General features: G+C 37.2%; 5 protein-coding genes across 6 annotated transcripts; 3 read left to right on the top strand and 2 right to left on the bottom strand.

The window, feature by feature from the left end:
- Nucleotides 1-12,790: 12,790 nt before the first annotated feature.
- On the top strand, nucleotides 12,791-17,666 carry METTL2A_1 (Methyltransferase-like protein 2-A). 2 transcript variants are annotated; one of them, XM_012945926.3, is made up of 9 exons: nucleotides 12,791-12,909; nucleotides 16,511-16,600; nucleotides 16,638-16,729; nucleotides 16,765-16,884; nucleotides 16,916-16,988; nucleotides 17,023-17,083; nucleotides 17,119-17,258; nucleotides 17,295-17,467; nucleotides 17,514-17,666. In XM_012945926.3, exons 2-9 carry the CDS (start codon nucleotides 16,521-16,523, stop codon nucleotides 17,648-17,650), a joined length of 876 nt encoding a protein of 291 aa, XP_012801380.2. In that variant the 5' UTR covers nucleotides 12,791-12,909; nucleotides 16,511-16,520; the 3' UTR covers nucleotides 17,651-17,666. The 2 variants fall into 2 exon arrangements, with proteins under 2 accessions (XP_012801380.2, XP_051072105.1); XM_051211973.1 differs by lacking the exon at nucleotides 17,514-17,666 and having other exon boundaries at nucleotides 12,991-16,600; nucleotides 16,765-17,083.
- A 21,217-nt stretch (nucleotides 17,667-38,883) lies between these two features.
- ACSL6_12 (Long-chain-fatty-acid--CoA ligase 6) lies at nucleotides 38,884-81,353 on the top strand. The gene is made up of 17 exons (XM_035731822.2): nucleotides 38,884-38,977; nucleotides 40,150-40,331; nucleotides 42,256-42,352; nucleotides 49,780-49,847; nucleotides 49,900-50,001; nucleotides 52,168-52,267; nucleotides 54,835-55,004; nucleotides 57,223-57,255; nucleotides 58,546-58,597; nucleotides 60,600-60,679; nucleotides 63,817-63,888; nucleotides 69,077-69,294; nucleotides 69,516-69,666; nucleotides 70,648-70,812; nucleotides 73,954-74,070; nucleotides 75,541-75,930; nucleotides 80,985-81,353. Exons 2-17 carry the CDS (start codon nucleotides 40,173-40,175, stop codon nucleotides 81,126-81,128), a joined length of 2,118 nt encoding a protein of 705 aa, XP_035589788.2. The 5' UTR covers nucleotides 38,884-38,977; nucleotides 40,150-40,172; the 3' UTR covers nucleotides 81,129-81,353.
- On the bottom strand, nucleotides 71,817-106,791 carry DNTTIP2 (Deoxynucleotidyltransferase terminal-interacting protein 2). Its single transcript, XM_051211972.1, has 9 exons — nucleotides 106,738-106,791; nucleotides 101,883-101,998; nucleotides 101,401-101,599; nucleotides 100,595-100,660; nucleotides 97,236-97,391; nucleotides 85,664-85,770; nucleotides 82,817-83,210; nucleotides 75,634-75,778; nucleotides 71,817-73,747 (listed from the first exon to the last, which is right to left on the bottom strand). Exons 2-7 carry the CDS (start codon nucleotides 101,927-101,929, stop codon nucleotides 83,069-83,071), a joined length of 717 nt encoding a protein of 238 aa, XP_051072104.1. The 5' UTR covers nucleotides 101,930-101,998; nucleotides 106,738-106,791; the 3' UTR covers nucleotides 71,817-73,747; nucleotides 75,634-75,778; nucleotides 82,817-83,068.
- A 908-nt stretch (nucleotides 106,792-107,699) lies between these two features.
- MS3_00004082 (uncharacterized protein) lies at nucleotides 107,700-110,901 on the bottom strand. Its single transcript, XM_051211971.1, has one exon. The coding sequence runs from the start codon at nucleotides 110,403-110,405 to the stop codon at nucleotides 109,407-109,409; it is 999 nt and encodes a 332-aa protein (XP_051072103.1). The 5' UTR covers nucleotides 110,406-110,901; the 3' UTR covers nucleotides 107,700-109,406.
- A 22,540-nt stretch (nucleotides 110,902-133,441) lies between these two features.
- MS3_00004081 (uncharacterized protein) lies at nucleotides 133,442-139,814 on the top strand. Its single transcript, XM_051211970.1, has one exon. It carries the CDS (start codon nucleotides 133,938-133,940, stop codon nucleotides 134,904-134,906), a length of 969 nt encoding a protein of 322 aa, XP_051072102.1. The 5' UTR covers nucleotides 133,442-133,937; the 3' UTR covers nucleotides 134,907-139,814.
- The last annotated feature ends 4,365 nt before the right edge of the window (nucleotides 139,815-144,179 follow it).

Here is a 144,179-nt window from a genome sequence, read left to right as displayed (position 1 = left end):
GTAATCACGGGCAAACACCGGACATCCCACTTCGTACGTGGATCGCTTTTCAAACTTTGTCCGTACTGGTGTCGGTGCATTACTTGGATGCATCAGACTGTGGATCGTTTTCAGTCTTCTTCCCATTAGGATCTCTGCTGGGGACTTTCGCTCAGGCAACGTCTCATTTGGTGTTGTTCGATACACGTATAAGAAATTTTGCAACGCGTCTGCTGGCGTCCCCTCCCCTTTTGTTTTAGCCAAGGCTCTTTTGAACGTATCCACAAACCTTTCTGCTTGCCCATTCGACTGCGGGTGGTATGGTGGCGAGCGTAAGTGCTTTATGGCTAGTCGTTGACAGAATGACTGGAATTGGCTTGAGGTAAACTGTGAACCATTATCAGATACAATGGCATCTGGTATACCATTTCGGGAGAAAATTTCTGTGAGGATCTGTATTGTTTTAGTTGTCGTTGGCGGTATGATAGGGTTGATTTCAGGCCATTTCGAAAGGGCGTCGACTACAACTAGATACATGGTTCCGTTAATCGGGCCTGCAAAGTCGACGTGTATCCTGGACCAAGGATGATCAGGTTGTGGCCATGAAACTGGTGGAACTTTGGCGTTCATTTTTGCCGCTTGCTGACACCGCATACATTTCCCAAACAATTCTGTTATATGTTGATCCATTAGCGGCCAATACGCATGACTCCTGGCTATGGATTTCATTCGTCTAACCCCCGGATGACCAAGGTGGAACTGTTTCAGCACTTTTGCACGAAGGGATTCTGGCACAACCACTCTCTCTCCGAACATCAAGCAGTCGTTCACAATGCATAGAGAATCCCGCCGCTGATACAGCTGTTTTATATCACCATCAAACTTCTTAGTCGGCCAACCGTTGGTGACATAGCTCATAGTTCTCTTGATGATGGGGTCGCTCTTAGAAGCATTTTGTATGTCCACTGCAGATACCGGCAAAGTTCGTATTGCGGTCGTCAGATAACATTCGGCGTGGTCTTCCGCTAGCAGAGATGCGATTACCGTGTTTTCCTCAGCCGCCAACTGGTCACTAATGAGCCGTGATAAGGCATCCGCCTGACCGAATTGTTGAGTGCGTCGGTACTGGATTTCGAAATCATACCCCAAGAGTGCTAAAGCCCATCTCTGAAGGCGATTTGCTGAATGAGCTGGAATGCCAGATTTCGACCCGAATATTGCGAGTAAAGGCTTGTGATCTGTGAGAAGCGTGAATCTCCGACCGTACAGGAACTTGTGGAAACGGCGCACAGCAAACACAAGTGCAAGCGCTTCTTTTTCTATCTGGCTGTATTTTTTTTCTGCTGGGGTTAGTGTGCGGGCAGCATGCATAACGGCTTTTTCCGATGCATCCGGGAACTGATGGGAGATAACAGCGCCTAGGCCATAGGCGGAAGCGTCTGCAGCTACGATGATCGGCATGGCTGGATCGTAGTGTGTCAACAGCAATTCCGAACTAATAATGGACTTCAGTTTACAAAAGGCAGCGTCACACTGTTTAGTCCAGTTCCAAGAGCTGTTCTTCTGCAGTAAGCTATTCAGTGGGGCGCGAATATCATGCATCGATGGAACGAACGCTGAGTAATAGCTGACAAGTCCCAGGAAGGAACGTAGTGACGAGACATTAGTAGGAGTTGGCATCAGTTTGATAGCTCGGATATTCTCAGGATCCGGCCTGCGGCCGTCGGCATCGAAAATGAACCTCAAGTATTTTACCGACTGCAAATAAAACTGGCATTTCTCTAGGCGTAACCGGAAACCGTTGTCACTGATGCGTTGCAGTACCAATGTCGTGCGTTCTCGTAGCTGTTCTAATGTCGTTGCTACAATTAAAATGTCATCCAAATAAGCCGCGACTCCCGAGATACCTGATAGGATGGTATCCATTAGTTGCTGGAAAATAGATGGTGCAGTTTTGACTCCGAAAGGTAGACGGTTATACTGGAACAAACCACGATGAGTATTGATAGTTAACAGCTCTCTTGATGCTTCATCTACTTCCACTTGCAAATAAGCATCAGCTAGATCCAGCTTAGCGAAAAATCTTCCCCCATTCAGCATGGTAAATAGGTCTGCGGGAACAGGCAGGGGATAATGATGTTGTTCTAGAGCTGCATTGAGACCTGTTGAAAAGTCAGCACATATACGTATCGTGCCGTTGGCCTTCTTAATAACCACAATAGGTGCTGCCCATGCAGAGTAGGAAACGGGAGTGATAACTCCTTGTTGTTGAAGGCGGTTCAACTCTTCATCTACTGTTTGTAATGTTGCATAAGGGACAGGTCTCTTTGGGCGAAAAACAGGCTTAGCCCCAGTTTTCAATCGAAGTGTTGCTTTCATGGCAGAGCAGCGACCCAATCCAGGTTGGAAAATAGTCGAAAACTGCGTCATTAGGTTCCTCGTATAAGCTTCCAAGTCGTGTGGTTGTTGTCGTAGTTGGGGTTGTGATACCAGGTTGCATATGGTATTCAACGGGACATCAGCTAAATTTAAGTGGTCGAACCAATCTAACCCGAGCAAATTTAGGTCAGCTGGCGTTATGTAGCATACCCCAACAAATGCCAAATCACGGAAAGTGACTGTACATTCCATTTGTCCTAGCAGGTGAAGGTAGTTACCACACGCAGTACGAGGCTTTTGCGTTGTATGCTGCAAGTTTGGGCTGCCCATTTTGATCCAAGTCTTACGAGAAAGGATAGTGACATCTGATGCTGTATCTATTTGTAATTTAGATGAATGTCCATTAATGTTAACAGTAATAAATTTTCTCTGACTTGGTGATGAGCTTTGACACGAAGATACTAAGCTCAATGAATTGGTGCGGGATGTAGGAAGGGTCTTTTTGGTATTTCTGGATTGACTTGGAGTCTTCTTCGTCAGACAAAAACCATCCCTATGACCAATAACCTTACACTTCTTGCATCGATGTTGATTAAATGGGCAGTTTCGAACGTAGTGCCATGCACCACATTGCCAGCAAGGAGCAGGAGGAGTTGCTTTAGTCTGTCGTCTAGAGCTGGAGTGAGATGGACTGGATGAAGCGGGGACGTGTTTGTTTTTGCGAGGTGTCTGTTGCACCGCTCGTACTTCAAATCGGCTAGATCCACCACTCTGGACCATAGAAGTGTCTCGTTGCAGATTGATGAGACGTTGATATTCATTAGCTATATCGTTCAGGGTGAGTTTTGGCTCTTGATCTAAACGACTTAATAGCCTTGTTCGTAAGTCACTGAACTTTTGGTGCTGTAGGCTGCAAATAAGGATCAGGGCTTTAAACTGATCTTCAGTCAAGGACTTTAGCCGGAAGCGTTCGCATTCGCGGTTGACGACGCCCACATGCGTAAGAAAATCATCATCTTCGTTCATAGTTAGCTTCAAGCAACGATAACGAGTATTAAACAGTGGCGAGTTATCGCCAAAATGTTGGCTTAATGTTTGAATTGTGTCTGCAAATGATCGGTCTCGTGGGTTCAACGGCAGGATCAGATTGCAATACTTGTCCAGCTCATTTGCACCCAGTTTACGAAGTAGCAGCCGCACTTTCCAAGCATCATCTTGATTGGCGAAATCAAATTTAAATAGATCTTCATATCGCCTGAACCACATCTCAAAAGTAACATTAGAATCAGGATCGTAATGAAATTCAGCTATGCTATTTGCGATGCCATCTACTGATGGTGCCGTGGTTGAACTAGACGTGCTTGGCTGTAAGGGAGGCGTAACCTTGGTCTCCATTAACATTTGCATCAATTTTAGCTGCTGTTCAAGTAACAGTTCAAGTTTGGCAGGGTCCATAATTCAAAACCACCGTCGCCAATTTGTTATGCTTCGTTATTGCTTGAATGCGATTACTGATGCGTCTTACTCGAACGAACGAAGGATCAATGATTCAGCGACTCGATAGCCTATTCTGGTCCGTTGTCCCCAACTCTGCTAACTCGATCAAGAAGTCTGGGTAAGGTGTAGAAAGTGTATTCTACAGACAACAGCAGATAACAAGTCAGGCAGGCAGATCAGATCAAGCATACAAGTCAAGCGTATTTATACAAATATTTACAATCGATATTGTCATGGAAGATTTTTGAACATTAATCAACAATTGACTGCTATTTGAACATTTAATCGATAGTTCATCAATTGACCTATTTGTACATTTAATCGATAGTTCATCAATTGACCTATTTGCGCCTTTAATCGATAGTTCATGAATTGACCCCAATAAAAATATCTAACATTTAATCGATTCGATGATCGATAAGATAAAATTTAAAAATATGAGTTTGGGGATCTATCGTCCACCCCTTCATACCTTATGATATCATCCCACAATCTACGCAATAAGGAGAATATTCTAGCGATTCCAAGAACCCACACAAACTTACGTCAGAATTTTTTCCTTATTCGCTACTCAACCATGTGGAACAGACTGCCAGTGAACCTCCGTTGCAGTGAAACTACAACCCGGTTCAAAAGTCTCCTTGACGATTTTCTTTCCGAAAGTGGATTATGTCACCTATTGAATATCAATGTATTCAATAAGGATTTATACAAACAAGGTCCGTCATCCATTTAATTGCTTGAAAAGCAAAATAAAACCTTTAAATCTTTCCACATCTATTTTATTTTATTTCTCTTTATCTTAATATATGAAATCTGATTACGTTCGTGTTTATCATTATTTCCGTTATTAATATCATTATTAGTTCCCTGACACATTAGATATTCTTTTTGTATCTTCTTATCCTTCTAAACATATTTAACTCCAGATTGTCCTTTAAAATCAATTTTGACTTTCATAGCATCAATCTTAATTATTATTGCACAAATATTTATACTAATATCCGGTTTCACTCTGTATACTATTACATAAATCTAAATGTATTCATCCGAGTGCTTTAACGGATTTTTATTTTATTTTTGCAATTGCTGGTTTCCTTCTGAGGTTGATATTTATTACACAATTATTATTCTTATCATGGATCAAAACTTTTCACTAGATGTTCACTTCTTTTCACTCCATTCCTTCCCTCTAAATAAATATTCTTAAGATTACGAAGTTTGTAATTAAAACAATAACTTGTGTTACACTTAAATTAAATTCTCAGACCCGTTTTATCTTCACTATGCATATATGACTCATACATATTGATATTTTATTATCCTTTTCATTTAATTGTAACTTTCATATCATCACTCTAAACTATAACTGCACAAACATTTATTCTAGCGTCATATCTTACTGCAATTATAAGTTATTTTTTCTTAATTATTTTTTGTTACTAATTTAACGATACACACAGTCGTTTATTCTTGTTCTGTGTTCGTAAACACGCCTATTAGACTGTTTGCGCATTTCACGTCTCCTTTATTTCTATTCCCTTATTTTCTGCATTTCCTTCTTTAGACTCAATTCAATATTCCTCTCAATTGCACAGACCCGATTTATTATTATTAATATTCTACTATTATTGCTCAAAATTTTTTTTAAATGGCAAGTAGAATGCTGACATTATTGAAAATTGTGTATTATTGCATTTTTTTTGAAGAAACCCGAAATGGTTTCTTCACAACACTTATGTACCCATAAGTTGTTTGTGAATAATAATAATAATAATAATAATAATAATAATAATAATAATAATAATAATAAGTGTATCGCAACAACGGTCAACTGATTCATCAAAACCTAACCGTATAAAACCGTCTAAACCTGCAGCAGAGCAAGCACCATTCAAACTACCTGCAACAAGCAACACTTGAAATCAAAGTTCAGCAGCACCACAAACTACAACAAGATCAGGAAGAAGAGTACATTGGCCAGATAGGTATGTAGCAACCACCATATTTATCTAGACCAAATCCTGAGACTATTCTTATAACACATAAAAATCCTACTTTATTTTGATTACTATTTTTTTATTGGCCCCACGGATCATCATTATGCTTACATTTCGACTTTATACAATTCATTAATGTTAAATATACACTTGTATACACATGATATGAAACGTTTCAACACACAAGCTGTTATTATAATTTAACGCTTACTCATCATATTGGGTTGTACTTTTATTTTAAAAACAGTTCCGTTCTTTATCTCTTTGTCGAACATAGCTGTTAATCCAATTTTTTTGGTACATAAAAACATCAATGTTCTGGATGGGAGCTTATGTGGCAAACCCATTTGGCCACTGTATCATTTGTCTATTCATTGTAACTCAGGCACTTAATTCATCATGTTAATTTCTGTATGCATTTCAGACTCTTAATTCACTATGTTAATTTCGGTGTGTATGGTCGAATGCATGTCTGTACATTAACCCTTACGCTATCCTCCTATCGGTTGCAATGTGCAGATAATCGATAATTTATCCACACCCGATTAACTCTCAAATATATATATAGATTTTTAACACTCTCACTCACTCACTTTGTTTCATCGTGTGCTTGCTCGCTGTACGCTTGCGGATTTTTATTAATCATTAACAATAAATTATCTCTACAACTGGTGTTCAGGCTTCTCAATAATCTCGAGTAAATCAGTAATTCTACTAGGAGATTAAGCCTACCTTAAATACTCAGTTTACGGGATATTATTTGTTGGAGTCAGATATAGAGGACATCAGCCTCAACACACGTGTTACAATTGGTGATGGAGTTATCCACGTAAAAATGCCACTAGAATTTAGACGAACCGTCGGTGATTTCAATCAAGACTGAACCTGGTTCGACAGCTTGTCAACCACCACTGCTCGAAACTTCGTCAGATTACGCTGTCCGGAAATTTAAAGTTACAGCGTATCTACAGAAAGTTCCAATGGCCGAACATTTCAACTACTTCGTGTCCTAATTCAGTGATGAAGCAGTATGAAGGGCCAGAGCCAATGGTTTCGCGGCAAGTAACACGCCTCCACAAAACCGGGGAATCTTAAATGGCTGTTTTTCCGTGCTCGTGGACACCCAACATGTGACGATCCAGTTCTTATCACGTCACCAAAAAGCAAGTGAGAACCCAATCGACTATCTTAATTCCTTGCAGCAAATCGCGGTACAGGTATTCTCTCGTTTAGATGTCATGAGACGAGAGGAGTTAGTATTTTCATGTTTTGTCGAAGGGCTGATACCGGGTCCACTAGGAGGACATTTTCTCCGAAGCCCACCAATTGATACACCTGACTTAAAAAGAACAACACTACGTTTTCTGGCTACAGACAAACTAGAGAATTTATCAGATGCACATCCAACATCAGTGATGACTGTGGAACGAGCCACAGGGTCTAGTGACCTGGACAGGTTTCAAAGGACAGTGGCTCTTACCGACTTTTCCAGCCGGGGTGTCAGCCGCGGGCAGCCAAGTTCGAGATGGAATAGACGACCAGCATGGAGCAACTACCATGGGCGTCAAGCCGAATGTATATATTGCAAGAGGTTTGACAGGAATGCCAGAAGACGTGGCTACAATTGTTCCCGTAAGCCAGTAAGCGGCGTCTTTGCTATTTATCCTTTTATGTTATTCATGTCAACCCGATTACGTTTGGGGGTAGAATGCAAAACATTGAGGTAGAAATACCACTAGACACGGGAGCTTCAGTATCTCTTATCAAGGAAGAGCACTTGAGGAAACTTAACCATAAAACTCAACAAATTCGATGTCATTCTACGTTACTCACAGCAAGTGGTGATCCGCTGAATGTGTGTTCTAAGGCATGATTAGACCTCACGATTGAAAAACATCAGTTTCGGTATGAATAATTAGTTTGTCCAACATTAAATTGGGATGTGATTCTCGGCGTTGGTTTCCTGTTAAAACACGAAGTCTCTATATTCATGGATCGATCGAAAGCGAAAATTGGTGAGGCTATAGTACACCTGCACCACTATGATATGCCAACTAAATCTATAGCCCACGTGGGGATCTTAGAACTTGTACGTCACATACATAGTAATCAAGTAATCACAAAGAATGATCGTTGCGCAACGATTGCTGTGCTCCAGCAGTTTAGTTCTGTGTTTGAAGAAGGTATTTCCGGAAGTTGGACAACTATGGTGCAACACTCCATCTTCACAGGTGACCGTATGCCACTTCGACAGCCATCTCGCAAGGTACCAGTGCACTACCAACCGCAACTGGATGCAATGACGAAAGATGTGCTAAACAAAACGATCATAGTTCCTTCATTATCTCCCTGGGCATCACCTATTGTCCTAGTGAAAAAGAAAGACTCCTCTCTATGACCCTGAGTAGATTATTGACGCCTTAATGCCATAACAAAACGTGATTCTTTCCAGCTTTCGCGGATCGATGCTACACTAGACGCCTTGAAAGGCGCATTTTGGTTTTAGACTTTGGACCTAGCATCTGGGTATTGAGAAGTAAAAGTCCGACCGCAAGATAGGAAGAAAACTGCATTTATAGTACCAAATGGTTTATATGAATTTTAGGTGATGCCTTTTGGTTTAGCAAATGCTTCGGCTACATTCCGAAGACTAATGCAAACAGTTTAACGAGACAAATGCTTGATATATCTTTACGATATTATTGTGTATGGTAGCACACTCGAACAACACAATACTAATCTGAAAGCAATTCTTCAGTGTCTTAGACAACACAATTTAAAAGTAAAACCATCCAAATGTCGCCTGCTGCAGAAATAAGTAATCTTCCTGGGACATCGTATCACTTCAGATAGGGTAGGCACAGATAAAGAAAAGACATATGCGATTGTTAATTGACCGCAACCAAAAACCCTCGAAGACGTTCGTAGCTTCCTTGTGCTAGCTTCTTATTGCAGACGCTTAGTTCGCGACTTCGCATCACTAGCAACACCTTTGCATCGGTTAACACACAGAGGACGAAAATTTTTGTGAACCAGCGAGTATCAACAGGCGTTCGATGCTTTGAAAGCACGTTAACTTCCCCACCTAAATTAGCCTTCCCGGATACTTCGGCAATCGAAGGTGAATTTATAATTGTTACGGATGCTAGTTCCTCGGTTATTAGAGCAGTTCTATCACAAGTCGCTCGAGATGGACACAAAAGGGTCATTGCGTGTGCTAGTCGACGACTAAATAAGAGTGAAGCACAGTATTTCACCACACGTCGAGATGTTAGCACTAGTAAAATTCTAACAACACATCTGTCATTATCTACTGGGCAGACCCTTTCGTGTGCGCACGGATCACCGTGCATTACAGTAGCTCCGCTCTTTCCGCCAACCAGAAAGGCAAGTGGCACGCTGGCAGGAAGGCCTAAAAGAGTTTGATTTCACATGCGAGTATCGGCCGAGAAACCGACATACAAACGAGGATGCCCGTTTTTGAATACCTCAGACCACAGATACTTTTAATGCAATTCTTAGTACGGCTCTGGAGACTGATTGGCTCTCCCTGCAAGCAACATATCCGGGCCTGCAGACTATTTATAAAAGACAGTTACACGGAACCAATAAGCCATCCATGAAGGAGTTAAAAGATCAACCCTTAACAACTCATAGTATTTGCGTTAAATGGAGCAACCTAAAACTATATGGTGACACGTTATTCCCAATTACTGAATCGAAACAACCCCTACTCGTAGAACCGCGAGTGAAAGTCGAGCGCATTGTGGAGCAGGTACACCGCGAACTTGGCCATGAGGGAGAACGTAGGACTGAACACACCGTCCATCAACACTTATGGTGGCCATCCATACATGAAGATGTAGCGCAATTTCGCAAGAAGTGTAGCACGTTCTGTCGTTTCAAACCGCGTCAACAGACACCCTGTGCACCAATGACGCCGATGGTGACAACAGGACCGCACCAGCTAGTTGGCATAGATATCATGGGACCATTGACAACGACAAAAAAGGGAAATCGCTACATACTGGTTATGGCGGATTATTTCACTAAATGTTGCGAAGCAGTACCCACTCCACAGCAAGACGCCCTTACTGTTGCACGAGCTTTGATCGATAATGGGGTCTTCCTTTATGGTGCCCCAGTTTCACTCCATTCCGACCAAGGTCCGGCCTTTGAAAGTCATCTCATCGCTGAGATATGCCAGCTATTAGGAATCAGGAAGACATACACCCAGGAGGTAACAGCCCCATGGAAAGAACAAACAGAACTATTAAAGCCATCTTACAGTCGTTCGTCGGCAGATCGTCACTTGAGTTATGGGATGATGTGCTCCCTCAATGCCTTGTAGCATATCACACGTCGGTACAGTCAGTCAGCTACAACATAGGACTAGGCACATATGTGCATCGGTCCAGGTTGCCATACCGCATCAGCACAACAAGATGAACACCGGATTCATAGCAGTGGTTAGGTCAAAGGTGGTAATATATAAGAGAAAGATTGCATATAGAGATATAGTACAAGAAGAAAAAATTGGTTTGTAGAAAGATATGAAGCGATTTTAATCTCTTAATTTAAGGGAAGACAGGGAGTGTATTCACCGACGCCATTGTGATCGATTCTGAGCCATGTCACCAAGAGTCTCCAACCATTGGTTACGATAGTCACGCGGACCCCAACCAAGTAGTCTGCATCTACCAACATGGCTCAGACTAGAAGTTAGTTACTTCAAGCACTGATGCCACGTTTTGGTTTGGCCGCCCCTAACTTTCTCCTAACCATCCCCAAAACCAGTTAGCATTGCGCGTCGTGGCAATTGGTGTTCAGGCATACGTAACACGTGGCCCAACCATCTCAGTCGATGAAGATTCACAACCTCATCAATTGATTTACCATCATTTCCTAATGCCCTGCGTCTAACATCACTATTACTTACCCGGTGATCCCTGCAGATGCGAGCAATATTTCTGAGACATCTGTCATCAAATACTAGTAACTTACGAATATCTTCTACTCTTAATGGCCAGGTTTCTCAGTCATAAAGTAGGACAGAACAAACTGCCACGCAGTATATTCATTCTTTTGTTGATCGATGGATATCTCGCCTTCGCCATAGGTGACGTAAGTTGGCAAAAGCCAAACGAGCTTTTCGAATCCGTGCTGGGATTTCGTCAGACACCAACCCATTAGGGCTGATCAGACTTCCAAGATAAGTGAAGTTGTCAACGCGTTCGACTACTTCACTCCCTATCCTTAGTTCAGGTGTTAACGCAGACCAGTCCTGAAGCAATAACTTTCATTTAGAGGGAGAGAAGCGCATTCCAAACACTCTGGCATTGTTGCTCAGTGCTACCAGAAGACTCTGCATTTTGTCAGCGTCTTCACCAAACAGGACTATGTCATCTGCGTATTCCCGACCGTTGTTGCTACCTTAACGTGGTGGTCGGGCTTGCTTATCGTGACGAAGCAACCGAGCTATACTGGCTGGAACAACCGTTCTTCAAGGTCCTACCATGTCAGACAGGTCGGTTGAAGAGCGGTAAGACTAAAAGCAACAAACCCAAGGTCCGAAGGCGAAGTCGTACTGCTGACTGTACAGAGGTGTGACAGCAGTAAGGTGTTTCCTTCAGACAACCAGCATGACAGCGATGCTGCCTCCCCACAAGGAGGGGTGGGGTTAGAAAAGGTCGACCCTAAAAATGCACACCTCACCTTACCTCACGGATTTCCGTCTCCGGCGGTAAGGCCCTTTGAAGAACGGAGCTAACACGTCACAAACCTCTCACGAAAAGGCCGTGCGCGACCGGCCTCAAGCAGTTGTCCCTTGGGCACTGCAGTCACGCTCTCAGGTCACTGAGACCGCCTCAAATCCAATTTCCCTTTCAGGTACCTCCAGAAGAACCCTTCCTCGATGTGGGCAACCGGGAAGTGATAACCGCCCTCATACCTCTAACACGTCGGTACACGGGAACACGGGATTCTCACCTGCTATTTCATTGTTCGGGCACGACTTACTCTTACTAGCAGCGATACGGTCGCCCCTGCTGCTCTGCGAAGAACAAGAGCATGTACCGTATATACGTACCCTCCGCAACCACCTAGCTGATGGATACCGCCTGTACAACATTACCTTGCGCAAGGCTAGAGGACACCAAAAAGACATGTACGATCGTCAGGCGCAAGGACCGATGTCTACAGTCTGAGATCGCGTCTGGCTATGCAGCCCAATGACATCGTTAGGGAGTTGCAGTAAATTCCACCAGCCCTGGCAAAGTCCTTTCGAAATTGTCCTCATCCGTTCCTTCTCTACGTTTGTATTGCGCAACATACAACGGCCTAAAGACGACGTGATAACGGTGCACTACAACCAAATAAAACCGGATCGGATGATGGTCCCCTTCGATGCTCAGTTCGCAGGTCCACCGCCGGCCACCAGATTTTATGAAGCACCATCAGAAGGGGGAATAGCACACCCTTGCCCAAGACCAGGCACTGAGGACAGTGCCTCGTTAGGAGAGGAGGCGATGTAACGAGGTTAAAATCACACACGGTATTGTTGGTAGATTCTGTTTTTCTTTTTATTGCGGGGCAACCAAGTGTAAATGCTTTAGAAGAAGAAGCAGAGCAAGCTCTGCATGCACTGAACCTACAAGATGACTCATAAGACTGTGAGGATGCCACAGGTATTCGGAGTTTGACAACGCCTTAACCAGTAACACCTAATATGAATCGTACCCACCAAGTGAAACCAAAAGACAGAAGCGAGGAGGTTCGAAGATATGTTTGATAGGCTATCAATATATCGAGGATCGTCTGATCTAATGTGGCTAGCGATTGCAAGGGGTTGTTGAGCACGCCGCTCCCACTCGTGATCTGTTGCGAATGCATGACCGAGCGCCTTCAGCTAGGTGAGTCCATTAAAACTAATGTGAGCAGCATCCAATGTCGAAGATTTACAGAGCTATTTGGTTTGGGGATTTATTTGCCGCTACAACTCTTTTGTAAAATAGCTCTTCCTTCTGTACATAACCCGCGAGTTTTAATCTCCAAAGTAAACGACTGGTAGTTTCCATTCCGTGTTCTCTCTCTACTGTGAAGTTCTCGGTTAACATTGTGTGTGTTGTGGTTTTAGGTCTTTTCGCCTTTCAATGACTGCTGATTATACGTGTTACGTGTTACAGAAAACCAAGAAAGATTGGAACAGATAAGTACGTACATATGTCCGGGGAAATAATGCGGATTTTCCTCTTCATGTCGCTGTTTCAAACGTCGCTGAATTGTCTACTTTTCGTCTAAATACACACCAAATTGTCCAAATTTCGCTTAACTATACGCCTAAACGTTTAGGCGGAAAGGAGACATATGCGAGGAAGTAGACATGTTAGTGCGTTTCCCCTTTGTTCGTCTTTATTTACCCCTTATCGGTTGATTGGGATGTTTCATTGGCAATTAGAGAACCGCATTTTTTTTACTCGTTCCACAATCACATCAAGGACAGTATGCAAGTGTTTTTAACCCAGCTCTTAATATTTGCAACATATCCGTCATGGTAATCCGAATTTTGGAGACATATGGGCCACTACCTAACTAGTTGATTAGTCTGTTAGTATAGTATTGTTTCACTCCTAATTCTTAGATACGGATTGATATTCTATTCCATTGTATAATACGATTAAGTGACGGGATTATCCCACCGTTCGTAAACAAGACCTTGTGAGAAACTTTACAGGAGTCCCATGGGACAAATACATGTCAGTAATAAAGATAAGCCAATCGACTTACTTTAATCCTTGCAATCTTTAATACTGTGGAGATCCAGTATCACTTTGAATGTATTGACAAAAGGTACTGATGTTACGCGTTCTAGTAAAAAAATCCAGTAACTTACTGCTCGGTGCAGGGAACGGAATTGTAGACGTAAGCGATTTGGTATCGGTATTGAACCTCAGAATTTTCTCTCAGATGATCGGTCGTAGATCAAAGTAAGAGATAAGACGTCAATACCAAAATCATCGTTCAGTGTATGGTAAGCCAGTATTAGGTCACTTCGTAATCTGCGGTAAGATAACGGAAAATGTTGAGGCATCTCAGAACGTTTTCATAAGATGGGCTAAAGGGGCTTTTTACTATTTGTTCTATTTACCGTTGAACTCGTCCTAGCATATTCATCTCATACTTGGAATAAAGACTCTGCTTGGATCCCATATTTCAAATGTGGGCTCACAAGATTCGGGTATAATACCCTAGACGTTTTTTCGTCCAAGAGATAAAATGGATTACTAGTAGCTCATAAGACCCTGAAGTCTTTGGCAGCAGAAGTATTGTAGTTACTCGTAGTTTTAAGGTCTTAGTTCATTGAGTCCTAGGTCTTTATAATCCATAACACAACTCCACGTATCATGTAGTAATATGAATCGTTGCAGTTATTTATTTGAATCACCACACTGGTTACATGTGGTATGGCAACTCGAACTGATGTATGTACGTTGTTACTGACTGACTGACACTGGTTACAATTAACTCTTCATGTCCGCCTACTCATTCGTCCAACCAGTGGGTTTCGGTCATCCTGTAATATTATTCTATCTGGCATACTGTGTATGGGTTTCCAAATCTTAATGTCATCTGCAGAGCAAAACAGACAAGTTTGCTGCAGTTGCTAAATCATATACAGTAAAGAAAGAAGAGTATTGAGGATTTTACCATGAGGAAGTCCACTTTTTACAGATTCCCACGTTAATAGTCTTATTTATTGATGCATTTCCTTAGCATTACATCCGATCTACCTTACAAAAATAAATGAGTCAAGTGATTTCTACACAACGGATCCTGAGCATATAGGTAGTGTAATCTCGTTAAATAATGTTGTGTTGATTGACTTTCACTTTCCTACTTTATGGCAGTGAAACATGGCCGGCAAGAGTAGAGGATATCCGTAGGTTACTAGTATTTGATCATAGGTGTCTTAGAAATATTGCTCGTATATCGTGGGAGCATCGAGTAAGTAATGCAGTTGTTAGGAAACGGGTACTAGGTAAGGATGGAAAATCAATTGATGACGTAGTGAAACTTCATCAGTTGAGATGGCTTGGACACGTGTCACGTATGCCCAACGACCGACTGCGTCTACGTGCGATGTTCAGTGGTATAGGAGTAGGTTGGAAGAAAGCTAGGGTTGGCCAAACCAAAACATGGCACAAGTCCATGAAGTCACTGACAAGTGAACTGAGTCATGTTGGTAGGTGTAGACTACCTGGTTGGGGACCGCGAGATGATAGCAACCGATGGTTAGAGACCCTGAATGACATGGCTCAAAATCGTCTGCAATGGCGCAGGTGCATCCACTTTTTGTGTTCTCCCAAATTTTGATCTCTTTATTCCTCCTTGTCTCTTTTTTTTTCTCTTCCCAAATTTATTTCACTGTATTATACTCTTTGAATAACATCTCCAAACACTAATTTTCCCGATTACTGCTTATACTCTTATTACCTCTACCACTACGGGATTTGAATCGACCACTGCATCTCTGTGCTAATGTGGTATGGCAACTCGAACTGATATACGTACGTACGGAGTTCTACGTTGTTACTGACTTGTGGATGTGATTATCATCCCGAAGACCACTTTTCGATCATATGACTGCAGGTTTAATCTTTTGGACAGATTAGAACCTTCATTTATCATTTTTCGCTGCACACTTGGCTCGTCATAATTTTTCTTGTGTCATAAGCTGGTCTAACAGTTCAAACATATGAACACTTTGGTAAATTCTTGATTAAAACCTAAAAATATGGGCTTCCCCTCTTATGTTATTTAGTGTAGTTTGTTTTGGCGAAAAATAAGTGGATTAGATTATAAGTGATAACTAGATGGTTTCGTGGTAGTACGGAGCTATAACGAACGGTTTTTAACCTTATGACAAGCGCGTTGGTGAGTTGCTGATGTATAAAATAGCTTGTTAAAAATAGAGCAGTGGCTTAGTGATCAAAGCGTTTGACTTTAAACTCGTAGATCACAGGTTTGACTTCATCTAATTCTGTATGTGCAACCCAGTGGTATCATTAGCCGTTGCATAGTAAACATGGTCCGAAACATGAATCTGTACATTGCTAGATATAATGGTTACCTACCTTATATTTTAGTCCAGTAACTTCTCCCATTGCTAGAAGGGAGAGAACCTAGTGTGATTTATGAAAGCCTCGTGTGGATAGTTAAAATTCGTCAAAAGTCGCTTATTATGTTGGAGCTGTCAAGTGAGCAATGATGATATTACTTGTGGAGTTGAGGTTTTAAACTGTTTACGGAAGCGGGTGGGGAATATTTTGCCACTTTGCTTGAAATACGATGGTAGCTTTTATAAGAGTAGGTTGGAAAAAACCACAGAGCCAAACCAGTACATAACATCAGCGCACAAAGCTGCTTGCCCTTAGTTTTCGCAGCAAATATAATCCACTTTATAAGTGACCTCTAAAGCACCTGCTCGTTGTCGTAAATGTGAGGTGATGTGGCTAAAGGTTGTTTTCAATGGTGCAAGTGAACTCGTTCTTTGTTTTCACAACTGTTGAGCAACTTGTTACTACACACTCTACCAGCTTTCTTCACGTTTCTGTTTTCGTTTCTTTCTTCCTAATGTTGTCATTATTATATTCCAGATTATTATAAATGGCTTCCGAAGATTGTGACGATATATTTGGACGCCGATATCTTACAGATGCTTCTGATGTTTATGAGTGGAATGCTTGGTAAAAATTAGGATGAATAACCCAACTTTTTCTCTAGGGATGACGTTCAGTGGACAGAAGAGCAGGAAAATTTAGCAAAAGAAATAATACTTTTGAATAGTTCTGTTAGACTCCCAGATGATTCTCAAGGTTTTTTCAAGCTATTGCTCATTTTTAATGTTTAGAAAGAATTGAGATCCTTGCACATGAATACTGGGACAAGTTTTATTCCCATCATGAAGATAGATTTTTCAAGGACAGAAATTGGTTAGAAAAAGAGTTCTGTGAATTATTTTCTTCAACGTGTGAGTTTTGGCCCTTTTTAATTTTTTTTAGCACCTAGTGTGCACATAATGGAGGTCGGTTGTGGTGTGGGGAATACAATATTTCCAATATTACGCGCTGTAAAGTATACGATATTAAAATGTCTATAGTCAGTTTAGGAGTCCTGGACTGTTGATATATGCATCAGATTTCTCTGAAAAGGCTCTATCTATACTCAAAGTAAGTTCATGTTTGATGTAACTATTATCATTAAGGAATCCAAAGGATATGACGCTGATCGTTGTATTACTTTCCAGCATGATATAACCAAAACTAATGATGAAATCCCTTGTCCTAGAAATAGTTTGGATTTTCTAGTCTTAGTGTTCGTATTATCAGCAGTTAATCCTGAATTGTAAATATTTCTACCTTAATCGCAAATAATTTTTAGGTTTCACCGTACACTTAAAAATCTTGTTACGTATTTAAAACCCGGAGGTGTGCTATTGTTTCGAGATTATGGAAGGTTTGATTTAGCTCAGCTAAGATTTAAAAATGGCCAGTGTTTAAAAGACAATTTTTATATGAGATCAGATGGGACAAGAGTTTACTTTTTCACTCAAGGTTAGTTTGGGAAATCCCAACAGATTATGTTTTGATTTTCATGCAGATGAATTACACAAATTATTTACGGACGTTGGTCTAGAAAAGATTCAGAACAAGGTTGATCGCAGATTAATCGTAAATCGCAAAAAGAAGTTAAAGATGTACAGAATTTGGATTCAGTGTAAATATAACAAGGTATAATGTGTCCTCTGTAATATTTTTCTATTTTGTTATTTCCTATTTTGGGTGGTAATAGTTCTGATAAAACTCTTGATGTGATAGGCATTCCGTATATCACTCTGTCTGCATTTTGTTCACTTATTTTAACAATCTAAAACTCGTCCGTTCACTAAATCATCGAGTCTACATCCAGAACAGTGAATACTGGGATTTGATTGTTAGGATTTACAAACTGTTCGTTTACCGAATCCTCTACTATAACAATGAAAATGGGGATAAAAGTCGTTTTTTAAGATGTCCATTACTTTAAATGAGTGCGAGTCGTTATTAATTCACATAATGCAATTAAAAAATAGACTTATCAGAATACTTGTAAATTAATCGAAATCTGGGCATTCACAGTGTTAATTCAAAGTCAAATGCCATTCAGAAAGGATGGATCATGGATGAAAGCGTCACTCCATCCAGTGGTGCAGTGGTTCCAAGTTATGCTACGATAAAGGCTGTAGATAGTTGTGAATTTTCTGGCAGTTCGAAATCAGTTATAGCGTAAAGTACGAATACGCCATTTCCAGAAGGAATTCATACTTACCTATTTAAAAGGTACAGAGGTTGCTTATGAAATATGTACACTTATTCTTCAGTCTTCCATTTGGATCTATTGTGTTCCGCATCCTAAGCTGGTTGTAGACTGTCTTCTATAGTTTCCCTTCTGGCTTCAAGTAATCCGAACTCGCCGTGCTTTTGGCTTCCTTGTACTCCTGTCTTCGGCTGTCGATTTCAGCAACTCCCATTCGACGCTCCGCTGCATACTACTTCAAAGCAATTTTTTGGGTAGTGTCTATCACAACGCCATTGAAGTCATAATTTCTTGAAAATTCTTCAACTTCAAGCTCAAAAACTTCAATAATGTTGTCGCAATATTAACCAAGTCTACAAGATATGCACCGTATTATTACGCATAAGCCGTGCATTAAACAATTACACAAGAGTCATAGATGTCCCCAGTCACAGGATAAACAATTTGAGTGTTCACACTGTTACAGATCGAATGATGTGATCAACGATCTCATCTTAAACAGGAAGGAGGTGAAATTAAAAATTTATCCCGCCTCGATAATCAGGCAATAAAAGAGAGTTGTCTTGAATTTAATATCAATTATAAGGTTCCTATTTGTATACGGAACAGAAACATGATCTTCATTAAAGTTGAATAATTCATAAAATAATGCAAAAGAATCACCGTTTTCCCAGTACCATGACAAAGGGTCACATGACGTTCTGTTCTGGAGGTCATATTGTGGGAATGAATTAAGCTTAACGCAGTTTTTAATTCAGTAGAGAGTGGATGACCCACAAAACTGATTTCCCCCGATCCTTTAGATCATCCAATGACGTTTACTTTTTATCAATAATTTGCACATAAGCATGTTCTAAAAAGCTATTTCCTTGGCTAATAGTCTTGTTTTTGATATCAGCTCATTTATAGTTCTTTTTTAAACTTAATTTTCCATTCTCGTTAGTAGTTATCACTCTGTTACATCGTATCACCACATTGTACCTACTGCTCTGCATTTTATTCATTTAAGAAATCCAAAACCTGCTTCAGTCGAACCAATAATCTTTATTTCAATAAAATTAATACGTGTTATCTCAAAGGTTAAGGTTTAGTAAAGTCCGTCGCGTGATCTAAATTCCGATCAAATCATGCTATTAGTAATGATACTTTTAGTGTTTTTCAACACAACCTTACTGTGAGACTGAAAAATATTGTACATACGATTGTACCACAACCTAGCTAATCTCTGTCAGTATATGCTAACTGCTGTGCTTCTGTTCACTGCACTACGATTGCATTTGTGTGGGGAACTCTATGCGTTCGAATTGTAGGGCGATGGGTTATGATTTTCAACAAGAGTGCTCAATGTCTGGACTGAAGATACTTGCTCCAGTTCGAAGATCGAAATGCTATCATTAGACATTACACTTGTAGTTGGTCAAAATCGAGTACACGATTATTAACTTTAGTGGTATATGGGTCGGATTTAATCTTGTAATTGCTTTTTTCGTTCTGTCAGCTTAAGTATTCCAGCTTTAGCCATCACGTGATTCCACATGACTGCACATGGTTGTATATGAAGTCTTTGAAAAAGCCGAAAGATAGGATAAACAAGACAGTATTCGAGTTAAATAAAAATGAATTGTGTCAGGATCTTCACCCTTCTAGCCATTTAAATAGCTGTTTCCTATCATGATTATATTTTTAAATTGATGTTCGATTCTGTCAATCTACGGTTTGAGTTATATCGATTCTTACTGTAACAGTCATCAATCCGATGGATTCTTTTATAAGATCACCGATCTAATAACGTTTAACAAATTACGGAGACTTTTTCAATCAAGGAGACAAATAGGTTCAATTAATGATAATAAGTGAACTTTACCAACTAGGACACAAGAGTTTGGTGAATAGATTCAGAGGAGCAATCTGTTAGAGGCATGATTATAAGAATTATTCTGATTGTTAATTTTAATTAATAAAAATTACAGATGTTCTGAAACTAAATAAACAAAGTCTTACTTATTGTTTCCTTTGTTAAAAATTCACCTCCCAATTATATTGAGAATGCATGTCATATCATTTGTATCATATTACAGTAGACTGTCAGTATGATATTCTTTACTTCTTTTGGAAATTCGTTTCTTTTTCTGTAAATTTTCAAAACAATTCATTTAAATCGAAGTAATTCGTTTAACGTTTGCTTACTATTTTGTATATGTACCTTATCCACAGAGTGCAACACTCAATTTTTAGTTAACTACGACTAAATTATAAGCTTTTAAATAGACTGACATCTTTTTTACTCAATGCATTTTGTTACAAATACTGAAATTATTTGATTTAAGATGTAAATAAGCGAATTAAAGTTTGAATGAATTATGAAGTTTACTAAGCCCTGTGTCATAACACTAATAAACTTGAGTTAGTGAGATACATGGCAGTGTATTGTTATCTGAATGTGGATAAAAATAAAACTCATGCCAAATGATAAAAATAGCTTTCAACATAATGATAGATTCTTCTGTTTGGAAGTTCAGGTATGCAGCCGATTTGGTGGTCACGGAAAGTTCATGTAAGGGAGTTTTAAAACCCCAATTCAAACTAAAGTATCTGATGAAACAAATAACATACAAGGCTGTTTCGACTATCGACTACCACGTGAATGCATCTGACGTTTCTTCACTGCCTTTCGTACTAGACCTGTTTGCCAAATGTTCCAGAAGTGTTCGTATAAGAAGACTATTTACCATAGTTTGAGCACCCAAGAAGTATCCAGATCTATACACAAATGTGATGGCGATTATTGATGAAGAATGCCCTGTTTGGTTTGCAAAATACAAGATTTATAGTTTTAAAATGGAGTATTTGTTAAACTTCAATAAACTTTGGTTGGAAACATCTTTGGATATAAATTTGTCCAAAAATTCAATTTTAATCTTCTCTATTTGAATACACTGAACTAGCTTTCAATCCTAATGGATGAACCAATGAAAAGGTGATTATATTGTCAGTTGGTAAGCGAAATGAGGTCTCTTACTGAATGATGTTTAAATTGAATTACTCGATGTATCCAAGTACTACATATGATTATGAGATGAAATTATTTCTCTATGATGGGATATACTAAATTTCAGTACAAGATTATTTACATACAAATCAGTCAGTTTTTTTATTATTGACAAATGCACAATTGAACTCAATAGAGTATTCAAAAACGAAGAATATTTGAGCGAACAATTGTTTTCAATAACTTCATCATCAGGCTCTACAGTTATAAGTCCATAATTATAATATTTTACAAAGGCCAAAAATAAGGCATGTATTAATGAATTTGACAATGTTATGTGTTAAAAATGGTGAACGTTTGCATCTGTTACGATATATATATATATACTTCAAAAAATTGTAATATTTGCAAATTAGAAAGGTCATTCAATATAGGTCAGTAAATTGTTCAGTCACAATAAGATAATAGTACTATTGCAAAGTTGAAAATGCAAAGAAAAAGAATTGTTTTTGTCAACTGAGACAATAATAGTATTGTTGTGTGAATATAGAGTAGTTAAAAATTCGAATGACCGAGTACGGTAAAACAATGCGAAATTCTATTTTGTTCAATATGGCTTTGTCCTGTATAATTTCATTTAATGACAGAATTTCCTGTCAAATACGTCGAATTTTCTCAAACTGTGGAGCTTAGGCGTTGTTGTTATTGTCTCTCGGATCTGTTCCCGGCATTCGTAATTTAGGTTATATTTACAAAGATAAGATTTATAGATAATCTTGAAATTCCACTCAATGATACCTTTAGCCATCTGGTAAAGATAACAATTCTTGAATGATAGCTTGCAATGCTTTGCGTTATCTCAGAGAATGTTCTGGTTAACGTCTAGGTTTTTAAAGCAACGAAGTTGATTTGGATGTGGTAGAAGTGGCAAGAAAAGTTCTCCATATATCTTATCAAAACCATTCTTTGATGTAATCTCCTCAAAAATGGAGTGTGTGCGCATTAATTTAGCTGGAATCAATAGTATCCCTTAAGTTTTATCTACACTCTACAACTGAGTAATGGGAGAAAGATTAGGCTGATTGAGGATAATTATGAGTGGGTCAAAAACATAAGTAAAGTCATGTTCCCTCATTGACTTCAAGATGTATTTTTTAATTCTACTACAGTATCTAGTTTCCAAGTCATCTTTTGGTGACTACTATTATTGCATTAGGATATTTAATTTAATTAACGAGGTATACTGTAAACCTGAGTCCAGCAAGTTAGATTGACCAAGTAAAACAATGAAATAAACTTGTCTAGAAATTAATCCCAGTCGGTAACTACTGAGAAAAATGTCATGGTAGTTTATACCATGTAGGTTTTAAATGGCATATTGTAACTATATTTGTAAAGCATAATTATCATTGTGCAATATGATAAATCTAGCCCTAAATGACTTGCATTCCATGCCCATTTTGGGAACGTGGAAAGAAAAGAACTTGGATGACCACTTTGGTTAATTAGTTTGCACATGTTTGAAGAGTACTTAATCCGTAATTAGTCTTTGGTGATTGCATGTCCATAGCTAACCAATCAAGTCGTTGCGCAAACGCCCACCACGTCAATTTGGTCTGTTTTGTCTGTAGACTATCCCTGTTGCATGTGATCTACCAGTTGAAGGACATTATTATCCTATTATATTAGTGTGACTCGTAATTTTTATTTATTTTTACAAGACAATACTGGTCGTTATGTCGGTGCGTTCCACTTGATGATAATAATTCACTTGATTATTGTACCAATCGAATTGTTTTTTACGTTTGGAAACAGATCAAGTTCAGAGCCAAGTTGTCCTTGTTCTGACTAGCTTTCATGTAGACTCTGGGGTCGCCAGTATCGCGTTTACAGTTCTGGTAGAATATCTGCAGGACAAAGTAAATCCTACAGTTGTCATTACTAGAAGTTTTCTGTTGGGTGATTGTAAAATAGGATGAATTAATACTTGTCGGAAACAATTACATTTGTCCGGATTTACACTAAGAATTACTTGTTAGTGAAAGTAAATGGTTTTCAGGGACGCTTTTTTTTGCTTAGATGACATACTTAAGCGGTATTGTTGCGGTGTATGCTACTTATATTTGGATATAAGTAGGATGTAACACCAGTCGGAAGTGGAATATCTGCGAGCAGGTTTAGAAGATTAAAATGAAAAGAAGGGAGAAGGAAAGTGAAAGCAACCGAAATAACAACAGGAATGAATGGATGATGAAGCTTGTAACAGACAATTAAAGGAAGATGTATGTATGGCTTACATATTTGAATTAACCATCTTGTGATCGTGCACTAAATCAATTGGACTTCCCCATCTGCGTTCTAGTTCGCTACATCCCTAATGGGGCGTGACACATCTTTCTCAACGTCGATAAATATCTCTAGTCTTAAGAGCTCCTTGACTGAACCTCCTGATCACTCCTCAAATACACTACCTAGCCATTCAACTTTACCTTTCACTGTTAAACGAACTTTCACCAAACTAACCTACTACTTTTCTCGCATTAGCGCTATTTGTAATAAACTAAACGCTCATCAATATGGAGTCAACACTCCCACTTCTCATGGCAAAACAGACAGTCCACTGGGTTTACATCATACCATTTTACTAGACAAACACTCACTGTATCTGACACTTACGTTAATCAACGCTCGATCTGTACGGGGTGGGATGACTCATCTACGCACTTCATTGATTCTAAACAACCCCTCACTCGTGGTAACGGAAAGTTGGCTGACCTCAGATACCACAGACTCATACCTCCGGGTGGGCCCCTATGAGCACTTCCGCTGTGATCGAGTCACAAGGAAGAATGGTGGCTGTCTTGTTTATGTGTCGAAAAAATTTGAGAGTGGAAATCTATAGCGACCACGTCCTCAGCAAACTTCCTGGTTCGATATGGTTTACTGTGCACATTCATGAATGTAAAATACTAATCGGATGCATATATCGAGCTCCTAACACTACTAGTTCAACTGACACTATTACAAGTGAGCCATTTGCTCAGGCTGCCTCGCTTGATTTGTGGTGGACCAGACAAATATGAACGTGAGAAAATGTTAACCAAGTTATAAAGAGTAAATAATAATGTTAACAGTTACAAATACAACAGAGAAATTGGGACTTTACTTAAGTTCACCAAGTTGCTGCGTGTTCAGATTGGGTCTGGTACTGAAAATCCACAATTATAAATGTTCGGTTATTTCGTTCAGGTTGTTGGACTCTCCAGTAATGTAAACCAATGTTAGGTATGATATATTCCGACTCACAGTCTATAGATGCAGACAATGTTTGATTTAGAATCTAGTTAGCTCAATCACAAGCGAAAGTAGAACAAGGTATGTGTGTATAGCAATGTATTTGTGAGCAAGCAACAGCATATCACGCTATGTCCGTAACACAACGGAAAGTGTGTTCATGGTCACTGACTAAAACAATAGGTAGTCATTCGATGATAAATATACATACAGTGAAAGATTGACGAAATAAATAAGAATAGTGTTAAAAACTATTTACAAAGTAAGCTTGCCAGTCATATCTCCACAGATTTCACTTACAAAATTTTATGTGGTGATTTCAGCCTTCCCACCATTAACTCAACGACACATTCTGGCCCGTTGTGCTTTGAAAGCATACTTAGGTCCTTAGACATTCTTGACTTGGAATTCTGTCATAATATTACACCAACATAAATGGTGGTTGGCGAAAAGTTTCACAACAGCGATCATAAAATAGTCCTTTGTACCCTTCCGATTCTTGCCATGTGCAACAAATTAAAAACATTAATTACGCGTTTCTAATATAGAGACTATGCAAACGCTAACTGGGAAAACTTTCGATTTCTAATAAAGCACTCTGACTGGAGCAGTTTCTTTACCGGTGATAACCTCTTAAAAACATTGGAAATATTCAATGCCACCACTAAATCTGCACTAGAAACTACTATAACTTCTGAAACAACTACCCCCTATATAAACCAAAAGAACAGGTCTAAGCTGTGAAAAGTGATAAGGACGTACTATATATCAGAAGACTTCAGTGCACTGCACCAGATGTACTACGTACTTGACGGAGTACAAGCTCGACACAACAAGCATAAACAGGCAGATGAACGTATTGCGCTCACTGCTACAATAAAGCCCAAGCCTTGTGTCGTCTCCTCGCGAAACGCGTAGGAAAGATCGCAGATCACAAAATTCACTTCTTACTGCTCGATGGAGTGACGTATAATAACCAAACCGTCATATGTGAACTATTAAGTGAATGGTTTTCCCTCAACCGACATGCTTATTACACAATCCCATTTCGCTTCCTTATACAACTCTCAAGGAACTTCTGCCTATGTTAAGTATACAAATTTCGAATGTGGTAAAGGAGGAAGGTTTCGTAAAATGATTTATGAGGATATAAAAAATTCCACTGCATTACGTCATCCCAACCCAGACCATACTCAAGTTTATGCAGATAATTCATCGAGGAGTTGCGATGCAGTCCACGAAGATGGGCACAAGTTTGGTCAATGTTTGTCCTGTGGCAGGTTCCACTCTTTTAATTCATTGAAATGTCGTAATTCTAAGTGCATTAAATGTGGTGATATTGGACATATTCAGTCAGTTTTTAATACAACTATTCATCTTGCTGCAACGAATATTAAGTCTTGTAGTTCTGATTCTATTAAGTCCAGTGTTCCTAGTGATCATTTATCCCTATCAACGATTTCAAAAGACAGTGTGGAGTCATATAGCAGTTCAGAATTGAGTGAAACTCAGAATCTTTGCGAGACAGCAGTTTCTAATCAATCAACTTATCAGATTTCTCATGTTATTGTACCAGATATGGATTTTCCTAACGATTCACATATTTCTGACGAAATTCCTTGCAAATCTGAGAAAAATATGTTGAATGAACCTAGTCATGATCGGAAACCTGATAGATGCTGATTTTTCTAATGATCCTTTACTCTGCAATGACATTCATAATTAATTCGAGGCAGCTATTTCAGAAGAGTCAAAGCTTGATGTCATACCGAATATTATTTGTCCTCATAATGCATTCGTTTTTTGTGGGAAACTTGTTCAATGCGAAGCACAAATAATAAATGGGCTCGATTTTGATTACAATTCGGATGATTTCATATCAACTGATGTTTATCCTTATCACAAAAACACTTTTAATGTTTACTCTAAACAATGTGAGAAATATGTTTTAAATGAAGTTACATCATTCATAAATTGGGTATATAAGATCCAACATTATTTCGTGGGGGAGGAAAGTCTAAAAGTGTGCGGTTCAAATTCTAGGTAGCAGCGGTTTCAGTACACAACCGACATGCTTATTACACAATCCCAGGAAGCAGGTGAGTGTTCCGATTTCGATTGTTAATTCTAATACTCATGAGTGCATTCTAGATAATAGAGTTTTTATCCAACACAATTTTGGACAGACACAGGACTAATTTAAGAAGAAGACGTACAATTTATTACAGACACCTAGACTCCAATTTAAGCTGTGGCGTATGTGGTGTTCGAATGAACTGATGATTCCTTTGTACTTGTTGGATGCTTGATTTCGAATTCGAAATACAGTACATTCGTTTGTGGTTATCTAGTACTTCTTGATCCGACTACGTTATTTCTGGGATTCCTAGTTCGTACTATAATTCAAATACTTCTGATTATCACAGACATTTTTCCGGTAAATGTCAATGCTGTTGTTACGATTCATTCCAAACCTTTATGAAAAAAATACTACATACGCCGATCCCAGTTGTAAAGCAACCATGATAATGAACGACGAAAGTTAGTGGAAGATTCTGGATACTGTGTGAATGACAGCTATAGTAGACATTAATGACTTGCACAGTTTAGGAATTCGTTCCACTTCTATACGCTTCATATTTGATTAATCAACCATCTATAGCCGTTACGGCTACGATTAATCAGATACTAACCCTCTCCATAATTATTGGTTTTATCATTGTTCGCTGATTGCCTATAAGTTAGGTTCGGTATCTTTTGTATCTTTTGTTCATACTATAATTCAAATGCTCCAAAGTATCACAAATACATCTCATGCTCCAGATATAAACATAAAGTGCATCAGCAAAAACTATGATGGTACCATAAACTTCGACATTAAGGGTATAAGTACCGCCATTCAAACCCTTAAATCAAATGTGAGCTTTGGTGCCGATTACATACCTTCAATCCTTTATAAAATGTGACCGGACATACAGACGCTATTACTCAAAATATACACATTATCTTTAGAGACAGGTGCATATCCGGGAACCCGGAAGGTAACGTATGTTCTTCCCAAACACAAATCGGGATCAGGAAACCTGGTGAAAAACTACAGACTCATAAATACCACTCCAGTTATATCAAGCATAATGGAGAAAGTGATACAATATCAACTATCTGATAACCTACTTATTAAGACCTAATAGACCCGTCACAACGCGGCTTCATTAGATCAAGGTTGTGCAGTATATGTCTGACAGACTTCTTTAACGAGGTCACTCGCATACGTGACCAGAAGAAACTAGTGGTCATACTATATTTCGATATTAAGAAAGCCTTTGATAAAGTACCTCATAATCTTCTAATCAACAGACTTAGGTCAGTTGGAATCATAAATCCTTTTTTGCAGTGGATCAAGTCTTTTCTCACGAACAGATACCAAATAACCAAGATTAACTCTACAACATCTACACCTCGACCAATAACCAGTGGTGCTGTGCAGAGTAGTGTATTATGTCCATTGCTCTTCATAATCTACATAAACAATATATGCAAGTGCTTTAGCACAGGTAAGACCTATCTCTATGCCGATGACTTAAGGTCATCCATAAAGCTGACATTTGCGATTTAAGTAGTACTATGCAAACGATCCAACATGAGCTCAACATGGTAGACGACTGGTGCAAACTCTGGAGGTTAGAGCTCAACACAGGGAAATGCAGCTGGTTATGTATAGGAGACACGTCTCTTAAAATAAAATTAAAACTTGACAGATTAAAAACTTGGGAAAACATCTTCCTCATCATGTACGCAATAATATGGAACAGTCTTCCCTCCGTATTTCGCATGGCAGATGGATTACATACGTTTGTAAAACTGTTCGATCCAGCCCTCACTTACACTGATCTAGCACGTACGAACACATCTGCGCCCCACTCAGACATCATAGGCTCTCTCCACGTCTAGACCAAAATGGAATTCAAGTTCAGTTTGCCTTGTTTTTCCTACTTTTCAGTTGTATTAGTTACTTTTCTCATCCTATTTCTTCACTTGAAGTAGACAGATAATTCACTGAACCTATCGATACTGTTCAACTAAACTCGGTCGCCAAGTGACACTCACTGCCACCCTAAAATTTCAAGAGAACCACACAGTCGGCTGTCTACTACCAGTGGTCTTGCATCTACCCATCAGCTGGTTAGGAAAACACAAAATAACATCAGCACCAAGTTAGTGTGAGTTTCCTCCTGTTTATTCTTTATTAGATTTTTACTCTTCTGTACACTATGTCGACTAGCAATTAATATTATCTCTCCACTCGTTACCTTATCTTCAACTCATATACTTTTCCGCCTGCTTTAATCAACAACTATCCTACATTATACCCTTTTTAATGCGCATACTCTGATTGGCAAACTGTACTTTATACTATAGTCAATTAAAGCACTGCATCTTTGCCTTACCCACAGTCCATAACTTGTAACTGCCTGATAAGCTTGTAAAATGGTACTTATAGAAATAGTGTATTCCAACTGGTTGTGAAGCACAGAGGGTTGTGTGAGGGATGATATATATATATATAAATATATATATATATATATATATATAGATAGATAGATAGATAGATAGATAAATAGATAGATAAATAGATAGATAGATATAGAACAACTACAAACTTAATAAGTTGTTTTGCGTAGACACTTACCACGACCAGAATTCTAACACATTTATGTCGAGATTACAAATGGTGTGCAGCGTGAACACGATGCCGCTTTGTGAAGCATTTTGAAGACTGTACTCAGTGTGCTACTGAAGCATAAACCTAATCATTATTGCTGCTATAAATCTCCACGAATGAACTGCTGTTCACTTTTATCGATTTCATTTATTTGACGATCCTACGTGGGAAGCATGCTGTGAACCAACAATGTTGTAGTTTGTAGATCATGCCTGTAAAAACGGCATCTACGTGCTCATGCAGAAATATATTGTTATTATTATTATTATTATTATTCAGTCTGTCTAAGCACGTGGACGAAGCAGAAACCAAATGAAGAATAGCAATCGGAAAGGATTGCCCAGGACAGAGCTCTATGGAGAATTCAGGTGGGAGGCCTACGCTCCTCCATGAGGGGTAACATTGAGTAAATAAATATGTATTCATGTTTTTTGTCTACTAGATAATATTACGCTCACAAGAGAATTTATTCAAGCCGGCTACGTATATCGGTTAGTGATTATTCCAGAAAATTAACTTCAAGAATGCTTCCTGCGGATTTCACTTTTTGATGATCACTTTTGATCAGTAATTATTACTCATAGCTTACAGTCTTAACTGATCAGATCTTATTCTAAAAAATCTCAAGGGAACTATTTTGTGTCAATAAGTTAGCTTCCAGAGTTTTAGCAGATCCAAAGTTAAGATTTTCCCTACCTTTCATGTCGACTAATCGAAGCCATAAACTAACGACGATACATGGTCAGTTCTTTCATCTCCAAAAACCATGGTCGGTGCACTTCTCTTCTGCTTCAGTCATTTGGTGATTTCTTTACAGCTTTTGGTGCTCTAGTTTGCGAATTCTGACTGGCTATGGGAAGTTTGTAGTGTTCGGGTGATTTTAAGCGGCTAGATTATCGGCTCATGCTTTCGACACAAAGGTTAGTTTTTCGTGGTTTTGGAAATCAAACTTTGGCCATCATTCAACAAATGTCTCATATATATGTTCACAGTACCCTGTACCCTGTATCTTGTACGCGCGTTCCGGAGGAAGAGTGCCTCAATCGTACGAGATTCTAGGGTCCTAGTCAAGGAAGCCCGCTGAACGATTTTACCCGGGGTACGTACGTTGAAGGCTCCAATGTGTAGTTTGAAAGGTTTCAGTGGACTCGGGTCAGCGTTTCACTCATTAGAATTGCTGCTCATGATAGCACTTTTGGGGGAAGTTGAAGAAGAATGTTTAGAATTGACAGTCAAGGTAGGGGGAATAATACGAGTTGAAGAGGGAAATTGATTACGAATATAGTTGTCTTGAGTACTGTTGGGGATACTATAGCAGTTAACACTTTACAGTTGCTCACATCATGGAAAGGTTCCTATAGAGGTACACGAAAAGGAAGTGTGGTCAGAGTTGATTTTTGTGGCCTGAGAACGTGACTGCAATTCCCAAGGGACAACTGCCTAAGACAGGCCACACTTGACCTTTGTGTGGGTAGGTTTCGCGTTAGCTCAGCATTTGTTGAGACTTTATCGTCGGAGACAGAAGTCCTTGGGATAAGACGAGGTGTGCATTTTTAGGGTCCACCCTTTCTAACCACACTGTCTGTTGTATCTGTGGACTGCAGATTAGAGAGCAGCGACTTAACGATCGAATCAATGACGCCAAAAACACGTCAGAACAACCTAGAGTCCAGATTGGCATTGCTTCCCTGTCTAGCCCAGCCAGTTGAGTCCAGAACGCAAGTCTCAGCCTCTGAGATATGAATCATTATATTTCAAACATACTTTGTTTATATACCGATCAGACAGACCACATCGTACCATAAAATGGAAAATAACATTGTACAATATTGACCAGTAGGAAAACGACACGTGGAATAAATATTGACTAGTAAGAAAATAATACCATTCCAAGTCCAAGGATAGCGTTGGACGTAACAGAATAATCTTTAAGATATTTTTCTGAATGTCCCAACACTTTTTTTGTGAGAAGGCAGCATCTGTATTGTGCCGGTTGTCTGGGGGAAATACCTCACTGTCGTCACACCTCTGTAAAGTCAGCAGTTCCACTCCACCCTCGGACCTTGAATTCGCTGCTTTTAATCTTATCTCTCTTTAACTGACCTGCCGGGCATGGTAGGACCTTGAAGAATGAATATTTCAGGCGGTATAGTCCAGTCGGTTCACCATGGTAGGTGAGCCCGATCACCACATCAAATTAGGTGAACGGTCAGTTATTATTATGAACAATGTTTCGACACAGGACGACAAAACTTTCAAAGATTTAAGGACTGACAATCTGAGGGAAGACGAAAATCTAACTGCGAATCTTTCTTATTCTTTTCATCCAAATTATCCGACGACTTGTTATAATAAACGCTTGGACCACACCCAGTAATTTTTTACTTATTGACATGTAGCAGTCCCGTCTTTATTGACTTCTGGGGCTTGTAAGACCTCTTGCCTTGATCACGGATATCTTTTCTGCAGCTAAACTGTCCTTTACTAATGCTGTGGGTGTGTTTGCATGCCTAACTATCTTCCCCACAGTTATTTAAGTAAGGTTTCCGCTAGAACTGTTAATAAGCATTGCTTCGGGCCTTTCTCAATGCGAATCACTAACTGTTTGGACATAATAAGAGTTTGAAACTGCACAACCGTATCTGGCACGGATACGTTGCTGTGATTATTATAATATAGCCCACGGATTCTGAGACGATGTGCTGTACGATAACTTGTTTAGACAGTCGCTACGGGTCTTTAATCTTCAACTTACTTCAGTATCAATCGCATGCATTTTACGTTCTACATCAATGACATATGCGGGTGCTTTGACCTATGTAACACCTACATTTATGCTGATGACTTAAAAGTTATCTATAAAACTAAAATTTGGGATGCACTTATCAGTACGCAAACTATCCGGCATGAACTTAACAAGACCGATGACTGATGTGTGCGCTGGAACAAGGAACTCGACACAGATAAATACAGCTAACACATCTTTAAAGCTAACACTCAACACAGCCACTGACCTTTGGGTACATTACTCACACAATCTAGGCTTTTCAATCAAAACATCTGAAATGCGGAAATTGTATGTCTTCATACTTCGTAACTTCTTTGAAAACCAGTCTAGAACCATTGTTTACAAGATATGCATCAGACCTATCGTTGAATACTGTCCGTTCCTATTTTCAAACTTACGCTTATCCCGTATACTATATATGTAAGGTATAGAACAGGATTTCGCTTGCAAAATGATTAAAACTGACTCTCATTGACTATCGTCCTTGATGTCAAGTTCTAGGAATTGAATCCGCCTGGGAAAAAAGGCTGAGATCCACTTTGATTCTTTACTTTAGGCTCCTCAATAATCCTACTTACGCCGCTTGTAATAAAGTCCTTACCCAAGGCACACATACCTGCGTCATTGAGACACGTACCTGCGGTCAAGGTGGAAAAATACGGATCGAAAACTCCGGAGAACTTTTTTCTCATCAAGTATGCATTAAGATAGAACAGTCTTTCGTCTAAAATACTCATAGCAGGTGGATTAGATACGTTCGAAAGATTTATTGATGAAGTCCTCGATTGTATTGACCTGGAATGTGCAAAAATGTCTGCGCCCATTCAGACATCAAAGGCCTGTAGAATTATCGTCTAAATCATTGAGAACATTACTGTAATTATAGAGATACTTTTAATATTGTAGATTTGTTTTGATGCGAAAACCTTATCCTTAAGATCTAACATTTAAGTTCCATAATTACATACGCTTTTGAGGAACACACCTAGACCGGAGATAGAACAATACGTTTAATGTCAATAAAAGATAAATTACACAAGAATGATCATGCCTGCAAGGCTGAGCCATGTCATCTTGAATGACTGTTCTCGCGTTCACCATTTCTGACTTACTCTCCGTGTTAACTGTTGGATATGAATTTTCTTAGTCACCCAAAGCTTCCAGAATTGTGTTGTTAGGATCCAATACCAATACAGACCCTCCACATATCTGATCCATATCAGACTCTGTGTTTACTTTCCTTTCTTTTCTTCTTTGCAACTATATCGTATCTCCCTGGTCATATACCATTGCTTAACTTTCGCTCGTAGTAGACAAATAACTCACCGTTCCTACCGAAGCCGCTCAATTATAGTCAGTCGCAAGGGATGATCACCACTACCAGAAAGAGTTGTCAAGAGAACCTCGCAATCACTTTCATACTACCATTTATCTTGCATCTATAGAGCATATAACCAATCAAACGGTAAGAATAGCACAAAATACCATCAGCACCAAGTCAAATCGACTTTTTTCTTGTCTACTTTTCATCAGCCTTCTATTTCCACGAACACTGAGTTGAATTATCATTAATTTTGTTTCACCACCCATTGCTTTGTCTATAACTCTTGTATTCCTACACTTTTCTTTCCACTTAGACAGACGTTTGTCCTGTATTACAACTTTCTTAATGTTTTTAATTCGTTTGGTGACCCATAATTTATACTATATTCATTTGAAGCATTACATCGGTGCTTCACCCACAGCCCATAATTCGTAACTTTCTGATAAGCTTGCAAAACGGTGCTTACAGAAATATTGTTCTCCAACATAATCTGAAACACAGAGCATTATGTGAGATATAATAATATATAATAATTTGGGCCTTTAAAGATTCTAATATCACTAAAAGAGGGAAACAGAGTTACTGACCAGCAATCACTGGTGGTGAAGGCGATGACTTCAATCTACCCATATTTGTAGCGCCAAGATATTTTGTTTGTTTCAGGTGCCATACGACTGAGGACGAGGCAATCAGTCCTTAATACTTAGGTTGTTCTCTTGTACTCGTTACTCATACTGATGCTTACAGTTTCATTTTGAATCCGCTATTCCACAAGTATAACCTATAACATGATAACATGGATTTTTACATTATGGCCTATGACTGACATGAGGTAAAAAGATATCGAAAAAAGCGATCAATAATATATTTGTCAGTGTGTTTTAACATTTTTTCTCTCTTTTGATGCGCTTTCTATTCTGATAAACAACCTTCCTTAATTTAACCTCGACTTTCCATCATTTGAACCGATTCCACCATTTACATATCACAAGTCGTTAGTTTCTATTACTGTATCCTCTAATCTGTCGGCTGTAATCACGTCTCACGCAAGTGATAACAGTTAGTACGGGTTTTATCTATTATTATACCATACATTTGTATGCTCCACCACAAACTGTTTTACATTGTTTAGGGTCTGAATCCAAGTACCTTGCTGCTTCTTTTTTCTCTATTTTTCAGCATCACACACAGTGCACAGGTATGAAGTTTCGTACTCGTAAAATAAACCATATACATGCATCTTTCAAAGTTACAGTCTATAACAGGCGCCCTGCAAACTTACTTTATTACAACCTTGAACGTTTCGAAAAGTATGGCATAAATACTTAGCACGACTATAATTCCAACACAAAATAGACGAGTTAACGTAGTATGCAACGTAGTTGCAGCAACGTAAATGTGATATCATTTTTGAAAAAAGGCTTCAAAAGCTGCACTCTCAGTGCAATTCCAAAACAAACATTCTCATTAACTCAGTGACACATCTCCACGAATGTACTATCTTTTATTGTTCTCAACTTCGTTCATTTGACGACCAACATACAATCAGTTTCCTTAAGTGAGATTTCAAGATGTGAATGGCATGTCAAGAAATTTGCATGTGGTATGCATTTAACACCTCGGTGATTAACAGCAAAAAATACGAGTAGGTAATTCAAAATTTCATTTCTAGGCCACCACAGAGGATAACTGATGAAGTGACTTTGTTGGATGGTAAATAAAGTTTAACACCTAGCTATTAGTCTTAGTATGGAATTTCGCATCAAATAAGTAATAGTAATTTATTCTCAAATCACAGTTTGTTACATGAGGCATGCCAGCTTACAGGCAAGATCAAATTGTTACAAATGATACAATATCCATTGCAGTAAATTACTCAGCTGGGTTGATAATTTATAAGACATGAATGTAGATAGTTTTAGTCAGTATCACAGTTGGCGCCCTTCGTGAAAGTTGCGTTGCAACGAGCAACTGATGGTCAAGGATAGATCCATTGAAGGTGAGAGCTTCTAGAAATCGCAACCTTATATCCCTTTGGAATACCTGAGGCTTGGAGGATGGTGTAGGATGAAGTTACCCGTTCCATATCTCAAGGGGGCTGAAAAAGGGCGCAAGTAAAAGAAAGGGCGGGAGGCATCACTCTTTTCGTCACTTCTTTAGCCACAAACTCCAAAATACCCTCACCTTCAGTGAGTTGCTCAAGATTTCTATCAGTAACAAGGCTCCATAAATATGTGAGGGGTGGTAGTTGGTTAAATCTGCCGTTAATTTCGGCCAGAGAATTTGTAGCTTCCGCATGTCAGTACTATATCTATCAGTATTTTCGTGTGTATGAGATGAAATATTACACTCCTTGGTTCTTGGAATTCTAAATTTAAGGCTTGGTAGAACATACTGTCTGGTAGACTGTGCTGACTTTTCAATGCACGTCGGTATAGTGTCTTGTATGTCAACCAGTTTTACCATTGGCATGCTGCACGCAGAGATAGAAAATTTGTAACATGGAGAAACAGGTGATGATAGTGACATTTGTGTATAATGCGCATGTCTTTCAATAGTTAAAGGCTCGATATTGTCAGGTACTGAGTCGCCAGTAATAGGGGTTACAGATTTGGACCTTTTGTCTGGCTTAGATGTTGGTGAAGTTTCTCTTTTACTGGAGTTATTTGAAACCAGGTGAGCACAGAGCTGGTTAAATTAAATATAATATCTGAGTATTAGACTTTATTAGGTATTAATTTGGCTAATACTAGGATCAGAAACTATGAGTATATAATAAATTTCAGATATATTTAAGACTTAAGTCCATGATAGGAATAATATTAACTGGAAAGTGTCCGTTGAAAACGTTTTTTCAGGGGTAGAATGTACCCGATATACACGATAGGACGTCAGTCTCCGTATAGTACACCCTACAAATGAACCAGTCCATCACGTCCTAAACCACGTGAAAAACAGTTACCACTTTCAAATTTCGTGCATCTTAGTATTCATGCAGTTCTTTTTACTGCCTGGGCAACAGCTAGAGCCTCTTTATGGGTCTGAGAATATCCTTGTTTATTCGTGCCTAAATGTCTAGAAATAAAAGTAACAAAATTTCCATCTTGCTCAAAAACCTCATTTAACTACAATAAAGATGCATCTGTAGTGATAGTAGATTTCTCAGTTGGTAGAAACGGTCTGAAAAGAGCCTAACTACTAAGGGACTGTAAAATTTGTGTAAATTTGGGGACGAAACTGTAAAAAGATTGAAGAACATCAAAGCCTGATCTGAGTGCTTAGATATTTGTATGTGACGGCGTTTTAATCTGTGGGGCTAGACGACTTATATCAGTTTGAAAACTCTTAGCATTTGCAGCATGTCAGTATAGGGTTGTGGAAATGGTTGAGTTTTTGATTGAGATCATAAATCGATCAATGTTAGACCACCATCGGAAACCTAGAACTAATGGACGTCTGTTTCGTCCCAGTACTGGGTACGCAGCAGTGTGCATTCACGATAGAACAGACAGTTGATAGAATTAGTTTGAAACTGACACTTGGTTGGAATTGCGGTCGCACATCACAAAAGCGTCCGGATTTGGATTTGTTTCTGGATAAACCAAATAGTTTTTTAGCAGTAGTTACTTGTAATTTGTAAGTGCACAACTTTTACGTCTATTGCCAAGAAATATTTTGACCCTCGTAATCTATACAATATATCTTCGGTCTCTTCAGTGGTACAACCCAGTTGCCATAACCGAGCATTTCTCATCAGGTAGTAGTCGCCACAAAGATTAAGTGATTTTCCACCCCAAAATTTGAAAAACCACCAGGTTGTAACTTGGAACAACATATATAGGCGAACAGTATTGTTTTCGATTAGATCCTCCTGAGGCTATGCTCTAATATACAGCAATAGTTATATGCATATTAAGCCAATCAAAGCAGTTTATGAGTCAATAATCACAGCGGAATAGACTACGTAAATAAACATAAGTGAATAGTACAATTTGATAAAGTGGTGACAGGTGAACAAGTTGTGATAACAATAATAAAAGGTCGAATCAACGTTTTCTATCGCGAAGTAAGTCAATGATTAGAAAAATAAAGACGCTGAAACAGCATTCATAAAAATTATAAGATTACGTAATCTAAAGTGTTCAGAAAACTGGGCAGTGAAGCGCATATAAAAATGGGTGAGAGGGTGTGAAGAAAAATAGACGAACAGGATATAAAATGTAATAATAAATAAAATTATTTACTGAGGCTAAGGTAGAGACAAAGGTGTCACGAATTTCTTATGAACACAAAGATTTCGAGTGGACTCGAATTACTATAGCTTCTGCTATGTGTAAGGTACGAGATCGAAACCCACAAGAAATACCAGTAGGGATATGATAAATCGCCTCAGACGATCTATTCTGTTTGCTCCATGTCTGGTATCGATCAAGTGTGATAGATCAGAGATGCGTATTGTCATGACTGTACACTCCCCCAACCACGAAGGGAGGTGTTCACTAGCTCGTTGGGTCAGTTACTTGGTAGTGTGCTCAGTGTAGCTTTCTCAGAGTTGGTATTCACTCTGGGACTCGAACTCATTACCGTTCACTTCAAACGCCATCGCGTTATTCACCAAGCTACTGAGTCCTGATAGCCACTTGATTGTGCAGTGGGGTGAAGTTTAATTCATTTGGTATTGTTTTACTTGAATCTTCCCATTGATGTTTTAGGACTGAAACTGGTCAGTCTCTCTCAGATGCAGGTACATCCAGCTGACGAGTCCCAAACAGGACGAAACGCACGTCCTGGATTCCACTGATAGCCACTATCCATCTTTGCTTAGAGATAGGTCAGCTGCGTCAAAAGTTCTTTTAACTGCTCTAGTCAGTCTATCCTGTAGCCCATGGCGATGCAGCTGGCAATGAGCTAGGATAGCCCTTTTCAAAGTATCGCAAGGTTCAGAAACATACTAGGTGAAACGTACCTTTTCAACTCGCGCAGTAGTGCTTTACTGCCGTGAGAAAATTCTCATGTGGATCTGTCACTCCGTGTTCATGGAAGTTACTTTCTACGTAGCGGAACCAGGCTTTGATGTTATTAGGCTAGAACGGCATGATTTGAAAAGGAAATGTCGTTAGAGTTTAAATATTCAACTGTTTTGGTTTCTGCTCCGTCATAATGAGGATGAAATACAAAAACGAGAAAAAAGTCAAGGATACTAAAATAATATCACTACATGTAAAACTAGAAAAAATAAAAAGTATAAAGTTAGAACACAGAACAGACAAAGTTTACGATTCGAATATCAGATCACACCAAGCTCATGAAACAGATATCCATCTTTTGACGTTTTGTTCCGTGATGCCTTTATAATCAGAGGATACCAAACCAGTCAAATCCAACGTCAGAAGTGAAAGGTTTAGAACGTATGTCTGGAAGGTTGTCGATATACTAAGAAGCATATAACTCAATTTGGCTTGTGGAGAGATTGTAGTTTTGCTTTTTGATGTCTGCTCTGGTGATTGTTTAGTTACACTGAGGATCAACATTTTAAATTTCACATTTGTTATCACTTGGAGTCAGTTGACATTATTTGCGTTCATAGTTTACACACTTCACACTGTGTTTACAGAAAAGACAATAAACGTTTAAGGATCTCAGCCCGAAAGTAAGTGAAACAACTCCATTTTTTCAAATTTATCGACTAATAACCAAGGAAATTAACATTTTAAGTTATTTTACTTGCTTTACAGTACATTTAAAGATGATAATACCACACATTGAGGCAAAACGTTGTATTTTTAATTCGGGGATTTGATTGCACGGTCGACGATTTATTTTTATTTGGATAAATGTTATCTCTGTTCTATGGATGTCACTGAAAATTTAGTGAACTGAGAATATGTTGTTGTTAATCTGTAATTCCTCTGGTCAAGTGTTCATTTTTTACGGTAAACTCAGTTATTTTTTTGCAAACTACGCTTAGAACGTTGAAAATGATGTTAATTATACTGAGGAAAGCCAAGTTCCAGATTTATGATTGAATGTGGTTTTAAGCGCAGAGCTAGTTCGTAGGTTTTCCCTATGCTTGAAAATTTTTCATGAGTCTAATATAAGCCAATCAAGTGCTTGAAATACGAAGGGTGCATAGACTTCAGATACATCAAAGCATTTTAAGGATGAAATACGACATTAAGCAAGCGCTTATGTCTTATTCGCTTAATTTATTACTTCATATCAAGTCGGTAAACTAGCTGTACTGCATGGTTGTCGGTATATTCATAAAAGGACTTTGACTAGCAATGAAAATCATGAAATATTAGCACCCACACATAAATAACACATTGGTGAAAACCGCCTTACGGAGAGCGGGATCGTGGATGCGCACTGCTGAGGAGTCCCACTATAGAACGAAAAAGCCGTCCAGTGCTTCCAGATTTTCCATGATGGTCTAGCTTCAATTGACTGATGGTTTCAATCATTGAAATTTCTAAAAAAAATCTCCACAAAACCCCTTCTAATATCTAAGAAAAATTGATGCGCATCCGGCATTTGTCACCTTTGATGTAGCATTGTAAGTACTAATATATTTACATATATGCTTAGCCAACCATCAAAACGTGATAAGTTACACATACTGGCCGTAAAGTTGAGCCATAAGATAGCGGTTGGAAATAACTACTAGAATTTCACTTTAAATTATTTGCCGAACTCCGTTAAAGTAGTGTAACAATAAAATAAAAGAAATGTAGTGTTATTGCTATCTTTGTTACATATGAGCAGGATGTTAAAATCAGCAAACTAACGAAAGTTGTTGTGGAAACACATGTACTTTTTTAGCATACAAACAAAGCTATAATAAAATGGATTGGATGGATACCTTTTCGTTACCAATGTCTCCCTTACTCCTCTCAATAGTGCTGATAATCGTAATGTACATTATTACTACTCAGTATTGTGGACAAATAAAAGTGAAACAAGTTCAATTCACCGATAATCAGTCTGTGATAATTGACGAAAAGGTAACCATTGATTTTTTCATACTAAAAAGCAAGTAAATCATGAGATTTCTATTCAATTAAACGAACCTTATTCCTTGTTAAAACATCACTTAAAAATGATGCGAATCTGAGAATATTAAAACGCTTCCACTTTATTGATCTAGCTAAACTCCGGTATTACGCTACTGTTGTTTTGTTGATATTTTCAAATTTATCTCGTGTTTGGGAGGAAACCAGTGGAAATTTAGTAATTGCAAGACAAGTACGTTTACAAAGACCAAACGAATATAAAAAAATAATAAAAGAACAAACGCATTCCCGCCTTCCGAATGAGTTGGTACTTATTGAATGTTACTACATTTCTACGATTTAGATAAGATGTGTCGTAATTTTCAGGTTGTAATGTGTTTATCAAATAAAATGTCTAAGATATAATTTAAACTACTCATTATAGTTTGCATGGAATTTTATTTTATAGGGGTTCAATCTGTAACATCTAGATTTTAGATTTTTTCATCAAAAAGACATGGCATGGTTTCGTATATATGTACGGATACATGTACAAAAATGTCCATTTCTTTGTCACTTCAAAAATATTTCTAGTTTTTTTCATATAATCGGTCTCAATATTCAGTCATTTATGAAGCAAAGTGGTTTACATATTTTCATCATGTCAAATCTTAGTATAAAAAGATATTCTTTACTTTGTTATGACTGAAAACATTACACTATTTCAAAATAACTAGCGTCAACACCTACTTTAAACAAAAGCTGTAGATACTTTAGTAGTTTTTGCTGTGACTACACGTCGTTATTTTCAAAAGAGATAGAAGTTGATGGATGTTTTATCAGATAGACTAATAACATCATTTCTAGTTACATGGAGATATTTAAAAAAAGGAATAGCCAAAAATATTGTATAGTTATGTACTCGAAAAAATTCTCAACGTTTTTAAAGCCTAATTTGTCCTGCTAAATTATTCCAAATATACTGACATCACGACCTCAGCATGAATTTTGAGTTCGGTACTTTGTACTTGCTTACAACTTAGACTGTTGTACAAATAAAACATTTGTGCGATTTCTAGAACGGTCTTGTAACTGAGAGGTGGGAAGTTAATTCGAAATATGCCGAGAAAACTGAATAGCTCAAGTTATTAGGATTCTGTCAAACTACTTGGTATAATAAACTTTACACAAAGTCAATAAAGAAGCTAAGAATTACATGCAAAATAAGCTTGTAATAGCTAAATATACTATAACTGTGTTGTACATAGACCACGCCACAAAAATGTAGAATTGTTTTCATTCAAAGGTTTAATAACAAGTCATGATTTGTATTTCATCCTAGAGATGTCGAAATTTTGATTAATTATGAAAACTAGTTGTATAGTGCCTTATTTACTGTTTTATTCCAAATGACATTAAGCTACTGAAGACAAGCCTATGAAGCAAGCTAAGTTTATCAGATCTTTGCTAGTAACAAAAAAATTTGAAACTACTTTGGGAACGGTGCTTAAATTGAAACCAATTGATTGAAAACGTGAAGCTGTTATGATGATCTAAAACTACGATGTTACCATGTTGTTCTTTAAAGGATGTATTTGTCGATTTGTGTTAGAATATTTTTCTTGGTTCGTTTTCCTTAGAATGAAGATGCTGCACAAGATTCATTTCCTATTTATACCAAACTTTGATTTTTCATGCAGGTTTTGATGTAAATATCAACAAAATAATCGTGATAAAAATAAGGCTTTTCGTCGCAACAGTGTGGTAGTATTTTTATATTTTTTGATTAAGATCATGAACTGATTGGTGTTAGACCACCGTTGGAAACCTGGAAGCATAGTAAATTGAGTGTATGAGTGAGAAATTGATCAATATTAAAATTCCAAAAAGTAGTATACCATTAAATTTGTCAATGTTTTTCTTTGCTGCGTTTTAGACAGGATTAAGAGCATCTGTTAGAAAACGCTCTATTATCGATGATGTGCAACTAAATTCCCCTTTTGATATCTTTAAAACAGGATTAAGAAAGTCAAGTGAGTAAACAGTTTATTTACGCAACCACCTTGATTTGTTAATGGTTGAGTGGGTAACCATTAGAAATTCTCCGCAATTTACCAAGTAATTTCTGAAGTCAATTAAGAAAGTAACTTGAACACATAAGATTTCTGACCAATATTGAAGGCTGAACTTTTTTTTATCCTAAAAGACCCTTGGCATTAAAAACATTTTAGTGCAAACTGTACGGTTTAATGAGTTTGTATGTATCATTACCAAGGTTTGATTTGATAATTCCGAATAAATTGAGCATTCGATAGATTGTTATAAATAAATAATATGTTTGTAATATCCCAATGAGTAGAAAAATTCGATTTTCTGACGTTTCGTGACTTAGTGTAAGCCACTCCGGAGAATAAATAACCGAATTAAACTTGGATTGATTTTAATTTGGTTATTTATTCTCCGAAGGAGTGGCTTACACTAAGTCACGAAACGTCAGAAAATCGAATTTTTCTACTCATTGGGATATTACAAATATATTATTTATTTATGTATGGTTTAATAACTTACTCTCACCGTTTCGCTGAGTCAAACTCAAAATGTTAATCGGTCTAGAAACATAAGATCATATATCTTACTTAACACAGCCGCAAGTAATCAAAGGATCATTGATCGCTCTAAAGCCCTACATAAACAATTGTAACTCAAATCAATTATAAAAAATGTAAGGATAAAGCGGTAAGAAAAAGTGGTCGGGCATCAACGACAATGAGTGTGCATACATATTTCATTATCCTCTATCTTGTATCCAAAAATTTTACAGCATTTATTATGTACTCAAGCAGTCGAATATGGCTATTAGTTGTCATCTTTAAAACTTGAAATATTCTTTGATATAATTCACTTATGAATCGGATAAAATGCTTTATTTGTATCAGATTGATACGCAAACATCTGATAAAATTCTGTAGTACAAAAGGTACTTAAAATTCTTCAAAGTTGATTGTTCATGGATTATTTATTAAATCTGACAACTGTGATATTAAATATGGGTGTAGAGCACGTAGTTCATATCTTTTTTAAAACCTGACTAACATTATCTTAATAAGTGTATTCGTTGAGCTTAATAAATAATTTGGTCATCAATTGATTAACCCATAATTAAGTACCAAGTGGCCTCCAAATAAATATGGTAAATTACTTAAAGCTGATTACGGATGAAAATTACGCTTCACATGGTTTTTGTAACAAAAATACAAAGTACAGCAGTATACTGAGAGGTATGCCACACAGTAAATACACATTAAATAAACGGATCTAAACATTATCTGAGGATAGGGTTTAAATAAAAAACGGTGAAGATAAACTTCGTCAGGTTGAAAGATGCGTCTTACTATTTGAGTGGAGCACAAAATATCACATCATAGTTGCTACTACCTTCTATTGCGAGGCATGCCTAATGACTCTTAGAGCCACTGACTTACACCATGTTTAGAAACTAGTCAGCAAAAGCGTGCACTACCAACAAATCTTAGTCATACATAACCCTTCATTGTTATATAGCAACGCATCATAAAATGAATCTAGATACACTTTTTAGTATCAGAAAATAATACTAGGAAATGGGACCCTCTTAGATGTAATTCGTATAACATATACAGGTCACCAAAACTGGTGTTCCAAAATAGAACCCTTCGCTGATTGATAATTGACACTAGCTCAGTATGATGAACGGTAACATTATTCATACAGTGTTTTCAGGCACTCAAATAGCCCTTCGGAAAAATCCAAGAATCGTAGACGGAGTTTCAACACATCATCAGCTCGGAAGGTCACACTTCACAGACTGCTTGAACTACACCATTATAATTCTTTACTTCTGACGGTTGTCAAGTAGAGTTACTTTTCTTGTTGTCATAAAACCTTCTGACTATCAAGTTTTGTAGTCAGTACATACGTTTTTTTTGAAATTTTCCAGATGACCGACATGAAATCGTTCAGGAAAGATTGATAAGGTTCCAAATTTTGTTAGTAGCTAGTGAAAATCCAGTACGTTTGAGTAAGACCTAGTGATTAGCCATAAGTGATTTTAGTTGGAAGTTTTACTGCGCCTCACTCACAAGACCAATCTATATGTATTATTTTAAGTGCATCGATAGCCAATATTCAATTTACTTCGAATTGATTTCTGGGGGGGGGGATGGAAGTTACGGATAATTTAATAACAAGCTTGTTGGCTGATGAAACTCAATATTATTTCCACAAAGCCTATCTGAATGTCCTAAAATGTATGCCAGCTTTGAACAAATCTGTATCACTAATAACGGACTGCAGTATAACCTACCCGAATATGATTTCAAATTTCATATGGAAGATGGAAACAACATACGGATAATAACTGTGCTGGAGGCTGATACTGAGTACAAATTGTTTGTGATTTGAGTGAATCTAACAGACTCTTATTCGTTCCTTTAATATGAAGTAAATTACTACCTGGACGGTAGAACGGCCGCGCCACATCGATAATCAGAATATTAAATAAAACGTATGCTAAATGATTCCGGGGAAATTAGGATTTATTTATTTATTTGAACACACAAATATTGGTACAAGAGGGCACCAAATATATATGCGCCACGCAAAATAATGAGAATTCGAAGAGAAAAAAGAAGGTAAGGAGCGTAAAAGAAAAAAAGAATAACAATAACGGCCACAGATTAGTGTAAGGTAGTGTAATAATAATAATAATAATAATAATAATAATAATAATAATAATAATAATGGAGGACACGGAACAGTACAACCAAAAGAATTGTTTCAGCTAAGGAAGATACAACCGCTTTTTATGAAGAAAGTAAAAGAAGGTTACAGCAGGATCGCCACTGGCTTTTATTCTGAGCAATATCTGATAACGTCTCTAGCCACTGTGTTGCACCATCTCTCGGACCCCAGCCAGGGAGCCGTGAAGGACCGACAGAAGCCAGTCCTTTGCAGCTTTCTTTCATACCACGACACCGTGTCATACACTGACCACCTTTCCGCTTCCTCCAACCAGTCCCAGAGTCGGCAAATAATGCACGACGTGGAATTCTCTGGGACGACATTCGTAGAACATGTCCAAGCCACCGAAGTCGGTGTTTCAAGATGGTGACACCAATTGCATTATCATCTCTGTGCCCGAACACACGATGCCGAACCTCTGCATTACTAACATGGTGTTGCCACTGGATGTCAGCAATCCTTTAGAGAGAGCTATGATCGAACACAGGGAGTCGTCTAACGTCCTCAACTCGGAGAGGCCAGGTTTCACAAGCGTAGAGCAAAACTGCTCTCACCGACGCGTTGTAGATCCGACCTTTTACAGCCAGACTAACATCACGAAGGCGCCAAAGGTGGCACAGATTGGCATAAGCCGCTCTGGCTTTCACTATTCGTGCATTGATCTCATCACTCACGCCACCACCAGCACTTATGCAGCAAACTAGATACACGAACTTCTCGACTACTTCTATCTGCTCACCATCCAGGGTGAGTACAGGATTAGAATCCTGCCAGTCTTGTAGAAGTACTTTGCACTTCAAAGGTGCGAAGCACATACCATACCTACGGACACTGATTGCCAACTGATTAAGTGCGGATTGCATGCCTTGGGCATTATCGCACAGTAAGACAATATCATCCGCATACTCAAGGTCGAGAAGTCTTTCTCCAGGCAACGGTCCACACCGCCATTACTTACATCCATCAGAGCTGTTTCCAGAATGCCATCGATGGCAAAGTTGAAGAGGAATGGTGAGATTGGGCAACCCTGTCTAACCCCACTGCTCGAATAGAACAATGGAAAGAGGTAGTTGTATGCCCTCACTCTGCCTGAGGTGTTTTTATATAGGGCCTTTAGGATGTTAATAAACTTCTCAGGCACACCCTTATTCAATAGACAATCCCAGAGAACAGTCCTATCCAACGAATCGAAGGCAGCCCTGATGTCAAGAAACACTACGATTGTTGGCCTCTGATAAGTATGACGGTGTTCTAACATTTGGCGGAGGGTGAAGATATGATCAATACATCCTCGACCAGAACGAAACCCAGCCTGCTCCTCGCGAGTCAATCTTTCTCGGGTTTTGAACAACCTACGAAGAATGACGGAAGCCAATAGCTTGGACGCAATCGGAAGTAGACTTATCCCCGATAGTTGTTACAGGAATGACGTGAACCATTTTTAAAGATAGGGACAACTATCGACTCATTCCATGACGTTGGTACACTTTCTAGTTCCCAGAGCTTTGTAAACAACACAGTCAGTTCCTTAGCCAGAAAGTCACCACCATCTTTAAAAAGAGCCGGAGGAAAGTCATCTGGGCCAGGTGATTTGTAGCGCTTCAAGAGTTGGAGTTCCTTGCGGACTTCCGCCTCATTTGGTGGATCAGTCATCACCGGCCATGGAGGGCAGGACAGTCTGACTGATGTTGCCGGAGCAGCAGGCCAGTTGAACTGCCCTTCGAAGAATTCTGCCCATCGTCCAAGACGTCGATGGATGTTAGTGATTGGCATGCCGTCATCCTCACAGATTATTTCGCTCACACCAGACTTCTTGCTCCCAGTGGCTCGGATGAGTTGGAAGAGCTTCCGGTAGTTACCAGATGCAGCTGCTGCTTCCAGCTCATTAGCACGCTCCGACCACCATCAGGCTTCTCGGTCCTTACGCAAGCTTTGCCCAATTTCCTTACGTAACATCCTACGTTTGTGGTCAAACTCACGGTCACCCAGAGTAGACCGACGGGCTTCAATGAGTTGTAAGGAGCCTGAAGAAATCCAGTGCTTATAAGCGGGACGTTTCGCGAAACCACAAGTGACTTTACTAACCATTTTCATGACGTCATGCAATTGCAACCAATGCTCATCTATACTTTTCGGTGGAATGGTAGCTAGCCTAGAAGCTAGCTCGGTTCGATACTTACTTGCAACAGAAGTTGCAACCAACTTGCTAACATCAATCCTTTGGTGACGGTCACTTCGTTGGCCACTGAAAAGTAAGGTAAGTTTGACGCAGACCAGGGCATGATCAGAGTCCAGATAGGCACTCCAAAAGGAGCGGCAGTCTTGTACACAACCACGCCAGCGGTAGCTGATCGCGATGTGATCAATCTGAGTCCAGGCCTGGGATGCAGAGGGAGGACGCCAGGTGGCACATCGGCGATGACTGTGCCGGAAGTTAGTGCTAGCCAGAAACAGGTTGTGGTCTGTGCACAGTTGCAGTAGACAGTCCCCGTTATCTGTCCTGCAACCAACGAGTCCCCATCGGCCACCTAAACGACTCTCTTCTGTGCCTAGACGCCCAACCTGAGCATTCAAGTCTCCGGCTAGTACTACAATATCTGTCTGATGAACTTTCTGTAGAACTGTTAGTTGGTGGTAAAACTCATCCTTGGTGGCATTCGGGCTGTAATCTGTCGGAGAATGGGCGAAGATGACGAAAAGACATCGTTTCTCACGCCGATTTCTTCTCACTTTGATGGAACTTTCTAATCTAACAGCACATAACCGACTGTTAATGGGGATCCAATCGATTAGTGCTGCCTCAGCTCTAGCACTTAGTGCGACACCAATGCCAGCAAGACCAAACGAAGATGCCACAGGGTCCTCGGATAAACGCACGTAGAACAAGCTTTTTGAAGCAACAGATGGAAAGTGAATTTGTAGTACTTCACCAGAGTCTTGAATACGGGTCTCGTAAGACAACAGACGTCGATACTAAGGCTTATTAAAGATATGGCCAACCCTATCTGTTGTCCGACCTGCATTAGTGTGTGAACGTTGAAGGCAGCCAGTTTAGATTGTGCACGTGGTTTCAGAACAACTGCTTCCGTATTCGTATTTGGTGGTAGAATTCAATTTTCAACCAGTCAGTGACTCTAGAACGTTTAGATAGAACCGAGTTTCGACCATAGGCGAGCTGCTGTATAAGTCGAAAAATAAGGATACATAAAGTGGGAATAAAAGAGAGTGAATAAATGACGTAGTAAATAATGTTAATAATAATAATGTGAGTCGTTTGACTGTTAATCGAAGCAAGTATGGTATTTTCCGTAAGTATCGTCATTTCATTCTGTTTGTGTGGCTTGGATTAATTCTTAACCAAATATCAAACGATTTTACGAATTTTCAAGATGTTAACTCACTGTAACCTTGGATCGTTTGGTTAATGAATACCAAAAGGCACCTGAGAATTATTTGTTTGATGTTGGTTATCCCTCTTTTTTTAGTGAAACGAATATTTGAAGTATTCAAGATATTATTCAATATACTTTAATGTTTGGAGTTTCCTGCTTTATGTTTTTCTTTGTTTATTGATTAGGTTCATCTTTACTGGTTAGTAATTAATATTAAAGCTATGGTTAGTGTCTAACAAATAATACTTATGATGTAAACAATCGTTATTCTTATATCTTAAAGTTCAGAAAGAATAATTAAGCAGACCATATTACAAAAGTTTTTAAATTTAATATCCCCGAACTCTTGACCATTTAATCTGCTCACAGCTAAGACGAGGAGATTTAAATCTTCGTTTTTATCACATAAAAAACAATGTCAGGTTACATGCAGTCTGACATCACAAGGGGTCATCTTTTGCATAATACTAACGTATGTTTCAATCAATTTCAGTGCTACTTTCAGAATGTCGTGTGGTCAATTTTATGGCGTCCTCATAACAAGTTGATAACTTGGCTTTGACGTTTGTACGTACCATTGCAGAAATATTAGATATTTGCTCTGTCTAGTTCTCATAACTCCTGTAATAGAATGTGTTGTTATTTTAAATCCTATAATCCCACAATGACCGTGTGAAAATTTGGGTGAATAAACTACATTCTATGCATGACATATCAACTCCATCACTTGCATCAAGTTTCGGGTTATAAACACTATATTACTTTATTTGGAAACAAGTTTCTAAGATTAGATGTTTTAAGATATAAACTTTACTCAAGACTTCACCTTGAACTTTTTTTGTCACAAGTTTGCAGATAATCATAAATCAAGATAAACAAAAGGTTAATTTGTAGATAGCTGTAATATATACATATAATAGAAAGTCATTTGTTTGTTATTGTTACTAGTATAGTAAAATAACACTACAAAAACTTCAAAGCTAGGATATTCAAGAAGCGTTTGACAAAAAAGTAAATATAATAGCAAATACATAAAAGGGAATTTTTATTTTGTGTTAAGTAAAAAAATATTTTAAACTGGCTCTTCATTCGTACCGTACTATGTAATCTTCTTTTAGGTTTTTATTTCTAAGTGTGTATTATTTGTCATAAAGATAAGAATAATTTCCATCTTCGTTAAAAATAAACTTCTGTCTTATTCCAAAGTGAATAAATGAATATGATTCTAGGGTAATGGTATTTTCCGAAATCACTTATTACTAACTGTGAATTTTATTTATAATATTCAGAAGATAAATGTTGTTTTGGAATGCGTCAGTCATTCAGTTCTCCAATTAAATGGATTACTTATGAAGAGGTAAGTATAATAACGAAGAGGAATACTATGATTTCCTTAACTTAATATTCAGGTTTATGAGAAAATTCAACAGTTTGGATCAGCGTTAACGACACTGATGGAAGAAATCTCCATGATTAATTTTGTTGGAATTTATGGAAAAAATTCTCCAAAGGTAAGTTTTCAATGTGATTACGGGACAGCTAATTAAACAATCTACATTTGATAAAATATTTGTCTAGCCAGCAAGAGGAAATGAGATGTAACCAAAATGAGATTCGGAGTCAATATATTTGAAAGTGTTTATAATCTACAGCCGGACTAGAAAGCATAGATGTTTCCAGGAAATAAGATGCTATTAAAAGCCTAATATTTTAGGGAAATATCTAGAAACTAACTTAATTTTATCACTGTTTTACGATAATTCAGGATGCCAATTTATTTCCGTAAAACATAGGGAATCGGTGAAAAACCATAATGTTAAATTTAAAACTTATTAGGTAGAAAGTGATGTGTTTCATTTCCTTCTATTTTAAGCGTCTAGGAATCCGGATTTTGCCGAGAAACAACTACTGAACGAAAATCAGATGCTCAGCTTTGTTATAGCTAATGTAGAATAGTACAAAATATGTCCCCTCAGCAAACTAAATGCGATAGTAAACAATATCACATATTATAAAGACCATCTTTTGTGTAGAAATTTAAAGTTAATCATATTACCATACCATATTTTGGCTAGTTTAAAGTAAACCGATATTTAAAAGGAGTATGAATGACATTTACAAACTGAACCGTATCAGTTACCAATTTTATTACATTAAACCGTTGAGTTTTAGGGGCAGTAAAATAAGTTAACGAAAAATATTTACTAGAGTTATACAATAACAAATGTGACCGTAAATCCTACTGTAAGGATTAGGGGATTGTGAACCATGGGGGTTAGGAACAGCAAATTATAATTCTTCGAATTATTAACATCAATAAACATGGAAATTAGTTAGTACAGATATAAAAGCTATCCGTCGATTAATGGAGAATACTTTTGTTGTGTTGATATGAGATGTGGTAACATCGTTTATTATTTATTCGTGCACAGTTTTACGTTGATGATGACTGACAAACTGTAGGCAATTTTATCAGTATTGGAAACGATTTGGATTATGAGATAAATAACACATTCAAAGGCTGACAATAATTTCTTTAGTGCATTTTTTAGCCTTAATACTTTGAAAAGAACAAAAGTGATTTCCTGAGTTCTGGCATTTCCAAGTCCTGAATAGAAAAACAGTCGTGTATATAAGATAAAGTGATTTACCGCGCAAAACCAAATTTATTACGTTCCTTTTTGTATGCTTTTCTACCCTGAGGGGGATGTCTTGGAAACGTCATTTGCTTACATAGTTCAACATTGTGAAAGATATTTATTACATTAGAACTATGTGGTGGTACATAATTTCATTTTTGTTTGTAAAGATGCTAATCTGAATCTCAGTATAAATTATAACATTCTTACACTTTGAATGCTGCTTTTGTATGAAGTCAACTCAACAAACCTAGTTAGTTGTAAGATATTTTCTAAACATTATTTCATCGTCAAATTAAAATACACAGACCAAAGTATTTCCAATTTTCTGTTATTCGAATGATCTTTAAAATGATTTACGTAGATAATACATTTCTATTGGAATATTTGTCACTGAAGGTTTTAGTCATATGTTCCGAAAAGGTTTTTAGATTTTCATATAGTATTATTCTGAAAGTTTTATATGGTCATAGTTCATTTAATATAGATATAAAATGAGTTATAATTTACAAATGTTGTTCAATGGTCATTTATTTTATTTTTCTTTCTAAAATAATTTTACTTCATATATATACACATATCTAAATACTTATTTAGAAGTTTGTTAAGTCATTTGAAACCTAGGTGCTAAAAACTAGATACTTAGTTTCTTTAAAATCTAAAAATCTGTGCATTCCATTAACTTAATACATATGCCGTGAATATAAAGTAACACTTTAGATTAAGTCACTTTCGTCAGAAAATATCGTTCCGTGAAATGAAATATTTTCACTTTGATACCATGAAAATTTCTGTCAAGAAGTTTGTATGTAAAGAGAAATTTTATCCATTTATTTTTAAGAAGTGTACAACTTATGAGGACAGCTGTTTTTCAAACTGCGTTTACTGACCGCTTGATGCAATCACAAACAAAAGTTTTTATAACTTTGTGAGGTATGAACTTGACAGAAATAATCATTTGTTTACCTTCATATTTAGCTATTTATTGTTGTAAATAGTAACGCGTCATATGCAGTTTCCTTATTTCCTGTTTTTTAGTGGGTGATAGCACAGTTAGCTGGTGCTGCATACTCGTTTGTTACTGTACCGTTATACAGTACTTTTGGTGATGAAGCTATAGTTCATGTCATTAATGAAAGTAAGTAATTTGAAGAATTAGCCTTGCAAATACGTGTATCCTATGGAGTCAAAGCAAATTTTCGAAACAGGAAGTCTTAGGAAGAAATTAATAATACATCTAAAGCTAGAAATCAGTAAATTATAATTTCGCGTGATTGTCTTTTTTAATGAAAGTTTTTATTGTTAGGTAGCTGTAAATAAATATGCAAAGTCTGTCCAATAAATGCTGTAACTAAGATCATGGGAACGTTATTTTGTAAAATCTATAGAACTTTGGACCTAAGATCCTCAAACTACATCCTCCCTACATTTGTAAACACACACATGTCCTAATACTCATTTTTACTTTACTGAACATATCTGGAAGTCGTTAGACGTCAGGTTCATTGTTTTGCTTTTCATAGTCTCATACATCCTCCTAGTGCTGGAATCCTGTTCCCAAACCATTCACTAAAGATTAAATAACTAGTAATGATTCTAAAATGTAATTATGAATAGGAAAGCACAAGGAAAATCACACGTTTAATGTTTTCATCAACAGAGGTTACCATTGGATTATCTTGATCATGATTATCACCTGCAAAAACGCATTTTTATTAACGTTTCATATCCATAAACATCCACTAACATTGGTTGAGTTTCGTAAACACTTTTTCACAAATTTTATGTAAGGTCTAATGTCGTGTAGCATGTATACTGGACAGATTAAGTTGTTTTTAATAGAATACAACAATTTGCTTAAAAAATGAGACAACGATATTGACTTTAAAATGAAACATAAACAATTGTAGTCAGATAATAATATCAATTATATAATATCAGATTTTATCATTATTTATTCTTCTAATATTATGGAATCTACTTGACTAAGTGTGAAAACATGTAGTTACATGTAAAACACTCAGTGAGCAGTAGTTTAGCCATCACTCAACCAGGGTATTTTTATCAAGTAATTCCAAATATCCATATATTGAATTTTTAGGTCACCAAATAAATACTCAGCTATTTTAGTTACTATTGGCCGTGATATTTATAAAATGAGGCTTGTCAGTTTAATCGTTTTTGAAAGTAAATGAGTAACTTATTATCTATGTCATTATCCGAGATATTGAACGCTAGAGAGAACTGTAAGATTTTGAACCTCGTATGGACCAATGACTTCAATTAGAACTTCTATATATTTGAGTAATAAAAATACATATAAAGGCTGAATTATTTTAACCACGGTCTTTGAACTGAACAAATGTTTAAACCAGTAACTAACTTGGTAACGAACTTTATTATTACTTAATTAGAAATCCTTTTGAATCCTCTTGAGATACATAATTCACTGACATATCTATTGACTCTTCCGTAGATAATTTTTATGTGATATCCAGGTATTGATTCTAAAATGCCCCAAGGATGTCATTAGAAAACTTTCTCACCTGAGTGGCCTCTAATTTCCATGAATTCATAAACAACTGTTATGTAAATAAGTTTACGGTATAAGAGATGAATAAAATAAAACATGTCTTAGGTCCCACCCTGATCCATAATAAAATATTAAATATTTTATCATATCATTGATCTTGTTTGCCTACAGATTTCAGTTCGTTGAGGAAAGAAAAACAAGTTAAAAGACAGCGAGGTAACATTGGTAAAGATCGAAAACAAGACAGAAATCCTTACAAAAGAAATTAAGATCCCCTTTTTCAACTAAATAGATCAGAACAAATTTAAGAACATAATGAGAATAAATCAGATCGGTTCAGTCAACATCGTTATATTATACATATTTGACGAATGTTGGAGAATACTTGCTAAAACTACTCGTACTAATTAATGAGGATTGGTCTAACTACAAAACATTAGGATAAGAATCGATTTTGTTTTTGTCTCTAATATAACTTATGAGTTGGAAGCCCGGTAAATATTTACTCTGGTGTGGTTACAAATATCTATAGTGTAAAACATGTACTAAAACCAGTTTATTATGTTTATATTTCTATATCAATACTTCAAGTCCGAAATAAAAATTATTAGATGATATGAAGCTTGATTAACTCTAAAAAGTAGGTTATAATTCTGTGCATATTGTGTGAAAAGTATGAAATCTAACAATTATTGTAATATGATGAGCTTCTTCAGAAAGAGTAGTACCTTATTACTTTGAAAGCCATTTTAGTCAAGTGAAAAAGACATTATTATTGCAACCAAGTATATCTGAATTTATAGAACTGACACTTGCAACACGTTTGATAAACAGATAAATTTGTGATCATGTTTCTATATTTCAGTAGTATTGCGTTCTCTGAGCTGAATTGTTTGATTTCATTCCTCTCATTATCGTTCCAGACAACATCAATACCTTCTTCATATTTATAATGCTAACATACAATCAAATTATTAGATTTCAGACGAATAGCTCTAGTCCTGTTTTACTAATCATCCAACTTGATAAGAGTATACAATACAAATTCAATCCAACTACAAGATGAACCTTTATTTATCGTTTTGTAATCACTACTGAAACCCTATAGTTGATTATCTTGCGGATAAGTACACTTATTTCAAGCTTTATTTTTTCTTCCAATTTTAATTTAGCTGAACTAAAAATTATTGTCTGTGACACAATATCTCAAGCTTGCCATCTGAACAAAATCAATCCACATAAACTTAAAGTATTTATTATTATGGAGCCAGACAACACATTCGAATCTTTTAAAAAAGAATGGTCAGATAAAGTTCGATTGTTCACATTTGAAGAGATGTTGGTATGTTAAACTAAATAACAAAAAGCATTTATTTTATTTGAAAGGAATTAACTATAGAAAACTGGAAGGTTTATGATCATGTCTACGTAAAACCACCGTGTCTGGGATTCGTTTTTATTTCTACACAGATTTTCAAGGACTAAAGTTGGTCACTTTCACTTATAAATTACGAAGTAGCGATCATCTATTCTTTGACTTCAATGAATTCTTTCTTTCGGAAAATATCCCCATATAATCAGCTGAGGGATTGTTGATGAAATCATTGTTTCAGAGGACGTACTTCAGCTAAACAATCAATCAAGACTGTGGGGGACCTTAAAGTTAATATATTTGAGTTTGAAACTTCTCAATATTATGCAACCACTATTTCATGCGTTGTCAAACTCAGGGTATTTTAATCTTTTTGTGGAGCGTATTGCTTTCAGACCCCTAAATAGAAATCAAATGGTTCATATATCCACATTTATATTTCGTAACATTTATTAAGTTTAACTGGTAACATCTGTCTCACTAACGAACTAAAAGTTAGTCGTGTGCTCACTTATGACTTTTTTTCGATGTGAATTTGTGAAGTTCAAGTGATAAATCATAACTGGTATATTCCAGCTATATAAAGAATAAGATTGATATTGTCAGTTGTACTAGATCTCAGGAGTTGATTTGATTTGCAAATGTGGATCATTTGACTTCGACAAAATTATCTGAATGCGGAGTGCCCAACTCGAGGATTAATGCTTCTTGAGTTCGATAATGTATAAAATCATAATTGCACGAAGTTGGAAAGTTTTAAGCTATGACACAACAACTGTTTAGTGGTACATATTTTCACTGCTTAGCCAACGGCATTCACCGATCTGGGGTACATAGTGTCATTTTCAGTAGAAGGCACAAATGTGTAATTCTTTTCTTGTCCATTATGCATAAGTTTATTCTTGAACTTAAAACTAGAAATCGCGTTTGTTTTAGTCAAGTCATTTTCATTATTCAATTTCTGTCAGGTCATACACTGATGAAATGATGCAAACTCACTTAGATTACCAACTAGAGATATGGAGTATTAAGATGAGAAAATTCGTTTATTAAGACATGATAATATAGTTAAGCGGATTATATATAACATATTATACACGTTTGACAAAAATTTGATATCTCTGTTCACGTATACATGTGTCGTATTCGTAATGCTTATGTAACATAATCAATAAACTTTCAGTTAATTTTAAAGGATAAAGTATGGTTTTAAGAATCCTGATTGTTTTTATATATATATATATATATATATATATATATATATATATATATATATATATATATATATATTGCATTCAGATACGTGACATTGACAAAGTGAACCACTTAATTATAAACACGAACTATTACAGTGTTGTTATATATGATTTTAAGTAATTCAAACAAATCCTAATTCTGTAAAATTTATCAATCAAGAGAATTATAAACGTTAGTATGAGGGAAAAAACCAATAGTAGAGTGTTATAACATCAATTAAGTGTTTATTTTACTATTCATAGTTATGAATACGCTAACTTTTTTATTAAGTGCATATATACTACTCTATTGTTTACACTTTGTATTATAGTGAGAAAAACTTACTTTTAGAATGAATCGATGATCTCTATTTTCAACCAGGAAAGTATTCACTCAGAACAATCAAGCTTACTGACGTATACTAGGTCAAATACACACTGAATAAAAAAGTAAACAGTAGCGAAAGATGAGCATTTATTTCGGTAGTTTAAATGACAATAATTTTTAGCCAGGTCTTTTGACTTAGATTAATTTAATAATGTGACTCTCTTACTGTGATAATGACAAGGATCTGTCTGGCAAAAAATCACAGGTTCGATTTGCAAAATGTAAACTAAGTTGCTTGGTTCATTAAGCTATAAATACCCATGTTTTCAATGGTATTTGCAACGTGAATTACATAAGTGAAAAATAATCTTCCACATAAGCGGTAAATCATAAAATTCCAATGAAGTCTCAGATAACTACGATAATATTCACTCTTCTATGAAAGAAATATTTAGGAAGTGCAATATTTGCTATTAATCCACTGAACAAAAATGATGAAAGGCGCCTATAGAGTCCTTACTATGCGACTTGCAATTTAACCATGCAGTTTTTGTTTTCAGCTATTTACTTCACAATTTATCCTTGATTTCGTAATGAAGAACCCTAATATTTACTTATATTTCAGGAAAAAGGATGTACTAATCGTTTACCTGAAAAGGTAAGTCAGCAGAACCGTCAGTTGGTTACTATTATATAAACTGTTCTTTTCGATATTGACATATTTGAATATAGTCGTGTTAGCGAACCAATTGTTAAGTTTTTTGAATTTGTTTAGAAACGTTGTTGATTCTTAGTATTGAATGAATCGTAGCCTAATAAAAAAAATTTATACCAACCCTCCTACATTACGAAGAGATATTTGATTTGTCGTAGCTTCCACTTCTTAAAGACAGTGATTAAAATATTAAAAAACCGAGGTTTAAAACGTTTATCTTAAATAAACCAAATCAATTCTTTCTTTATAAAATGCATCATCCTGTGAAAACCTCTTAAGTAATTCTGAAATTATTTCAAAATACGTGGAAATCATCTACAAGCTCAGTAATTTCAATATTCGAATTTCTTCTAAGCTCAATAACCATTTAGAGATTGAACAATTAATGTGTTTGAGATTGACAACTCAATTATATATATATATATATATATATATATATATATATATATAAATTGATCAGGAAGGGGTAAACTTTCAAAGTAGTTCTTTTGGGTGATATGATTTTATAGAGTGATGAAAGTAACACTTACATGTAGTACATAACCGTTAGATAGTTTACGGTAAAGATTAGCGTCAAGCGTCATTTGATAAAGCCATTCAGTTAAAATGAATGACATTTCTTTCGAAATGGCACAATGATTAACTTGATCTTCTTCAGGGCAGATGATTATTAGTAATTTATTATAACTGTAAACTCTTTTCACACGACAACAAAGGTTTGTAAAAATACAGTTTATTACTAGTACATATTCTTGAATATTTTAATTCAATCTCTTGTATGTTCTGCACATAGATATTAATGAAAAAATGAAATACGTAGAACGCTATTAGTCGTTTTTCGATTTACAGTAATGTTTCCGTTGTGCTGATTCACACATCCATCTTGAAATAGTCATTTGGTCGGACAATAAAGTATATAGTACCTCACATTTCAAAGGGATGATAGTCAGAATATTACAATAATTAAATGATTGTATTAGGAAAATAGTATATCATATAATCATTATAATTTTATTGAAATATAATTTTAAACAGAACTTATCCATATCCATGATTCTAGCTGAATGTCAACAACTGATTTCAATATTTGCGATTTTCTGTCCTAAAAAAGTCATTATTCAGTTAAAAAATTATTCTTATTTTTTCGTGAAATATGGTTTAAGTAAGTTTAAGTCACCATATACCGACTAATATGTTCTTTTTTAAGCTTCTGCTTCTATATTTTATTTTTAGGTCCCGGATGATAACGATCTATGCATGATATTATATACCAGTGGATCACTAGGTAGATTTATTTATAACACTGGAAATCGACAATTTTCATGTATTTGTAACAAACGAATGTCATTTTAAGGTTTAAAAGCAATTTAGAAAGTTAGAGAACACTGAAAGCACACCTTAATGTAAAATAAAATAATTTAATCTTAATTCATAGACTCCATGTAGCCTATTCTAACGACATTTATTGAGATGTGGTAAAAAATAATTTTCAACTAGAATAAATTAATATACTGAAGACTAATTAGTGAATCCAGACAGTTAATATCTAATTCACTTTTATTCTTGATTAACATATGATTGGAGAGGATCACCTTGAGTGAAGAAAATTTCCACTTTTAACAAATCCATTACCAATTACCGAATACACGAGTTGGATCAACTCAGTGAATTCAAATGTATAAGGAGGTTGAATATAGAAAAAAATGTAATTAAGATAAAAACAGATAGTTTTTAAAATAATCATAATTTCAAGGAAATTGATCATTGGATAGAGTGTTATCATTAAAAATAATATATATTTGTTATATACCATTGAGATAGTCTTCAGTCATTGATTTTGTAAACAAATGAAGTAGTGAAATAAATGACATTGTTTTTTGTAGTGCCGATATTCGGATGTGAGGTTTGGTAGATCATAATACAAACACCATTGTCTGTTAGTAATCTCCATGTTAAAGTTCAAATAAAACAATCTATGTGAGCTGTTCGTTTAAAAGTCAGATATCTGGTAGTCATAGCTTGATTTGGTTAGTAGAAAATTTCACATTCTTTCTGTTGAACTCATCTTGGTGTTACATAAAATTTTTAAACTCCAAACTCTATATCTCACCGGTCGTTTTGCAAACAGTAACGTACTGTAAAAAGTCATATGCGCTAAATAATATAATTTTAACATGTGTCGATTATTTTCGATAGGTTCTTGAGTATTATGATAGAAATTTATTCGACCTGGCACACGTAATCTAGAATATATATCATAATACGTACTAAGTTGGAGTTTTGTACCTCAAATCTTTAAGTAGTTGTTGCTAAGTCTATATCATAAGGAGGCGGACAGTTTGTGTTTGTTTTTTTCTAATTAATCCAATGAAAATCATGAGAGCTAACCATTTATAAAGCCTATGTTAAATGAAGGCACCATAGAGATTTCCATTATCATAATTTACATTTCAAAGCAGTTAGCTGTTTACATTTTGAATAAATTCTCAATAAATTATGAACTTATAACTCTTAACAGTAATTATAACACTAAAACATTACCCTTAATTAGGTTCGTAATTTAACGAAGAGCTTATGAAAATAATATGTTACGGCCTTAATTTTTAAGTGTCTAAAGCAGTTTCTATCATAGGGTAATATTAGCTGAAGAAATACTCAAAATCAAGATACAAAACTGTAGCTTCATTATATTCTATGACTTCTCTGCAGTGCGTACCTATGACGTCATGTGAGGTAGAATCAACGATTTTGGGATCTCCTAATTTAAATAATATTATAGAATCGTAGAGTTAAAATTCAGTGATTGAACTTTAACATTCAAGTAACCGGTGATGTAGTATGGTTATAATTCCTTATGGGATATGGGTTTCTGAATCAGTCAGGACTTGTCTGACTCCACCGATAAAGAATCAAGACCGAAGCGGTGAAATGGTGAAATTATTTCCAAGTGAGTACGCGATTATTATATCAATATTTTCTTTGAACTGTACAGTCTTTCATAAAAAGGAATATTACCATGGCCATACAGTATTACCATACTGTATAAAAACAGTGGCGCAGATAAACTATTTTCCTTAATATCGAAGCTACTGTTCAGCAAGAGTATATAAATAGTGAGAATTTGATTTTATACATTTCCGCAGTGATTCATGATGATTAAACTTTAAAAATTGAATTAACTGAACCAATGAATCTATATCTTAATTTATGCTATAACAGTTAAAGAAAACAGGAGTATACGATAAATTTCATTGTTCTCATTTTTCATTTACCCTTTTTTCCACTAGGTTTACCCAAAGGAGTTATGATAACAAACAAAGCTTATTTAAATGCCGCAAAGCTAACTATTAGCTTGGCAGAAGAAAATGTTAGTCTAGAATTAATAATAATAATATTCCTAATCTAGTCAAATATCGTATATTTTGAGACATATATATTCATAAAATAGTAGATATATTTATATATGAAGTTAATTGTCTTTTTTACCATTACTAATTGAAAGAAAACGTTTGTTGTTTGATAGAGTTTTATTTTGGAAGATAGACCCCTTTTGGTTTTATTTAGTCAAATTCATGAGTTGGGAAGGAGGAGAATAAATTCAAGGTAACTCCTAAGCATAAAGTTACATAGATTTTCTCTTAACTTCAATCGTCGTTACTGTATATATTGGAGGACAAGATAATCAAAAATGCTTCAAACAGTTAAATAAGAGATTTAAGTGAAAGCAAAAGAATAAGTATCTAAAGGAAATTTTCAAACGATCAGAAATATTTTCTGCATTTACCTGATGACTGATTTATGAATCTCATGTAATTATATTTTGTTAGCTTTAAAACAGGGTTTTTACCGTTTTCATAAATGATTTTTGTGTCAGTTTCTTACACACCAATATTCCTGACAGCAAAACCAGAGTATTTTGTATTGCTATTAGAAGTTTTATATGTAGGGATCCACTGTTCTTTAAATGGACCAGTTTAACTTTATTACTAAACATAGATTCACGTTTGTTCGAACGACTACTTTCTGTTTAATTAGGATGTTTTTCTCTACTGATTAAAATGAGACGTATCTTAACAGATAATAATTATATTGGTTTTCCATCAAAAATTATCAATAATTTACAATGAAATTGTTCTATATTTGTATTTATGAACTTTTGACCTGTCTTCATGCTTTTATTTTCATGAAATCATTTGATTGGGACACATCATTTCGAAATATTTGCTAACGGTATGGATAAATAAGCTATGATATTTGAGGTTTTCTTTCCAAATAGAATACATATAATTTCATGAAGTTTCTTTAAGTATTTCACCGGAACGGCTGTAAATATGGCTAACATCTGGATCTTCTTTAATGACTATCTCACTCAAAGGAAACTAAATGCTCCATTACCTGTACCTTGATGGTTTCAGATTCAAACGTTGTCAAAACGAATACTATATACTTAGCTGAACTGATCAACTAACCTTTGCATCGGCAACCAGTAACTTGAAATAGTAAATTCCTATAAGATAAAATGCTTTACCATCACTGATATCTATGAATGGTGGGTTTAAAAAAAGTATGAAATCCTGTTAGCGCTTACTTTCTTAATGTAAATAACGATTTTAAGAACGGGTTTTATAATGCATTGACTATTATTTGATTATCGGTATAGTGTAGTGGAGATTGTTTAGTTTAAACTGGTATCATGAATGGATCAATGTTAGACCACCATTGAAAACCTGATAGTACTGGACGGCCGTTTCGTCTTAGTATGAGACTCATCATCACTGCGCATTTAATTTTCTTAAACAGTAGAAAACAGCTAAGATAGCATCAAGCACTTAAAGTTTCATTATTTGTCGGAACTGAACGTAAAGAATAAAATGTAAACAAGATTCCCTAAATAATATTGTATAACTAGTTTACATTTCATATTCACTCGACGAATATCAAAATGCTTCTCATACTAGTTCACCATTAGACTACCTCATATTTCATCATCTGATACGTTATTTAGGATGATAATTAGTTTTTTGTACGACTAATTTCGTTCGAGGTAAAGACCGGTGTCAAACAAGGTTGCTCACTCTCACCCTTACCCTTTCTTCTGGTGATCGACTGGATCACGAAGACGTCAACGTCTGAGGGGAAGCATAGGATACAGTGGATAGCTAGGATGCAGCTGGACGACCAAGACCTCGCAGATGATCTGGCTCTTCTATCGAACATATAACAACAAATGCAGGAGAAGACCAGTGCTGCTGCAGCATCTGCAGCAGTAGGTCTCAACATACACAAAGGGAAAAGTAAGATTCTCCGACACAACACAGCATGCACCAATCGAACCACACTTGATGGAGAAGCTTTGGAGGATGTAAAAACCTTTACATATCTGGGCAGGATCATTGATGAACTCGGTGGATCTGATGCAGATGTGAAGGCACGGGTCGGTAAGTCAAGAGCAGCATATCTACAACTGAAGAATATCTGGAACTCAAAACAACTGTCAACCAACACCAAAGTCAGAATTTTCAATACAAATGGCAAAACAGTTCTACTGTCTACTGGGGCGGAAACCTGGAGAACTACGAAAGCCATCATCCAGAAGATACAAGTGTTTATTAACAGCTGTCTACGCAAAATACTTCGGATCCGTTGATCAGACACTATCAGCAACAATCTATTGTGGGAGAGAACAAATCAGATCCCGGCAGAGGAAGAAATCAGGAAGAAGTGCTGGAAGTGGATAGGACACACATTAAAGAAGGCACCCAATTGTGTCATAATCCAAGCCCTCACTTGGAATCCTCAAGGCAAAAGGAAGAGAGGAAGACCAAAGAACACATTACACCGAGAAATGGAGACAGACATGAGAAAAATGAACGAAAATTCGATAGATCTAGGAAGGAAGGCCCAGGACAGAGTGTGTTGGAGAATACCGATCGATGACCTATGCTCCATTGGGAGTAACAGGCAATACTACTACTACTACGACTAATTGGTTATTTGTGTGTGAACTGCTATTTCCAGGGAGAACAGTCTAATAAAGTATAAATGATTGCTTAATCATGTTGTGTATTTACTAATGATTAGTAATCAAACACAAAATATTAGCTGCAAAATAGATATTATGTACGAAATTTGACCTAGTAATATAGTCATCTTCGATCCAGAATAATATGTTTTCATGTGGTTGTAGAATTCAGTGTCTACACATTGCATTTCATATGCAACAAAAAGATGTGCGAATGCTTTTCATTTTATATTTAGACATCTAAGAAAGCTATCGCCTTTGATGCGAACAATATCGATTTTCTGTATTTCTTGAAAAGAGAGATTGAGCCTAGCAGGTTTGATGTGATTTCTCTCAGGGTTTTTTCTAACAAAAGAAAACGTATTGAGTATGAAAGCAAACAGTACGCATTATAAAGCTCTGTCAGGTCTTGTACAAAACGAATATGATGTTCTTGATTATTAGCACTTGTATTTTTACGTTTATATTTTATTATGTTTCAGCATTTTTCAACTGAAGATTTGTCGCATGTTTCATTCCTGCCTTTATCACATACGATGGAACAGCTAACGATGGCAAGTTAATAATAAATAATTTGTATTCACATAAAGTTTGAAGGGAAATTACCTAATTAATTACATTTCATAGAAAACACTATCAAGCATGATTATATACATTTATGAAACTTTTAAATTTGGTTAAAGGCAAATTACAGAAAAATGTTTACATTAGGGCTCATGGTTTTTGGTTCTTCCAAATCATCCATGCTTTGAAATCTATTCATATGGCTTTTTTGTTAAAACATTTATTACCCAACTTAACCAGTCATAAACGTCCTGGCTAATTTAAGCTACCACTACTCATTCCCCAAACGAAATGGATTACCTTGAACGTATAGGGTGAAGGATAATAAATACTATCACATCATCTTAAATATTAACTCTATTTGAAATAAAATATTCACTTCACTAACGCCTGTTATCTCTGGCGAAAAAGCATATATCACCCATGAGTATTCTCTAAGTATGTCAAGAGCACTCCATTCTAGTTATTATTGAGTGCTATTCATTCTTTCGATGTCTGCTTCTAATTCCCGACGAAATGTATTCGTTGGTCTCTCTATTACCCGTTTCCCTTCAAGATTCCAAGATGGTGTCTGCCTTACTATGCAGTCTGATGATTTTCACAATGTATGACCGACCCAACTCCAGCACTTTTTACTTATTTCCTCCTCATTTGGAAGCTGGTTTGTTCTCTCCAACAGTAGACTGTTGCTGATGATATCTGAGCAACGGTCATTCAGTAACTCGTGTAGACAATTGTTTATAAATACCTGGAATTTCTTGATGACGGCTGTGGAAGTTCTCCAAGTTCCAACTCCGTACAGTAGAACTGTCTTCACGTTCGTATAAAAGACTCTGATTTTGATGTTAGCTGACAGACGTTTTGAGTCATATATGTTCTTCAATTGTAGGAATTCTGATGTCACTTTCCTAATCCGTGCCTCTACATCTGCATCGAAACCTTGTGGGTTCATCGATGTGTAGAAATTTTCATTTCTCCCAAGATTCTCAATCATGTGTGATTGTGTTCTCCTCTGTGTATGTTAAGACCCACTATTGTAGATACTGCTACTACATTATCTGTATTCACCTTTATTAGTTGTTAATAATAGTATAGAAGAGCTAGGTCATCTGAGAAGTCCAAATCATTTAAATGCATCCAAGCTATCTATTGTATTCAGTGCTCCCCTGAGATTCGGAGGCATTTATAACCCACTTAGCTGTACTCCATGCAACACATTGCAGTGTAGTCCATCGTATGAATTCCTTATGATGTTGACAATTTTCTCAGGTACACTGTAGTGTCAAAGAAGGTTGCATAAGGTTCTCCTTTCCACGTTGTTAAACACCTTCTCATAGTCAAGGAATCTGATGTATAGTGACGAGTTTCATTTAATTGACTGTTCAACAATGATCCATAATGTCGTGATTCGGTTTGTGCACAACCGATCCTTACGGAGTTCGGTCTGTTGATCTCGAAGTACGGTGTCCACTGAATCTTTCATCCAGTTCAGCAATACTCTTTACAAAACTTTTCCTGGTACCCATAGTAGTGTGATACCTCTGTGGTTTCCACATTTGCTTAGATCTCCTTTCTTTGGTATCTTGATGAGGTATCCTTTTCTCCAGTTCGTCGGGACTTGTTTCTCCTTCCAAATCTCCATGTATAGGACTTGTAATATGTTCGCAGTTGCTTCTATGTCTGACTTCAGTGCTTCAGCTGGTATATTGTCAGGTCCTGCTGCTTCCCCACTATTCATTTGTCCGATGGCTATCTCGATTGACTCGATCGTTGGTGGGGTGACATCTATAGGAAGGTCTATAGGCGCTGCTTCGATGTCCGGTGGATTTAATGGAACTAGCCGATTCAAGAGCTCCTCAAAGTGTTCTACCCATCTGTTCATCTGTTCTTCAGTTTCAGTGATTGGCTTTCCTTCTTTGTCCTTGACTGGTCTCTCTCGTTTACTATATATCCCTGTCGGTTTCTTCGTTGTGTCATATAGTTGTCTGATATTTTCTTCTGTTGCAGCTCTTCCACGTATTTCTGATTGTCAGCTCCAATGCTCCTTTTCACTTAATCGTTTGCTTCTGTGTGTTTGGCCTGTGCCTTGACTTTTCCTATTCTTGTTCGGCTGTTGTTATTTGCTGTCTTCTTGCTCTTCTTTTCTTGAATTCTGTCCGGAATCTCGACGGAAATTTATTCCTTATGATGATACTTCTTAGGGCTCGGCACCTACTGGCACATTAGAATCTTCGTTTTTTATCCATTTTCATAGTAGTTTCTCCTTCTTTGAGTAGATCTTGTAAGACTTGAAACCTGTTGCTGTGTGTTATCTTGAATTCATTGAGTTTGTCATTATGTCGATGAGGCTGTATTTAACCTTTGTAATGCTGTTTCTCCAGTTGCTCACTTCTTCTTTAGCTTCAGCTTCATCTTTCCAACTACCAGCTAGTGGTGATCCAAAGAAATGTCAGCTCCTCTCCTGGTTCTCGCGTCTTCCATCGTCCATTGTGATGTAAATATAATCGACCTGGTTCTGTGTAGTGTGATCCGGTGGGACCCATGTAGCTTTGTGTATGTGTTTGTGGGGGATTATTGTGCCGCCCATAAGTAATTTGTTGGATACAAATAAATTTGCAAATCTCTCCCCCATTTTCGTTTCTTTTTCCTGGTCAGTCCATATCGTCCCTAGATATCTCCATACTTGTTATTTTCCATTCCGGCTTTGACGGTTAGGTCTGCCATTAGAGTCGTCATCTTCTTGGACCTCTCCTACAATTAAGTTTGTTTAGGGTTAATTTTGCCAAGACCTTAAATTAACTTATTTAACAGCGTTATTCGAACAGTAACAATTTCTCAATGTCCGTGTATCATTTTTATCACTATCATGCCTATGTGAACATGTATGCTTCGTCACATTTGATAGACTACGCACATACTCGTCTCTCTAGCTTAAATGTTAATTGATTAAATATCGCTCGATGAGTCATTCGCTTTCCCATATATATATATATATATATATATATATATATATATATATATATATATATATATATGCTTGAATCCTACTGATTGATTCGACTCTGAATTTCCCCCTACATTCTCTTGCTTGAACATATTAGCTTTCATGCTCAAGTTCACTTGGTGTGCTTGTAGCTTTTTTATCCGCGCTATCCAACAATAAACTGTAGTCAGCCCTTCGTGTTGTATTCTGAATTCATAAACGGTTGAGATTTCTTGAATAAGGGTTATCAGTGACTGATATAAGAATCCTAATGAATTATCTCGAAGCTAAGCCACTACAATGTCCTTTCCTGAGAATTTCTTTACGATTGACTACAGCTTCTCATGAGACCGAACTTTATCGTCTTCGCTGCTATCGTTGGTAGGTAAACAGTACTAGATAACGTATATTGTGATCATTTTTTCTTCGTTTTGAAGTATGTTTTGATAATCATGGATCCATGAGATTTCCATCCCATTAGTGTTTCTCGTGCATCTTTGGATAGCATCAGTGCAACTCCTTGTGTGCTGGAGGCATTTTCTTCTTGATGAACAGAGTACAACAGCACCACTCCAAAGTTAATCTTTTCTGTCCAGTTTGGGTCCAATGGATTTCACTTATTTCGAGCACCTCCAAGTTATATATCCTCATTTCCGTAGTTATTTGACTAGCCTCCCAGGTCTCCCACATTGTCCGGACATTTCATGAACCTATATTAATTGTTGCTCTGGTTGTCAGAAGGTAAATCAATCTCGTGACTACTGAAAAGTTTCGGCCTTCGCCATGAGACGTCATAATATTTCTGAATGAGAACCTTTCAACTCACAGAGTAGAGTCTTAATCGTTTAGATTGTTTATTCTGGCCAACATTTTTTTAGCATGGTCGTTTTCTACGGAGTTCGCTAACCTCATCTCCAACCCTCCTTTATTCGGGATTAAGATTGGACTATAATTTTCATTTACTCATCCTAGCGGTCCCACTGAATACTATTTATGTGTTCAGTATTTAATTTAAAAAATGATCGAAAGTGAGATTCATTCCACTCAACATTTAATCTGAACACGTCTTTAGCTGCATAATAGTTATGTGATATTATGAGTCATTTAAAAGAGAATCTAATACGAAAGTTTAAAATGTATGGTGATTTTATTGGAGTTAACCTTTCAAAGTAGTACTCAACGTTCATGACTGGTGGATTTTTAAATATAAGTACCAAATAACTTGTTTTCAAATCATCAATAAAATATCTATTGTTTTTCAGTAAGCAAACAGCTTTGCTACTAAGTTAGTTAATTTTTTTGTCATGTCTTCATCGTTGGAAAGTATTTTTTGACAGAGCAAGAGTAGTGCGGGTGTTTCATTAAATAGTAAGAGAAATCTAATCCAATATTTCTCACAGAGAGCTAAGCACTGATGCTCCGAATACATAATAAACGAGGAACTAATCAAGCTCCAGAAATAGTCATTAAAACAACTATCAGTTAAGATCCACTGAAAGAAACTTGAAAAAAAAACCAATCTGGAAGATCAACTGCAGTTCACATTAAAATTCTTCATGAATATTGAGTTCAAGGAAGATACTCTAGCATAAACTTTGAAAAAACGACTAACGAACTTTTTAAGAAAAAAGATTGATCGTTTCAAACTTGAGCTCTGTGTTCAAAAGCGACACGTTCAGACTCTCATTTTACCATGACTCTCGTCAAGAGAACAATTTGTTACACATAGTCCCCTTTATTATCTTGAAGAGATCAGGATTGGAGATTGGTGCTGCTCCAATCTTCGTTCATGCTCTCTTCAACAACAATTTATCTTTTATATAGCTGACTTCATCTTATTATTTCTTTTTTAACTAGTTGAGCTTTACATAACCCCCTTTCGACACTTTATATTAAATAATTCTCTTTCTGTTTTTAATAGACTACTTTATTTGTTAAATCATCATAGATAAGGTTACACGGCTTGTGCAAATGATATATATGTACCAGATGCAAAAATTATCCATAATGAAATCTGCTTTTTAATCCAGGTATTTTAGTTATAGATTAATATTCTTCGTCCTCCAGCAGTAATTTTTTTTTAAAAAAAGAGCTACTATTAACTTGCTTTTAACTGTTTAACTTTATTTCAAGTGACTTAATCTCACAAGTAATTTGGTACTAAGTTTCATTTCATTGCCTATTCTTTCAATTAGATATTGGCCATGTTTTCTGGTGGTCGAATCGGTTTTCTCACTGATGGTATTGAGTCATTATTTGATGATTTTAGAGATTTTAAGCCAACGTTTTTTTGTTCTGTTCCAAGATTGCTTGTTCGATTATATATGAATTTTTCCAAAAAAGTGCATTCTAAACCAATAATTCGGAAAGTATGTCAATACGAAATAAACAAGAGAATGGAAGAACAGAAACAGTAAGTAGTTATGAAAAGTTCAAAAGGGTAACTAGTATGAATACATATATTAATGTGTGTGAATATGATCCGTTTTGTGTTTATCATTCAAACTAAACAAAAGAAATGGAGAAATGAATATTTAAGTTAGCATTCTATTTGTTTCAATTGAAATGAGATTTTGTCGTGAATATTTCTCAATTTTACATTAAAATAACTTTTATAATAATTACTTGTTGTAGTGGAATATATCGAAGGAATGGAATAATAGATTTCCTATTTTTTCGAGAATTTCGTGAACTACTGGGTGGTCGAGTAAGAGCTATTATTTCAGGTAGCTCTCCAATAGATAGAGATGTTCTTTGCTTTATTAGAGCTGTTTTGAGTTGTCCTGTAAGTCTAATATTTGAAATATTTTTCGTATAAGAATTCGTTTCTGATCTACTTGTTCACACAGAACCAACACTTATTTTAATTAGTACTGAGAATTTCCATTGTTTAAATAGGACCAAAGAATGTTCACCAGGTGCCAATCAAGAGACTATGTAGTAATATTTGCTCAAATCAATAAGATCCCGATAAAATATTATGTAAGATTATATTTACGATGAATCAAATCCATTCAGAGAATTGACCGTTTGACAACTGTTAATGACAGTCATAACAGAATGGTGTGGATTCATTTATTTCATAAATTACCTTCAGTGTCTCACAACTTAAACCAAAGGTATTAGTTATTTTATTAAAAGTTTGTGTAACTAATTCCATCACGCATCCAGTACTCAGACCAAAGATGATATAGATGTAGACTAATAAAAAGATAGAACTCACAATGTTCTAGGTACATGCAACTGAAAAGACCAAAATAACTAGGGGCATTGTTAAATAATCCAGTTTAGGACTAGGATAAGATTCCCAAAGTCGTTACTTTAATCACGTTTTTCGATTTCAACGTATACAAGGATAAAATTAAAGTACTTTCTATCATCCATGTAAAATCTCATTAAATAAATCAAGGATTTTGTAGACTCAAGATTCTACCTCAGTGGGGACCATTGTCTCTTGATAATAGACAAACCAAAACACGCAATACCGTTGGCTGTAGTAAACTTCAGTCAGTACTTTATGAAAATATACGTAATCTAAGATCATTGCTGAATACTGTGTGAATATAATTTTTCGATTCTGGAGATTCTTTAGATCCCAATTTTATCATTAATTCTATTAAAAGTTTTTTAACTAAGGGGAGTACGATTTTACGCAGGAATACAAACATGAGTTGATACAGTATATACAAAACATTATGAACATCATTCCTTTTTAGAATAATGACATTCTTTACCATTTTAATAGCAATCTTTGAACATTGGCTAGGTTAGTGAAGCATACGGATCGACAGAAACACTTGGCTTAGTATGTAGTACAATGTTTGAAGATGTTGATGCTTACCATGTTGGAGCTATTTCCCCTGGTGTGCAAATTAAACTAATAGATGTTCCGGAAATGGGTATATTCGTATCCAAAGATCAAATGGGAGAGGTAACTTTCTGTTATATTTCATTAAAGATTTTTGTATGCTAATTAATAACCATGAACTATAATAGTTTCAAACCAATGGCAGGTCCGTTTCGCTGAGAATTTTAATAGATAGCTATTTTACGAAAAAAAAAAGGAATTTTATAATTTACGATTATTTTGTTTAAACCTATCAACTAAAAGTCATATGTTCAACTTCCTTACTTGGTTTATTTATTCATTTATTATCACCTAAAATGAATAATGAATAATTACTTTTGAGACCACAAATATCAGTAATATTTCTGTATCCTACAAAACTAGCGTTTAACATGAACTGGAAACAGCATGGAGATCTATTTTGATACATATTAAATTATTTCGATAGCAGAGAACATCTTGATTATTTTTGGTATATTTCGTCATTCAAAATCTTGATGATCAACTTTAAGGGATTTATTTTTTTGGGATTCTAATTAGGAGTTAAATATTTACTGCTAGGTATGCTGAGGAATATACCAATCATTATCACGTTAAGTCTAATGATGTCCTTGGACGTTAAATGGACATTTCCTATTGGCCATTATTTATTTCATTCGTTAAATATTGTACAAATGTCGTTTTCTATTTTTATGGTACGATGTGGTCTGTTTGGTTAGTATATAAACAGAGTATGTTTGAAATATAATGATTCATAACTCAGAGGCTGTGACTTGCGTTCTAGACTCAACTGGCTGGGCTAGACAGGGAAGCGGGACCAATCGGGACTCTAGGTCGTCCTTACGTGTTTTACGTGTCACTGTAATCGATCAATAAAACTCTGCTCCATCTAACCTGCAGTCACCCGTTACAACATTTACTAAGGTTAATATTTACTCAGTTTATAAGTTTTGAATGGAATGAAATCCTACCACACCCTACTATCGGCTATTATTGCATAATATCAAAGTGAAATATGATTCAGTGGATAAGAATGGAAACATAACTCTGTAATATACCGAGGTACTTATGTACATTCTTAGATTTGCATCATCATCAACTTCATAATTAATTAATTTGATAGTTTTAGTCACTACTTTCAAACTGATAAAACTTACACAAGTAAAATTACATGATAACTGAGTATAATTAAAACGAAATGTTTTGATTTCACCTATTTTATCTCACTCGAATAAAAAAATTTGTTATTGAAAGCATCATAATGTACAAGAATCTTTCAGGTACTTTATGATTTGAAATTAAATTTTCACCTTAAAATCTAAGCAAAAATAAGTAAATTTAAATTTTTACCAGCAATGGAATCAAAGATATAAGATACGTCGAGGCAATCCCCTCGGAAAGCACATAATAACAAATAGTGATTAAAGTCTTAGTGACGATGAGATGATCCAAACGGTTATATAGGAAACCAAGTAACCATCAAGTTGTTGAGTTTTGTTTCTCACAGATATGAGAATAACAGACCGATTATAAGGATTAAATAAAGAATATTGTAAAGTTGAAAATTAGTCATTGACACTGGCTACTCACTACTAGGTCAAAATACATAAAATACGGGAAGTAAAAACATGACATAAGTTTATTTTATTCGAAATAATTAAAACATTTATAAGTTTAGAGAAAGAAGGAAGTCAAGTTTAATTATTCATATATTAGAAAAAGTAAAAACAAGTCGTTTTCCTCTGATTTTTTATAAATAGATAAAGTATAAGTAACTGTAAAAACGAATTTTCATTACTAAAAAACCGTGCATTTTTGAGAATCGCTTTATACGTCATGCTCTTGTCAATTCAAATATGTTTATGTACACAAAGAAAACAAAAGTTTTCAAGTTTAACTGTAATCTAGTAAATATGCATCTTAATAAATAATAAAACATTCTAATAATTAAATATCAATTTGACGAGATCTGAGTTAACTTTGTCACCTGAGTCTTAGTAACCCGTGGAAACATTTATACATTATGCTAAGTATGTTCTAATCACAGGATATTTCTCATCATGATATATCTATCCGTAAGTGGTTGAGGTGAATGACTACGAACTCAAATTAATAACCGGTGAAACAGATGCTCATATGTACAGGAAGCTATCAAATCATACATTCACTAAGCATTCGTAAAATTTTAAAAGTTCATGAGAGAAACCGATAGGTTTTTAAATAACACTTACAGAATATACATACAACAGATCTTGGCTTTTAAGGTATTCTGAATGAGCAAGGTGATAGCTGCTTGACAATTAAGAGGTAAGCAATAAAATAATGTCCTAAGAGACCTCAGTTTATGGTGTCATCATTAATATTCTCTCTGCCGAAAGTAGTCATTTATTTTGATAAGAAGGTCTGCACATAGCTCGTTCATCTAGAGAGATGTCAAATAATTCGAGATGATAGAGATCGTTTAGCAAAAAGTCTGAGTATTTCTGTCAAATGCATCCTAGGTTGCAATAGGATCTTAATATCGTATACTCTTATAATAAACAACAGCAAAGTAGTAGTTACGAGTAGTGAAATATGTTGTGAGTAGAAACAAAGTGTAGTTTTCAACTCAGATAGATGATGTGTTGTTTACCATAACAAATTTATTTTCCAACTTAACTAATGATCCGCATTATAGGATAATTCATGGAGACACGGGCTAAATATTTTGGTGTATGTAAAACAGTCACGTCACTTAAGTTATCCACAATCAATGAAAGTTTAATCTAAGTGAGACAAATTATTTCTGGAAAAGTAATTATGTTATGAATAATTACATCATTGTTTGTGTTGAAGTTATGGTAAAGTACTCAAGGTGTCTGGTTTGCTAAATTCTGTTTAACATTAATGTTTACTGCCTATCAAAAGTGAAACATTTAAGTGGCGAATTTTAATACTTTTCCAGTGACACCTCACATACCATGAAGAAGCAAAATATTCATTCAGTTTTGAAGATTACTTAAAAATAGCTTTGTGTAACCTAAAATAAAATAAAAAAATCAAAAGAAAAGCTAGTCAATAAAATGTTTGAACATAACCCAATTGTCATATTAATGAAATTACGTAAACAGGGTTATAATTTTGTGACACATAGGATTTTATGAACCGTACTAAAACTTTTATGTAACCTTGTAATTACTCCTACTGAACATCTATATACACAAAACTTAACTTGTTTCGCTTCAGATATGCATTCGTAGTAAATCTAATATGCTTGGTTATTATAAAAATCAAGAAAAAACGGAAGAAGTCCTTGATTCAGAGGGCTTTGTTCACACGGGAGACGTTGGAGTTTGGTTAAAAGTAAGTTCTTTCTAATTAAAGTCAATAATAATTCCAAAGTATTAGTAAATTAAATCAATATTTGTTCTATCGGAAAGTCATTGGTCTAAGACATAATTGAACTCACATCTTCAATCATTTTAGTAAACTACATAAAAATTAAGCATGGAAACCGTGAACTGTTAAGAGTCACCTATATTTGTGTTTGTGTTCTTCTGAAACCGAATATATTTCACACGTTTCGAGATTTAGAAAACGTGTTAACCTAGAGAACTTTTATCATTCCTAATACCTTTACACATTGATACTTTAGCATTCCGTTCAGAACCCCAACCAATACATAGACAAATAATTCATTGACGGAATGCTTTAACTTAAAAACTATGTGGTCGTGAATATCCAATATCTATTTGAAATTTTGTTTTTAACAATCATAACATTTTAAGCTCACTCTATGCATAAATGTTAAAATAAAAGTGAATTGGTAGATTTTAGAGAATTCTATTTTAACTATCTCTTGACAACAGCATTACTTCAGTTCACCGTTTTCCATGAGTGTTTAATTATCACAGTCTAACTGTGGTAAATATGGTTAGTTTTAAGAACATTAACCAATTGCAACTGAATTTCTTTTGTTTTATACCTTCACATAAAATTCATATATTTATCCATCAGTAATAATGATAGCTATCATTAAAAACAGCAAGCGTATCTTGAACACTTATCGAAGTTATTGAGTTCTCTAAGCTAAGAGAGTTCAACTTCTCCAACATCCTCACCCTGGGTTACAAATATTCTCCATTATCTAAACACATAATATTCACCAGCTATGAAAACTAATTAAAGAATCGGAAAACCTGACGACATGAATAACGGGGTTATTGTATTTACATATACATGGTTTATTCAATTTAAGTAATACTTATTCGATCTGCTTCGGTACTAACAATGTAAGGTAAAATTTATTTTATACGTATTAGATAGTCGATTAATTATTTTAACTAATAATTTTTTAGATGACTGTAAGGATCCGTATATTTTTGTTAGACTTTTGATGAAAACTATGATGCTAGAAGTCATTCATTTAGTGTAAGAATAAATTGTTCACATTATTTCAGCATAACATTCTAGGGAAATGATTGGCAGTAGATTGAAAAACAACTTATAGTTTTCTAGTATTTTTATGGAACTCTTCACCAATGCTTAGTACGAAATTTAGGCTGAGATATTCAGTGTTGTACTAAACATGGTATTTTCCCAGTTTCTAAATAAGAATAGGATAAGTTGTATCTTTCTAGATAGAAATTACCTACTGTTTGTAAATTTTTACTAATCATTCAGTAAAATGTCAAGATTGTATTCGAATATATCAACCCATTATTTATTCCCAACAGGTTTTTTCTACATAATACCTCTTAAATCTGCATTTTCAGAATCCTGACACAATTTCTGTATCTTCTTTATTGTAAATTGATTTCATGTTTCTCATAGAATGGAGCATTAAAAATTGTGGATCGAACGAAAAATATATTTAAATTATCACAAGGAGAATATGTAGCACCAGAGAAAGTAGAGCAAACCTACTTATTCTGTAATCTAATACAACATGTGTACGTTGAAGGTCATTCACTGAAACCTTATGCAGTAGCAGTGGTTAAACCAAACTTTAGAAGATTACGCAAGGAAGCAGTAGACATTATTAGCAAATTATCAAAAACAATTTCATCACCTATTGAAAAAAAGTGTGAGAACATGAAAGATAGAGAATTACTGGAGGAAATAACCGATGCTGAATTATGCACCAATAAGGAAATACGTGAATTTATCTTGGAGAGAATGAACTCAATTGCTAGAGAAAAAGGTTTAAAAGGATTTGAACTGGTTAGTCTCATTTACAATAATAGATTCTTCTTTTTAAAATTATACATAGACAGAGGAAATGTTGTTGACAGTATAATACGCTTGTTACTTTACCTGGAATTTTTTAATCTATGTAAAACAAAGATCTAGGTAATATGTAGTGGCATAAAATGTTTTAGGAAATAATTGAATATTCTATTTGCAGAAAAGGGAATGTTAGTAGTGCAGTGTATGCTGCTTATGTCGACTTAAGTAGTATCTAACACCAATCGGAAATGGGATGATTGGCATCGGAAGGTTGGGAAGATCGAATCGAAGAGAACGGGAACGAAGAGAAATTGTTATGGCGATGAAGGAAAAATGAAGTTTAAGACAACTGATGGAGGATTTGCAAATGAAGTATGGAACGTATAGTTTTCACATTTGTTGAAAGAACTTTGTTATTATGTAATAAAGTATATTGGTCGACCTTACCTATGTACTCGATCATAAAAGAAGTAGAGATAACTTGTTAAACTATTACGATCATTCCAATACACATTCTTATGATTGGCAACAAAAATATTTGAAAATATTTCATATATCTGAATTAATCTGAATTATATAAGGTCACCAGACACTACCAATATACATATTGTGATATATTATGTTTGTGTAAGCGCTAACTTTGCCGTCAATCGGCATTTTAAATCAAATGTTACTATCAAGACTATAAGAGAGAGATGCAAGTAAATGCTGACATTGATGTTTTATTTGCTAATCAGTGATTATTAGGAGATACATAAAAGACTTGGTCAGTCAGCTACAACGTAGAACCAGGCACATATACTCATCGGTCCAAGTTGCCATACCTCATTAGCACAATAAGATAAACACCAAATTCATAGAAATTTACTTCAATGGTACTAAAATATAAAAAAGATTGTGCATAAGGATATAGCACGAGAAGAAAGAATTAGTTGGTAGAAAGAAGGATGTAAAGCAATTTTATTCTCGCAGTCTAAGTGAAGAAAAAGAGTGTATACACCTACGCCATTGTGATCGATTCTAAGCCATGTCACCCAGAGTCTCCAACCATCGGTTACGATAGTTGCGCGGACCCCAACCAAGTAGTCTATATCTATCAACATTGGCTCACACCGGAAGTTAGTGAATTTATGGACTGATGCCACGTTTTGGTCTGGCCGTCCCTAACTTTCTTCCATCTGTCTCCAACATTGGTAAGCATTGCGCACCGTCGTAATCGGTAGTTTGCCATGCGTAATACGCGGCCCAACCATCTCAGATAATGTACATTCACGACCTCATCAACTGATTTACCATCATTCCCTAATACCATGTGTCTAACCTCAATATTACTTACCCGGTAATCCCAGCAGATGCGAGCGATATTTCTAAGACATCTGTGATCAAATACTAGTAACGTACGAGTATCCTTTACTCTTAATGACCACGTTTCGCAAGGTTGAGGTAAAACAGAACAAACTGCTGTGCCGTATGTTCGTCCCTTAATTGGTAAACGGATAACTTGCCTTCGCCATAGGTGACGTAAGTTGACAAAAGCCAAATGAGCTTTTCGAATCCGTGCAGAGATTTCTTCAGAGACCAACCCATTAGGGCTGACCAGATTCCCAACACAGGTGAAGCTGTCGGCACGTTCGACCACTTCACATCCTTATTTTAAATGTTGACACAAGTCCGTCCTGAAGTATCAATCTGTATTTAGAGGGGGAGAAACGCATCTCAAACATCCTGATGGCCTCTTCGTGGGAGATCAATTCCCGAAAATTCAGTCGGCGAGAACGTTATTTCCAGCAGTAGGCCTATGATGAAATCGAACAGAAATGGAAATAATGGACATCGTTTTCAGACACCATTTGAGGATGCGAAATCAGATGACATTCAGCTTTAGCTCTGACTCGACTGGTGGTGTTCGGGTAAAGAGCCTTCACAAGGTTCATGTACTTCTGAGGTACACCTTTCAATGACGGACACTCAGACAGAACCACTCGGTCTACCGAGTTGAATGCTGCTCACGATTGTGAGACTCCGATAAGCATGTCTGTGTTCTTAAATCTGACGAATAGTGAATATAAGGTCGATGCAGCTGCGACTAGGTCTGAAGCCAGCCTGATTTTCTCGTGTTTGCAGTTCACGGGCCTAATAGTATTTTAGATGCTGTGTTAATCAAACTAAATCCTATATGGTCATCAAAGGATGATTTTGATCCTTTCTTATATATTGGAACGATCAGTGATGGCGACCAGTTATATACGATTACATTCAACTCCCAGATTTTAGCTAAAAGTTCAATCAACTTAATCGCTAAATCTAGCTCGCCATCATTAAAGATCTCTAGAGTTGATCCATTTGGACCAGCTGCTTTTCCTTGTTTCAGATCAGCTATAGCTTTATGAACTTCAATTAGAGTCGGAGGCCTACTTCAATGTTACATTCAGGCTATTTGGATATGGAGGTTAGCTGTAGAGCAGCTGAACTGCTGCTTAAAGTGCTACATTCATCGTCCCAAACGTCTGGATTGAGAGCAGATAAGAATGCAGACTTTTTCCGAGATTATCTCACACTTGAATTCTTAATTGCGGTTACCTATAGCCGTTGCTTTTTCCATCTGTTTTGTTTTCGTCGTCCACTACTGTTTGCGATCGCTCCTTAGACTTTTGATAAATTTAGACCTCATTTATTTTCGCTCTTCATTGTGTAGCATCCATTCTTCACTTCATCCGTGCTGCAGTCGATGGAAGCGTAGGCAGGAATGAAGAGCTCTTAGGGGGCCATTAATCCGACCAGCACATAAGCAACTGTTAACGGAGATCCATTCTAAAAGTTGTTCTTCCACCATACTTAGTGCCATGTCTACCCCCGTCCGTCCATCGGATCGCCAGACAGACGGAGGATGTGTCTCGTCGGCTCCCCACTTTGGCTAGATGAAGTCAAGTAAATGACTACACTAGGATCTTTCATGTGTGTTTCGAAGACAGAACACATCAATCGTACGAGATTTTAGAATCTTAAGCAAGGGGCTTGCCGGACGATTTCACACAGGATTTGTTTGCTATTTATTTATTTATTTGAACACATAAAGATTGGTACAAGAGGGCACCAAATATATACGCGCCACACAAAACAATGAGAATTCGAAGAGAAAAAAAGTAAGGAGCGTAGAAAAAGAACAATACCGAATAGATTAGTGTAAGGTAGTGTAATACTAATAAAAATAATAATAGTAATAATGAGGTAAATGGGAAGGTACAATCAGACGAAGTCTTTCAGTTAAGGAAGATACAATCATTTTTATGAAGAAAGTAAAAGAAGGTTACAGCAGGATCGCCACTGGCTTCTATTCTGAGTCATGTCTGATCACGTTTCAAACCACTGTGTTGCACCATCTCTCAGACCCCAGCCAGGGAGTCGTGCCTATAAGCGGTACGTTTCGCAAGCGGCTTTACTCGCCACTTTCATGGCGTCATGCAGCTGCAAACAATGCTCATCTATACTTTTCGGTGGAATGGTAGCTAGCCTAGAAACTAGCTCGGTTCGATACTTACTTGCAACAGAAGTTGCAACCAACTTGCTAACATCAATCCGTTAGTGGCGGTCACTTCGTTGGCCACTGAAAAGTAAGGTAAGATTGGCGCCGACCAAGGCATGGTCAGAGTCCAGATAGGCACTCCAAAAGGAGCGGCAGTCTTGTACACAACCACGCCAGCGGTAGCTGATCGCGATGTGATCAATCTGAGTCCAGGCCTGGGATGCAGAGGGAGGACGCCAGGTGGCACATCGGCGATGACTGTGCCGGAAGTTAGTGCTAGCCAGAAACAGGTTGTGGTCTGTGCACAGTTGCAGTAGACAGTCCCCGTTATCTGTCCTGCAACCAACGAGTCCCCATCGGCCACCTAAACGACTCTCTTCTGTGCCTAGACGCCCGACCTGAGCATTCAAGTCTCCGGCTAGTACTACAATATCTGTCTGATGAACTTTCTGTAGAACTGTTAGTTGGTGGTAAAACTCATCCTTGATTGCATCCGGGCTGCAATCTGTCGGGGCATAGGCGGAGATGACGAAAAGACATCGTTTCTCACGCCGATTTCTTCTCACTTTGATGGAACTTTCTAATCTAACAGCACATAACCGACTGTTAATGGGGATCCAATCGATTAGTGCTGCCTCAGCTCTAGCACTTAGTGCGACACCAATGCCAGCAAGACCAAACGAAGATGCCACAGGGTCCCCTGATAAATTGATTATGAACACAGTGGTTTTGAATGCTATTAGAGGTACTAGAGCATCTATGACTTCCCGGTCGCCCACTTCGTGGAAAAGTTCTTATAGTGCTACTCGAAAAGGAAATGGAGTTAGAGTTGGTCTTTGTGGCCTGAGGATGTGACTGCAATTCCCAAGGGACAACTGCTTGAGGCAGACCACACACGACGTTTGTGTGGGTAATTTTCGTGTTAGCTCCGTATCGTTTGAGACTTTAACGTCGAGGATGGAAATTCATGGGATAAGACAAGTTGTGCATTTTTAGGGTTGACCTTTTCTAACCACACCCTTCGTTTGGGAGAAGGCAGCATCGCTGTTGTCCGAGGGAAACACCTTACTGCCGTCACATCTCTGTACAGTTAGCAGTACGACTTCGACCTATGACCTTGGGTTCACTGCTTTTAGCCTAACCGTTCTTCAACTGATTTGCTTGACATGCTAGAACCTCAAAGAACGAATGCTCCAGGCGGTATAGCCCGACCATCACGTGAAGATAGCAGCAACGGTCATGACATAAGACTTAACGTCCAAGAAAACTACAGGATGAAAGAATCGGGTGTGGTATTCATGCAAACTAATGCTCAGAAAGTTAAATGATTTTCGTCTTATTTTTTCATAAACAGTGAGCTTCAGTCGCACATATAAACGCCAATTATCAGTTTCTGCATGAAACTGTCAACCATTAAGCATTTTTTTAAAGTGACGTAATCGCCAATCAAAACAAGTGATGTTGGTGCTGAAAAATGTAATTATATATATATATATATATATATATGTTTTAACCTTAAATACAGGCCCGCAATATCTACTTAACACCAGAACCGTTCACAGTAGACAATGGATGGTTAACTCCAACAATGAAACTTGCAAGGATAAATCTACGAAAACATTTTGCAAATACTATTAAAAATCTGTACGAAGAAGAGAAAAGCTGTTAACTACTGATTGTCAATATTTTGACACAAGGCTATTTTATATTATGTGGTTTCATTCACTTATTTTAACACTACTCATTTTCACCTTTTTCAATAACAGAGAACTATTGTGCTTTAATTTTGCTCTTTATTATTTTCTCAAAAAACTACGTATATTTTTGCCATTATTTACTATAGAAACAAGTATCCATAACAATCGTGTAACAACTGCTCTTTCGAATTGTTAAACGAGTTTTTTGTCATTCACAATTAAACGGATCACCAATGCCACCCGAAAGATAAGAACACAAAAAGTCATTAGAAAGTGGTGTATGTACTATGCGAGGACTTAGGAAACGCTTTCCTTTTTATTGAACCCAAGCAGATTGGAGGCTTCGGGATAGGGACTCGTCAAAATGCTTGGTGATGAATTTTAGTTTTTTGTGATATGAATAAACTACTTTAAGTACAAAATATTCTCAAAAGTAGTATGATGAATGAACGAATCTGACCATGCATTTGAAACAAACCGAATAATTGACCAGATGTCTCTTAAAACAAAGCTCAGTAAATGCATTTCTACTTTTTAAGTAGATCAAATCCGATTCCACTCGACTTTGATTCCTCCCTCTTCCAAGACAGACGCGAATAACAGTGATAATACATTCAAATATGGGCACATACAAATTGGAGATTTTAGGAGCGCCATACACTTACACTATAGGTAATGATTGAATACACACTTGCTTTGGATTAGGTAATACAACACAGTATGCTAATAAACATTAAGTGAATATTCTTCATATGGATGGATACGCTGTCACGTGGCACATCACGCACATTGAATGAAGGGTCAGCAGTATGTATTTAGTTTTTGCCTAAATCCTATGCAAAAAACCTAAATAGGAAACAATCCATGTATGCGATTCATAGCTGATCTTATATCAATCACACAAAGAAATAAAATACTGTAGATAACATTTTCGAACTACCATGTCAGTTGAAACATTATATCGACCATTCCTAACTCAAGATGATGATAACTGTAGTCGGTAGTACGATTAATGCTAGATTACCCGCTTATAACTCGGATAAAACGGGACAACTTCACAATTTTAAACAGCAAAGCATATCATTCTTGCTTGAAGTTTATGAAACTTAACGTAAAACCCTTTTCGCATCCATCATGTTTAGATAAATTGGTGTCGGTCAGGTCGTTGAAAATTTTCATTTAAATTAAGGAGTCCACAGAACCCTGCGTCAACAGTTTCACCGTATCTTATGAATTGCTTGAGTCTAATTCGACTAGAAAGGAATATTGTCATAAACAGCTTTTGCTCATAAACAAGGTATTTCGTTCTCATTACCTAACCTGCAACTAAAATGACAGCCGTGTGCAAACGAAATTAGTATCTAATGAGCGATTAGTTTATTATTACCGTAACTTACAGATGTATAATGGCCATAAGATATATACAGGATAATCTGTCTTATTAGTCTCCAAAATGTCCTTAGGCAATTTGACTAGGTATATGAATCGCTCTTATGTAATCGAATGTTTCAGTGAATTCAAGTACATAGAAAACCATGAAAATGGAGTGACTCCGAAAACATAGTTATCAATTTTTCTAATTCATGGACGTTTATTTATTCCTACTTCGAATTATCAATTACCCATTTTAATGTTCAAAATGCTAGATATTTAGGCTCACCCTTGTACAATAAATGTGAGTCTTATTTTGATGTACGTGAGTCTACACATTATTCTTCAGCATATTGTAAAATTTGAAGTCAAATTAGACTCACGACAGATATAATCAGTACTTTCAGTACTCTTATGTACGAGAATAATTATGACTGAAGATGTTCTGGAATACCCTGATTCTAAAAACACGGAAAGATACAATTGAACACGATTTAATCCACAAATATATGTACAAACTGTAGGCTTAATCACAAATGAATCATTCACGAACAACAACTGTTGCTTGTTGTTTTTTACGACCAGTTTTTAAGCGCTTCATTTGTTGTTGCTCTTTTCTTTTGATAGCAGCCCGTTTTTCAGCCATAGCACGTGCAATCTTGGCATATCGTTTCCGTTGAGCCCTAGAAAAATTGTGACAATGAATAGGTAAACATTACCCTTCACTAACTTATATGACTAGAAATATTGAGTCATGTACCCCGAATAAAACAATGAGAATCAAGAAGATACAAGAAACGCACTCTTTGCAATAGTTTTCAGGCAGTAAACGACGCATTATCGGTTTGTAAACGGAGATATCTAAATGCTTTAAAATAGTTAATAGTTATTCACACCTCAGCATATTTTGGTAGCTTACGTGAGAGCCATTGTTGCTTCTCATTTTTAGTGATGGTCGAACAGAATAATAAATATATGTAGAATTTAACTGAAGCATCTTAATTATTATGCATTATCATCTACTGTATTCCCTATAACCTCATGCATACTCCTTAAATTATTTATTTAAGAATATACCACCAAAGGCTTTGGGTATTCAAACGTAACAGTGATGAGTTAAAATCGTACATGTGGCTAGATGGATAACTTAACAGTACAGCTGTAGTAATGGTGATTTACCAGTGTCAAGAACTTATATCGATGGTATGTAAAACATGATGGCATTAACTGACCGAGGAGATGAAACGGTAGAAACAATCAACTACTTCACTCTCTAAGGTCCCAGATAAGCCTACTGATGATATAAAATTGTTTTGAAACTCAAAAATAATCAACAGTTACTAAATATAAAGAGTAGCAAAACTCGCATCAAACGTATTTTCCAAGAGTTCCTCTCCAACGAAACTACCACCAGAAAGATCACTATGCATCGTGGAATTATTTCTGGTAGGTTAAGAGAAATATCTTTACTACTAAACTACGAATCAAAGTAATTAATGTAAGGAAGTATGCTCTCTTTGTATTTATAAAGATTCGCAACCAAACTTAAAAACCTAGAATCATTCCCCATACACTTCAACTGATATATCCCGACGAGAATAATGATTGCTAACTGTTAGAGTCTATTTCTGGACTAATACTATACATATATTTTTTATCGTATAATTGTTAAGTAACTAAACTACTCATATTCGTGTTCCTCTTATCATAAAATTTATTTTGACCTATGAACTATTATTATACGATTTACCATTCTTGATTTATGCCCTGTCTATCAATTACTATCTCCCACATTCACAACCACATATGGCTGAATCTCGTACAAATGTTATTTTCTATTTTATGGTACGATGTGGTCTGGTTGGCTGATGTATAAACCCAGTATGTTTGAAATACATGATTCATATCGCGGAGGCTGAGATTCGTGTTCTGCGTTATAACTTGTGCCCTGAATCATATTAATGTATGACGTAATGATACCATCAATTAGAGAACAGTGAATTATCGACCGGACCAATGACGCATAAAACAAGCACGAGCAGTCTAGAGTCTTTATTGGTCCGGTGTCAAACAAGGTTGCTCACTCTCACCCTTACCCTTTCTTCTGGTGATCGACTGGATCACGAAGACGTCAACGTCTGAGGGGAAGCATAGGATACAGTGGATAGCTAGGATGCAGCTGGACGACCAAGACCTCGCAGATGATCTGGCTCTTCTATCGAACATATAACAACAAATGCAGGAGAAGACCAGTGCTGCTGCAGCATCTGCAGCAGTAGGTCTCAACATACACAAAGGGAAAAGTAAGATTCTCCGACACAACACAGCATGCACCAATCGAACCACACTTGATGGAGAAGCTTTGGAGGATGTAAAAACCTTTACATATCTGGGCAGGATCATTGATGAACTCGGTGGATCTGATGCAGATGTGAAGGCACGGGTCGGTAAGTCAAGAGCAGCATATCTACAACTGAAGAATATCTGGAACTCAAAACAACTGTCAACCAACACCAAAGTCAGAATTTTCAATACAAATGGCAAAACAGTTCTACTGTCTACTGGGGCGGAAACCTGGAGAACTACGAAAGCCATCATCCAGAAGATACAAGTGTTTATTAACAGCTGTCTACGCAAAATACTTCGGATCCGTTGATCAGACACTATCAGCAACAATCTATTGTGGGAGAGAACAAATCAGATCCCGGCAGAGGAAGAAATCAGGAAGAAGTGCTGGAAGTGGATAGGACACACATTAAAGAAGGCACCCAATTGTGTCATAATCCAAGCCCTCACTTGGAATCCTCAAGGCAAAAGGAAGAGAGGAAGACCAAAGAACACATTACACCGAGAAATGGAGACAGACATGAGAAAAATGAACGAAAATTCGATAGATCTAGGAAGGAAGGCCCAGGACAGAGTGTGTTGGAGAATGCTGGTCGGCGACCTATGCTCCATTGGGAGTAATAGGAGTAAATACGTCAATAATGAGATATACATTTTATGCTACTAAGAGGTAGGTTGTGTAAATGATTACGAAATATTTTCTGAGTTATTCAGAAGTAACTTCCTTAGATAAAGCAAAACAGTATCAATCAAGTATTCGACAATAAACACAAAAGCAAACTAAACTTACTTCATAATTTCAGCATTAGCTAGAAGCTCATCTACAAGTGTTTTCCCTCTTTGTTTTCGCGGCAGTCTATCGTAGAAGCTCCCAGGATCATCTACAACTACACCTCTCTAAAACAAATTATTAAAGGGAGAGAAGACAGTTAAGATAACGTGATTTGTTCCTTACAAGGTAATTAAGATAATAGTTAGTAATGATATTAGAAGACGAAGATTATCAGAACTATGTGATATATTAGCGCAATACATTTCAAACAATCTGGTCACACATATACTTGTTAAGAGCATTTATATATAAAAATAAAAGGTCAACTAGACAGGAAACGGGGTAAGAGGAGATAAAGATAATGATAAGAGTAATAATAATAATAATAATGTGAACACAAAGCGGAACCTAGATATACTCCTGAGTAGACGAGAAGATGGTTCAGTAAAGCGATCTATTTTTAGAAAACCAACGTGGACAGGTCAATATCTTAGTTATTATAGTTATTGCCCTGTGCAATACAAACGTGGTTTGATAAGGTGTCTTTTCAACAGACTCGACCGTATTTGTACAAATGACGCCATTGATGATGTTAAGTTGTTAAATAAAACGTTAATAGAAAATGGCTATCCTCTGAAATTCATAAATAGATGGAAAGTCCATGGTTTAGCGAGACCTACTGTAGCCTCGGTAGAGAAAAAGCCTGTCTACATCACCTTACCATTCAGAGGTGATTCAAATAGCCTTTTACTGAATAATATTGTCCGACCGGCCATTTTTTTTTTAAAAAAAATTTTCCAACCCCAAATTACAATATTTTTCATCCCGTGTTTCGTCCAATGAAATGGCTAGTTCCAAAAATTAGATTTAATTGGTTAGTTATGTCTTGAAAATTGTTATAAATTATCAGTACTTGTCGACGAAGCACAATCTCAATCGTCATTATGGAGCAGAGTAACGTGCCGAGTACGAGCGCTGGTGTTTCTCACGTAACGGAAATGGAGGAAGTCTTTTTGACTACCTTGTTTCTGGTTGCGTTTCCATCGGTTGAAGCGTTAAAGACCACTATCACAAATTTTGAAAGATCGACTTACAGTCATTATGTAGTGAGAGATTCGCATATTGGCAGAGATCAAAAATCCTACATTAAATTTGTGTGTTGGCGAAATGGGCGTATAAGATCTAGCGGTTCGTCACAACGTATTAGACGGAGGAGGTAATTTGGTAAATTGTTTTATAATTTTTTTTAATGAAGGGCTTCTATGAACACCCAATGTCCAGCATTTATGTTTTGTAAGATTATAGACGGCTATTGGACTGTTGTACGTGGGAATGTACATCACAATCACGAGTGCAATTCCCTGAGGTACCAGGGTAATTCATGGATGCGCAGGTTAACGGATGGGGAGTTTGAAACTGTGAGACCGCTGCTGATTTCCGGTACCGCTGCATTCCACATCAGGAATTTTGCTTACCAATCTTATGGGAAATGTCTGACCGCTCAAGATGTCTGCAATATGCGGTACAAAGTGTTCTCACACGCGAACCTTCCTGGTACGGAATTTGCCAATTTATAATGTACACTATAGGTGATTACGGGAAATTGAAAGCTCACATAACATCCTTGGGTGGGCTTTGCGAATACGAATTGGACGATGAGAACTGTCTATCGTATTTCTTCTTCATGACTGCTGAGCAAGTGAATTTGGCCGGTCACTTTTGTGACGTAATTGGTTTTGACGGGACGTACAAAACTAATAACGAGAACGTCCATTTATATCAAGTCGTTGCCATGGATATGAATTTTAAGGCAATACCCATGTGCATTGCCTTTTTAAGTCGCGAAACGTCGGCCTTGATTTCTCGATTCCTCTTCTTTTTCCAACGGTGTACCAACAGTCGACAACTGGTAGGCATTGTGACCGATGATTCACCTGCAATTGCTGCTGCTATTACGCAGGTGTATCCGGATGCACACCATATTCTGTGTCGCGTACACCTTGTTCGGAATGTGATAAAGAGGGTAAGTGTTTCGTTCATTAACATTAACCCAGTAACCGTTATTGTAGAGGGTGCGATCAGAAATTGTACAACTGTTCTTTCGCCTCATGTTCACTCGAACGGTTGAAAGGTAAATCAAAACCTACATAACATGATTTTGTAGTTTTAACAACGTACTTTCGTTAATCGAAATGTCGGACGGAACATTTGGCAGATACGTCAGAGACCACCTTCTACCACGGAAACACAAATGGTCCACTGCTTTTCGACCGCCATCCACTCTCTTTGAACTGAATAATACGAACTTCGTCGAGACCAGCCACCGAGTCTTGAAGATGTATCACCTTAATCGAAAAACACCGGTTCTCAGATCCATTTTCAATGTGCTGCTTCGTACTGGATATTGGATGGAAGCAAGATTACATAAATATTCAATGGATTGTCGGGGGAAAGCCGGTATTGGTGAGGAGCCGGAAGTACGTCGACTTCAGGAACGACTGACACCAGTTGCCTGTCAACTACTGAAGCGACACCTTCGCATTCCTATAACGCAGTCTGCATTGACGGAAGATTTATTCACCGCTATGGACGCCACGGGGACGTACTACGTACACGTCGACACTAGCCGGTGCTCGTGTCCATTCTTCATTGAAAACGGATTACCATGACATTTGAAAACAAGTTGAAACCATCATCATTGAAATGATGATGGTGATAAAAGGTCATACAGTAAGTGTAAAAAGAAATAAGAATATTATCCGTATCATAGATACACAAAACAAGAACTTCATATTCTTGTTTTATATTAAAATTTCCTGAAACCAGAACTATGCGTACGTAAGAAGTACGTCTGATCGTAAACTAAGCCTCCATAGTTATTCATAACTACTGATTATATCACCGTATTCATTTGCACACCTCATCAACTATTTATGACTGGTACAATCTCGTTGTACCAGTTAAATATTCCCTTAAAATATTCAAAAATCAAAAATAATTTAGGAAACAATCGTTTTCCTTAACTTCATCATCACACTATACAGTTATTAGTCCATAATTTTATTATTTTATAAAGTCCAAAAATAAGGCATGACATTTATGAATTTGACAATGTAATGTGTTAACAATGGTTAACGTTTACATCTGTAACGATATATATATTTACAAATTAAAAAGGTCATTCACTAAAGGTCGGGATGATTTGCAGTAAAGTGTTCAGTCACAATAAGTGACTAAGCATTATAGGAAAATTGAAAATGCAAAAAATTTTGTGTCAATGAAATACATAGTACAAGAATTGAATCTTGTCAATTGACATAATAATAATAATAATAATAATAATAATAATAATAATAATAATAATAATAATAATAATAATAAGGAAAATAAATAATACTAATAGCATTGTAAATGTTCATTGATACAGTTGACCTTACTCATATTTATACGTTTAAAGTCGATAAATATTTGTTGAGTCAGTCAGACGACGTAGGCTTGTTCATTTACACTTCATGAAACTGATATTTCAAATGCTTGTCAAAAATGGTTACATTCATAATGTCTAGATAATTCAGGTTTCATATTACGGCGGTTAACAATATTCACACATGACTGATTAAACAAACTAGTTTTTATTACGACCAAAAAATTAATTTTAAAATACAGAACTACAAATAATTTACAAGTGAACACAATAAGCCGTTTCAATGGACTTTTACAATTTAACCACATTTAAATCTAACGTTGTCTAATTCTCATTATGAATGAACATTTACAAAATAATCCTTTACTAAATATTAAGTGTCTTTTTCGGAAAATTTATTACTACTTTCATATACTGTCAAAGTCAGTTCATTAAATGATCGTCTACGGTTGGTTCACCTGAATTATACATATTGCAACCAGTAATTTATCATGATGATTTATTGATATGTTGATTTCTTTTTCCCATTAACACACCGTGTGTTACAAAAAAGCCTATGCACACACTTTGGTGATAATTTGTTTATTAATTTGGTATTAAATATTTGACTACCGACGTCATTCAGTAATCACTATTATCAAATATTCAGACCGGTTTACAGATGCTTTTTCCCAAAAACTTTCTTTTACTGAGATACATATGATTATTCCTGTTCCGATAACTAACGACTTCAATTCAAGGTATACTTGATCGGAAAACAAAAATTGATCCCAATACACATTCACTAACAGTAGGATTGCATGGTAATGCAATTAAGTTGGTGTCTTTTTCTTCAAAAGTCTAAATTTTTTTCAAGACTAAGATTACACAAAAAAAATTACTCATTATCATTAAATTTCAAATGTAAAAAATGAAAATTCTGGTATCCAATCACAGCTCCAGATGTGATTTCGATTTCAACTAATCGGTTGACATTAAGTAACCGGCCTATATGATTCCCTACCACCCCTTTTAAAAAAATTGTGGGGTGTGAATGAAAAATTTAGGTATCATTGATTGGTTAAGGAAAACGATTGTTTCCTAAATTATTTTTGATTTTTGAATATTTTAAGGGAATATTTAACTGGTACAACGAGATTGTACCAGTCATAAATAGTTGATGAGGTGTGCAAATGAATACGGTGATATAATCAGTAGTTATGAATAACTATGGAGGCTTAGTTTACGATCAGACGTACTTCTTACGTACGCATAGTTCTGGTTTCAGGAAATTTTAATATAAAACAAGAATATGAAGTTCTTGTTTTGTGTATCTATGAAACGGATAATATTCTTATTTCTTTTTACACTTACTGTATGACCTTTTATCACCATCATCATTTCAATGATGATGGTTTCAACTTGTTTTCAAATGTCATGGTAATCCGTTTTCAATGAAGAATGGACACGAGCACCGGCTAGTGTCGACGTGTACGTAGTACGTCCCCGTGGCGTCCATAGCGGTGAATAAATCTTCCGTCAATGCAGACTGCGTTATAGGAATGCGAAGGTGTCGCTTCAGTAGTTGACAGGCAACTGGTGTCAGTCGTTCCTGAAGTCGACGTACTTCCGGCTCCTCACCAATACCGGCTTTCCCCGACAATCCATTGAATATTTATGTAATCTTGCTTCCATCCAATATCCAGTACGAAGCAGCACATTGAAAATGGATCTGAGAACCGGTGTTTTTCGATTAAGGTGATACATCTTCAAGACTCGGTGGCTGGTCTCGACGAAGTTCGTATTATTCAGTTCAAAGAGAGTGGATGGCGGTCGAAAAGCAGTGGACCATTTGTGTTTCCGTGGTAGAAGGTGGTCTCTGACGTATCTGCCAAATGTTCCGTCCGACATTTCGATTAACGAAAGTACGTTGTTAAAACTACAAAATCATGTTATGTAGATTTTGATTTACCTTTCAACCGTTCGAGTGAACATGAGGCGAAAGAACAGTTGTACAATTTCTGATCGCACCCTCTACAATAACGGTTACTGGGTTAATGTTAATGAACGAAACACTTACCCTCTTTATCACATTCCGAACAAGGTGTACGCGACACAGAATATGGTGTGCATCCGGATACACCTGCGTAATAGCAGCAGCAATTGCAGGTGAATCATCGGTCACAATGCCTACCAGTTGTCGACTGTTGGTACACCGTTGGAAAAAGAAGAGGAATCGAGAAATCAAGGCCGACGTTTCGCGACTTAAAAAGGCAATGCACATGGGTATTGCCTTAAAATTCATATCCATGGCAACGACTTGATATAAATGGACGTTCTCGTTATTAGTTTTGTACGTCCCGTCAAAACCAATTACGTCACAAAAGTGACCGGCCAAATTCACTTGCTCAGCAGTCATGAAGAAGAAATACGATAGACAGTTCTCATCGTCCAATTCGTATTCGCAAAGCCCACCCAAGGATGTTATGTGAGCTTTCAATTTCCCGTAATCACCTATAGTGTACATTATAAATTGGCAAATTCCGTACCAGGAAGGTTCGCGTGTGAGAACACTTTGTACCGCATATTGCAGACATCTTGAGCGGTCAGACATTTCCCATAAGATTGGTAAGCAAAATTCCTGATGTGGAATGCAGCGGTACCGGAAATCAGCAGCGGTCTCACAGTTTCAAACTCCCCATCCGTTAACCTGCGCATCCATGAATTACCCTGGTACCTCAGGGAATTGCACTCGTGATTGTGATGTACATTCCCACGTACAACAGTCCAATAGCCGTCTATAATCTTACAAAACATAAATGCTGGACATTGGGTGTTCATAGAAGCCCTTCATTAAAAAAAATTATAAAACAATTTACCAAATTACCTCCTCCGTCTAATACGTTGTGACGAACCGCTAGATCTTATACGCCCATTTCGCCAACACACAAATTTAATGTAGGATTTTTGATCTCTGCCAATATGCGAATCTCTCACTACATAATGACTGTAAGTCGATCTTTCAAAATTTGTGATAGTGGTCTTTAACGCTTCAACCGATGGAAACGCAACCAGAAACAAGGTAGTCAAAAAGACTTCCTCCATTTCCGTTACGTGAGAAACACCAGCGCTCGTACTCGGCACGTTACTCTGCTCCATAATGACGATTGAGATTGTGCTTCGTCGACAAGTACTGATAATTTATAACAATTTTCAAGACATAACTAACCAATTAAATCTAATTTTTGGAACTAGCCATTTCATTGGACGAAACACGGGATGAAAAATATTGTAATTTGGGGTTGGAAAATTTTTTTTAAAAAAAAAATGGCCGGTCGGACAATATTATTCCCCTTTTACTGAAACATCGACTTAAATCAGTCATCAACAAAACCTATTGCGCAGCAAAGGTCATCATCAAAGAAAGAACAAGGTGCATGCTTCATTCAAAACCTAAAGTACATGGAAACGATTGCGTCACATCCCACTGTGTTTACCAATTTAAATATGTGTGTGGTCACACATACATAGGGAGGAGTAATCGTGATCTTAACATTAGGGTGAGTGAACATGTACCCAAATGGCTTCAGAAACAAATACAATCAAGTGACCCAATAAGAGCAGAGGATAAACATCCATCATCCTCTATTGCTAAACATATAATTGAAACAGGTCACAAGATTGATCTAAATTCAGCTTTTGTAGTGCTGTATAAAAGTGTAAAAGGGCGTATACTAAGGTTCATTGAAGCCTTAGCCATACGAAAATTCAAACCCCCTTTATGTGTTCAAAAACAGTTTGTTCTTACCTTAAACCTACCCTGGTAATATTGACTTATTATCCAGAGTGATTAGGTTTCGCTTTGTGTTCACATTATTATTATTATTACTCTTATCATTATCTTTATCTCCTCTTACCCCGTTTCCTGTCTAGTTGACCTTTTATTTTTATATATAAATGCTCTTAACAAGTATATGTGTGACCAGATTGTTTGAAATGTATTGCGCTAATATATCACATAGTTCTGATAATCTTCGTCTTCTAATATCATTATCGAAATTTATCAAAGGGACTAATTGTTTTAAATTAATAGTTAGTAACTAGTTCAACTAAATCGGCATTATAAAAATAAGATATCGCAGAAGGAAAAACTATATACACTGACAGATAACAGTAAATATGTAGAGGTGGATTTAATCATGTTATTTAAAGCCTACACCCAACAATACGCGAAATTTAAATAACCCTACAAAAAGTTGTCATTTACTTAGCATTAACAAAACGGTGTTTTATGTGAAAACACACACGGCATTCTAACACGGAAACAAAACTTTGAGGTCAGAGTTAGTAATCCTCATGAATAAATTATGTAGAAAACGAGATAGTAACGAAAACTTAAAAATTAATAAGTTCAAATGTCTGTACAATAGTTGGAAAAAAGATCCTTCAATGAAATAGTAAGTTTCAACACAAATTTTTTAAAACAGATAGCAGACAAAATGATTTAAAATGAATCAACTACTGCCTACAAACGGAAGGAAATAAAATAAATAAGTATTAAAACTCATTAACTAAATAAAGGATTGTGGTTTGAGAGTTATGTGTGAAGCCTAGAGCTGATGCTTATCTGCCATAACCCAAGTAGATAGATAGATAGATAGATAGAGAGAGAGATTTAGACCAAGAACCTGATAGTCGAAAACAGAATGCTTATAATATTATATTGTGCATCTTTACGTACATGTTGAATAGTAAGGGATTTATTTATTGATGCTTTTTTTGAAATCTTTATATGCCTGTTAATTTAACAGTAGATTTATATAACTTGAATCCAGAAATAAAAAATTACCAACACACAATTTATATAAGGTTGATTATTTATTTATTTATTTGAACACATAAATATTGGTACAAGACGGCACCAAATATATATGCGCCACACAAAACAATGAGAATTTAAAGACAAGGAAGAAAAAAAAGTAAGGAGCGTGAAAGAAAAGGGGAAAAATAACGAACAGATTGGTGTAAGGTAGTGTAATAATAATAATAGCAATAATGGCGGAACGGAAAGGTACAATCGGAAGAATTCTCTCAGTTAAGGAAGAAACAACCATTTTTATAAAGTAAAGGAAGGTTACAGCACGATCGCCACTGGCTTCTATTCTGGGCGATATCTGATAACGTCTCTAGCCACTGTGTTGCACCATCTCTCAGACCCCAACCAGGGAGCCGTGAAGGACCGACAGAAGCCAGTCCTTTGCGGCTTTATTTCATGCCACGACACCATGTCATATACTGACCACTTCTCCGCTTCTTCCAACCAGTCCCAGAGTCGGCAAATAATGCACGACGTGGAATTCTCTGGGACGACATTCGTAGAACATGTCCAAGCCACCGAAGTCGGTGTTTCAAGATGGTGACACCAATTGCATTATCATCTCTGTGCCCGAACACACGATGCCGAACCTCTGCATTACTAACATGGTGTTGCCACTGGATGTCAGCAATCCTTTAGAGAGAGCTATGATCGAACACAGGGAGTCGTCTAACGTCCTCAACTCGGAGAGGCCAGGTTTCACAAGCGTAGAGCAAAACTGCTCTCACCGACGCGTTGTAGATCCGACCTTTTACAGCCAGACTAACATCACGAAGGCGCCAAAGGTGGCACAGATTGGCATAAGCCGCTCTGGCTTTCACTATTCGTGCATTGATCTCATCACTCACGCCACCACCAGCACTTATGCAGCAAACAAGATACATGAACTTCTCGACTACTTCTATCTGCTCACCATCCAGAGTGGGTACAGGATTGGAATCCTGTCAGTCTTGTAGAAGTACTTTGCACTTCGAAGGTGCGAAGCACATACCATACAAACGGACACTGATTGCCAACTGATTAAGTGCGGATTGCATGCCTTGGGCATTATCGCACAGTAAGACAATATCATCCGCATACTCAAGGTCGAGAAGTCTTTCTCCAGGCAACGGTCCACACCGCCATTACTTACATCCATCAGAGCTGTTTCCAGAATGCCATCGATGGCAAAGTTGAAGAGGAATGGTGAGATTGGGCAACCCTGTCTAACCCCACTGCTCGAATAGAACAATGGAAAGAGGTAGTTGTATGCCCTCACTCTGCCTGAGGTGTTTTTATATAGGGCCTTTAGGATGTTAATAAACTTCTCAGGCACACCCTTATTCAATAGACAATCCCAGAGAACAGTCCTCTCCAACGAATCGAAGGCAGCCCTGATGTCAAGAAACACTACGATTGTTGGCCTCTGATAAGTATGACGGTGTTCTAACATTTGGCGGAGGGTGAAGATATGATCAATACATCCTCGACCAGAACGAAACCCAGCCTGCTCCTCGCGAGTCAATCTTTCTCGGGTTTTGAACAACCTACGAAATATGACGGAAGCCAATAGCTTGGACGCAATCGGAAGTAGAATTATCCCCCGATAGTTGTTACAGGAACGACGTGAACCATTTTTAAAGATAGGGACAACTATCGACTCATTCCATGACGTTGGTACACTTTCTAGTTCCCAGAGCTTTGTAAACAACACAGTCAGTTCCTTAGCCAGAAAGTCACCACCATCTTTAAAAAGAGCCGGAGGAAAGTCATCTGGGCCAGGTGATTTGTAGCGCTTCAAGAGTTGGAGTTCCTTGCGGACTTCCGCCTCATTTGGTGGATCAGTCATCACCGGCCATGGAGGGCAGGACAGTCTGACTGATGTTGCCGGAGCAGCAGGCCAGTTGAACTGCCCTTCGAAGAATTCTGCCCATCGTCCAAGACGTCGATGGATGTTAGTGATTGGCATGCCGTCATCCTCACAGATTATTTCGCTCACACCAGACTTCTTGCTCCCAGTGGCTCGGATGAGTTGGAAGAGCTTCCGGTAGTTACCAGATGCAGCTGCTGCTTCCAGCTCATTAGCACGCTCCGACCACCATCAGGCTTCTCGGTCCTTACGCAAGCTTTGCCCAATTTCCTTACGTAACATCCTTCGTTTATGGTCAAACTCACGGTCACCCAGAGTAGACCGACGGGCTTCAATGTGTTGTAAGGAGCCTGAAGAAATCCAGTGCTTATAAGCGGGACGTTTCGCGAAACCACAAGTGACTTTACTAACCATTTTCATGACGTCATGCAATTGCAACCAATGCTCATCTATACTTTTCGGTGGAATGGTAGCTAGCCTAGAAACTAGCTCGGTTCGATACTTACTTGCAACAGAAGTTGCAACCAACTTGCTAACATCAATCCGTTAGTGGCGGTCACTTCGTTGGCCACTGAAAAGTAAGGTAAGATTGGCGCCGACCAAGGCATGGGCAGAGTCCAGATAGGCACTCCAAAAGGAGCGGCAGTCTTGTACACAACCACGCCAGCGGTAGCTGATCGCGATGTGATCAATCTGAGTCCAGGCCTGGGATGCAGAGGGAGGACGCCAGGTGGCACATCGGCGATGACTGTGCCGGAAGTTAGTGCTAGCCAGAAACAGGTTGTGGTCTGTGCACAGTTGCAGTAGACAGTCCCCGTTATCTGTCCTGCAACCAACGAGTCCCCATCGGCCACCTAAACGACTCTCTTCTGTGCCTAGACGCCCGACCTGAGCATTCAAGTCTCCGGCTAGTACTACAATATCTGTCTGATGAACTTTCTGTAGAACTGTTAGTTGGTGGTAAAACTCATCCTTGATTGCATCCGGGCTGCAATCTGTCGGGGCATAGGCGGAGATGACGAAAAGACATCGTTTCTCACGCCGATTTCTTCTCACTTTGATGGAACTTTCCAATCTAACAGCACATAACCGATTGTTAATGGGGATCCAATCGATTAGTGCTGCCTCAGCTCTAGCGCTCAGTGCGACACCAACGCCAGCGAGACCAGACGAAGATGGCACAGGGTCCCCGGATAAGCGCACGTAAAACAAGCTTTTTGAAGCGACAGATGGAGATCGAATTTGTAGTACTTCGCCAGTCTTGAATACGGGTCTCGTATAGACAACAAACATCAATATTAAGACTTTCTAAAGACATAGCCAGCCCTATCTGTTGTCCGACCTGCATAAATGTGCGAACGTTGAAGGCAGCCAGACTTGGGTGTATAAAAATATCGCAGCAATAAGAAGCTAAAAATAGATAAATATCATACCGAAATAGCACAAATCGACAATGATTTACCTGGAAGTAAGCAGACTTCCCATCCGATTTTCTCACGTGTGTATCTGATGAAATAGCGCGACGTAATCTAATTAATTCTAAATCATCACGATCTTCTTCAGTGACATCAGGTCTCGGAAGATCAAACCAGTTTGACAGTTTGCTTTTGCGTTCAGCCTACAGACAAAAATCAAAACAGTTGTAATCTAACGCCTGACAAATGTAAAACATTATTTTAACGGAAATAACGGCCTTTTTACTGACGACTAACAACTTACTGTTTCGCTTGCAAAGTAGAGCTACTTATTTGGTAAGTTACCTAAATATTTCAACAAATTGCATGCCTACTGTGTCTGCTTTAAAAAACAATTGTGTGAGACAACCGTACCACTTGCCAACACCTATTTTTACTTAAACCTGTTACCCTTCGTGGAGGAAAACCAGCCACCCATAAGCATTCTTCATCGAACTCTACCCTAGGCAATCCATTCCAGTTGTTTCCAGCTGTTATCTATCCTTTTAATGTCTGCTTCCAATTCTCAACTTAGTGTTTTTTTTTATTTTCCTCTTTTCCGTTTCCCTTCGAGATCCAAAGTTAGCGCCTATCTCGCCATACAGTCTGATGATTTCCACAATGTATGTCCTATCCACCTCTGTCGCCTTTTCCTAATTTTATCTTCAGCTGGTTTGTTCTCTCCAACAGTAGACTGTTGCTGATGGTATCCAGTCATTCAGTATCTCGTGTAGACAATTATTTATAAATACTTGAGATTTTTTGATGGTGGTGGTGATAGTTCTCCAAGATTCAGCCCAGTACAGTAAAACTGTCTTCACGTTCGCATTGAAGATTCTGATTTTGATGTTGGCTGACAGCTGTGTTGCCAATCCTTGGTTTTAGGTCTGCATCAGATCCTCCTTGTCAATCGATGATGCTGTCCAGATATGTAAGGGTTTCTACCTCTTCCAGAACTTCTTCATCAAGTGTGATTGGGTTGTTGTTATCCATGTTGTATTTAAGGATCTTGCTTTTTCCCTTGTGTGTGTTGAGGCCTACTGATGGAGAGGCCTCTTCCACAATGGTTATCTTGACCTGCATTTGCTCGAATGTATGGGATAGAAGGGTTGAGTCATTCGAGAAGTCCGAATTGTCTACTTTTGTCCAAGCTGTCCATTGTATTCCGTTCTTCCCCACAGATGTCGAAGTCTTCATAATCCAATCAACCACCAGAACGAAGAGGAAGAGTGAGCGGTCTTGTCTGACTTTGGTCCTTACTCGGAATGCGTCTGTCAGCTATCTCTCATGCACCACTTTGCAGTGCAGTCCGTCGTATGAATTCCTTATGATGTTGACGATTCTCCATAAGGTTATCCTTTCCACGTTGTTAAACACCTTCTCATAGTCAAGGAATCTGATGTATAGTGACGAGTTTCATTTAATTGACTGTTCAACAATGATCCATAATGTCGTGATTCGGTTTGTGCACAACCGATCCTTACGGAATTCGGTCTGTTGATCTCGAAGTACGGTGTCCACTGAATCTTTCATCCAGTTCAGCAATACTCTTTACAAAACTTTTCCTGGTACCCATAGTAGTGTGATACCTCTGTGGTTTCCACATTTGCTTAGATCTCCTTTCTTTGGTATCTTGATGAGGTATCCTTTTCTCCAGTTCGTCGGGACTTGTTTCTCCTTCCAAATCTCCATGTATAGGACTTGTAATATGTTCGCAGTTGCTTCTATGTCTGACTTCAGTGCTTCAGTTGGTATATTGTCAGGTCCTGCTGCTTCCCCACTATTCATTTGTCCGATGGCTATCTCGATTGACTTGATCGTTGGTGGGGTGACATCTATAAGAAGGTCTATAGGCGCTGCTTCGATGTCCGGTGGATTTAATGGAACTAGCCGATTCAAGAGCTCCTCAAAGTGTTCTACCCATCTGTTCATCTGTTCTTCAGTTTCAGTGATTGGCTTTCCTTCTTTGTCCTTGACTGGTCTCTCTCGTTTACTATATTTCCCTATCGGTTTCTTCGTATTTCTGATTGTCTGCTCCAATGCTCCTTTTCATGAGCACTTCGCTATGAGATTACAGCCTCTCGTAAAACTGATCTTTATCGTTGTCGTTGCTATCATTGGTGGGTGCATAACGTTGGATAACATTCATTGTGATTCCCTCATTTGTTTTGAAAGATGTTTTGATGATCCTGGGTCTACGAGATTCTCATCCTATAAGTGCTTTACATGCTCCTTTGGACAGCATCAAGGCAACTCCCTGAGTGTGCGAAGCATTTTCTTCTTCGTAACCACGGCACAGTAGCATCTCTCGTGAACCTATCATTTTCTGCCCAGCTTGGGTCCAACGGGTTTCACCGATTTCGAACACCCTCAAGTCTTATCTCCTCATTTCCCCAGATATTTAGTTAATCCTCCCGATCTCTCACATTGTCCGGACATTCCATGTACCCATATTGATTGTTGCTCTGGTTGTTAGAAAACATATCGGCCTTGTGACTACTGAGAAATATCGGTTTTCACCATGAGGCATCATAATTCTCCCTTCAACTCTGAGGGCAGAGTTTAAATGATTTAATTTTTTTTATTCTGGTTAGCCTGTTTATAGCAAGGTTGTTTTCTACGGGATGGCGATGCTGACCCCATGCCCAACCCTCATCCTTTACCGGGGATTGAGACCTGCAGTAGCCTTAGAATCGATACAACACAACTAACCGACATGCTAAATACTTAAAGTTCAAGAAGTTTCCTAGTGGGTGGAAACATACACTAAAAGGAATGAATGTCTGCACCTCAAATAGTTTTTGATAGCAAACACCTGTTAGGAGTGAATTATCTCCAATCTTTATATGCATAACTATGTACTGTAACTGTTATGTGAATATAATTCAAGGATCTTGGTTACATGATTTCTATGATGATAATTTGGCATTACTACATAGTTTCAAGATTTACCGTCTGAATTTCAATCTAGAAAAATACAAAGTGCAGTGTTAGTGTTGCTACGCTCGTAAATATGATCTGAGGTGAGTTTACCTATATGCGTTTTAGGTTTTTAAATGATTACATCAACCACCTGATGTTCATAATTCCATTCGATGTATATATGAATCCTTAATGCACTTCATCTACAATATCCATTTTTGCTGACTAGTGCACTGGATGTGATGTCACTGTCCTCATTGGTTATCTACACTACTCAGTCACCAAGACCTCATCATGATTCAGTTGTCTTTTAAGATAAGCCTTCGTGGAATATCATTTATGATTACATGAGTAACTTATCAGTAGACGAGGGTAAAAGAAGGTTAAACTACCTATGCTTGTACAGAAAATCGGACTTACGACTTTTAAAAGTGTCAGAACTCACTCGACGAATTCGTTTCAATTCCCGCTTGCTGTGGAGACCAGGTACTGCTGTAAGGTAATAAGGATTCTTTCCAGAAGGAAAAACAGTAATAATTTCGTTATTTCAAAGTATTAAGGAACCAACAAATGCGTCACACAAAATTAGAATGCAATTTTACAAAAACATAAAATCAAAACAAGAAAAATATTAAACAGAAGAATACGATAATCAAAAGATATATATATATATATATTGAGTAACCGATTTATTCTTCAAGGAATGTTTTAACTGATGAACTTTTATCTCCTAAGAGAAGAGTAGGTCAAATGGCTACAAATACAGCTCATTTATCAAGTACAGGTTTAAGTACTCAGCTATGAGTCACACTTTCTAATGAAAAGTGCTGACATTACTAGCTACACAGACCGAAGTATTTACGAGATTTGAACTTGTGATTCATTGATTGAAGGTTAAATTTTCTAGCCACCGTTTCCCAACTATTAAATCGCAACCACAATTAGTACATGTTTCTAATGATTCGCAAAGTACGATAAATTGTTTTACTATTTCAAGTCAGTTCTGAATCCCAACCGGAATATATTAATGCTAGTAACGTACTGACAAATAAAGCAGAGAACAATTACTGATCCTGTCAGTAATAATACTAGATCACATAGAAGTAGAGTAAACAGGTTAATCAGATACTATAAGATGAATGAAAGCACAATCGAATACGGAGGATATTGTCTTACCCAATTTCACCCATAAGGATCCATACCAACACAAATAGTATTAACTTCATAAAACCAAATGTTTAATCAGCTAACCTCACTCGGCGGCTTCTCACTATCGACCACACTAGTACTAGTTGTTAATATACCCAATCCTTGCCATAATTTTGCTTCCTGTTCGGCATCATACACGTCTGGTTTGGAAGTAAAGGGGTTTTCCAAAAGACTGTAGTCAACAGGACAATTTTGGAGATATTCAGACGAGCAATCAGATAGTTTTATTGGGGGCTTCCACCTAAATTTTTTTTTAAATAATGGATTTAAAACAATAATACACAAGTATTTTAGATACAATATAAAAAGGTAGTTTCGAATGAAAGCCATAGGTGTTTACTTCATTTAATAATACGTTAGTTTATACTTCTCAAATTAATTGTAATTAACCTAGAGACCGTTTCAGTACGATTTAGCTCATGCTACGATTGGACATTAAACGATAGTACTGCAGCTATAAGCACGTATTATATATATATATATAACTACATTATCAATTTTACACATAACTAGCCGAAACATACACGTAAGATGTGCTGTAGGGTATAAAAGAAAGTTCTTCTTCGTCCATTGTGCAGTGTGTGATGAGTGACTGTAAATTCAGGTGCCAACCAGTTTGCCGAAAGATAAAATAAATAACCTAAAGATCAAGAATAGAAGCGAACGATAATATCAAACAAACTATTGTATAAGAAACAGGCGTACATCACCTACAAAACAAAAGTTCAGTGAATTTATTTGTTTTATTTATGTAAACACATAAATATTGGTACAAAGAGGCACCGAATACATATGCGCCACACAAGTCAGTTAATTTGTGTGTGGGCAGGATCCTGGAGCCCATGTGCACCATTGGTTTGGAATCAGGGTTTTCCATCTCCCTAAGGTGTATTCTCCATATCCACCAACCTGGTTAAAGTACCGGACATTCGCTTTTCGTCCTCTCAATTTTGTAAACAACACCCCCGCTGCGAGAAGGACTTTCCTGGAAGTGGCTGTATACGTGTGGCCATGTGAGGGCATTTCGAGAGGGAGGGAGAACTCTTTCCACCCTCGGCCGTACTAGGGCGTTTGGGCGCAGTTCAGTGAAACAGTCCAAGCGTTTAAAGCTCAGTCTTGATCCAAGACTGCTGACTAAAAGGTAGATCATATAACTCAGTGACTAGAAATCTCTGATATTTGTAACATTAAAGACTAAAGTAATGCGACTGCACAATCAAGAAGCTAGGAATAAATAGTCTAAAATAATGCATACTGAGTTGTGTGGTATATATTCTTTGTAAAAAGCCATCTTAATTTCCCGAACTAATATTTGTTACCAGTTAATCATGATCACATTTCATCGTGCTAAAAGTTGATTGCTTGTAGATGAAAAAGCAATTGTCACCCTGCTCACATTTGTGGTGTGTAAATACAGTGATCGACTTTTGGGCTAGAATTTCTTGGTATAAGCCGGAAATAACCGCAGGCTGTATAAAGATATAGATAGGGGGGCACTTAGTGCGCCAAGGTACCACTGCTAACCGTTAAAATGGGTGGTGGTTTGAGACAAATTAGAATGTCAGACCAAAATGATGAAAATTGTTGTAACTTTAGTGAGTGGATAAAGAAATGGATATAAAAGTGAGGATGTTGTTCGCACACTTAACAGCAACCAGACTTGTCAAACTTATTAGTCCGCCTGGAGCCTTTCCGGGGTTACTGCCAATCCAAGTAGCACTGGACAACGGGGCAGACAACATCATGAAACGTTAATACGGTCTTCCTTCGAGATACTGATAAATTCTGGGCGACATGGCTCAGAATCGATCACAATGGCGTCGGTGTATACACTTTTTGTCTTCCCTTAAACAATGAAATTAAAATCGCTTCATATCTTTCTACTAAATAATTCTTTCTTCCTGTACTATATCATTATACAAAACCTTTTTTTATACATTGCTACCATTGAAGTTACTACTTCTATGAATTCGGCGTTCATCTTGTTGTGCTAATGAGGTATGACAACTTGGACCGATGTACATATGTGCCTGGTCCTACGTCATAACTGACAATGAATTCAAGATAGCCATCAGCAATAGGTCCCAGGCCTTTCACGATCTACTCAATGGAGAGGAAACCACTATGGAGAACAACTGGAAGGGGATCAGGGAGGCAATCACTTCAACATGTCATGAGGTTCTGGGCCACAAGAAGCATCATCACAAGGAATGGATCACTGTTGACACACTGGGTAAAAATCAAAAAAGGAAGAACAAGAAGGCAGCAGAGAAAGCTATGGCACAAGCTGAATACACAGAAGTAAACAAGGAAATGAAGAAGAACATCAGAACAGACGAACGTAAATATGTGGAAGATCTAGCAATGACGCAAAAAAGGATTACAAGAGAAGGAAACATGAGACAATTGTATGATACAACAAAGAAGCTCGCTGGAAATTATCGTAAACCAGAACAATCATTGAAAAACAAGGAAGGCAAAGTAACCACCAACTTTGAAGAACAGCGAAACAGGCAAGTAGAGCACTTCGAGGAGCTCTTGAATCGACCAAACCCACTGTATCCACCCAACACCGAAGCAGAACCCACGGACCTCCTAATCGATGTCGGCCCACCAACAACTGAAGAGATCAGCATGGCCATCAGACAAATTAAGAGTGGCAAAGCAGCTGGACCAGACAACATTACAGCAGAGACACTAAAAGCAGATGTAGGAGTAACTGCAAGGATACTCCATATTCTCTTCAGCAAGACTTCGGATGAAGAACAAGTAGCAAAAGACTGGAAAGGACACCTGACCAAAATACCAAAGAAAGGCAATCTCAACAGGTGTGATAACTACAGGGGCATCACTCTTCTCTCGATACCGGGAAGTCTTTTAAACAGAATAAAGGACTGTGTAGACGCCCAACTTCGAGACCAACAGGCTGAATTCCATAAGCATCGGTCGTCTACAGACCAAATCGCAACACTACAGATCATTGTGAAACAATCAATTGAATGAAATCCATCACTCTACATTAAATTCATCGACTACGAGAAAGTATTTGACAGCGTGGACAGGACAACACTATGGAAGCTTCTTCGACAGTCATTATCATACGAATTCCTATGATGGATTAAACTGCGAAATCGTGCATGGAGGACAGTTGACAAAGTCGTTTGAAGTAACGGCCAGTGCCAGGCAAGGTTGCTCACTCTCACCCTTACCCTTCTGGTGATCGACTGGATCACGAAGACGTCAACGTCTGAGGGGAAGCATAGGATACAGTGGATAGCTAGGATGCAGCTGGACGACCAAGACCTCGCAGATGATCTGGCTCTTCTATCGAACATATAACAACAAATGCAGGAGAAGACCAGTGCTGCTGCAGCATCTGCAGCAGTAGGTCTCAACATACACAAAGGGAAAAGTAAGATTCTCCGACACAACACAGCATGCACCAATCGAACCACACTTGATGGAGAAGCTTTGGAGGATGTAAAAACCTTTACATATCTGGGCAGGATCATTGATGAACTCGGTGGATCTGATGCAGATGTGAAGGCACGGGTCGGTAAGTCAAGAGCAGCATATCTACAACTGAAGAATATCTGGAACTCAAAACAACTGTCAACCAACACCAAAGTCAGAATTTTCAATACAAATGGCAAAACAGTTCTACTGTCTACTGGGGCGGAAACCTGGAGAACTACGAAAGCCATCATCCAGAAGATACAAGTGTTTATTAACAGCTGTCTACGCAAAATACTTCGGATCCGTTGATCAGACACTATCAGCAACAATCTATTGTGGGAGAGAACAAATCAGATCCCGGCAGAGGAAGAAATCAGGAAGAAGTGCTGGAAGTGGATAGGACACACATTAAAGAAGGCACCCAATTGTGTCATAATCCAAGCCCTCACTTGGAATCCTCAAGGCAAAAGGAAGAGAGGAAGACCAAAGAACACATTACACCGAGAAATGGAGACAGACATGAGAAAAATGAACGAAAATTCGATAGATCTAGGAAGGAAGGCCCAGGACAGAGTGTGTTGGAGAATGCTGGTCGGCGACCTATGCTCCATTGGGAATAACGGGTGTAAGCAATTAGTCAACAACTACCTAACGTGGATATTACATATAAGCCTTGACCAGCTGGTTGCTAAACTTTCGGACAATGAAAAAAGGTGGAAACATGTATATTAGTAACAACAATAAACTAGTGGCCAAAGCTAAAATGCGGAGAAACTGAGCGACTCTTAAGATAACCTTAGAGAGCAGATAAAACCCCAAAGAAAAAGATTTAAGTCCCTTTAGTCGTTAGAACATGACTCGTAGTTCTGACGATTAACTGGAGGTTTTTTTCCATTGGGTATTAAGAGGACTTAACAGGAGTAACTCATATGGATTATCATCTATATAACATCCATTATAGTTCCTTTTTAGAGCAATTGTTCCCCTAGTCCACTATTTACTATACCTCATTTAAAACCGTTGTCATAATGAGTTTTGAGGACATCATTGCAATATTGATACCATTACAACGATAAAATCACTATTTTTCAGTTAGTTTTGAACGCATGAAATGGAATCGGCTTTTTGGAAATTAAGCGTACTTCAGACCATATATCTGTGCATATAATTCCCAACCAGATGAAGTCTCTATTGATTTGTTGAAGACATGAATACAATTGAGAATCGTGTTGTGTTTTTTAACATATGAATGGTATGACCTATCTATTCATTCCTAGTTAGTATTATATTGATCATTTTTCAGAAAGAATGAAAGTAGACTGATCTATTTTGTGTCAACCAATTAGTCTTCGAAAATGTCAGTCACACCAATGAATTGGAAATCCCCAAGGCAAAATACTTCCTATGGGACTGTTGAGAGGAAATATTGTATGACATTAGTTTCCGAAACCGAGAGAGCTGTATTCCTGGTCAGGAAAAATCCCCATAAAAAGTTAATCGTGATTCTGTAGCGGAAAATATGCTCTAGATGTAAGATAGAATTAACAAAAGCCGGCAAGACTATAATCTACTGACCAGCCAACCAGATTTACGATGACAGGTCTTAGATTTCAGAGCGAAATTCTCCATCCGTCTGGCCAAATAGCGTTTTGGCATTTTAGCTTATGCCAGTTCGTGTTGAAAACCATAATTCTAATTCCTAACCCTTACCACTAACTGTAAGTTATAATCCTTATACTTCACACAGGTTTAAAACCTTCATTTAGCCCTAGTATGAAGGTGAACATTCTCAAGGCAACTTCAGCGTCGCTCAAAGGTCGCCCATAAATTATGGTCTTACCAAACTAATCTCAAACTAGGTATATTACATGTTCCCACCATTGATCCTGCAAGGCTAATAGAGAAAAGTTTCGCCCTACATACCTCTTAGAACACACCAGGCTCTCGACCTTGAACTGTTGAAGGATGTGCTGGGTCGTCTACTTAAGTTAACAAATGGACTGAAATAATAATATACAACGAGTGGACAATGAATGACCATTAAAGGAGAAATTGGAGAAACGGGACGAAAATTAATATTTTAAAACATTTTCAGCACTTGTAAATGGATAAAAAAGAATCCTTTCGAAATAGTTTCTTGCATAGTCCAGTAAGTATGATCAATTCAATCCCTGGTTTTCTACCTCCATCGCATTTACTGCTCGTCACTCTGAAAAAGACAGAGACTCTCGGCTCCAGGAGTTCGGTTATTTGAACCTTCTCCAACAGTTCACTGTGATTTATTAATGGCTTATAGTATTCTTAACACTTCTGGACATCCTCTTAAACACCTACTTAAGCTTAGTTCGAATAATAACCTAAGGGGTAACACCCAGAAACTGGAAAAACAACATAGCAAGACGGAATGAAGACACAACTTCTGCTCCTTAAGAGTTTTCAAAAGCTGGAATTCGCTGCCAGCCGAGCTAGTCCAAGCGACTTCTCAGGAGTCCTTCAAAAGGCAACTTGACCTATTCTTAAGGACCAAGGATAGCATCACACTATGATTTACCAATTTCTTTTCCTCTTTTATTGTTAACGTACCTATGTTCCTGCCTGGAGGATTTGGTGCTCCCCTGCTACTAGACACGGAAGCCTGTTAAGCGAAAGCTTCTTCTATTCCGTCCACAACCATTTGAACCGCTTGAATCTTCTTACACGGGGCTAGCTGCTTATAGGTAGCACATCACTTCTACGAGCAAACACCGTATACCAAGTCAAAAAGGTCTAAGCACTGATGAGGTAGTTTTTAACATTTGACAAGCGATGACTCCTAGGTCTCTGTGTGTCCGGACAACAGGTAAAAATGTCATATGCTGACGGATAATAGATGAATGATAACTGCTCTGAATTGTCCACGGACTGTCATTAAATATATTCCTATTGGGTAATAATTAAGTAACTAGATTATGTATATATACATATTCCCTTTTATCAAAATCGTCCATTTGACCTATTGGCTACTGTTAACGTATTCACAGTTTATTCGTCTTAGTATACCACACACATACCCAATTTTGGATCGGTCTTGTATAATTATTACTTCTCATTCTATGGTGTGATACGGTCTAGTTTGCCTGTATAAAAACCACGTATATCTGAAATATACGATTCACATATCGGAGACCGATATTTGTGTTCTGGACTGGACGGACTGAGTTGGGCGAGAAGCTACTATACAGAGGACCGATTAGGCTCAGAGTTGACTTAACATTGCTAGTGCTGGTCAACGCATCACTAGTTTAGCACAGAGACAACGTCATGGATGTCGGTATTCTCATTGGTGATTTTGTCACGTAGTATTTGACGGGACACGGGGAATAACAAGATTTACCAATTGATGAAGGTTCAAACACAATTCCCAAATCTTAGATGATCTGAACCAAGTAAGTGAGTATAACTTCATAAAAGTGAAGTATTACTGCGTAAGCCATAACTGACTACATACAAGAAATACGCTTCAAGAAATGACCAGTCGGTCCTCGGATATTCTTGATACGAGAACTTAGTTGTAACATTCGTAACTGTTAATCGAAAGTGAAACTGCCGCATTCTAAATCTTATCTGAAGACTGAGAAATCACTAGAATCAGTAAAATCTGCGTAGACTCCATAGACTTGAGAACAAGTCAAGGGTACGTGACATCCATGTCGAATTACATTTAACATGGAGAATATTTGGTGCATTAATATTTGAGTCATCACATGCTTTGATGAACCGTTATTGTTTGTTTCTGATTATTATATGTTCTAAGAACGTACCAATCCAGTGATATGCAGTTCAGTTCTAACGAGATATATGATTTTACAGTCCCTCAAAGGTCTCATTACTGACTTATTTAAACCTGAAAGCACTTGAAATGTTCAGTAACCATTCACGGTACCCTGACCTGATCAGTTATTACTGTGATACACTACTTTTGTTTGTCATTAAAAGAACGATGATGCTATGATCGATGTAGCGTTTAGACTTTGATAGGCTTTCGTCTATTGCGAAGGTACGTTGTGCGCTAAAGAAGGAGGAGTATGTAAAGTAATACATGTTTGAGAATTATAAATATTAAAGAACAAAACAAAAATGAGACGACAAATTCGTAAGTTCGTAAAATGCACTTGCGTTTAACAACTAATCGAATCCATGACAGTAAGCACGTAAATTAGCATGAAATGAAAGCGTCCTGATAATTGAAAAGAGAAATTGATTGGTTAGGATGTTGATTACGCTACACAGATTTCTGCTTGGTATGATTTACTAAACATAGACAGGTGCTAGCAGCGTTCATCTATTGATATAGAAAACTTGTTTGTAACCGCCCTGATGCAATGAAAAGAATTTAAACACAATTAGTACTGTATTTAGTGGACCGCAAATTTATATTTAATTGTCAACGTAAGCACTCAGCTATGTGTTATAAAACAAGCATCATAGAGTTTTGTTTAAGTAATTCGAAAACAAATTTCTTAACGTAAAACATGAAAATAATAATCAGTGACGTACAGAAATTACTGCAATGTTGATGCGCTACCAGACTGTTATTTTAATTGTATTCAATTTTACCAAATAATTCTTTGTATCACTTCATTCAAAGTGGCAGCACTTTTTCTCAATTTACACAATTCATCCGCACTAAGTTCAGGTGGAATCAAATGACTGATTCCAGCTGAAGTAACAAGACATGGTAAACTCAAATAAACATCCTCTTCGATTCCGTGAATTCCTTTGACAGGAACAGAGAGTGGATAAACTGTATGAAGGTTATTTAGTAGTGCGTTACAAAGTGATCCACATGCCAACCCGATCGCCCATGAGGTGTAACCTTTCAAGCGAATGATGTCATAGGCACTCTGGACAACTTGCTTGTGTATTTCCTCGAAATTTTCAGGATCATCTTTGCATCCTATCTTTGGATTTAGAGAAGACAGCCGAACTCCAGCAACATTCACATTACTCCAAACAGCAACACTCGAGTCACCATGTTCACCAATTACATACCCATGGACAGAATTGGCAGATACTCCCAATTTCTCACCTAACAGAAAACGAAACCTCGCCGAGTCAAGCATGGTTCCGGTCCCAATTACTCTATGAGCTTCAAATCCACTCAATCTTCGAGCAACATATGTCAAAATATCGACAGGGTTCGATACGACGACTATGATGCAGTTTGGACTGTATTTCACAATGTTCGGTATTATTTTCTTGAATATATCAACATTACGCTGAACAAGGTTCAGTCGTGATTCTCCTTCGTTTTGTCTGGCACCAGCAGTGATGACGACAATATCTGAATTTGCAGAGTATTTGTAGTCGGTTCCCCCATCAATTTTGCACCTGCCAATAAACTGTTGACCATGCTGTAGATCAAGAACTTCTCCTTTAACCTTATCTGCTACGACATCAATAAGTGCGAGTTCTCCTGCCACTTGCATGGTAGAGAATGCTGCAGCCATTCCGACCATTCCAACACCTATAACAGTCACTTTACTACGAGAACGAGGCTCGATATTCCTTGGAGACAGCGGTTTCATCAAAGAGTTGGTAGATGAAGACATCCTTATAAAAACAATGTAATAGGATAGACAATATGACTTTGTGTACGGTTAAGGCTGTTGTTATTGATAAGTAGTTTGCAGAAGAATGAAGCTAGTAATCTTATGTTTGGAAATCTGAAATGTAGAAAACAGGAGTTATGGAGCACGAGATGGGGTTTAGGGGCTTCATCTAGGCTCATTTATACACAAGTCACCGTAAAGCGAAAACGTAATACACGTATCAAAACCTTACCTAGAAAGTTGTACTGAAGTGATGGAGTTAAACAATTTCGGCATCACCGGTTCCCGCTTGAACTGTTACTGCGAAAAGAAGTCACCGATTGTCCTATTTAATATTTCGTTCTTTATTGTTGTTTACACCAGACTTTGTTTGCAAATTATATTGTCGTTAGTCGCATTCTCCATAGGTATACTTACCTTGTTCAATGGTTGGCATTGCTCATAAATTGTTGTTTAGGTCGATCTTGAATCCTCTAGTTCACTTGCATGTTACAGCGATCACCGTTTACTGAATGCTACTACATATATCACATCTCACTCTCTCTCGATTCACTGAAACAACAGGCTGTTTGCGTTTGCAACTTATGCGTCTTAGTATTTTCTGGTCGACTGCATAATAATCCTGAATCATATCGGATATTTTAAAAATACTAATCTTTTGTCGTGAAAGGGTATTCTGAATAACCAAAAACCGACCACAGTCAAGCAACTGCTCACATTCAACGGCCTGTCAAGTTCTACCAACGATTCATACTGTAAATCACTGATGTAGATGATCTGTGTAGGATGATTGGGGCCCACTCGAGTTAAACCAACCCATTAACGTCGAAGTCATATCCTGAGGTTGGTACCTGGCGTGAATTACCCTTTGTCGTATCCAGGTACTAGTGCTGCTTTGGTGACCGCATAACACAATCGACGTTATTACAGAAATACGTTAGTACGAGTAGGTACAAAAGAACAGAATGCGACCACAGCTGCCTTGGTCGGGTGGCTTACTGGTGCCCAGTGACATTTCTTTGGACCTACAATGCCGAACTGCGTGTCCCTTGTAGGACCACTATCACACCAACTTAGTGGAAATGCAAGATTTACCAACTTGGACGACAGTGCTGAGAAGGCATTTACCACATTGAAAGACGGTGTCACAAAGTGAACAACGCTGGGACATCTTTAAGTTAAAGTATATATTAGCATCGCTGTGGATGCATCTGATTCAGAAGCACGTGACAACCCTTGGAATTCTTCTCGAGATGGTTACAAGACACTTGCTTGTGGTATGGTTTTCCGACGGGGAACTCTTGGCTATGTATTCTTGTGCACGGCACTTTTGTCACTCTGTGAAAGGCTGAAGATTCTCCTTTGCGCCGACTATAAACCCTTAACTTATGCTGTCCGAGTAACCACCAAACTCACAACTGAAAGATTTTTCTGGCTTAATATGAATAGAGGCGTAAGGTAGTGAGTATTCTCTCTAGTAAGCTACCAGAAATCTAAGTTGATGAGATACAACAAATATCTCCTAAGCAACTTCTCAACCCGTCGTGTTTGTTTCGATCATCAACATCTTGATTAGGTGGGACCCCAATTCAGATCAGTTGTATACTCCTGTATCCGAATTTGTGGACCGTTCCACACAGTTGTCACGAGCATGCGTATAAGTGATATTACTGCTGAAATGGCGATCTACCCTCACCGAATAGTGGGTGACAGACTTCGGTTTGCTTCTAACTATCACCAAAAACCGTGGACACTTTCAAATCCGTAATTTTTTGTTATCTTACTGCGCTTCTTAAGATCACACGATTCGCCTACATTGCAGAAGCTAATGATTTGGTGTGACGATTTCCCCGACAATGTTCTAAAAATCTGCTTTTCCTCCGATTCTTATGTTGTTACAATTGAGACTAAGTTAATATGTTTCGCATTCTCAGGATCATGAGCTCCAAAAGCTTTTGAAAGCTATTTATCGACAAGTCACCGCAAAACCTGAAGATTGTTTACAAATCTTCGAGGAATGGTGTTTATTCCATGTTTAAAGGACCATAAAGTTGCCCACATTTAAATCTTAAATTGCTTTAAGTAAATAATATCTTATTTTTAGGTATATATTAAGTGTGACATAATGTCTACACTCAGTTGCACGAATCTTCTGAGCCTGGTTTAGACTGAATATAAAGAACTCGGTATGATTTTATTGGTCCTCAAACGTTCTTCTGAACAAAAAAGTCTTAACTGAAGCCATGACCCTCCCAATATTAATAATAATAATAATAATAATAATAATAATTTATTCTCAAATAACAGTTTGTTACATGAGGCATGCCAGTTTACAGGCAAGATCGAATTGATACAAATGATACAATATTCACTGTAGTAAATTACATAGCTGGGTTGATAATTTATGAGATATGAATGTAGATGGTTTTAAGCAGTTCTACAGTTAGCGCGCTTCATGAAAGTTGTGTTGCGAATGTGCGACTGATGGTCAAGGATAGATCCATTGAAGGTATGAGCTTCTAGAAATCGCAACCTTATGTCCCATTGGAATATCCAAGGCTTTAAGGATGGTGCAGGATGAAGTCACCCGTTCCATATCTCAAGGGGGCTGAAAGAGGGAGCAAGTAAAAGAAAACACGAGAGGCAGAGTAGCCAATATTCTTGAAGGAATGCTTAAGGTATGATTACTCAGTCTAATTTTCTTTTATTAAGGTATTTGTTAAGAAAGAGCATTTTAATAGGTTAAAGAAAATAAGTGTTAACAAGGTGTGAGTGGACATACAACTGACAAATGGAGGCGATTCCTAAAGGAGCTGAGAGTATAGGATTATGTGTGATTATAAAATAAAATATAGTGCTAGAAACAGTATTGTGATATACAATTGGCTATCTTCCTTTTATTATCGAAGCTATTACAGCCCCTTTCGTTTTTTTTTGTATTATTATTTTTTTCAGGTATTATAGGGTCTTGAGTAGGCTTCGTATATTAGCGAATTGTCTAGTTTGCTTGTAATAGGATTTCTGGGTAGGAAGTGAAACCAATTCAACGTTCGTAACACGATTTAGAGAGGTATTTTGCGTGATAAGTCAGCATCAATACCATAAGTTCGTGACATCCCACTAAAACATAAGGAGCCGTAATTAAACAAAATGTTCTGCCCTACAGACATGGGTGGATTGAAGTTATCTCCCCACCTTCACGTTTGCTGGTCAGTAACGCCACCCTCCCTCCTTTTGTGATGTTAGGCTCTCTTTCGATTGCGGTATGAATACTGCTTTAATCAAAGCCCATAGTTGGAATACACTGTCTCTACTAGGTCCATGTTACAAGCAAATCAGATAGTTGAAAAGTCTTTTTTTTGGGTTAGATGTCCATATAGTATATCACACTGCTATGAAAATAACTAATGGTTTAAAGAAGTAAGGACTAATAGCAAATCAAAAGATATGAGAGGGTATAAAATTGTAGAAAGAAAGAAAGAAAAAAAAGATTTCAGGGTAAGACAAATAAAACATTGAGAAACTCACAAGACTTTGTGGCCAAATTTTGAGCTTTGTATGATCGGCCTTAGTAGATCAACATCCATAAGATTGAGCTATCTGTCTACTTGCAGTAGAAAAAAAAGCATGACTTTTAGGAAGAATAATGTACATTTAACCTGTAGAGATTTGGGGACTGAAAGCTAGGGTTAGGAGCATGAAGTCATGATTAATAAACAATGAATAATAGGAAAGGATAAGCCATATATTCTGTGATTTTGTTATATTCATATTAGTAACAGTCGAACTTGTTATAATTTTGTTCTTTCTAGATACTAGGCGGTCCGTAATAAAGTGCCTCATTGGTGGGCGGGAGTTCAAGGAAATGTTGAAGCTCTTTGGAGTCTAGAAATAGGGTTATTAGCTTTTTGAATCTGGTAAACGTGTCACAGTTACGGATAGGCATTGGCAGCCTGTTCCACAATAAAATATACCGTACTGTAAAAAACTTACAACGCATTTGTTTTTGGTGTTTTACGGTAAGTAGTGTATATGCGTTGTTTCTAAGTCTATAGGCTGGGTCGTGGGTGATAGTCGGGCAGGAGGTTAGAAAGGAGAGCCCATATATCGCTTTGTAGAGAAATATTAAATTGCGCTTTAGCCTAAGGTGCCATAAAGGTTCTAAAGATAGATGCTTACATCTGTCTGTGTAATCGAGACTCGAGTTACATCCTAGTAGTTGACGTGTGAAACGTCTTTGAACATCTACTCTTATCTTGTCTGTGATATTCATATTAGAGAAGACAAAAGAGCAGTATTCAAGGGAGGGCCGTACACATATTGTGTAGAGAGTAAGCTTAGCCTCTGTTGTGAAAAAATTTCTCATTATGAAACCAATTAGCCGTCTAGATTTAGAAATAATAGAGGCATGTTCTTCAAAGTTCAGGCTTCCTGTGTAATTAATTCCTAAATCATGTACTGATTCGAGTGTTTGGACTCTACTTTCATTTGATTGAAGTCGCGGTTTATAGGGATGCTTTCCAAAGTGCATGATCCCGCACTTGTTGAGGTTAAATGGTAATTGCCATTTTTCACTCCATATAGTTAAGTTATTGAGGTCCTTTTGGATCTGGGATATACTTTCGCTTAGTGTCTCAGGCTTATAGCTGTATACTATTTTGAGATCATCAGCATATAAGTATGGTTTCCCAAATTCTATGGTGTTACATCTATCATTTATTTACATAAGAAACAAAAGTGGACCTAATACGCTTCCCTGGATGACTCCACTGGTGATTGGTCTAGGGGACGAGAGACAGTCATTGTACTTTACCATCTGTTTACGTTCTGTTAAGAACGAAGCAAACCATAAGTACAGTGGGTTGTGTATTCCGAAGGACTTTAGTTTGACGAGTAGCCTTTTGTGTGGGACCTTATCAAAGGCTTTCTTAAAGTCTAGGAATAGGACTGATACAAGGAGTCCGCTGTCTCGTTTCAGAGTTATATCATTCAGGTAGTCTACTAGGCATGTATCGCATGATCTGGACCTAAGAAATCCATGCTGAGAGGTCGAGATGAGATTATTAGTTAGTAGATGTTGAACTACAGCCGCCTTAACTACTTTTTCCATCACTCTGGATACCACAGAAGTTATGTTTATAGGCCGGTAATTTTCAACGTTTGCTTCAGGTCCTGTTTTAATTTTGGGAATGATATGTGTAGTTTTCCAGGCAGTAGGGTAACACGCTGAAGAGAGTGATATCGCGAATAGTTTGAGAAGCAAAACACACATCATCACCTCCACGTTTTAGCATGCTAGATGGAATACCATCTGGTCCATCAGTGTAGGAGTGTTTCAATGTACTGATTGCCTTGGAGATATTTTGTACACTGAATTCTACATTAGTAATTTCACAGGGAGTTACTGGGATTGGTTCTGAATCATTAAGTGGTTTTTCGTTAGTTAGTGAGAAACAAAAATGTTCACTAAATAATTCTGTGATAAGTTTGGGATCTTCGTATACTTGTTTGCCTTTAATGAATATACTCCCTCTCGATTTAGAGCGTTTAAGTTTATTTTGGAGTAGTATGGTGAGTGCAGAGGGGTTATTATTAAGTTCAACTGCACGTTTTTCCTGTGCGACTGCTTTTTGCGTACTTGTTGCCTCTGTTCCGACAAGTATTTCTGTCATCGTTATTAAAGAGGAAAAGTCATTAAAGTTGTGGAATCGAGTACAATATCTTTGAAGACGTCTTCTTGTACTGACCGGTATATAGAGATCTTTGGAGAACGTAGGTCTACAGTATTCTAAAGGTGCGATGTTGTTGATGATACTTTTGATGTTGCGATAAAATATATTGGTTAATGTGTCGGTATTGTTTGAAGTAAAGAAAGTTCTCCAATCAGTGCTTCTTAGGTAATTGTGGAAGTTATTCCAACCAACCTTGCGATAGTATCTACGAAGTGTTACGGTTTTACTTCTACCGGTTGTGGTTTTTACATTAAGGCTGCATATGACAATGTTATGATCACTACCTGGGAAATTTTTTCCGATATACAAAGTATTGGGGATGAGGCCACTGGTAAAGAATAAGTCTAAGATTTTTTGATGTCTGGTAGGGCTATCGACATACTGAGTCCATTGTCCAAGCTCCAGATATTCAATAAATGATTCATAACGTCTCGGCGCTTTGACTGGCAGCCAAGAAATTTCGGGCATATTGAAGTCACCACAAATTAGCTTGCCGCCTGGAGTCCCTCCGGGGGCTACTGCCGGTCCCAAGCCCGGATAAAGGAGGGGGGTTGGGCATGGGGTTAGCGTCCCCATCCCGTAGAAAACTAACTCGCTAAAAAACGCTAACCAGAAAAAATTATTCAAATCTTTTAAACTCTGCCCTGGGAGCCAGAAGGTCTTCATTTAGAAGGATTATGACGCCTCATAATGAAAGCCGAATTCCTTCGGAAGTTACGAGGCCGATGCCCCTTCTGACAACCAGAGCGACCATTTATTTAGGTACATGGAATGTTCGTACAATGTGGGACACCGGAAGAGCCTTCCAAATTGCTGCAGAAATGAGAAGATACAACCTAGAGGTACTTGGGATCAGTGAAACACATTGGACACAAGTTGGACAACAACAACTAACTATAGGAGAGCTCCTGTTATACTCCGGCCATGAAGAAGAAAATGCACCACATACACAAGGAGTTGCATTGATGCTGTCCAAACAAGCGCAAAATGCACTTATAGGATGGGAATCTCATGGACCAAGGATCATCAAAGCGTCGTTTAAAACAAAGGAAGAGGGCATTTCAATGAACATCTTCCAATACTATGCGCCTACCAACGACTACAATGAAGACGCTAAAGATCAATTCTACAATAGGCTGCAGTCAATCGTCGAGAAGTGCCCAAAAAAGGACCTGACCATTCTGATGGGAGATTTCAACGCCAAGGTTGGAACGGACAACACTGGATATGAAGACATAATGGGACGACACGGACTGGGAGAAAGAAACGAAAATGGTGAGAGATTTGCAAAACTATGTGCCTTCAATAAGCTGGTCATAGGTGACACCATATTCCCACATAAACGCATACACAAAACCACATGTACTTCACCGGATCACTCTACACAAAACCAAATCGACCATATTTGCACCAACAAAACGTTCAGGAGGACGATGGAAGACGTGAGAACCAAGAGAGAAGCTGATATAGCATCAGATCATCACTTACTGGTCGCTAAGATGAAATTGAAACTCAAGAAGCACTGGACAATGGGGCGGATAGTATCACAAAAGTTCAATACGGCCTTTCTCCAGGATACTAGCAAACTCAACAAATTCAAGATAGACCTCAGCAACAAGTTCCAGGCCTTTCATGATCTACTCAATGGAGAAGGAACTACTGTGGAGAGCAACTGGAAGGGGATCAAAGGGGCAATCACTTCAACATGTCATGAGGTCCTGGGTCACAAGAAGCACCACCACAAGGAATGGATCACTGTTGATACACTGGATAAGATTCAAGAAAGAAGGAACAAGAAGGCAGCGATCAATACCAGCCGAACAAGAGCAGAAAAAGCCAAAGCACAAGCTGAATACACGGAAATAAACAAACAAGTGAAGAGGAGCATCAGAACTGACAAACGTAAATATGTGGAAGATTTAGCAACGACGGCGGAAAAGGCTGCAAGAGAAGGAAACATGAGACAATTGTATGACACGACAAAGAAACTCTCTGGAAATCACCGTAAACCAGAACGACCAGTAAAAAGCAAGGAAGGCAAGGTAATCACCAATATTGAAGAGCAACAAAATAGGTGGGTAGAACACTTCAAAGAACTCTTGAATCGACCAGCTCCACTGAACCCACCCAACATCGAAGTAGCACCCACGGACCTCCCAATCAATGTTGGCCCACCAATAATTGAAGAAATCAGCATGGCCATCAGACAAATCAAGAGTGGCAAAGCAGCAGGACCAGACAACATCCCAGCAGAGGCACTAAAAGCAGACGTAGCGGCAACTGCAAGGATACTCCACATTCTCTTCAGCAAAATTTGGGATGAGGAAGAAGTACCAACAGACTGGAAAGAAGGACTTCTGGTCAAAATACCGAAGAAAGGCGATCTCAGCAAGTGTGATAACTACAGGGGCATCACTCTTCTCTCAATACCGGGAAAAGTCTTTAACAGGGTATTGGTAAACAGAATGAAGGACTGCGTAGAGGCCCAACTTCGTGACCAACAGGCAGGATTCCGTAAGGATAGATCGTGTACAGACCAAATCGCAACTCTACGGATCATTGTGGAACAATCAATTGAATGGAATTCATCACTCTACATAAACTTCATTGACTACGAAAAGGCATTTGATAGCGTGGACAGAACAACACTATGGAAACTTCTTCGACACTACGGCGTGCCTCAGAAGATAGTCAATATCATACAGAACTCATATGATGGATTACAATGCAAAATCGTGCATGGAGGACAGTTGACAAACTCGTTCGAAGTGAAGACCGGTGTTAGGCAAGGTTGCTTACTCTCGCCCTTTCTCTTTCTCCTGGTGATCGACTGGATCATGAAGACGTCAACGTCTGAAGGGAAGCGCGGGATACAATGGACATCTAAGATGCAGTTGGATGATCTAGACTTCGCAGACGATCTGGCCCTTCTATCCCAAACGCAACAACAGATGCAGGAGAAGACGAACAGTGTGGCAGCAGCCTCAGCAGCAATAGGTCTCAATATACACAAAGGGAAAAGCAGGATTCTCCGATACAACACAGAATGCACCAATCCAATCACAATTGACGGAGAAGATTTGGAAGATGTAAAAACCTTTACATATTTGAGCAGCATCATTGATGAACACGGTGGATCTGATGCAGATGTGAAGGCGCGGATCGGCAAAGCAAGAGCAGCATATTTACAACTGAGGAACATCTGGAACTCAAAGCAACTGTCAACCAACACCAAGGTCAGGATTTTCAATACAAATGTCAAGACAGTTCTACTGTATGGGGCAGAAACCTGGAGAACTACGAAAGCCATCATCCAGGAAATACAGGTGTTTATTAACAATTGTCTACGCAAAATACTTCAGATCCATTGGCCGGACACTATTAGCAACAACGTACTGTGGGAGAGAACAAACCAGATCCCGGCGGAGGAAGAAGCGCTGGAAGTGGATAGGACACACATTGAGGAAAGCACCCAACTGCGTCACAAGACAAGCCCTCACATGGAATCCTGAAGGTCAAAGGAAGAGAGGAAGACCAAAGAACACATTACGCCGAGAAATGGAAATAGACATGAGAAGAATGAACAAGAATTGGAGGGAACTAGAAAAGAAGGCCCAGGACAGAGTGTGTTGGAGAATGCTGGTCAGCAGCCTATGCTCCATTGGGAGTAACAGGCGTAAGTAAGTGAATGAGAGGGGTGATGCTAGTTTGAATACCTCCGATAATACTGCTATTTCATCTATTGATGCGTTAGGTTGACGATAAACACAGCCGAGCAGTAAGGTAACGGAATTCGACGGCTTTAATACAATCCACACCGAGTCCTTCAGTTTGTTTAGTTCAGGCATATCACATAGCAGTGAGTTTAGGCTAGAGTGAGCGTAAATAAGGCATCCTCCGCCTCGTCCATTCAATCTATCGCTTCTATATAGGGAATAGTTATCAAGAGATATACTTCGGTCGGAAATATTATTGTTAGTCCATGCTTCAGATATCATAATAACTGATGGTTGATATATGGATACAAACAGGGCTAAATCCGTCTTTTTGTTGCAGATCGATCGAGCGTTGATAAGACATATATTAAGCAGGTGGCCTACTAAGTTAAAATGGGTGAGGGTATCTCGGATAAAATCGTCGTAACCCTCGCGCGTACGAGATGAGTTTGATGTGAGGGATTGGATGTTCTTCATTAGCTCGGTATTTTGATAGCTAGACTTATTGGGAGATGTATCAAATGAGCTAGTGAAGTTGATTGGGGAGTTTACCCAGGAGGAAAGGGTGGGAGTACTCTGTGATGGAAACTGTACTGAGGAAACAAATTTATGGCTTGCATGTGGTTTGAAATAACCTGGGCTATATGCTTCAACAGAGGTGTCACTAGGGGTCTTATTCCAAAAATATCTTGTACAGGCCTACTGTGAAGTGTATGGTTATTTACAAAATAGTCTTGATGGTTAGAATCGTAGCCCCTGTTATGGCTATTTAGGTTAGTGTGAGAGGGGTCTGCTACGCGTAACTGGGAGGAGTTGCGACTGCTGTTATACATGGGAGCCGTTGTTATGTGATGGGTCGGTACTAAAGGGTGTGAGAAGTTTTCTTTCTGAGAGTAATTACAGTTGCGATCCTGGGGAATGTAGGTAGGGTGTGGAGTGAGAAACCTATTATTACCATTCTTATTCATGGTTTTAGGCTTCAGGGGGTGATTTGGGTGGCCAGTTCTCTGGTAGTTTTCGTTAGTCTGCGTGTAAGAAGGCTTGCTACGCTGAAGCTCACCACCCATTTTGCAACTTAGAGCTGTTGAAGGCAAGTTATACGATAGCAGCGGGGCGAACCTGTTCATTGTTCTTGGGATACCTATAGAGCAGTTGGGTTCAATCTTACGTGTTTCCCTATTCCGTATCATGAGTTTTGTCTTCCCACCCTTTATTTTCAGAGCTGGAGTCTTTCGTTGTCTCTGTGAGATGAACTTAGGTTCATTCAAGTCTACTTGTGGAATATCTTTAGGAGGACAAATTTTCAAGTGTACAGGTTTAGTTGGATGTGTGTTGTTACACGACTCACATTTTAGTACATTATTGAACGAACAGCTGGGATTAGTCATGTCGTTATGGTTTTTGGTGTCAGTTGGGGTCCGTATCTTATCCAAAGGTTTCTGATCTGTAGACTCATCTAGATCAACAGAGTGATCAGCCGTATGTGGAGTGGTGTCATGCTTATTGTTCGTGTGTTTTAAACTACTTGCTGTGTTGCAAACTGTCTCTGGCTGATTATTAACTGTAACACTCCCATTCAATTCTATCGCTTCGCGTCTTCTTACACGACGTTGACAGGGCGTAAGGTCTGGAGTGACTTTTATATTCTTGTATGGAATTAGTGAGCTAATATTTTTGCTCAAATTAATAAACTGCTTAGCATCGTTACAACAGCCAAACATAAACAAAAGGGGGCAAGTCGATCTGTCTGACTTTTTTCTAAGGCGGATGACTTTGCAGTTAACGTTAGGCATACCGCATGCTCTAAGGCAAATATCCCTTAACTTAGATGGGTGTGTGCGGTCGGGGAGGTTGTACACAACTGCACTGAAGGAGGACATCACTCTCTTCGTCACTTCTTTAGCCACAAACTCCAAAATACACTCAGCTTTAGTGAGTTGCTCAAGATTTCTGTCTGTATCAAGGCCCCATATATGAGTGAGGGGTGCTAATTGCTCAAGTTTGCCGTTAATTTCGGATAGAGAGTTTTGTAGCTGTCGGATGTCATTACTATATCTATCAGTATTTTGGTGTGTATGAGGTGGACCATTGGACTCTTTAGTTTTTGAAATTTTAGATTTAGGCCTTGGTAGCACATACTGTCTAGTAGACTGTGCTGCCTTTTCGATGCACGTAGGTATAGTGTCTTGTATGTCAACCAGTCTTACCGTTGGCATACTGCACGTAAAGATAGAGGGGCTGCGACATGGAGAATCTGGTGACGATAGAGACATTTGTGTACAATACACATATTTTTCAGTAGTTAAAGGTTCGACATTGTCAAGCACTAAGTCGTCAGTTGTAGGGGTTACAGATTTGGACCTTTTATTTGGCTTAGAAGTTGGTGAAATTCCTCTTTTACTGGAGTTATTGGACATGATATGAAAATAAGTGGGCACAGTGCTCGTTAAATTAAATGTAATGTCTGAGTATTAGTTGTTATTAAGTATTAACCTGGTTAATACTAGGATTAGAGACTGTGAGTATATAGTGAAGTGCAGATCTATTAACGACTTAAGTCCGCAATAGGTACAATACGAACTCGTAATTATCCGTCGAATAAAACAAGTTTTTTCCTTATTTTTCGGGGTAAGATGTACCCGATGTACAGGATAGGATGATAATCACTGTATAATACACCCTACAAAAGAGCAAGTCGAAGAATTTCTAAACCACGTGAAAAAATGTTACCAAACTGCCACCCATAATTTCGACACACGACTACACGACAACCACTAATCCCTAATTCTTTTACTATAGCGAGAAATTCAACAAATGGGTGATTATTGTTCACATCCAAACAGTTCTTCGTTCGTAATTCTATTATCACTTTTTGCTAAGTGACTTTCAATCAACGGTGTTTTGTGATTAGCCAGTAATCAAATCAAGGTCATAAGTGTGGTTTAGTTTGATTGTTATGAGGAAAGACCACCCTTTTGATCCTTCGAAGGCTCCGGCAAGGTGGTGAACAACATAATTTGTGTGTGAGACTTAAGCTTAAGGCGAAACTGAGGGGCCATTTACTTCAGTTTACATTAAAGTTTTGACATCTTTTCAGAGGCATGATAGTACTACATATCTTTATAGAACGTAGAAGAGATAAATCCACTCAAAACCTACCACCGTTCCATTAGTGACAGAATAACATTGTTAGAACGGGAACAAAGATATTACCAGCCTCAACAGATTGCAAGCCAAGTACTTAGAAGTTAGCCACTCTTGTGTTATCCTCTCCACTGAACAATCGAAGGGCACAAACAATGTGACTTCCATGCAGTCGTTGATGACCAGCGACCACGAAGGAGCTTCATTGGTGTCCGGTAGCCCGTCTGAAAGGACGCGTTTTGGGAGAAATTCGAGGTTCTCAGAACGCTCGAACGACTATTACATGTAGGACATTTTACTGGCTTATTACTTTATCTCATTTTGTCGTGTTCTACAATTCATTGGTTGAATTTTCAATTTTTGTGACGTCGAAAGCACAAACACTTGTTTTAAACGTGTTGAACTATAGACATCTTCATAAAAACATTGGTGATTAACATGCTAATTTATATACAAACAGACCTGACATATGCATCCTTCAAAGTCAAGGCCCACAGCAAGCGCCCTTTAGATTCGCTTTATAAAAACTACAGGCTTCTCAGGCAGTTGCATCGTATAAATATTTAGTGTCACAACTATTCTAACACATGAATCCTAAGTTTGTACGTCCTGTGTGTTTTTCAAGGTCACAGCGTCTTCATGTTGCCATTACTGATTCGAAAAGCTAGCTATTGACTCGCTGGTACATTTATACTAATATTCTGACATTTAGCTTCAATGATTTTATCTATTTAATAGCCCTACTTTGGATGCACCTTAACTGTAGACCAACGTTATAAAATATCGATCATACCTGTAAAAAAGCGTATATCTGCTCTTTCAGAAACATATTACCATTACATATGTACATATTTCTTTGACAAAAGACTTCGGAAAACTCTTATATTTTTTGTTTGTCGTATAGTATTTACATAAGTATCTGTAGTTGTATTGGATCCTAACTACACAACCCTTGTAGCCCAGCGTATATTTACTGAAAGGTTTACATTCAACACGCAACACATAGAGGTCAAAAGCAGTGAGCACGGTAACGGTAACGGAAATAACGCGGTTAGGTCTTGCAGGCGTGGTTATTCTGCGTAAGTTATCCCTATTCTCATTGAATATACTATTCTATCTCTAACTTAGATATGTCCTTCAGAAGTGCTAGATATCATATTGCTGTTTGTCATGTAGGACGAATCAGTATAGACAATGATATGACTTTCACATAAGATCTCGTAGACCGGGTAATCACATCATGACAGATCTTCAGTTTTTCGATCAGGTCTATAAAAACAGAAGCAGAGATAAATGTACAAATATCAGAACAGACTATAAAGCCACATTTTGTTACATGTTGCGTGTCAGTTTACAAGGAAGATCAAATCCTTACAAGAGATATAATTTTCATCGTAGTAAGTTACTCAGCTGGATTGACATTTTATTAGATGTGAATTTAGTTGTTTTAAGTCAGTATCACGGTCTGCGCGCTTTATGAAAGTTGTGTTGCGACGTGCAGCTGATGGTCGAGAATAGAATCATTTAAAGTTGTGGGCTTCTAGAAACTTCAACCTTATATCCCTCTTTAATATATGAGGTTTTAATGATGGTGCAGGACGAAGTCACCCGTTTCATATGTTATTGGTGGCATATCTCAAGGGGGCTGAAAAAGGGTGCAGGACAAAGAAAGGACGAGAAGTAGAGCGGACAGTGTTTATTGAGGAATAGTTAAGGCACCATTACTCAGTCTTATTGTCCTTTATTATGGCGCTTATTAAGCAAGAGCATTCTATTGGGTTTATGGTGACGTATATTCAGTGATTTTGTAACAACAAAATAAAAACCACATTTTCTCTCTAATTTGTCACACTTTATATGTAACCACATTTTTATTCAATATCTGTTGTTTTTCGGTATCACTTGTTTAAAAACGATGATAATTGTTTCGATGAATAATATGCGAATTTACTACCGCGCGGGTTAAAATATAAAACGCTATCTACGCCGTTTGTTCTTCTGCTTTATTAGCCACGGTTTTGATTGAAGACTATAATAGTGTTATAACATCCTTTTAGGCCTTCCGACACTACGTTGGACTTTTGGCACGGATTATTATTATACAATACAATTGGACTGTGTCTTCCTCATTACGCTGTTGGTGCAATCACTTGCAGAGGGATCTTCGTCAATCAAGTGAACTCAATTTGTGGTTGTTATCTCACGAGGCAACTTACAAGTAATATTCATTCCATAATAACTGTTATCATCTGTTTGTTTAATATACCGTTTGTATCCTAACTGTATTTTCTTACCCTTGGTTTTACTCGCAGACAGACACCTAGGGTTTTTACTGTTAACTCTCTTGGTATATTATTATTAACCTACTGTATCGATATATCTTGTATTAGGTCCTTTTGTTGTTTACCACCACAGGTTAAAGAAAATACATGTGATCAAGATATGAGTGGATAAAGGACTGTATAAATGAAGGTGGTTCAGAAAATAATTGAGAGTATGGAATTATATGTAGTTATAAAATATAGTACTGAAAACAGTATTTTGATGTACGAATGGCTGTCTCCCTCTTTTGTCGAAGCTAATTTCAGTCCATATTATTTCGCAGATTTTATTGGATCCTGAGTATTCTTGGTTTTTAGCAAATTGTTTGGTTTGTTTATAATAGGATTACTCGGTAGGAAGTGAAACCAACTCAGCGTTCTAAACACGATTCAAGGAGTTATTTTGCATAATAAATCATCATCAACACCATTGAATCGTGACATTCCACTAGACCATAAGGAGCCGTAAATAAACAAAATGATCTGCCCTACAGACAAAGGTGCATTCATGTCATCTCTCCCTCTTGTTTGTTGGTCATTACCGCCAACCTCCCTCCTTTTGTGATGTAAGGCTCTCTTACGTTTGCGGTAAATATGAATATTACTCTAATAAAGCCAATAGTTGGAATACATTTTCTCTACTGGTTCCATGTTACAAGCAAATCAGATGGCTGAAGCATTTGTATTATCGGTTGGACATCTCTTTAGTACATCACACCGCTAGGAAGACAACTAATGGTATAATCTACAAGAGACTGGTCAGATTATATGTGGTTACGAGATGGTAAGGACTGATAGAAAATCAGAGGATATGAAAATGTTTAAGATTGTAGAATTTTCAGGATAAGAAAGATAAAACACTGAAGAACTCACAAGAAGTTAGGAAATTTTGAGCTTCTTATGGTCGGCCTTAATTGATCAGCATCCACCAGATTAGTGATTTATCTTTCTCCTTGCAATAGAAAAACAGGACATGACACACAGGAAAAATAATGTATCTCAAGCCTTTAGAAAGATCTGGAAATTTAAAGCGAGGGTTGAGACCTAATCATAAGACTGTAGATTTGTCATGATGTGATTACCCGGTCTACGAGATCTTATGTGAAAGTCATATCATTGTCTATACTGATTCGTCCTACATGACAAACAGCAATATGATATCTAGCACTTCTGAAGGACATATCTAAGTTAGAGATAGAATAGTATATTCAATGAGAATAGGGATAACTTACGCAGAATAACCACGCCTGCAAGACCTAACCGCGTTATTTCCGTTACCGTTACCGTGCTCACTGCTTTTGACCTCTATGTGTTGCGTGTTGAATGTAAACCTTTCAGTAAATATACGCTGGGCTACAAGGGTTGTGTAGTTAGGATCCAATACAACTACAGATACTTATGTAAATACTATACGACAAACAAAAAATATAAGAGTTTTCCGAAGTCTTTTGTCAAAGAAATATGTACATATGTAATGGTAATATGTTTCTGAAAGAGCAGATATACGCTTTTTTACAGGTATGATCGATATTTTATAACGTTGGTCTACAGTTAAGGTGCATCCAAAGTAGGGCTATTAAATAGATAAAATCATTGAAGCTAAATGTCAGAATATTAGTATAAATGTACCAGCGAGTCAATAGCTAGCTTTTCGAATCAGTAATGGCAACATGAAGACGCTGTGACCTTGAAAAACACACAGGACGTACAAACTTAGGATTCATGTGTTAGAATAGTTGTGACACTAAATATTTATACGATGCAACTGCCTGAGAAGCCTGTAGTTTTTATAAAGCGAATCTAAAGGGCGCTTGCTGTGGGCCTTGACTTTGAAGGATGCATATGTCAGGTCTGTTTGTATATAAATTAGCATGTTTGTAGTGGCATTGGACAATAGCCACACAGTCCACAAAGCTGTGAACACGAGACTACTCAGAAAATAGGTATTCAATATTTAACGCGGAGAAATACCTAACAATAAAGAAGGCGCGAAAAATAAATAAAATGGACTGAAGTTTGATCGAATGGCATGGCTCGGCCATGCAGGCGTGGTCCATCTGAACGTTACCTTATATCTTCTATTCATATTAAATATATTGTTCCTTCTGTAGCCTAACCTTGTTCTACATCATGTATTGGTAATTGATACGATACAGTGAGTTGGCGTAGTCGATGGTGTGACTTCCACGTAAGATCTTATAGATTAGGTAGTTATATCATGACAAATCTACAAATTTAGGATTAGGTCTATTATTAGAGCAGCACTAATATCATAGTAGACCATAGTTCTACATTGGTGAGCCCAACCAAAGAAACGCAACCTATTATTGGTAATCCTTATTTCCACCTTAACCTTCTCAATCGGTTTTTATTTTTGTAAATCCAGTATTCTAATAGTCCTTTGATTAATCGTCACATATATTATCGTAATGTTATATCTATCAGTTTACATAACTTATTAGCTCAATCGATGATAAAAGTTGATCATCAATATCAACTAATTAGCTTTGATGGTTTATTAACAAGCTTTAATAGCATTTACCTGCTTCAGCGACGTAGACTTGTTTAAACATCAAGCTCTAGCAAATATGACCTGTTAATAGCGTAAATATACATTGACTAACAATGCAACCAAGGATTGAATAGTTATCTGGATCTAATTCTTAGTGTTCCTTCGCTTAACAACTCGTCCTGTTTTAAACTATGCACTATCCTGTAATATCTTTCCTTCCGACCACTGCCTGCCTCGAGTTCCATTGCCAAACAACAAGGGTGACACTTCTCCAAAAAAATACGGTGAGTTCCAGCTATAAGTTTTCTGCAATCATAAGGTCATTTTAGATGGCTCATTCAATGGCAACCACACAATTATCTGGATTCATTCAGTTGTTCTGATCAGAGTGAGTCCCAAAAACCTCGACAGCATCAAGCACCCTGGAAGTGATTGCCATACTGCATGTTTTATTCTGGATGCTTTTGGATCATTACTACTCACGAATGGCGTTATATATGTCGTCCACTGAGTAATCTAATTTTCAAAAATAACCCAGGCGAGTTCAACTATTTTACCTAATGACTTTTTGTACTTAACATGTATATGTTTTCTAGTTGCTTTTGCCATATATTTGTAAGTGTCCACAGACTAAATGCATTAACTTCTTACGGAATGTTTATAACGCGTCATATTCTTGCCTGAAGTTTCATAAGCAGTCTTAACTTTAAAATTATCTTTCTGATCATGTTCATTATTTTCAAATTGTCATATACGTCAACAACCTGCATGTTAACCTGGCCCATACATACGTTACACTATATCTCCATGTCTTCTAAATTTAGAAATCATCTGGATCGCCTTTAACATTTATCAATAAACCCGAAATAGTCGTTGTTGCCATTCGTATTTGGGTTTATGGATTAGCCTAAAATGCAAACATAGTTTAGATAATAAGATTACAAATTTAGGTACTATCAACTGCACTAGTAAAATAACTAAATCCCCAGGTAGCTGTTGGCTAAACAAACGTTTAAAATCAAAACTCCGTAGCCTACTAGAATTAACACTAAACGAATATTTCTGAATTGAAATTTATAATTAAATTAGGCGTCTCGGATTCTTTAACGTTACAAATTTCTGATAATTTCGAATCGCCTAAAGCAACAATACCTATTTTCCCACTGGCGAATCCTCAATCAACACTATAACTAGTTAAACATAGTAGCTTCAGGATATCTTCATAAAGCATTGTCATGACTTGACAATCACGTAATATGATTGATAAAATTAATGAAACTATTAACATAACCGGTCAGCAAATCGACTTAAAATTATCACCAGTGTTGTTTTTCTTTTATCTTCACTCACTACAGATGATTACAGTATGTTTCTCTATCTGTTACTCATTCAGTAAATATCTCAAAACCTTGTCAGTCTAATTGATGGTTTAGCGACACAATCATGCATGCAAATAATCAGTATAAGCAGTCGAGCAAATCTCCTGCAAACTGAAAACATCAATGTCGAATTTACCCCAACACTGACTAAGGTTCAAGCCATTATCATAGACATGAGTTGGGAGTGTACTCCCCCTGGTTACAACTTATGTTCTCCCTGTTAATCACATGAGCATCACTTACTATTAATCATCTTGTAAAAATACATCTTGCAGCACCACATCACTCCGTAATGTGACACAGGCCTAACTGATTTTAATAACGTATAACCACTATATCTCAATTAAATCGTATTCCGCCTTATGATAAACTGCATACTTGCAACTAACTTGTATGCCCAATCAGCCAGCAAGTATAAATGTAAATAAGTAGTCTGCCGCAGATCAGAACATTGAGTCCAGAGCATGTCTCTTACGAATACACTCATGTTTAACGATTTGTTCCTAGCTATCTGTCCAAAATTCATATAATTATCACTCATGTATTTAAATTTTATTTTGATAACCATTCATGTGTATTAGTAGTATTACTAAATCCTATCACGGTCAAGTAAAAATGAGGTTGAGAAAATCTCCCCGTAACTAAATAAACCGTATCAAACTAACTGGAACACTAGTTGGAATTCTTCTCCACGGTATACTTTTGTTCCTTCAGTTAGCCTACTAATACAGATGCAATTGAAATTCAACTCATATGGACAACTTACCGGCATAATCGTTATTTGATTTCATAATTTTAAACCAAAACTAATACCAATATTAACATTTCTACAATATTCATCACTTTAATATTTCTTAACACAAAATACTTACTACCTATACGTTAAGTTATTAACCAACGGCTATTAGCACGCATCGTTTTATTATTATTATTATTATTGTTATGCCATTCTTTATAGTTCAAATAATCTTCACCCAAATTCTCATGTCAAGCGTTTTAAGCATGAAGGCAGATATTTTAAAATTATTATATGTATTTCCCGACCAGATGCTGCCGCCTTCTTTTTGATTTATCTTTCAGCTTACCAATACCCGGAGGATTCTTATTATCCTTGGTAACCTCCGGCGCGCGACGATCCCATCCAATTTGGTATCGAACCAACATCACGTTGATTCTGGTGGGAGAGTAGTGTAGTGGCATTGGACAATAGCCACACAGTCCACAAAGCTGTGAACACGAGACTACTCAGAAAATAGGTATTCAATATTTAACGCGGAGAAATACCTAACAATAAAGAAGGCGCGAAAAATAAATAAAATGGACTGAAGTTTGATCGAATGGCATGGCTCGGCCATGCAGGCGTGGTCCATCTGAACGTTACCTTATATCTTCTATTCATATTAAATATATTGTTCCTTCTGTAGCCTAACCTTGTTCTACATCATGTATTGGTAATTGATACGATACAGTGAGTTGGCGTAGTCGATGGTGTGACTTCCACGTAAGATCTTATAGATTAGGTAGTTATATCATGACAAATCTACAAATTTAGGATTAGGTCTATTATTAGAGCAGCACTAATATCATAGTAGACCATAATTCTACATGTTGATCACCAATGTTTTTATGAAGATGTCTATAGTCCAACAAGTTTAAAACAAGTGTTTGTGCTTTCGACGTCACAAAAATTGAAAATTCAACCAATGAATTGTAGAACACGACAAAATGAGATAAAGTAATAAGCCAGTAAAATGTCCTACATGTAATAGTCGTTCGAGCGTTCTGAGAACCTCGAATTTCTCCCAAAACGCGTCCTTTCAGACGGGCTACCGGACACCAATGAAGCTCCTTCGTGGTCGCTGGTCATCAACGACTGCATGGAAGTCACATTGTTTGTGCCCTTCGATTGTTCAGTGGAGAGGATAACACAAGAGTGGCTAACTTCTAAGTACTTGGCTTGCAATCTGTTGAGGCTGGTAATATCTTTGTTCCCGTTCTAACAATGTTATTCTGTCACTAATGGAACGGTGGTAGGTTTTGAGTGGATTTATCTCTTCTACGTTCTATAAAGATATGTAGTACTATCATGCCTCTGAAAAGATGTCAAAACTTTAATGTAAACTGAAGTAAATGGCCCCTCAGTTTCGCCTTAAGCTTAAGTCTCACACACAAATTATGTTGTTCACCACCTTGCCGGAGCCTTCGAAGGATCAAAAGGGTGGTCTTTCCTCATAACAATCAAACTAAACCACACTTATGACCTTGATTTGATTACTGGCTAATCACAAAACACCGTTGATTGAAAGTCACTTAGCAAAAAGTGATAATAGAATTACGAACGAAGAACTGTTTGGATGTGAACAATAATCACCCATTTGTTGAATTTCTCGCTATAGTAAAAGAATTAGGGATTAGTGGTTGTCGTGTAGTCGTGTGTCGAAATTATGAGTGGCAGTTTATTGTGTCAATATTAGGAGGGTCATGGCTTCAGTTAAGACTTTTTTGTTCAGAAGAACTTTTGAGGACCAATAAAATCATACCGAGTTCTTTATATTCAGTCTAAACCAGGCTCAGAAGATTCGTGCAACTGAGTGTAGACATTATGTCACACTTAATATATACCTAAAAATAAGATATTATTTACTTAAAGCAATTTAAGATTTAAATGTGGGCAACTTTATGGTCCTTTAAACATGGAATAAACACCATTCCTCGAAGATTTGTAAACAATCTTCAGGTTTTGCGGTGACTTGTCGATAAATAGCTTTCAAAAGCTTTTGGAGCTCATGATCCTGAGAATGCGAAACATATTAACTTAGTCTCAATTGTAACAACATAAGAATCGGAGGAAAAGCAGATTTTTTAGAACATTGTCGGGGAAATCGTCACACCAAATCATTAGCTTCTGCAATGTAGGCGAATCGTGTGATCTTAAGAAGCGCAGTAAGATAACAAAAAATTACGGATTTGAAAGTGTCCACGGTTTTTGGTGATAGTTAGAAGCAAACCGAAGTCTGTCACCCACTATTCGGTGAGGGTAGATCGCCATTTCAGCAGTAATATCACTTATACGCATGCTCGTGACAACTGTGTGGAACGGTCCACAAATTCGGATACAGGAGTATACAACTGATCTGAATTGGGGTCCCACCTAATCAAGATGTTGATGATCGAAACAAACACGACGGGTTGAGAAGTTGCTTAGGAGATATTTGTTGTATCTCATCAACTTAGATTTCTGGTAGCTTACTAGAGAGAATACTCACTACCTTACGCCTCTATTCATATTAAGCCAGAAAAATCTTTCAGTTGTGAGTTTGGTGGTTACTCGGACAGCATAAGTTAAGGGTTTATAGTCGGCGCAAAGGAGAATCTTCAGCCTTTCACAGAGTGACAAAAGTGCCGTGCACAAGAATACATAGCCAAGAGTTCCCCGTCGGAAAACCATACCACAAGCAAGTGTCTTGTAACCATCTCGAGAAGAATTCCAAGGGTTGTCACGTGCTTCTGAATCAGATGCATCCACAGCGATGCTAATATATACTTTAACTTAAAGATGTCCCAGCGTTGTTCACTTTGTGACACCGTCTTTCAATGTGGTAAATGCCTTCTCAGCACTGTCGTCCAAGTTGGTAAATCTTGCATTTCCACTAAGTTGGTGTGATAGTGGTCCTACAAGGGACACGCAGTTCGGCATTGTAGGTCCAAAGAAATGTCACTGGGCACCAGTAAGCCACCCGACCAAGGCAGCTGTGGTCGCATTCTGTTCTTTTGTACCTACTCGTACTAACGTATTTCTGTAATAACGTCGATTGTGTTATGCGGTCACCAAAGCAGCACTAGTACCTGGATACGACAAAAGGGTAATTCACGCCAGGTACCAACCTCAGGATATGACTTCGACGTTAATGGGTTGGTTTAACTCGAGTGGGCCCCAATCATCCTACACAGATCATCTACATCAGTGATTTACAGTATGAATCGTTGGTAGAACTTGACAGGCCGTTGAATGTGAGCAGTTGCTTGACTGTGGTCGGTTTTTGGTTATTCAGAATACCCTTTCACGACAAAAGATTAGTACTTTTAAAATATCCGATATGATTCAGGATTATTATGCAGTCGACCAGAAAATACTAAGACGCATAAGTTGCAAACGCAAACAGCCTGTTGTTTCAGTGAATCGAGAGAGAGTGAGATGTGATATATGTAGTAGCATTCAGTAAACGGTGATCGCTGTAACATGCAAGTGAACTAGAGGATTCAAGATCGACCTAAACAACAATTTATGAGCAATGCCAACCATTGAACAAGGTAAGTATACCTATGGAGAATGCGACTAACGACAATATAATTTGCAAACAAAGTCTGGTGTAAACAACAATAAAGAACGAAATATTAAATAGGACAATCGGTGACTTCTTTTCGCAGTAACAGTTCAAGCGGGAACCGGTGATGCCGAAATTGTTTAACTCCATCACTTCAGTACAACTTTCTAGGTAAGGTTTTGATACGTGTATTACGTTTTCGCTTTACGGTGACTTGTGTATAAATGAGCCTAGATGAAGCCCCTAAACCCCATCTCGTGCTCCATAACTCCTGTTTTCTACATTTCAGATTTCCAAACATAAGATTACTAGCTTCATTCTTCTGCAAACTACTTATCAATAACAACAGCCTTAACCGTACACAAAGTCATATTGTCTATCCTATTACATTGTTTTTATAAGGATGTCTTCATCTACCAACTCTTTGATGAAACCGCTGTCTCCAAGGAATATCGAGCCTCGTTCTCGTAGTAAAGTGACTGTTATAGGTGTTGGAATGGTCGGAATGGCTGCAGCATTCTCTACCATGCAAGTGGCAGGAGAACTCGCACTTATTGATGTCGTAGCAGATAAGGTTAAAGGAGAAGTTCTTGATCTACAGCATGGTCAACAGTTTATTGGCAGGTGCAAAATTGATGGGGGAACCGACTACAAATACTCTGCAAATTCAGATATTGTCGTCATCACTGCTGGTGCCAGACAAAACGAAGGAGAATCACGACTGAACCTTGTTCAGCGTAATGTTGATATATTCAAGAAAATAATACCGAACATTGTGAAATACAGTCCAAACTGCATCATAGTCGTCGTATCGAACCCTGTCGATATTTTGACATATGTTGCTCGAAGATTGAGTGGATTTGAAGCTCATAGAGTAATTGGGACCGGAACCATGCTTGACTCGGCGAGGTTTCGTTTTCTGTTAGGTGAGAAATTGGGAGTATCTGCCAATTCTGTCCATGGGTATGTAATTGGTGAACATGGTGACTCGAGTGTTGCTGTTTGGAGTAATGTGAATGTTGCTGGAGTTCGGCTGTCTTCTCTAAATCCAAAGATAGGATGCAAAGATGATCCTGAAAATTTCGAGGAAATACACAAGCAAGTTGTCCAGAGTGCCTATGACATCATTCGCTTGAAAGGTTACACCTCATGGGCGATCGGGTTGGCATGTGGATCACTTTGTAACGCACTACTAAATAACCTTCATACAGTTTATCCACTCTCTGTTCCTGTCAAAGGAATTCACGGAATCGAAGAGGATGTTTATTTGAGTTTACCATGTCTTGTTACTTCAGCTGGAATCAGTCATTTGATTCCACCTGAACTTAGTGCGGATGAATTGTGTAAATTGAGAAAAGTGCTGCCACTTTGAATGAAGTGATACAAAGAATTATTTGGTAAAATTGAATACAATTAAAATAACAGTCTGGTAGCGCATCAACATTGCAGTAATTTCTGTACGTCACTGATTATTATTTTCATGTTTTACGTTAAGAAATTTGTTTTCGAATTACTTAAACAAAACTCTATGATGCTTGTTTTATAACACATAGCTGAGTGCTTACGTTGACAATTAAATATAAATTTGCGGTCCACTAAATACAGTACTAATTGTGTTTAAATTCTTTTCATTGCATCAGGGCGGTTACAAACAAGTTTTCTATATCAATAGATGAACGCTGCTAGCACCTGTCTATGTTTAGTAAATCATACCAAGCAGAAATCTGTGTAGCGTAATCAACATCCTAACCAATCAATTTCTCTTTTCAATTATCAGGACGCTTTCATTTCATGCTAATTTACGTGCTTACTGTCATGGATTCGATTAGTTGTTAAACGCAAGTGCATTTTACGAACTTACGAATTTGTCGTCTCATTTTTGTTTTGTTCTTTAATATTTATAATTCTCAAACATGTATTACTTTACATACTCCTCCTTCTTTAGCGCACAACGTACCTTCGCAATAGACGAAAGCCTATCAAAGTCTAAACGCTACATCGATCATAGCATCATCGTTCTTTTAATGACAAACAAAAGTAGTGTATCACAGTAATAACTGATCAGGTCAGGGTACCGTGAATGGTTACTGAACATTTCAAGTGCTTTCAGGTTTAAATAAGTCAGTAATGAGACCTTTGAGGGACTGTAAAATCATATATCTCGTTAGAACTGAACTGCATATCACTGGATTGGTACGTTCTTAGAACATATAATAATCAGAAACAAACAATAACGGTTCATCAAAGCATGTGATGACTCAAATATTAATGCACCAAATATTCTCCATGTTAAATGTAATTCGACATGGATGTCACGTACCCTTGACTTGTTCTCAAGTCTATGGAGTCTACGCAGATTTTACTGATTCTAGTGATTTCTCAGTCTTCAGATAAGATTTAGAATGCGGCAGTTTCACTTTCGATTAACAGTTACGAATGTTACAACTAAGTTCTCGTATCAAGAATATCCGAGGACCGACTGGTCATTTCTTGAAGCGTATTTCTTGTATGTAGTCAGTTATGGCTTACGCAGTAATACTTCACTTTTTATGAAGTTATACTCACTTACTTGGTTCAGATCATCTAAGATTTGGGAATTGTGTTTGAACCTTCATCAATTGGTAAATCTTGTTATTCCCCGTGTCCCGTCAAATACTACGTGACAAAATCACCAATGAGAATACCGACATCCATGACGTTGTCTCTGTGCTAAACTAGTGATGCGTTGACCAGCACTAGCAATGTTAAGTCAACTCTGAGCCTAATCGGTCCTCTGTATAGTAGCTTCTCGCCCAACTCAGTCCGTCCAGTCCAGAACACAAATATCGGTCTCCGATATGTGAATCGTATATTTCAGATATACGTGGTTTTTATACAGGCAAACTAGACCGTATCACACCATAGAATGAGAAGTAATAATTATACAAGACCGATCCAAAATTGGGTATGTGTGTGGTATACTAAGACGAATAAACTGTGAATACGTTAACAGTAGCCAATAGGTCAAATGGACGATTTTGATAAAAGGGAATATGTATATATACATAATCTAGTTACTTAATTATTACCCAATAGGAATATATTTAATGACAGTCCGTGGACAATTCAGAGCAGTTATCATTCATTTATTATTAGTTCGTATATAACATTTGTACATCGTGATATAAGAGTAAGAAATCATCAGTAGATTTCTTCAGCCATTCCGAATAACTTGGATCTAGTGGAATAGTACTTCTACTTGCACAAGTCAATTTCGTCCACGAACTAAGTGTGCCGACAACAATATCTGAATAGATTGCATATGACAAACATAAAATCTCACCACCACGTTACAGTTTGACTATGTAAAAACCAACTGAAAATTTTGTATTTGAGTGTCATCTACCCTACAATTGTCGTATGACGGTCCACAAGCAGGGGAATCAAACGTTTTGATTTTGTGAATGGTTTGACCTATTTATTTACAACAAGCTTCCGTTTGATGAAAGTTTAGTACATTGTTAGGATGGACTTTCAAAAACGAATTCACATCATTCTCCTTAAAATCAATATCAGTCAAAACGATGACAGACGGTAGTATTGGCAAACAAAATTTGAGCGTTCTCAAGTTTCAAAATGTCGTACTAACTACTAGACATCGGATATGTACATGTAGTACGCGCGCCTTCTTCGAAACCTAGTGTAAAATTGTTAGTTAATAGCATTTATAGGACTGAACTGGACACTTTCCCCTGTTGTGGCTTCATTCGCTGGATTTTGAGACCTGACTGTCTTTCAAATACCGATTCCGTTCCAGTCACCAGAAATTATGATCATCTGTGAGGTGAATAGGTGACTATTTGTAATTTCTTAGACTGATTAGGTAGTAGATTAGTCTACTTCCAAAACAAGTTAAGTTCATTCAACAATTGGAAGCAACTACTTGACAAATGCGTAAGGTGTTTACAATATTCTTTCCTGGTGATTGGACTGTTGAAGTTTATTACCTTCCACTCATACACCTTGTGCTTGTCCTCCGGAATCACAAACATTGTTTGCTTTTGTTGATGTGCATTATATATTCAACTCGTTTTTCTATCGAATTATTTGCATTTAGAGATACCATTCTGGATGTCAAATAATAGATTGCTATTACGAACGAAGTCTGGCTATTTTTAACATTTTGTGAGTTAAATAAATTTTGAGGGTTAAGTCTCCAACGTCCTTGTTGTCACTTTGACAGCAGTAATAATATTAAGGTATTGTAACACTCAGTTGGGGCACTGGAAATGGCGTGAAATCTAGTCAAAGTTTTTAAAGATAACCTGATGGAGTTTTGAGTTTCAAGTTCTGTTTATCTTTTCAACCAAAAATATGTCGAATTTACCTATTCTTGCCGATTCTTGTAAGAAGAAAAATAAACGTATTTGTGACAAACGTAATGTGTTAAAAATGTTTTCAAACATGTGCTTTCTCTAGAATTTGTAAATTCTATTGCAAAGGTAGTTAACGGTAATAACACTAATATCTTTTTCTTGTGAGGCTTTTGATGTTTTGGGCCTATTTAAGAACAGTTTGTGCTCATTTGTGTTTTCTGACTTTTCAAAATATATTAATTTTCTACGAAGTCTATTTTGAAATCTTTATAAATTTTTCTGTAAATAAACTAAGTAGTTTTATTGCTGATCTTCATATTATTATCGTAAATAATAAATGATTCCGGCATATTCTCGCATCATTCATCTTAGGGGAGGCTTTTTTGTGATAGAAATAGCGCAATTTAGACCAAGAAGAACTAGATGAGCACGAACGAATGTACTGTATTTGGAATTCGAAATCAGGCAATCGTCGAGTACAAAGGAATTATTAGCTTATAGAAACGCCACGATTCCACAACTACAAAGAAAGGTGAGAAGCTGAAGCTTTTCATATATTGCTTGGTCATACGACCCCCAGTAGAAAAGAAGGCCTCACAATTCACCCGACTACGACCACCTATACGAGCTACCATGTCTCATTCTATTCACATCTCACATTAATATCGTACATACAGACTCAACTCGATCCTATCGCGCCACAAATGTCACATTTTTTCATCTTTCAACATACATACACAAACATGCCTCAAATAAATCACCTTGACATGAATGACAAGACAATGAATCAGTCAGAGATATTTTTGATTGATCGCACCAAATATTTTCCCCTTGTTCCTTAGTACAATTTAAACTTGTGATAATTTAGATTATTTGTACATTATCTAAAGAAGTGGCCTACACGAAACGTCAGAAAATTCAAATATTGCATTATTCCACACATTTGAAGAACTTGATCAGTTTTGATGCCATTGTTGATGAAATTATTTCATAGCACAATCAGTCAAATGTTAATTTATGTTTTTTATTCTATGCATTAATGAAAAATCATTCAAACTGTTTCAAATATGAAGAGGTCTGCAAGTAGTTCTACTGTTTTCGATCCTTCCGCCACACATTTAGTTTATTTAAATATATCGTTATCGAAAGAAGACTAGTCATTGAGCCTACCTCTTTAGCATAAGATCTCGATGAGTGATAAGTATACTAACACGTAACTTAGTCAATCTGATTTAGTCATACCATACAGCATACTGCTCTTATTAGTAGGATACTTGGACCAAACAGATGTTATATGGAAAAGGAAATACCTATATTAGAGTAGTTTACAGTTTCACCACAATTGAATGGATTATTATTATTGCGGAAAACAGCTTTCGAAATATCTAACACTTTAAGAGAGTTACTTTCAGCCAAAAATACCGACAAGATCAACTTGCCAGGTTAAAAGCATCGGAAACCCATCATGCCCAAGTGATAATTGTTGTAATCCATCACGGTTTAAGAATATATCAATTTGAAGAACAACATAATCTCCCACTGAATACTGAATGGTTAAGATCAAAAGAAAATACTCTGTTATCTGAATAGTAGCTCAATCATTAATTGAGTTTAGTTTATTTAACAAATGACTATAAATACAACTGTAAAAGTAGTTAGTATTATAATTTTTTTCGTTTGGTATATTGATTCAACCATAAAGTATAAATATCCATCACTCATTAAAAATCAATTTCGAAACTCACCATATAGTTATTTCAATAAACACAATACATTTGTGTTGAAAAACAACAAGAAGAGAAGTAGAAGCAGAACTTGATTTAAGTTTTATTTCAATGATTGATGTCATGAATTCAGCAAAGTGTTTGAATTAGGAATATTTTCTGATATTATTGTAATGTCAAATTTATCAGCTTATGTCTAATTCCTTAATCAATGTTTTATCTTTAGAATTCATTAGTTGTTTAACTAAACATATATCATTCATTCCTCTAGTCTGAATGTATTAATCATGCATTTTCAACTTATCACATGTTATTTGCTAACAATTTGCATGTATAAATAATTATGTTATGAAAGATCTTAATTATTTGTTTGAACTTAATTTCAATTAAAATAACGATTAAAAGGAGAATCTAGTAACTGATGAAAAATGCATGTAGTTGTTACGAGTTGTAAAATGAGAATATTAGCCAGACATTTGTAATTGAAATTTCTGATTTTTTCCAAATAGTTTCATTTTTGAAATATTATGAAAAATTTGTATCAACAAGTTGACTAAAACATCTACTAGTATGGGACAGTGGTGAGATAATTAATACTATTGAAGGATGTTTAGAAAAGTGGGAAATTGTAGTGGCTTAGCTTCGTCAATCAATCACCTTGACAACCGTTATCATATTAATCCCCAACAGTGTTTGAATTCAGAAGGCAATAAGAAGTGGCAACCACAGTTTATTAGCAGATAGCACAGATAGCACAGATAGCAAAGGTACAAGCACATTGAGCAAGCTTGGGGCAGTGAGGTTAATGTCTGTGTGCGAGAGAATACTGAGGCGAATTACTAGTCAAGTCGAACCAAGGTGCAGAGAGGCAAGAAAAATCTGAGTGAGGCGAGGCGAGGTGAAGCAAAATCAATTAATAACATTCAAGCACATATATTGATCTTTGGGAAGGAGAATGATTCATCAAGCGAGATTTAAGCGATGAACATTTAAAGTAGAGTGAGCATTATGTGCATAGGCTGTCACATGTGATCAAACATACACGTTTATACAGACATGCTACAGACCTCCAGATAACCAATTGTTATTTTTCAAAAATGAAGATTGGAAATCGAATCATATTAGCCGACCACTTTCTTATTTTACCACAATGAAGTAACAATCAAATGAAATCTAAATTCATGGTCACGTATTACATTTTTGCATTACATAATTCTGTCAATAAACTTTAGAAGAACGTGAATTAAACAATAAACTGTATAGAAATCGATACAAATGATATAAACTCAGTTACAATTATTGCAACGTGTTATGTCTTTCATGTATTTTCATTATTGTTAAATTAAATTTTCTTGAATATATTTACTCTGATATCATTACATACTGATACCATTCATGTCAGTGACATATCACATTGTAATTTTCGGAAAAAAAAACAATTAACAGGAGAAAAAAGATATCACTAACATTGAATTCCAAAATTCATCCATCTATCTTTGATCAATTGTTATGTAAAACCTAGTTAATCCCTATAAGATGAACGTGTTTAGAACAGAGAAAATCACTAGATGATTAAAAACCTGATTAGTAACCAATCGACATTTAGAAACATACCAATAGCTTGCAAATTTACATATGGTCAAGTTAAATGTGAAGAGTACCAGGGAATAAGAATCCAAAAGTATTCACTTGTCAAAATTAAACAATCACAAATCTTCGGTTTTCTGACACGCGCACGTTGCTGGCATAAAGATTCATGTTGAACGTCGTAGAGCATCCCTACTAGCAATGCGCCTATCAGCTATCTTTCACGCATCACTTTGCAGTGTAGTCCGTCGTACGAATTCCGTATGATGTTGACGATTTTCTCAGGTACACTATAGTGTCAAAGTGGGTTCCACAAGGTTATCCTTTCCACGTCGTCAAACACTTTCTCATAGCCAAAGAATTTGATGTATAGTGACGAGTTTCATTTATATTAAAACACAATTGTATGAACGAAGAATATTCTTTTCAATAATTTCTCATCAGGTTCTACAATTATAAATCCAAATTATTAATCCATAAAATTGGCCAGATTTAATTGAGAATTGTTTTTTGTTATATAAAACCAATTAAGATCGTTAATGTTGAGGTTGTTTAATATAAAGTGTTAACTTGAATCAGTTTATAAGCGATCTTAATTGGTTTTATATAACAAACAACAATTCTCAATTCACATATTACAAATTCCAAATGATGAACTCTGCCTTAAATCTGGCCAATTTTATGGATTATTAATTTGGATTTATAATTGTAAAACCTGATGAGAAATTATTGAAAAGAATATTCTTCGTTCATTCAATTGAGTCTCATTTAGTTGATTGTTCAACAATGATCCATAGTGTCGTGATTCGGTCTGTTGATCTCGAAGTACGGTGTCCACTGAATCTTTCATCCAGTTCAGCAATACTCTCTAGAAAACTTTTCCTAGTACCCATAGTAGTGTGATACCTCTGTAGTTTCCACATTTGCTTAGATCTCCTTTCTTTGGTATCTTGATGAGGTATCCTTTTCTCCAGTTCGTCGGGACTTGTTTCTCCTTCCAAATCTCCATGTATAGGACTTGTAACATGTTTGCGGTTGCTTCTATGTCTGACTTCAGTGCTTCAGTTGGTATATTGTCAGGTCCTGCTGCTTCCCCACTATTCATTTGTCCGATGGCTATCTCGATTGACTTGATCGTTGGTGGGGTGACATCTATAAGAAGGTCTATAGGCGCTGCTTCGATGTTTGGTGGATTTAATAGATGATTGAAAACCTGATATGTAACCAATCGACATTTAAAGACATACCAATAGCTTGCAAATTTACATATGGTCAAGTTAAATGTGAAGAGTACCAGGGAATAAGAATCCAAAAGTATTCACTTGTCAAAGTTAAACAATCACAAATGTTTGGTTTTTCGACACACGCCAATATCGTTTTCTTCATAAACTCTTATACCACAAATAAAAATATTGTTTATGTGCGATAAGTGTATACACAATTCTAATAGAAATGAACAGATAATTTATAACTTTGAGATTTTTTATCAGGGATGAAACCAAGTAGATTTTGGACTCAAGTTGTAAATACAGATGATGAATCTAGGTAACAGTCTAAAACAGTCTAATACTTCACGTTCGCTGAAAATTCAAATATATGACAAATAAATACAGATAATAGCAAAATGTCCGACCGTCCTAGATCCCTTGTCTATTTATCAAAGCGGGATGAGTTATTCACTACTCCTGATGGTATTTTATGGTGAAATGTTCGCGTTGTTATTCCTCCTTCATGACGTTAATATGACCTAGAAGATCTTCATACTGGATATTTAGGTGTTGAGAAAATGAAGTCCTTGGCAAGACTCACATGTTGGTAGCCGGAGATTAATACAGATATATATCGTACAGCAAACAATTGTGGAAAATGTCCCAAGTTGAAAAGTCACCCTTCGCAGTGGACTCCATGGACAGTATCGTCTGATGCCTAGAAAAGAATTCATTCAGACTATTGTGGTCCATTTCTTGGCAAATACTATGCACTTGTAGTCATTGATCCTTTTCCGAAGTGGCCTGAAGTTTTTTCGCAACTTCACCAAATCCTGACTTCACAATTCAAGCATTAAGAAGGGTGTTTAGTCGAGAAGGGGTTCCCATGCTGTTAGTGACTGATAATGGCTCGCATTTTGCTGAGGATGTAGTCACTACCTGGTTGAATGGAATAGAGTGCAAACATGTGTTCATTGCTCCCAGGCAACCTTGTTCTAATGGTTGGCAAAAAATTTTGTCAGGACATTGAAAACTGCTATTAGCTCTATTGCTGCTTTAACATTTAATGAACTGGAGAGGGGACTAGATACATTTCTACTGCAATACAGAAATGTTAAACGTTCTGTAACGAAAGAGACTCCATCAAAGCTGTTAAAAAGACGAGTTGTTCGTTCGAATATGAGGTGTTTTGAATCTCCAGAAGTTAAACATTATCGTGGAAATGATCTTCGACCAGCCACTGGGATTGTGGTGAAGAATGTCGGGAAATCTATGGTGCGATTTCTAGATATCAACTATTTAAGTACACACAACCGACATGTTGAACAAATACAATTCCAGGAACCAGGTGAGTCTATTCCAATTTCGGTTGTTAATTCTAATACTAATGAGTACATTCTAGATAATACAGAGTCTATATCCAATACACTATCAGACAGACACATGATGAACTTAAGGAGAGGAAGTACGATCGACTACAGAAACTTAGACTACAATTTAAGCTGTGGTAGATGTGGTGTTGGTACGAACTAATGATTCCTTTGTACTTGATGATTGCCTGATTTAGAATCCCAAATACACTACATTCGTTCGTGCTTATCTAGTTCTTCTTGGTCTAAATTGCGTTATTTCTGGGATTCCCAGTTCGTATATTAATTCAAATACTTCTAATTATCAGACAGATCAGACCGATTTCTTGAGATCTTTAAAAGTGATTATCAAACAATCAGGCTCCAATCTTCTGAAGTTAACTTAAGCCATAGGTATCAGA

The sequence above is a fragment of the Schistosoma haematobium genome, chromosome ZW (genome assembly GCF_000699445.3).
Source record: "Schistosoma haematobium chromosome ZW, whole genome shotgun sequence".
NCBI classification, from domain to species: domain Eukaryota; kingdom Metazoa; phylum Platyhelminthes; class Trematoda; order Strigeidida; family Schistosomatidae; genus Schistosoma; species Schistosoma haematobium.
The sequence above is the reverse complement of the archived record's forward strand: the minus strand, read 5'-3'. Positions and strand labels throughout refer to the sequence as shown.

Coding starts and splice junctions, on each gene's coding strand:
- METTL2A_1 (XM_012945926.3), top strand. CDS start 16,521: ATGGCTTCCGAAGATTGTGACGATATATTTGGACGCCGATATCTTACA. Junction 16,989..17,022: donor CCAATATTACGCGCTGTAAA/GTATACGATATT, acceptor TAGTCAGTTTAG/GAGTCCTGGACTGTTGATAT. Junction 17,259..17,294: donor TCAGCAGTTAATCCTGAATT/GTAAATATTTCT, acceptor AATAATTTTTAG/GTTTCACCGTACACTTAAAA.
- DNTTIP2 (XM_051211972.1), bottom strand. CDS start 101,929: ATGGACGAAGAAGAACTTTCTTTTATACCCTACAGCACATCTTACGT. Junction 101,600..101,882: donor CCCTACAGCACATCTTACGT/GTATGTTTCGGC, acceptor AAAAAAATTTAG/GTGGAAGCCCCCAATAAAAC. Junction 85,771..97,235: donor GGAAGTCTGCTTACTTCCAG/GTAAATCATTGT, acceptor AATTTGTTTTAG/AGAGGTGTAGTTGTAGATGA.
- MS3_00004082 (XM_051211971.1), bottom strand. CDS start 110,405: ATGTCTTCATCTACCAACTCTTTGATGAAACCGCTGTCTCCAAGGAAT.
- MS3_00004081 (XM_051211970.1), top strand. CDS start 133,938: ATGTCTTCATCTACCAACTCTTTGATGAAACCGCTGTCTCCAAGGAAT.
- ACSL6_12 (XM_035731822.2), top strand. CDS start 40,173: ATGGATTGGATGGATACCTTTTCGTTACCAATGTCTCCCTTACTCCTC. Junction 70,813..73,953: donor CCAAAGATCAAATGGGAGAG/GTAACTTTCTGT, acceptor GTTTCGCTTCAG/ATATGCATTCGTAGTAAATC. Junction 74,071..75,540: donor ACGTTGGAGTTTGGTTAAAA/GTAAGTTCTTTC, acceptor TGTTTCTCATAG/AATGGAGCATTAAAAATTGT.